Consider the following 144179-nt stretch of genomic DNA (forward strand, 5'->3'; position numbering starts at 1 on the left):
TTTAAAATTTTTTTCTTAAGGATAGATTTCGATATAGTTTAAAGGGCAATTTTTGTACATGGTTTGATGTAGGAATCCCATGTCATATTTTTCCTTGTAACAAACTTCCCTAGTACTCCTAACCTTACAGACCCATATTACCTCTGCCTCAGTCATCCAATCAATAACCAACAATATATGGCTTCTGAACTATATCTATTTATTCATTTGTTGTTTCTGGTCACATTATCTTAATTATTGCAGTTTTATACTAATCCTTGATGTCAGGTAGAATATCTCCTAATCTTTTTCAGTTTATTGCAGTTTTATATAATCCTTGTTGTCTTGCAGTGTATCTCCTAATCTCATTAATTATTGTTTTAGTATTTCTGAACCTTTGTTTTCTATGTAGATTTTTTTGACATAAAACATACAAATAAAAAGACAGACAAATAAATCTCAGAACCCAGTGTCTCTTGGCAAAAATCTCTCCAGACCTAATTATTAAAATTTTTGAATTCCAACATCACGTGGCTGCTCGACATCATATGCTATGTATAATCAGCAATAGAAAACAAATAGTCTAATGTTGCTTTTTCGGCAGGTCTGAGTGTTGGGGAAAATTCTAAATAATAATGGTGGGACTGCTGCCGAAATATTGAATGTAATCAAAGTAGAGAGAGAGTAATGTGGAAATTATTTGCCACACAGGTAGAGGTAGGGGTTGGATGGGGGTTATACTGGGGATTTTGGTGGTGGAAAATGTGCACTGGTGAAGGGATGGGTGTTTGATCATTGTATGACCGAAACTTAAACATGAAAGCTTTGTAACTGTTCTCACGGTGATTCAATAAATAAATATATATTTAAAAAAGACAACTTTTCAGTTGGACACAGCATACAATTGACAAGTGGTTATAATCCCAAGTACTTCATGTAGATTTTAAGAACTTTTGAGTCATACCAAACTGTCTTAGAATTTTGTTGGAATTAAATTAAATTTATATTTGAGAGAATTATTTGATTTTATTATCTGAACATACATATCTTTATCAATTTAGTCTCTATTTCTTAAATATAATTCAGGAAAGTTTAAAATTAAGAATATATTTTATTTGGTTTATTTCTAGAATACTGCTATTTTTGATTTGCACTTTAAATTATGTTGCTGCCAGAATTTAAAAAATCTAAATTCTCTTGCTGGCAGAATTTTAAAAAACTGATTTTTGCATGTTGCTCTGATAGCCAACGATCTACTCAAAGCTGTGGTTAGATCTCATACATTTCTTATATACTTCCTTGTCTTTTTATGGAGACAACACTAATGTCTATGTTCATGCTGTTAATAATCACAGGCATAGTTTGAGAGTAGTCAGGTAGAATTCAAGACCAGGGTCCAGAAAGATAGTGATGGGCCTTTGCCTTGCATGTAGCCCATCTGGCTTCCATCCCCTGCACAACATATAATCCTCCATCACTGCCAGGAAGGATCCCTGAATGCAGAGCCAGGAGTAAGCTTTGAACACTACTGGGTGTGGCCCCAAAACAGACAACAACAACAATGACAAAATTCAAGATAAGATCTACCGTAGTTCAGAGACTGTGTTATTTTGGGTCTAGAAAATTACTACAGTTCTTCACTATAAGAGTGCTTGCCTCGCATACATATGACCAACCCAGGTTTTGCATCACATATGGTCCCAGCCTGTGTTATTTTGGGTCTAGAAAAGTATTACAGCTGGTAGGGTGCTAGCCTTGCATATGGCCAACCCAGTTTCTGCATCACATATGGTCCCAGAGTACCTGCAGAGTGAGTGATCCCTGAGCACAACGCCAGGAGTGGAGTGATGCCTAAGCACAACACCAGGAGTAGCACTGAGCACCCTGTCAAGTGGGCCTCAAAACAAACAATAACAACAGTCATGTAATCAATAGCTAACAATATAAACAGAGCCTGTGTTATTTAATCCCTCAGTGAGACTGTTTAATATTGCTCCAACTTTTAGATTTTTTTTAATTCTCTTTCACAATTTATGTTCTTTTTCATTTTGTAGTTTTCCTATTTAAATCCTTACAAGTTATTTGATGCATTTTTTCACTCCTGCCATAGCTGACTTCAATGCAATGTCTCATATTTGCGTTGAGATATTAAGTATAAGCAACCTAGTGGACACTATTGCTACGTTATTGGTTTTAAAACAACATTTTTACACTTCCACTCTACTTATTTTGTTAATCTTCAAAAGTCTCTTTTATGCAAATTGCAAAAATAATTTCTCATCAGGAAAAACTAATTTTTTCCCTAGTACTTTTCTCCTTCATATACTTAGATATCCTCCCCCCCCAATCTGTTGTGGCATTGACTTATATTATTGAATGTAGTGAGTTACATAATAAATTTGAGCTTGGCTCATCTGCAAATTTCAGAAAATCTTTGTTTTGTAAGATTTTATATGGACAGAATTAGAAAGTATCTATGAAGAATTGCCAGGCAAGCACAGAGTAAAGGCCATACCCATATCTTCCTTTTGCTGCACCAGATCTATTCTTATTCACTCTGATTCAGCACCCAAGACTAATTTAATTAATTATGCCCTCACTTTTGCTTTGGGTTAAACTCAGTCAGTGGGTGGCAGTAGTCATCTATTGAATGACTGAAGAATAGAAGAGGTAGAGTATTTGTTCCCCTTCATTCATCTCCTAGGCAGTCCACATCAGAGTATCTGCATCTCTCTTTGAAGAGCTCAAACTTCTTATCACACAAACTTCTGCATATGACTGCGGGATTCAGAGTCTACTAGTGTGTACCCTAGTGTCTGCTCCTTTCAGCCTACAGGAAGGGTAGCCCTTCTCTGCCCACTGAATCTCCTCTGAATGCTGCTCTCTTCACAATGGAATTCTCAATCTTTCTCCTGATCTTTGTAAATTATCTCACTTATTGTTTTTAAATTTCCCCAGGGCCCCTCAGAGGGGATGGGCTCCAGTTTCCCTCTCCCCCTGAGCAGAGCTCCTGTGGCTGAAGACCTCAAGAGCCTAGCCACAGCCATGCTCAAGGCCCCTCTCCACACGTTAGGATGAGTCTCACGCATGAGGGTACCGGCAGAGGAACTCAGGTGTGTGGGACCCGGGGCTGAGACCTCCAAGCCTGCTCGGATCCGGACTGGGCCTCCTCTGCCCAGATTTTCCATTTTCCAGTAGCTAGGTGATCACACCCAGGGACTTCCCCCTGGTGCCCTGTAATCCCATCAATGGCCAGCATCCAGAGACTTAAAAGCAAGCTCCTGGAAGCAACATCTTATAGCCTACTTCTCTCTCTGGGAGAATCTAGCAAACTACTGGGAATTTCCTGCCCACATGGGAGAGACTGGTAAGGTCCGCATGGTGTATTCATATGCCAAAACCAGTAACAAGCTGGATCTCATTCCCCTGACCCCAAAGAGCCTCCAATGTGGCATCCTTGGGAAGGTCGAGTAGAAAAGCTTCTAAAATCTCAGGGCTAGGATGAACGGAAATGTTATTGAGACCACTCAAGAAATTCGATGATCAATGGGATGATGATGATGATGATGATGATGATGATGATTGTTTTTAAATTATTCAACTTGAATGCACCTGTGTTCCATGCTAGACTCCTGACTAATACAGATTAGTACAGAACAAATAAATGATAGTGATTCTGCTGATTTTATTGTGGAAGAGTATAAGTACACTCTGGAAAGCGAAGCTATGGGAAGTTTTTTTAACTTATCAAAAGGAAAATACATTTACTTTAATTTTCCTCTTGACTATGCAAAATCTTTCTATTTTGAAATGTTTTCCAATGTTTAGTTAAAAGTTACAGATTGGGTCCAGTCGTGATTAAATAGAAGCTGGAGACTTGTTTAATGACCATTTAAGTACGAAAATTAACAGTATTTTATTTTCTGATGTTCTGACTTAAAGTATATTTTTGTTATCTTCATGAAAAAATCCTAGTGACTCCATGGAAGGCAAGTGCCTTAACTCCTGTATTATCTCTTTGGCCCTAGAGCTTGATATTTTTAAGAATTTGTTAGTATCTTGTACTAATGATAGTACCCCTGGTAGGGTGATTGCCTTGCTTGTGGCAGATCTGGATTTGATCCCCAGCACATACGGTGCCTTGTGTCCCATCAGGAGTCATTCGTGAGTGCAGACCCAGGATTAAAACATGAGTACTGCCAGTTGTAGCCCCCGAACAAACAAAACAAAAAATGGGAGTTTATGGGGGGTGGGGGGTGGGAAGCAGGCAAGGAGAGGTTGATAGATAAAAACAACAAATTTTAAACATGGTTTAAGATCAGTCTATTAAAAATGCCACTTTTTAAAGTCTAAGGTCTTTTGAAAATGGCCATTTTGGAAAGGGGGAAAGGAGGAGACAGAGAAAAGAAGAAAAGAATCAAAAAGCAGAATATCTGAAACTATATATAATTTCTCTTGGAGAGCCCGGCAAGCTACCGAGAGTATCAAGCCCGAAAGGCAGAGCCTGGCAAGCTACCTGTGCGTATTGGATATGCCAAAAACAGTAACAATAAGTCTCTCAATAAGAGACATTACTGGTGCTCGCTCGAACAAATCGATGAGCAACGGGATGACAGTGACAGTGATATATAATTTGACTTCTATGATATAAAACATTTTTATAGGTAAAAATGTCATCAATGTTTTAAGAATATTGATACCATTTTAAAGGTTGAAAATAAAAAGGCTCAAGTAGAATTCAAGAATTCAAACTCAGTGGAGCTGAAGAGATAGTACGATGGGTAAGGCACTTGCCTTTCATGCTGCCAAGTTTGGTTTGATCTCTGGCATCCCAAATAATCCCCCAAACACAACCAGGAGTAACTGCAGTTGGAGTGGCCCAACCCTTCCCCGGCTCCCACCCCCAAATTTTAAACCTATACTTGTCTAATATTGGAATCCACATTATTTTTTTATTTGAATAGCATAATCAGTAAAATTTCTGGTTTCAATTCCTCCACCCCTCTCAGAGAGCCCAGCAAGCTACCAAGAGTATCTCGCCTGCACGCAGAGCCTGGCAAGCTACCTGTGGCATATTCAATATGTCAAAAACAGTAACAAGTCTCACAATGGAGACTTTACTGGTGCCCGCTCAAGCAAATCAATGAGCAATGAGATGACAGTGACAGTAACAGAATTTTACCCTATTATTAGTTGAATGCCAAGTCAACAGGATGAGATTTAGGACTGTGTGCAATTTTTTTGCTTCGGCTCCAAATCTTACTGGTTTTTAAATCTATGTAACTTCAAATCTTTATACTTTAGATATTTCTTGGGCAATTCTAAAAAGAAAACATGAGGCCTGGAGCAATAATATAGCTGATAAGTTTCTTGCCTTGCACAAATCAGCCTGGGCTCAATTCCTGGCATCCCATATGGTCCCTCAAGTCCCACCAGAGTTATCCCTGAACACAGAGCCAGGAGTAAGCCCCGAGCATCACCTGGGTGACCCCAAAACAAAAGAAACAAATAAAAATGAATGAAGATATGAATATTACCCTGGCGCCCTGTAATCCTGTCAATGGCCAACATCTAGAGACTTGAAAGCAAGCTCCCGGAAGAGAGCAACACAGAGAGTCTCTGGTCCTCTCGCTTGGCTGTATTCCCTGGGGTCTATCGAAGGGGATGGGCTCCAGCTTCCCTCCCCGCCCTGAACAGAGCTCTTGCGGCCGAAGACCTCCAGAGCCTTAGCCACAGACATGCTCAAGGCCCCTCTCCACATGTTCGGATGAGCCTCACACATGAAGGTACTGGCAGAGGAACCCAGGTGTGTGGAACCGGGGGCTGAGACCTCCAAGCCTGCTCGGATCCGGACTGGGCCTCCTCTGCCCAGATTTTCCATTTTCCAGTAGCTAGGTGATCACACCCAGGGACTTCCCCCTGGTGTCCTGTAATCCCATCAATGGCCAACATGCAGAGACTTAAAAGCAAGCTCCCGGAACTGCGGGGCCATCCCTCTGGGAAAACCAGCAGGCTACCAACAGTTTCCTGCCCACATGGGAGAGCCTCGCAAACTCCCTGTGGTGTATTCATATGCCAAAACCAATAACAATGCTGCGTCTCATTCCCCTGACCCTGAAAGAGCCTCCAATGCGACATTGTTGGGAAGGATGAGTAAGGTAAATCTCAGAGCCAGGATGAATAGAGACGTTACTGAGACCGCTCGAGAAATTGGACAATCAACGGGATGATGATGATAATGATGATGATGATGATGATGATGATGATGATGATGATGATGATGATGATGATGAATATTACTGAATATTTCAACCTGTTCTCAAAATTGTGCTACTTGGCCTAATAGCTCCTATAAATGACTCCAACAAATGTGAAAACATAGAGATAGGAATGAAACACCCAAGTGAATGAACAGTGTTTTCATAGCTGCACTAGAGAAACAGTTTAAATCACTAAGAGAGAATTCTTTCTCTTAGAAATTTAAACCAACAATCAAGGCAAGGAAATACCATAATAAAAACATTTTGTGTCACCAATAGCACTACTTAATTTTTACAAATGTTTCTATCATTGTATCACTGTCATCCTGTTGTTCATCAATTTACTAGAGCTAGTGCCAATAACGTCTCCATTCATCCCAGCCCTGGGATTTTAGCAGCCTCTCCTTACTTGTCTTTCCCAATGATTGGAGGCTTTTTTCAGGGTCAGGGGAAGGGACCTGTTATTGTTACGGTTTTTGGCATATCGAATATGCCACGGGGAGCTTGCCAGGCTCTGCCGTGTGGGCAGGACACTCTCTGGTAGCAAAGATCCTCTGCCTGCTTCCCCCAATCTATGGAGACCTGGGGGTCACACCCATAAGCAACCTCCTACCCGCTCCAGAAATGTTTCTAATTACTTAAAATTATAATTACACATGTAAGAAAAGTCCTGAAAAAATGTAAATGAGATCTTATTATTATTTCAATTCAAATGAAAGGTACATGTTTGTAGTGTGTGTGTGTTTGTACGTGTGCGTGTGTGTTCATCCTTAAGAAACCTGAAATCTCACCTGTAAAGAAAGATTAAACTTAAGTGTAATATTAAAATATTCCACAATCAGTAAATAAGTCCATTCTCAGCTGTGAAATGATTAATTAATTATAAGTTAAATTATATACTAAATGGGGGCTGGAGCAATAGCACAGCGGGTAGGGTGTTTGCCTTGCATGCGGCTGACCCGGGTTCAATACCCAGCATCCCATATGGTCCGCCGAGCACCGCCAGGGGTAATTCTGAGTGCATGAGCCAGGAGTGACCCCTGTGCATCGCCAGGTGTGACCCAAAAAGAAAAAAAAAAATTATATACTAAAGTTAACTTAAAGGTTGGTCCTTTTGTTGACTGTTCTATTACATGTTAATTTAGCGCCCCCTTGTGTAATAGGTTTTAATAAGAAGGTGGGGGGGTGTCTGTATCTAATGTTTTGATTTCTAATGTCTTGTTATTTTCCTTTTTCCTACTTTCAAAATTGAATATAATAAAAATGACAAAACAAGGCATGACTAACTTTTTTTTTGCTTTTTGGGTCACACCCGGCGATGCACAGGGGTCACTCCTGGCTCATGCACACAGGAATTACTCCTAGTGGTGCTCGGGGGACCATATGGGACGCTGGGATTTGAACCCGGGTTGGCCGCGTGCAAGGCAGACGCCCTACCCGCTGTGCTATCACTCCAGCCCCAGCATGACTAACTTTTATAGGTTTCACGCCATACATAGGTTTCATATGACACTGAACCAACAAAACACAATGATTGAGAACACTTCTTTTTTTTTTTTTTGAAAGTCAATTTTTAAAAAAAATTATTTTATTGAATCACCATGTGGAAAGTTACAAAGTTCTCAGGCTTATGTCTCAGTTATACAATGCTCAAACACCCATCCTTTCACCAGTGCCCATATTCTACCACCAAAAAACCCCAGTATACCTCCCACCCCCCACCCCCAACCCCCACCTGCATAACTGATAAATTTCACTTCATTTTCTCTTTACCTTGATTACATTCCATATTTAGACACAAAACTCACTATTGTTGTTGTTGGAGTTTCAACACACAACTCACTGTTGTTTTTGGAGTTTACCCCCCAAAAATACAGCCCTACTGACAAGGAAGCATTTGATAATTAGTTTTCCATTGATGAGAATGAAGAGATATGAAGTTGCTCGGCTGCAATAGTGGCCACGCAGCTTAGAATTTCTGTATTTTAGTAATTAAGTCCAGGGAGATTTATGTTGGAAATTGCATCATTTCCCTTCCTGGGGTACTCATCTTTAACTTCTCTGTGCTCTGCTTTCTCTATCTGTTAATCACTCATTTTCCCTAAACAGAATCTATGACTTGTAAAGTCAAATTTTTCAGAGATCTCTGCATTTATATTTGTAAATGAAATATTGCTTTTCTCTTTTCCTTATGTCTTTTGCATAGTTTACTTTAGAGCAATGTCCTTTTTGTATAGACACAAGAAGACAGGTAATGCAACGCGTTTGTAACTTGGGAGTTAATTAACTCAGTATAATATTTACTCTGGGCATCTGTTGTATTTACTTGACGTAAGCTTCAGTTACTCTTAGTTCCTAGCACCCCAAAAGCAGGGTCCAGATGAAGAGACTGGATGTGATTTAGGCAGATAGACAGGGAAAGGCCCTCAGCAATAAAATATAGGTCAACAATTCTAAGACTAATCAACCCTGTTGATACGGAAAACAGACCTGATAAGCCCTTTAGCAGCAGATCCTGAGGAGATTGGACCTTTCCCTTAATCTGATTAACTTTAGTGATTCAGCCCTGAGAATGCTCCAGAATGTTCTGGATCCAACAACCCGAGAAGGGTCTATAAAAACCGCCTTGAACAAAGGAAGTGTGCGTATATGCTGCCCAACCCCCATGTGCTGCCTTCGCCCACATGGCCGAGCACGAGTGTCGCCCGCATCTCCTCTCTTGAGATGTGTACTTTCATGCTTTTCTGACTAATGATGGCATGTGTGTAGGGGCTCTCTCAGTCCTTAGAGAAGCCCATGTTCTCTCTTGAGCACATTACTCTGTCTCTCACTCTCTCTCTCCCCCTCTACACCTTCAAAAACTCTCCAAATAAAATCTATTTACTTCACTGCTCGTCTACTCCTGAAATTCTTTTCTGCAAAAGTGAGGCAAGAACCCAGTAACTCTGGGTCCTGGACGGCAGAGGTGGATGGGGAGAGAAAGATCGTCTTTCTCCTCCTTGCTTCACACAAGTCACCCGTGGGGCCCACCAACATCAGATAGACCCAGGGCAAGCTGCTAACTACCCTGGCATCAAAATGGGACAGGCCAAGTGCCATAAAACTTAAAATAATTTAAGAGCATGGTAGTGGACAAATTCTGTCATGACTCAAGGAGAAGTGACTGGACAAGGACCCTGCAGGGATTAGGAAAGACTAATCTGCCCGAGGACTGTAGTCTGGGATCTAGAGGGAGATGTCCCAAGGAGAGTCACCCAATAAGCTTAATATATTTCTGTGTCCATACAAAATGACTATAAAGATTATTAAGACATAAGTAAATCTAATATGATTATTTATGGACTAAAGAAAGGAGAAGTGTGTCCTTAGATGAAATTTAGCCCTTGAGCAGATCTCCTAGCAGGAGGAAATCTTAGTCTTAGAAGAGCTTCCTCAGTGAAGGGATGGGTGTTTGAGCATTGTATAACTGAGACTTAAACCTGAAAGCTTTATAACTTTCCACATGGTGATTCAATAAAAGAATAAAATTTAAAAAAATAATAAAAAAAATAAGAGCTTCCTCAGAAGGAAAGGAAAGGGTAAACATATGCTGACTGTGCTATCTGACTTAGGTGTATTTGCTACCCTCAACCCTTGAAGGTTGGGCTCTAGGCTAAGGCTGTGAGACTGGGCATGGGAGACTAGCATGAGGGACAGGAAGAGATGGGAATGAGGGCCAGTGTGAGACTGTTATGGGGTGCTCAGTGAGAGTGGAACAGGCATGAAGGGAGAATGGAACAAAGGTGAACCTGAGGTTGGAATAAACGGCAACTGATCACTTACCAGCCTGGTGGCCTGTTTTCTCCTATATGTGTCTGTTGGTGGCGGCTGTAGGCCAGGGTGGGGAAGCGACCCTTGGCCACCAGACCACCCCACGAGGCGGGAGAGAGCACACTCAGCATTATTTATTTTGTGAATGCAAAATTATGCAACAAATTTCTACAACCTTCACATCTTGCAACACCAAACAACTCCTTTGTTCCCCTTCTGAAAAAATTTTTCTACTTCTTTATCAAAGTAACTCAGTCATCTTTACTCTGGTTTCCCTGATAAACTACCATCACTGGATTCCAGCCCTGCTTATCTATTTTTGTCTTTAGCTGCAGATGATATTTAAGGTATTTTGGAGAGTTACTCAGGTTTCTTTCATCTACATGTTACTAAACTTCTGTTTTCCTCTTGTTAATTTGTCTTTTGTTACTAAGAGTAATGGTTTTCAGCTAAGATGTCAAAAATTTTTAAGGGAAATTTTTTCCCTATAAGAGTTAAATAGGGGCTGGAGTGATAGCACAGAAGGTAGGGCATTTGTCTTGCACACAGCCAACCCAGGTTCGATTCCCAGCATCCCATACGGTCTCCTGAGCACCGTCAGGAGTATTTCCTGAGTGCATGAGCCAGGAGTAACCCCTGTGCATCACTGGGTGTGGCCCAAAAAAGAGTTAAATAAATGCCTCAAAGATGTGGTAGGTTAGGTGTTTTTTTCCCCTCTGACTTTTGCTAATCTCACTAATTTTCATAAATTCAATGAATTTTGATAAACTATTAACATGGGGAATGATTGTTCAAATGATCACAAATAGAGAAGATGTTTGAAATTAGTGCCTCTCCATTTTAACATAACTGTTTTAATGTTTTAATCCATTTTAACATAATTCCTTTAATGTTTTCTTGCTGTTTTGATACCAAACCTGAATACTTCTTAAGAGAGATTAAAAATCTCTATTTCAGTTGATTTTACACCTGAGATATTTCATTTTTCTACAAGTGGACAAAAACTTGTAGAAAAAGTATTTTTTAAAATATGAGTTCATGCTGATACATCCAATTCAGTCTTAACATTAAAGTATATTTCTTTAATTTTATTATTTTATCTACTTCCCCTTAGATTTTGTCCTACAACATAAGCTGATTTTATTTAAAAAAATGCTAATTGAAGGATGTGTTTCTCAAGATATCTGAAATAGACATTCCTAAGACATGTCATTTTGTTCTGAGCTAAGATTAATTGAGGAATCATGAGGAAGTTTTGCCACTCCCTTAACAGCCTAAAATAAAATTTGCGAGTATGACCCTGAATTAAGATCTTTATCAGAAACAACTGTTATACTCTCTACCTTTGAATCCTCTTTCTCCTTAAAGCCCTAGACTTCCATCCCATTCCTTAGTTTGGGATACATATGTGCATGTGTAAGTATAATAATTAAATTGGTTCTTATCGCCAATTAATCTATTTGATGTTAATTGGACTGCTCAACATAAGGGACAGATTTCCCTTTGTCCAAAAACAATTCCTACTGAAAAGGAATTTAAAACATTTTTGTACATTTTCTTCCTCTTAATGTTTTCCTCCAGTCAAAAATGTGGGCCGGGCACTTAGAGTAACGCTACCTGAAATAAAGCTTTTCTCTGAGGAGTGATCCTGATCACTCAATATACAACCAGGTTCTTTTGTTTGTTTGACTGTCAAATTTAGCAATTAAGAATTAAATTAATGATGGGCTGGAGCGATAGCACAGTGGGTAGGGCATTTGCCTTGCACGTGGCTGACCGGGGTTCGATTCCTCTGCCTCTCTTAGAGATTGGTTGATTGTTACTCAGGAGAATAGGTCTCCAAAGCAGGACTAGTCCCATGATATTCAGTCAGCTGTGTGACCAGGATAGCACAATGGTCAACCATACCTTATTTCAGAAATTGGGCCCAGTGGTGTTCTGGAGTCTCCAGGACCATATCATGTAGTACTGGAAACATCTTGCTGGAAAGCATGTGGGCTTTGTGTACGCCAGGTGTGTGCTACAGCCCTTTAACATAGCTCCCTAACTCCTATTGGCAGTGACTTTTAATGGTATCTTTTTAATTCTTCTTCAAGTGAAACTTTTCCCTCACAAAGGGTGGCATATTACTGACTTTTTAATCCTCCTTTGTCTTTGTATAAAATAGCATCCTGGGACCGGAGTGATAGCACAGCAGGTAGGGCATTTGCCTTGCATGCGCCTGACCTGGGTTCGATCCCCAGCTCCCATATGGTCCCCCAAGCACCATCAGGAGTAATTCCTGAGTGCAAAGCCAGGAGTAACCCCCGAGCATTGCTGGGTGTGACCCCAAAAGCAAAAAATAAATAAATAAAAATAGCAAGTCTACGATGGTTTATCTCTATAATTTTCTTTTCTTTGTGGGAGTTATGGGTTGTGGAGAGATATTTTGGCCTACACTTGGAATACTCAGGAGTTACTCAGGGCTCTGTGTGCTCAGGGGTCATCCCTGGTGATGCTAGGGTATCTTGTGATGCTAGGGATCTAACCTCGGCCTCCCATGATGCAAAGCATGCTCTTATCCAAATGAGCTATCTCTTCAATCCCTCTGTATTTTTCTAACTCCAAAGATTATTGTGCTCTGTAATTCAGTATCTTTGGAGTAGATAGCCTCCTCATGTTTAGGGACTATGTTGTGTCATCAGGGTAGATGCCAGAGCTCCTAAAAATGGATCCTCATATCCCATCTCTGCGCTCCTGCAAAATAGCACTTATTATCTCCTGGAATCCTCTAATGTGGAGAAACTGAAAAGCAAGCATGTGGGAAGAAGAATCTGACCAATATACCTTTCACTTGTTTTGGGGCCACACCCAGAAGTGCTCATAGTTTACTCTGGTTCTGAGCTCAGAGGTTAATCCTGGCAGTGCTCAGGGGCCATCTGGTGACCAGGTTAGAGCCATGGTCAGCTATGTGCAATACAAACCCCTGAACCCCTGTACCCACTCTCTCTGGCCCTACAGGTTCCCTTTTGGTGGTGTTGGTGATAGCAGCATTCCAACCTACTGAATCATTTCAAGATTGTTTCCTGATAGCCTTGACCTGGGAGGCAACAAGAACTGCATATTTGAGCAAGTCCACTTGGAGGTGGCAGGGCAAACAGCAACATCCAAGCTCTGTCAGCAACTACTACAGCGTGTCTTAGCAGAGCCCCTCTGCTGTGATTGATGCTTAACACCCAAGTCCCAAAACTTTCACCTTTAGTCTGATTTTCCAGCCCACCCTATATTTCTAGGAACCACTTAATAAATTTCTTTTTCTGATTAATTGGCCAGAGGATACTTTGCTCGGGGGACCATATGGAATGCTGGGAATCAAACCCGGGTTAGCTGCATGCAAGGCAAACGCCCTCCCTGCTGAACTATCATTCCTTCCCCTAGTTTGTTTTCTAAAGCCCTAAGATTTATTCTGGATACTTTTGGGGAGGAAAGCTAGAACTCACACACTAATTTATATACCAAAACACAGACCTGAGAAAAATGGAGGATGTTGTAAGGAAAGGCTGGATTTCCTTGAGGTTGGACTCCTCAAGATACGGCTGAAGGGGGCTATGTTTGCCCAGTTACTGTAAAGAAGGCCCAGTAGGACATGAGTTCCCACTAGTGGCCTGGGTACCCTCACATCCCCAGTTGGATTAGATTGAGACTGAAGCATTGTAATGGATTCTGGGTGCATCCCTATATCTTAATGGTGCCCCCAAGGACTCTGATGTTAAATGTGCTGAGTCAGGCTGCACAGTTCCAGGAACAGGGAGGAGAGGGTGTCCACTGTGGTGCAGAGAGGAGACTTAGCTATTGGAGACATTTCCAGTCTCCCTAGAAACAGATCTAGGTAAAAAAAAATAATGTGACCTACATGAGGCCTGTGATCAAGGACTTAATATATTTATTTTCTTGTGCTCTTTCCTAGCAGAGACTTAGTGTTTCCCAAAGTGGATAATATCTCTCCTAGGGAACACTCAAATCATTCCAGGGGGTGTTACAGTTTCTGGTGCAATTGGGCAAGCGCTTTCTTCTTAAAGAAGGTAAATTTCTAGGGGAACAATTGTAGGATACATAGCCTCAGGTAGTTTAGGTTTATAGGGTTACTCCCATCATAGTGCTCCCATTCCTCTGTATTTATTTGTAACTTCTTTCTTTGTGTTCTGTTGACTTGTAAATATTGTTTTTCTTTTCTTCTTGAGTCCTTTCGGTAGTTTATTCAGAGCTATGTCCTTTTATATGGATACAGAAAGGCTGTAGCAAATGCTATGCTTTGTAATTTGGAAGTCATTTGACTCTACATGTTATTTTCCTCCTGGGCATCTGTTCTCTCTTGACCTAAGCCTCAGCTGCCCTTACTTCCTAGCACCTCCAAAAGCAGGGTCCCAGCGAGGGACAGGACGGACCCAGGGCAAGCAGTGAGTTATGTGCTACCCTGGCATCGAGATGGGCCTGGCCAAAGTGCCTAATGCTTAACTGTAAGTTAAGAGCTTAATCATGGGCAAATGCTATCATGATCCAAAAAGTAACAACTAGATTTGGACCCTGCTAGGGTTAGGAATGATTAATCTGGCCTGAGTGCTGTAGTCTGAGTCTGTGGCAAGCAGAGCTGCCCTATAAGCCTCAATGTATCTCATACTGTGTCCATACAAAAATAACTAGTATGAGATGTTGATGGAGTTTTTGGACTGAGGAAAGGAGAAAAACACCTTAAGAGGTATTTTGACTGCTGGCAGTCAGGAAGGGTTTTGGAATGACCCTAGGTGGTGTTTCCTTTGAAACTGGTGGGCAAACTATGCATAATTTTCTTTTTTTCTCGAAAGAAAAAAGGCCAAGTAAGTTTGAGAACCTCTCTGTCTTAAGCGCTTTCTATGATGCTTTGCTTTTTGTCTAAGCTTCCAAGGACAGAGCCCCCCAATGGCTTCGCCAGCCTCATTACTCTGCTTTTCATCTCTTGATTCCTACCTAGGACTCAGGAAGCATTTTGTGGTTGACACACACTTACTGATAAGATATATAGGGATTTCTACTCATTTACCCGTCGTTTATACAAGCTCCTTTGAGACGGGGGAATGCCTTATTTTACGTGCTCTAAACAGGGAAGACTTTTCAAATGTTAACCAGCAGACGTCTATTCTCCTAGATTCTGATGGCATTGCACTTAGCTCTGTCCTCAGTGCCACTGATAAAAATATCAAACAGCACTAGATGTTCCAAACATGTTTGCTTTTCTTTCCCAAGAGGACTGCCTTGCACCTCCCTGGGCAGTTTTACCAGGTAGCTCACCAAACCATAACCTTGTCCAGTAAAGTTGTCTAGCAAATGACGTCACAGACACTGAAGCTAATAACCTTTGGGACAGACCAGGACATCTGGCTTCAATTATTTGTTTGGAATATCTGGAGTGCAGGTTCATGTTTTTCTAACTTTGTACCTCATTTCATTTCATGAAAAGCTTTGTACTGACTAACAAATAGTATAAGAGGTAATAAGGTATAAATATGATATAACATATGTGCTTTCCATAAATTGTGGAGAACACAACTCAGCTTTTGAAATCGAGGAAATTTTATGAATGTAAGCTCACACACACTGATCTTCAGAGAACAATCTTTCTCCTTATTGATGTAGCATATACCACACTGCATGAGAAAGCAATGTCTTAGTTGAGCATGTCACACTTGATATTTTGAAGGTATGCCACATCCTTGTATGCCTTGCATTTTCTGCTTTATAAAGTGATCATAAGTATTAGCACAGTAAGAACTACACAAAAAGGAAATGCTTTCTCTGTGCATTATTTATGTTCTTCGTTATGCGGAAAGGGCTGTCCTACTTTCCTATTTCCACAGGGACATTTTGCACAGTCCACATTTAGTGTGACTGTTAACAGACATGACAGATAATATTTAATTCAGCCAAATCTAGACATCCCTATACCCTTAAAACTTGATTAAGAACTCTAACGCCCCTCATGGGAGACTGACTTGCAAGAATTTTCTGTCCATTTGGGCAGCATACCCATTCTTAGATGGCTCTCGCAGGACCCTGCAATGGATTCAAGTCATTAAAATATGTAGGGACATTCCCCTGTATTGATTGGACTTGCTTCTCCTCTACCCAGTGAAGCAGTGCTGACTTTTCCTAACAGGGACTAACTGTGCCAATGTCAGACAAATCCAGTTTTCATCTGACTCAAAATCACTTGGGAGATTTGAGAAGAGTCAGAATCCAGGGTTTCTCCACTGCCACTCTCCAGTTTTTTTGTTTTTTTTTTTTTTGCTTTTTGGGTCACACTCATCGATGCTCAGGGGTTACTCCTGGCTTTGCACTCAGGAATTACTCCGGAGGTGCTTGGGGGAACATATGGGATGCCAGAGATAGAACCCAGGTCAGCCGCATGCAAGGCAAATGCTCTACCTGTTGTACTATCACTCCAGCCTCCACTCTCCAGTCTTTACACATAGATTCTCCTTCAATGGGTTGGGAACAAAAGGGGAGTGGGGATCCCAGGAATCTCCCATTTTAACTAATGTGCCAGGTGAGTATTGACAGGTGTGGCAGATGATATTTTAACCACAGCTTGAGAAATGTTAATTGAATACTGAGCACATAGTATAAAAATTGGCCCCCACAGACCAAGATACAGACAGACATACAGTAACTAAGCTTGGAAGTGAATACAAGATAGTGACAGAATAATCAATTTTCAAAACACATCCAATTCTATTGTATTTTTTTTGTATCAACCACATGAAAGAGGCTAGTACTTATTAGTGCTTCTATTTCGAAAAATTAAAACAAACAAACAAGCTTAGTTTTAGTAATTTCCCCCCAAAATTTCTATGGTTATTAGATGACAAAGATGATATCCAAGCATTTTGATTTTGGGGGCTAGAAGAAATAAAATCTGTAATAGCAGATACATGGACATCCCTGAAAGACAAGGGCATAAAAGTTCTTTTACATGAATGTTCATTGTCATGTACATCACGGGGAAATTTGGGGAACAATGAAAATATTCATCATTTGGGTCCAGGTTATAAAAAACAACTATCAGGACTACAGTGAGAGTAGATGAATAAAGCCACTTGCCTTGCATATGGCCAACCCTGATTTAATCCCTGGCACCACATATGGTGCTCCTAGTACTACCATAAGTACAAATTTAGAGTAAGGCCTGAACACTGCTGAGTGTGGTCCTGAAACACAAACAAAACAAAAACAACCATGTAGTGGGGCTGGAGCGATAATACAGGGGGTAGGGTGCTTGCCTTGCACGCAGCCAACCCAGGTTTGATTCCTTTGCCCCTCTCGGAGAGCCCGGCAAGCTACCGAGAGTATCTCATCCACATGGCAGGCCTGACAGGCTACCCATGGCATATTCAATATGCCAAAAACAGTAACAACTCTCACAATGGAGACGTTACTGGTTCCTGCTTGAGCAAATCGATGAATAATGGGAAGACAGTGCTATAGTGCTACAGTTATACAAGGAAATATTCTGCACCTATTCAAAAGAAAAAGCAGACATTTATTAGCATAGAAACCTTATGGAAAATATTATGGATAATTTAAAACTAAAACACTCTGTCTATCTACCTATCTATACTTCATTGTTGAGCTGTAAGGAATTCAGCAGTGTAGATTACTGCTTTATAGTTTGGAACTGTGGTTCCAAATAATGATTATTATCAACACTTAACCATTAAAGCCTTCACTGCATCTGCTAATAAAACAGAGCATATTGGAGATAATTTATTTTAATTAAGTTGTATATGAATTTGAGAAATAGCTGCATGGGGCATGACAGCCAATGGTTGGGAAGCTCCCCTCCTGAGACTGAGGAGTGCAATTATAATGTTCATTATCCTATTTAATATGACATTAATGTGTGTTCAATGAGATAATATAATGAAGGTATTCATTTGTAAGAGTCAACATTATAAAGATGAAATTAATATTTAAAAAATTGTTGCACACTTGTCAAAGGGAATACATTTTATAAAACTTTTCTCTTGAAGCAGTTAAATATTGGAACTTAAAGGCAAGACTTGTCTGTGAGGAAAAAAAATCACAACACAGATATAAAAATTTATGTTTTCCAGCTCTTGAAGACATAGCATCACAATTGATATTTCTTATATGCCTTAAGAATTTAGTAAGAATTGAATAATGTAAATTAACAATACCACTTCACTTTCAAAATTCATTATGTGCCTCTCCCAGGCAGATCCTGGGAGGACAAAGTTGACAAATCTATTTCATAAGCTCCCTGTCCTAGACAGACAACAGTTTTCTCTTTATTTTTCATTGTGCAATAAATTATGTTTTAAACCAAAGAATCATAAACGCAGGGATACAGAGATCGTATAGCGGGTAGAAAGAGAGCTTGCATTCAACAGGCAGTCCACCTTGATTTGATCCCTTGCAGACCTTATGTTTTCTGTTCCCCAGCAAGACTGATCCCCAAGTGCATAGCCAGACCTATACCCTGAGCACAACCAGGTGTGGCACAAACAAAACAAAACAAAAAGAATCACAGATGTATTCTTCAAATATGGGCAAAAGATTTTAGATGAACTGTTAGTTGCTTTAGTAGATAAGATATTTTTAGCAAGATGAAATGCTTTCTGTACTTGTCCATACTGAAACCAATTTTCTGGCAATTTTTAAAAAAATATTACGTTGGCATTTTGATGGGAATTATTCTATTTTATTTTTCTAAATTTTATTTTATTTTTGGACTGGAGCGATAGCACAGCGGGTAGGGCGTTTGCCTTGCATGTGGTCGACCCGGGTTAGATTCTTCCGCTCCTCTCGGAGAGCTCGCCAAGCTATCAAGAGTATCTCGCCCGCATGGCAGAGCCTGACAAACTACACGTGGTGTATTTGATATGCCAAAAACAGTAACAAGTCTCACAATGGAGACGTTACCAGTGTCTGCTTGAGCAAATTGATGTACAATGGGATGACAGCGCTATTTTATTTTTACAAAGTTGTTCAAAATACTTCATTACATTTAATATTCAAACCCCAATCCCACCACCATTGCATTTTCCCACCATCATACTTCAAGTGTTTCCACCCCCAATCCCAAACCATGCCCCTTCAAAGCAGAACTGAAAGAATGAATTTTGTATTTTTGTATTGCATATTATGAATAATCTGCTAAAAATGGTCCAATAAAGTTTCCTTAGAGGAAAGTGTTTGAAGATTGTTGTATTTCATCCTAGATTCATTAAGCCCTTGTAGAAGAAATTGCAAACATGTGTGTTAAACCCAATCAAATGTGTGCTCCTCTTGGTACATCAGTGGTGAAGAGTATGAGAGGTCAGGCGGATGCAAGTGTGGCTGCGTGCTCCAGGAATTCTAAAATTTAGAATACAGTTATAGAGCAGATTCACTCCTGGGTGAGGTCTTTCTTGCTCTCTTCCAGGAGCTTTATTTTTGACTCTCTAGATCATGGCCGTTGATGAGATTATATGGTGCCAGGGGGCAGTTTGTGGGTGTGACTGCCAAGCTACTGATAAAGTTGGGAGATGGGGAGAGGAGACCCATTCCAGGTCTCCAGCTCCAGGGGAGCTTGGAGATTTTAGTCATGTGTCCCACATACCTGTGTTTTTCTGCAGATTCCCTCCTGCGTGAGGCTTGTCCAGCCTGTGGAGAGTGGCCGTGAGCAATGTGGCAGTTGGGTTCTGAGGGTTTTGACTGCTGGAGCTCTGTTGAGGCAGGGAGGGAAACTCACCCCACCCCCTTCGAGTTGCCCCAGTGTAGACAGGCTGGTGCGGGGTCTGGATATTCTATATTCCTCTCTTCGAGGAGCTTTATTTCCGAGTCTCTGGATCATAGCCATTGATGAGATTATAGGGCTTTCTGGAAAATTTTAAAGTGAATATCTGTTATAAAGGTAAAGGGGGGAAAATTAAGAGTGGCTTGTAATCTTTCTAAAGAATGGTCCTGTCCTAAGAAATCTGATGCAAATAGGAGATCATCCACTGAGTGAAAATGTGCACATGCCCATGAAATATTTCAGACAATTCCAGGAGCCTCAACATCATCAAGCTCATCCACTGAAACCAACTAATCACCCGTGTTTTAGCATTCTTTTTGAAATCTGAATCTGGCACTATTTATTCAGCAAATATTTTTAGAGTACTGTATTTTGCAAAAGTTCTGTTAGGTGTGCTGTGGAAACATGTGTTTAACAAACCCTTCATTTGGCATCTGATGAGTGCTAAAATTTGAGATCCTCTAGCCTAAGCACAAATATGCCAACGCTCAGAGTCTACTCCCAGAAGCTTTCGTTCATTCCTTCTGGTGTGAGGGGCCAAAAAAAAAAATGGTGGTTTTTAAAGTTTTTAAGGAAATTTTCATATGCAGGCACTGCTGAGAATTTGTTTAAGTGCTGGAAGTGTGTTTTCTGGCTCCTGAAAAACATTTTCAGTTCCCAAAGGCAGAAAACTTTGTCCACATTTGTATTTCTATGGCTCTCAGTATGCATGGTAGGTTCAGGCAAGGTGGTTTAATAATAGGTCCTGTGAGCAGGCTGCTGGACTTTAGTCATGAGGTCACTTCGGAGGCTCTTTTCAATACCCTTCTTCACCTCCAACCCCAACAAATTGACTATCCATATGCAGGACCCCCAATTTCACTCCCTAACTAGTAAACATTAATTTCCCTTTTAGTTGTTTTTTGGGGGAAAGATAAAGTGCTCTCTCTGAGTTGTCCATCTGAGACTAGAGGCTAGGAAACCCATTCTTGGGGTGGAGGCTTTTAACTTCCAATTGCTGACTTTAGTGACAAGGAAATCAATTTTTGTTACTCATCAGCTATTCCGCTAACAGTTTCTGTTAAGACAGCTATTTCACAATAAATGGAGAAAGTTTTGCTTTGAAGAGTTTCTAGGCTTTCAGCTTACATGCAAAGCATTTTTTTGCAGGTCACTGCCCTCTGGAATCACAAAAGTCAAATAAGTTCTACTTTCCCCAACAGAGTGATTTTATTAAATAATTGCATGTAACTCAAATAAAGTATTGAAGAATTAAAATAATAGTAGCCTAAATTTTCTGAAAATTCAATCTATTTGAGCAGTATTATGTTGGTCATATTATAATACATTAGTATGTTCTTCATGCAAATCATTCAAAATTGTTATCATTTACACTTTAGTGCATGTTTTTCAAGGTCATTGATTCTGGATTCAAATTCAGGCATTTTTGGATCCTGATTCCAGAATCTATGGAATGTTCACCATATTTTTCTTTCTCCTATTATGGTTCATATTATCCTAATATACATGTTATTCTTCACAAATTGTCACAAAGAAAGCTACAGTATACAGCAGAACTCCAAACATCTCTTGCAACAAAACATTAAAAATATTTGAGATAATAGCTGCATAGTGCTTATCATCTGCCAATAATAATCTTATCAGAACTACCACTCTTTTAAGCAGTAAGATACTCTCATTTTATCTTAGATTTTTTTCGTCAGTTATGAATGAGAGCTTGTATGCTAGATTAACCCTTTTATCAATTGCCTTGTTAGTTGGCAGCAAAATGCTTCTCTAGGAATAATGTGCTTTCTCTGCTAAGGTGAATAAAAATAACCAAAATGTTTAAGCAAGAAACAATCCACATTGATACTGAAGAAATATGTTGTGTCTAACAAGAATAGGCAAGAAATCTGCCAAATCTTTATTTGGCCCAACTGCATGATATTGACATGGCAGTGACATGTGCGAAGTCAGAATTTTAGCACCCACTTACTACTTACCACCATCACAATGATGAATTTAATGTAGTAGATTCAGATCTTCGTTTATTATGAAGTATACCAAATAGCTTTACTGTGTTCTGTACGCATAAGCAGTAGGTAGAATATATTCTCTTAAAGTCTTCCATATGTATCCATCTATTCTTTTATAAATCTGTAGGACTACTTTCCAAGTTATCCATAAAGATTTTTATTAATTTTATTTCTATATAGTTGTCCACAATAATTGATCACATTCAATATTTCAATACCCATCTCACCACCATCACACCTTTCCTACCACTGTTATTTAGAATTTTTCCACACTACTCAAGCCTACCCCACAGGCAGATGCTAGATAATTTATTTTGTATTGCTTGTGTTGAATTGCATGAGATGTGACACAGTCGCACGCTCCTTGAAGATTTAAGACACCTCCATGAAGATTTAAGACAACTTTTGGCCCCACAGTTTACTTACTTACCTTGTCTGGTTCACCTGTGGTAGACATACAATTATACAGTTCTATATTCTAGAATTAAGTCTATTTCACCTTTATATTTTGTAAATTTGATTTATAACTAACTTTTAAACTTCCACTTATTATGTTGGATTATAGTAATATATGTAATCTTAAGAAAATAATAAAGCAACTGCTTAAGAAGGGGTAGCGTCAAGTAGAAAGGATAGAAAGTAACATCAGCCCTTGTGCTGCTTCAATAGTAATGCTTCAACAATGGCTTTTAAATGCTCATGTTCCTAGTCAGATCTGGAAGTGCTGAGTGTTTAAGAAAGAGATGATAGGATACTTGTTAGAGATATTGGATTTTCTGTGCACAAGTGGGTGCTGATTTATTATAACAATGTACCTTCTTAGGAAATTAGTTTTTGATCCATATATTTATCTAGTCAGAAATCAAAATTCTTGGGATAGGTAAAAAAAGAGTTGCCTATATATGTCAGTTTTATATCATATGCTACTGTTATTCATTTGTGTACTATTTATGAAAAGTCAGATATTAAAATAACTTGTAAAACATTAACTATTTTGATTGAGATTTAAAATAAAGTAATATCAATATTTATATCTGGAATTAATTATGTATAATCACTTGATAGGCTATTGCTATATCTTTAGAATCAGTCTTTTAAAATTGTAATAAAATGGAAAATGTTCAGAATATAATTCTAAGAGGAAAAATATATAAGATATAAAGCTGTTCTCAATGAACAAAATTTTCCCAATGAATAAAATATGTGAATACATCAAATATTAAAATAAGAGAGGAGAGTATTAGTAATATTTATAAGGGAGAGAGGGTAATGGGTAATGTTAATCTTATTCTTTATTTTTTAATATTCTAAATATTTTACAAGGGTTTATATTTACTTTTTAATAAGAAAAACATTGCCAGCAGGAAGAAAATTAAAACTATGAGGAATCCCCTTAAAAAATAAAAAGCATAACTGCCATATGATCCAGGAATACCATTCTTAGGCATTTATCCAAGAGATGTGAAAATACTAATTTAAAAGTACACTTGTGCCACACCCACTGTCTTGCCAGAGAGAAACAGCCCAGTACCATATCTCCAAAAGAACATAATACCACTGAATCTTTGCAGGTAAACTGGCCCAGACAGGTTGATGTACCAGATCATAGCCATACCCAACACCTTCCAATATTAGAAATGACCCCGCTCCACAACTGAACCTCATCAAATTGCCAAGCCATCAAATTGCTCCAGATCATGACAATTTGACTATGGACCATAATACCTGGTCATGAACCATGACTAACTGGATCATAACACTCCCAAATTTCATAGTACTGTTAGTCCAGTAGAATGTAATGGGAAATTTGCACAGAAGACCAGCAAGCTTAATGGCCCAAACAATAACAGAGAAGGCTCAACTGGCAATAACGTGCCCAGTAGATTCTCAATGACTTTATTAACATAATTGTGAGATATAACAATGATCATGTCTATCTACATTTTTTAATTGAATCATAGTGACACAGTTAAAAAGCTATTCATGATTGGATTTTAGTTCATTAATATTCCAATATTAACCCTTCACCAATGTACATTTCTCCCTCCCTCCCTCCCTCCCTCCCTTCCTTCCTTCCTTCCTTCCTTCCTTCCTTCCTTTCTTCCTTTCTTCCTTCCTTCCTTCCTTCCTTCCTTCCTTCCTTCCTTCCTTCCTTCCTTCCTTCCTTCCTTCCTTCCTTTCTTCCTCTTGTCTCTCCTTTTCCTTTGGGGAATTATTGTTTGCAATACAGATACAGAAACATTATGAAGTATATTTCTTTATCTACTTTCAACACTCAGCTCTTGTTCAGAGTATTGATTTAAGTTTTGATAATTCCATTTGCTTTTGTGTTGTGACAAACAATATGAAGTAAATTTGATTGTGCCTGAAAGGAGGCAGACGGGTGGTAGATGGGAAACTGGATCACTGGTGGTGGTATTGGTGTTGGAACATTTAATGCCTAAAGTAATGTATTATGAACAACTTGATAAATCATGGTTTTATGATTTAAAAAATTTAAGTATTTTTGCATATATTTACAGCAGCATTATTCAAATAGCCAAAGCATAGAACCAAACTAAATATCAGAAGATGACCGAATTAAAAACTCTGGTATTCCCCTGTCATTAGAAAGATGACCTGGAGGAAGAGGCCAGGCATTCTGGTGAGCAACGCGGCCAGAGAAATGCTCCGGACCCGAAACTGGGTCAGTAACACCGGGGATCCAGACGGAGGAGGTACAGCCAGCACACCTTCTCCAGATGGAGCCCTGGCGACACTGAGCAGCAACTAACATGGCTCCGGCTTGCGGGACTGGGACACATCTGAGCCATACGGCTGCTAATGTGGCCGCGTGACCTTTTCTAAAAACTGAAAACATACAATCTTTTAATGGAAACCCAATTATCAAATGCTTCCTTAGTAGGGCTGTCTTTCTTGGGGGAAAGCTCCAACAACAATAGTGAGTTTTGTTTTGCAATATGGAACGTAATCAACGTAAAGAGAAAATGAAGTGAAATTCATCAGTTATACAGTTGGGGGTTGGGGGCAGGGGCGGGGGGTATACTGGGGATTTTGGTGGTGGAATATGGGCACTGGTGAAGGGGTGGTGTTTGAATATTTAGATACTGAGACATAAACCTGAAAACTTTGTAACTTTCCACATGGTGATAAAATAAAAATTAAAAAAAAAAAGAAAGATGACCTGGTGCCTATTGTGACTGGATGAATAAAATTTGAGGTGCTTAAACTAAGTGAATAAGTAACAAAGTGGAAGATTATTAGACATTTTCACTTATATGTGGAATATAAACTACTGGAGCAAATTGGCAACAAAGAAACAGACGAAAACTTGTCCAGTGGAACCTCTGATAGTTACCAAAGAAAAAAATCTCTGATAGTTACCAAAAAAGATGTGGGTGGAATGTGTCCAGGGTCTTTCTTGAGGTAGGATGGCATTGGGACCTTAATGTTAGGATTGTTGACAATTGCAGGCATAAACATACAAAACTAGACCCCTGAAATGCCATAATATTATAAAAGAATGTTAAGTCAATGAAAAGGAATTTTAATCAGCAGGAATCTAATAAATCATTAAATGAATAACTGAAAGTTACCTAATTGAAATGATAATGTGCCCCATCAGATTCAATTAAAGATATTGATGTTTGGTTATGTTTTAAGAATGTCTGTTTCATAGAAAACTATAGGTTGCCAATATCTTCCTTGGTTGCTGTGTGTTATAGTAGATTGGTTTGTATATATTCATTGTTTTCATGCTATAAATAAAGAAGTCGTCCATTACAAAGTATGTTTTTAATAAATATTTGTTGAATAAATGATCAATGAGTAGGAAATGGTCCCTTAGATTATAATAAATGAAGTCACCACTTGACCCAACTTTCTTTTTTTGATTACAATTTTGGACTCGTTTGTTTGTTTGTTGGGCCACACCCAGTGGGTTCACGGGCTCAGAACTTACTCCTGGCTTTGAGCACCACTGGGGTCACTCCTGGCAGGCTGAAGCAACCATATGGGATGGCAGGGATCAAACCTGGGTCACCCATATGCAAAGGGAACAACCCCTGCTATACTATTGCTCTGGCCCTTGAATTACATCTTTAAAAAATTAACCAATGGATATGTTTATGAGCAGTTGTTCTACTAATAGATTAGTTATAATTTTCTAACCTTCCCTAGGGAACATTAACTTTAATATGCTTATAGCAGCAGTACGAATTTTACTAATACAAAAACTGCATGCATTGTAATAAATGGGCTACTTTTTCTGTCAACACAGAAAAGAAAACATCAAACCTTAGATAGAAGCTCCTCTGGTCCCAAAATTGCCTGAGTGCTAACTAGATTTTATTCACTTGTTTGTATATGTTTGCCCTAATTATGAAATTTCTTGTATTTTACAAAAATCAGATTATTTTTTACTACTTTTTCACAAATAATATTTAATACCTCCTTTTAACAAGTACAACTGATTAACCTAGCACTTCACATAAGTATGAAGGGTCTATCAAACATTTAAAATTTACTGTTCTTTGACATTTTTCTCCATGATTTGAGACTATGAACTACTAAGGGTACTCAGGCAACAAATAATATAGTCAAAAATAAATTTTGAAATCAGAATCAGTAAATCACTCTACAATGGTCCAAGCAGACAGAAACAACTTAAACAAATAGAAAGACATCAAATAAGAAGTTTCTTGGGGCTGAGGAAAGCCAGAAGAAAGCCCTAAGCACCACTAAGCATAGCTCAAAAATCAAAGAGTGAAAAAAGAGAAGTTTCTGCACCACAAAAAGAATGACGATGGGGCTGGAGCCATAGCACAGCGGGGTAGGGCGTTTTCCTTGCACGGAGGCGACCCGAGTTTGATTCCCAGCATCCCATATGGTCCCCTGAGCACTGCCAGGAGTAATTCCTGAGTGCAGAGCCAGGAGTAACCCCTGAGCATTGCCATGACCCAAAAAGCAAAAAAAAAAAAGGGATGATGACTACAATAAAAAGATACTCCACAGGCTGAGAGAAATTACTATCCAAAGCATGTAAGTCACTTGTAAAGCTAAACAACAAATAAACATCCCCCATACAAAGTGGGGAGAAGTGATGAGACACTTTTTAAAAAAAAAATGCACACAAATGACCAATAGGTATATTAAAAATGCTCTTCTTCATTAGCATTTATCATCATAAAATTCAAATAAAACAACAGTGAGATACACCTGACATCAGTGATGCCAGCACACATCTAAAAGATGTGTGTATTTGTATACTAGCAGGGAGGTGGGGGACAAGGAATCCTTATCCCTGTTGATGGGGATGTCAACTGAAAAGCCACTGGAAAACAATACGAAAGCTTCTTCAAAACTAAGAATTGGGGGCTGGAGTGATAGCACAGCAGGTAGGGCGTTTGCCTTGCACGCGGCCGACCCGGGTTCAAATCCCAGCATCCCATATGGTCCCCTGAGGACCGCCAGGAGTAATTCCTGAGTGCAGAGCCAGGAGTAACCCCTGTGCATCGCCGGGTGTGCACCCCCCCAAAAAAAAGCAAAACTAAGAATTTCTATTCAAGAAGATCCAGCAATTCTACCTCTGGGTACATACCCCAAGAACCTCCAAACACCATTTCAAATAGACAAGTGTGCTCCTTTGTTCATTTCAACACTATTCACATTAGCCAAAGTCTCGGGGGGGGGGGGGTGTTGGGATAGGGAACTAGTGTTAAACGATATATGGCTTATAAACAGTGGTATTTAAACATAGTGTTGTTCTACTCACCTATATGAAAAGATGAAATCGTGATATTCTGCTCCATGGGTGGAACTAGTAGGTGTCTGTCATGCTAAAATCTGTAAGAAAGAGACGGACAGAGAATGATCTCTCTCTCATATGTGAGATATAAAGAAACATAATAAAGGAGCAACAAATAACCAAAGGCAACGGGTCTGGTCTATAGAACTGAACTTTCCAAGGCCTGGGGAGGTGGGTGGGGGATGCAGGTGGTGCTTGGGAGGGAGGGAGCCCTGAGAGAGTGGAGGAGGTAAGCAGACACTCTGGTGGAGGGTGTGATGAAGGAACCTTGCATGCATGAGACCCTACCTTGAACAGTATTGTAAATCATGGTGCCTCAAATGAAAAATAAATGAAAATGTGAATAAGATAATATGAAAAAAAAAAGTAAACACACAATACTTAGGTAATACAGAAACAACTGACTGTAGGTGGAAGGAAAATTTGGTTTGGAGATTCTTGGAAAATATAGCTCCAATATAGTATTAATTATTCAGTAAAAGAAAACTTAAAATATCTGGAAACTATATATATATATATATATATATATATATATATATAGTTATGTTAAGTTCAGAAAGAAATTACTCAGAGGGCTCCAGGTAAGGAACATGTTAAAGGTGGTACACAATGACTTCACTGACATCCCCTCTGCAAATACAGATTTCATAAGACTGTTTCTTGCTATATTTACTTCCAAAAGATCAATTTTAAGATTCTAAGAAGTAAACATAGGGGATCCGTATATAGTGAATCAAAGCAACAACAAATATATTGTCTTTCTATATTTTGATTCAAACCCTGAATAAAGCATACATTTTAAAAATCAGAATGCATGGCTTGTTTATTTTAAATCATGAATAGAGGAGATCTATAAATAGATATAGATCTGAAGTGTCATTGATTGAAGGGAAGTCTAACCAAATATTTCAAGATTCACCACAGAGTTGGTATTGATCTTCTTTAATGAAATCAAAGACTAAGTCAATCCATCTTAATGAACCATTTTACTTTGACTCACAAAGGTACCTGTAAACAAAATTAGCTTTGTTCAAACAATTTTGAAATTACTTTCAAATCAAATTGTTTTTAAATACTGTTTAGACTCTGTGGTATTCTCAGACTGGGAGTGGGTGAGTCCTCAACACCGGAAAACCCAGCAGCCCCCTCTCCACACCCACCATCTTGCCAGCAGAGAAACTGACCAACTCCACAACTAATATCCGAAAGAATGCGGTGCCCCCAAATCTGTCAAGTAGACTGGTTGAGACTGAGAACTCTGGGGCCTTCACTGAATGAGGATGGGCAGGTTCCTCTTTCTGCCTGACGGCACAGCAGCCCACAGCCAGACCCAGCGTTGACCTTCTAACTTAGAAATGGTCCAGCTCCACAGTGAACCTCATCCAACTGCCAAGCCCCCAAATTGCTCCTGATCTATAGCTCCAGGACCTCAAATCCTATACCTCAAGTTTCATAGCACTGTCAGCCCATAGCAAATGTGATGATAGCTTTGCATAGAAGATCAGCAAGTTCAATTAGCCTAAACAACACAGAAGGCTCAGTGAGCACTAAAAAATACAGTGACTTTATTAACATCACTGTCACTGTCATCCCATTGCTCATCGATTTGTTCGAGCAGGCACCAGTAAAGTCTCTCATTGAGAGACTTACTGTTACTGTTTTTGGCATATCCAATACGCAGGGGTAGCTTGCCAGGCTCTGCCTCGTGGGCTCCATACTCTCGGTATACCAGGCTCTCTGAGGGGGGCGGAGGAATCAAACTCGGGTCGGCCACGTGAAAGGTGAACGCCCAACTGCTGTGCTATCGCTCCAGCAAAACATAGTTGTGAGAATAACAATGATCACAAATCGACTTATTGGTCTAAGATTTATTAATTTCTCGCCTTTGTGTTGAAACAAACAATATGAAGTAAATTTGTTTGTGCTTGTAAGGAGGCAGGCTGGGGTGGTGGGTGGGAAATTGGGGACATTGGTAGAGGGAAAGTCACACTGGTGGTGAGAATGGTGTTGGAACACTTAATGCCTGAAACAACTACATCATGAGCAACTTGCTAAATCATGGTGTTATAATAACATGCAGTGGCAAGCTTCCTACTAGGAACTAGTTCTACTCTTTGTTTCTATTGCCTTTGGACTTTAGTTATGCCCCCATTATGTTTTTTTTAATACTTCACATGAGTGTGATCGTTCTGCCTATGGAACAAATATTTTTAAATTATCCAGAGAAAATACTAACATTTAAACTGAAAAAAAAAAGCTGTTCAAAGTCTGTTTCACCAGTTACAGTTGGGCTAGTTGACCATGTGGATGAGCTATCATCCCACTTGAAAGGATAGAAATATAGTACTAAAGGTCAATGGTCAAAGGGCCTAAATGGTTTGAAAGTATCTGTACACTGTAAAATGCTGTGCAGATGCCTAAGAAAATCTTATCTATTAACATATTTTTGTTATTTATTTTTGTTATTATTTACTGTTGTTATTTGGTTTTGGGGCCACATCAGGCAATGCTCAGGGGTAACTCCTGTCTCTGCACTCAGGAATCATTTGTGGCAATGTTTAGGGACCATAAGGAATTCCAGGGATAAACTCAAGTCAGCTGTATGCAAGGCAAAAGCCCTACCCACTATTATATCCCCCAGTTGCGCTGTCTCTTAAGCCCCTCTTTTAACATTTAAAAAATAAGGGCCATTCCCAGTATTACTCTGGGGACCATATGCTGCAAAGAACCAAATTCAGGAGTTCACACTTGCAAGACATATGCTCTACCTCTTGAACCATATCCCCAACCCTAACACTTTATAAATAAATATTTGAACTTTTGTTTGATTAAACAAAATTATAAAAACAAATTGGACTATAGCCCTAATAATTTCCCCTAAAAGTTATTACCCTCTCTGTGATTCTTGGCCCACCAGGCCAGTGCCTTAATAGAAAGACCAGATGATGAGATGCTTCTCTGCTTCTGAGGTGTTAGGGTTGACCCGAGTTAGCCTGGTGCTGTGGAAACTTCATGGACATACCTGGCAGTGCTGACATGTCTGCAGGTAGGCACTCCCCAATACTCGAGGTACTATGCTGTGCCAGGGAATCGAATAGGGTGGGCCTTATATGAAGCAGGTATTTTAAATCCTGTACTCTGTCCCCTAATATGTTTTTGATGGGACAAAAGAAATGAAAACATGTCTGCTAAGATAGAGAAGGTTGCAAACTCTAGAACAGTGTGTAATTATATCTTGCAAAGGATGCACTTGGCCTTAAGTATAGAAAGTGCAAGACTTTGCAAGTCTCAAGCTGTTAGAGCTGAGTGTTTCATGGGCTGTTCGGGAAGACTTCACCAGAATGTTTCTCCTTTTTTAAAAATCAAGCCCTCAGGATTTTATCATATAGTCTACATTCATTAATACTTGACAGCTGATAAAATGTTTAGAAAGAAGATTTCAGTTGTTCCAGGAATTAGAGCTGTATTTCTTTCCATGGAAGATTTGATTTTTATGCCTGAGCTCAGATCCTAAAAGATAATGAGTGATGTTTGGATCCATAAAGACTCTATACAGTAAGTAGGGGGCTTGCCCTACATGGGGTGAGCCCAGTGCCCTACATGATTCCCCAAGCCCCGGCAGGAATGATCTCTGAGCATGAGCCAGAAGTAAGCCCTGAGCACTGCTGGGTGTAAGCCCAAAACAAAATCATACAAAAGAGATGATGAGCTCAGATGTTATCTCTACTCTAGTGTTTTCCAAAAGGAACCAGGCTCAGTGTAGATCATTTCAGGTATCACTTAATTCTCTGCCCTCTCTGGCAGAACATTGGCTTCGACAGTCCTGCTAATGCACACGCTACTTGAACCAGTTACCCACAGCATAAATTGCTCAATGCTTATTTATGGATTTCACAATCATCCCTTAATTGTTAACATCAAATAAAGTAGGTAGGAGTGTGCCATGGCCTACCCTTAAAGGAATATTTTTATATCCCTTTTTCTATAACAAGCTTTCCATTGAAAAAGCATGGAAAAAATAAAATCCCTAGATAGGACTGGGGCAATAGTACAGTTGCTAGGGCACTTTTCTTGCACACAACTGACCTAGGTTCGATTCCCAGTACCACATATGGTCCCCTGAGCCCTTCTAGGAGTGATCTCTGAGCATGGAGCTAGGAATAAGCCCTGAGCACAGCCGATTGTGGGCAAAGCAAGCAAGCAAGAGAACAAACAAACAAAAACCCACCAATATTCCTTGATAACACATGTAAACATCAAGTGGTACTTATAAAGAATATTTATAAAGTGTTCATTAAAACATAGTGACAATCTGTTGAAGTTCAAAGCAAAATCTGTGAACTGATGCCTGACATGAAGAAGGACCCAAGTTTGACTCACGGTACCACATTGACCCCTCCAGCACCACTGGGTGTAGCCTGGTAGCACCTAGCACCTCTTGTTCCATGCTACAAAGCATTATCAGGACAAAACACTTGTTTCTGGTTCATATAGGCAAAATGAAAATTTCTGAAAACGACTCCTAGACCCCCTGAACATTTTATTGGCAACCCCTTTCCCCCACTTTCCACAAAAATAGTGTGGATTGGAGGTGCGGCTCAGTGATAGAGCAAATACAATGCATGCATAAGACCCTGGGCTTGATCCTGGCACTGAAAAACAAATGAATTACATTTAAAAACTGCAAAAAAGTGACATTCACTTATAAATGACTATGCTTGAACAGTTAAGAAAATTAAATAAAATTATTGTCTTATTTCATTTCTATGTGAAATATGACTTACTGAAGCAAATAAACTTAGCAAGAAGCAACAAGATCAACTTTAAGATTTGGTGAGAACTATGTAGTAGAGGGAATGAGGAGGAGGGTGTCAGGAAACAAGGTTTTGTTGGTGGTGAGATGACATCTGAACTTTGGTGGCATTAATAGAGATAATTGCATACCTCTATAAGGGGCATGAAGGGAGCTCTCTGAAATTCCACATATATTAAACCAATAAAATAAAAGTTTAATTCAATCCCAACATTTTGTAGATTGTTAAGCATAAAATGAACACATACATGGAAAACATTTATGTATTTTCCATTAGATGCTTTTAGTAATTTTCTATGATTATTTACACTTAAAATTGATATAGAATGGAACTGGCTAAATATATTAAAAATATGAGTAACATAATGTTTATGGAGAATGTTTAATGCAATTGAAATCATTTGGAACACATAGTACTTCAGTTCTTTCATTCTGGTTGAATTTGCTTTTATGTTATGTGTCAAGTATGTGTCAAGTAAAAATTATTAGCATGTCTAAGTGCTATTTTATTTGAAGGTAACAAAGTAGCATTATTCATAAATGATTTCATAATTCAGATTTCTCTTTCAGATTGGCCTTCTTCCAAGTTAGTGTGAATTGATGAGTTGTTATTACATGTGGATTTTTTCCCTCACTTATATGACAGTTTCTTATTCTAAAGCAAAGGGAAGGGGGTAGCTTAGATGAAGAGAGAAATCCTGCTCCATTAAACTGGTCACCTGGAAGAGGTGTAAGATAAAGCTGGTAGTGATGATAGCTTCTTTCCATTTTCTTAAATTTATATCCATTTGTAATAAAGAAAATACCACTTGATGAATAGGCTGTCTCAAAGGTAAGTTTTCAAATTAATATTAAATGAAACAAAATCGATATGTGTCATATTTGGACACATTTGAATAACAAAAGAATAACAGATCTAATGTAAAGGAGTTTTTAAAAAATCATTCAATTGGTGGTGGGAAATTTACACTGGTAAAGATGGGTGTTGGAACATTGTATGACCGAAACCCAACCATGAACAACTTTGCAAGTGTGTATCTCATGGTAATTCAGTAAAAGAAATAAACAAATCATTTAGAGAAAAAATTAGAATAAGATAAGCATAAAGTATCCAATGAGGACTATAAAGAATAAAACATAGCAATAAATAAACTAAAGATAACAATAATAGGATTTCTTGATATTAAAAAATTATGGGGCCAGAGGATAGTACAGTGGGTAGGGCACTTGCTTTGCACATCGTCAACCTGGGTTGGGTTCCCAGCAATATTATAGTCCCCTGAGTGCCAGGAATAATTCCTGAGTGCCAGGAGTAAACCCTAAGCACTTCTGGGTGGGGTCCAAAAACCAGAGGGGATGGGGGCTGGGGGAAAGAGAGGGAAAGGGAGAGAAAGAGGGAGAGACAGAGACAGAGACAGAGAGATATTAAATGTTAAATGAGAAACCAATTAGTAAAATTTGGTTGTTGAATGAGGAGGAGCAATCAATAAAACTTATGTATGGTTTATTTGTTTGGTTGATTTGGGGGGTCACACCCAGTAGTGCTCAGGGCTTGCTCTTGACTCTGCACTCAGGAATCACTCCTGACAGTGCCCTGGGGACCATATGCAATGCCAGAGATTGAACCTAATTCTGCCACATGCAAGGCATACGCCCTACCTGCTGTCCTATATCTCCAGTCCCATTGCATGTGTGCTATTATTGTTGCTGTTTGATATTGTGAGTTCAGGAATTTAATCCAGGGTGTCAAACATGCAATAACAGTAACAATGATGAGTCTCATTCCCCTGACCCTGAAAGAGCCTCCAATGTGGCACTGTTGGGAAGGACAAGTAAAGAGAGGCTGTTAAAATCTCAGGGTTAGGACGAATGGAGACATTACTGGTGCCCACTCGAGCAAATCAATGAACAACAGGATGACAGTGATACAGTGATACAGTGTTGTTTGTTTGTGGGCCACACTTAGCGGGGATCAGGGGCTAATCTTCACTGTGCACCCAGGAATCATCCCTAGTGGTGCTTGGAGGCCATCTAGGACACCTGGGATAGAATCTGGGGCAGCCACTGTGCAAGCACGCTAATATAATGCAAGCACTCTACCTGCCTTACCATCTGTCTGGGACTGATTCCTTTGTTCTTGAGTCTACAGAACTAGAAAGTCAGAACTTTTTGCTGATTTTTCCCTCATCCCACATTTTCAGAATGTCTGCTCAAAGAACGGGGCTTGCCTTTACTTCCCTTTGAAGGAAATGTCACTGGAGAGATCATAAATCAAACTTACCACTATTTCTTTCCCATGCTATTTTTCTCAAAAATCCTCTTCAGAGAATCTCAGGCAAGGTTATTGAGATCATTTCATTTGAAGAATCAGTGAACAATACTCTACCTTCACTTAAGAGCAGCAAGGAGGTAACATTAATGTTCTATTGAACAGGAGAAATTATCTGCCCACAATACATCTGATGAGTTAACTTCCAGGAAATAAAACTCAGCAACAACAAACCAATTAATAACCTACCTGAAAAATGGGAGGAAAAGACTAGAGACTGTGCATAGGTTAAGAAGGCACTTGCCTTGCACAAAACTGACTGGTTCTAGCCTCAAGACTGCATATGGTTCCCAAAAACCATCAGGAGTAATCCTTGAGCACGAAGTCAGGAGTAAGTCCTGAGCACTGCCAAGTGTGGCCTCCAAACAAAACAGCAGGCAAAATGCTGGATTTCTGAAGGAGAAATTCAGTTGATCAACATATATATGAAAAAAACCACCTCATTTATGGGAATAGAAACAAATTATATCAAGTTTGATGCAGCATATGCCTCCCATGTGTGAAGCCCTGGATTTTATCTCTAGCACTGTTAGGGTGGTGGTAACAGAGAAATATAAAGCATTATCAGAGAAATATAAAGTAAAACAATTGTATACACCTCACAACTGTGAGAATAGCCTACTGTAGAAAGACCAAGAAACAAGTGCTGATAGGAAGGTGGAGGAAAAGGAACTCTCATACTCTGTTGGTTGGAATGAAAACTGATTCAACAACGAAAAATAGTATGGAAGTTTCTCAAAAGATTAAAAATAGATGTATCATAATAGGGGGTGTTTAGTACCCCACAAGGTTTGATAACCAGCACCAGACATATGGTTGCACCCAGCACCACTTCCTCCAACCTTAGTACTGAACCACAGAACTGTAGAGTCAAGTATTCAGGAAGTGGCCCCCAGAGGCAGTAAGAGCCTCACCCCAATAGTTGGGTTCATATAAACCAGCTAGATCACATAAATCAGAAAGTCCAGTTATAATTGTTTGTCCAAAGTCTAACTAAAAAGGTAATTTAGTTAGAGTATAAAGACACTAATCCAAATGACATATGTATTACTTTGATCATTGTGATCTTGTTATAAAGCAAACACAAAAGATGGAAGTGGCCATAGTGCCCAAATATGAATAATTGGATCCAAGAAATGTTGTATACATGTCACACCAAAGAGACTGGCACTCATCACAAAGAACAAGAACAACCAGTCTTGTCATGGATGTGGTGAAAGGGGACCCTCATTCACTGCTGGTGGGAATATTTTCATTTTGAAAAACAATATGAGCATTCCTCAAAAAGCTGGAAATTGAACTTCCATATGACTCAGCAATTTTTCTCCTGGAAATATAGCTGAACAGTCCCAAAATACAACGCAGAAAAGTCATGTGTGTTCATTTTAGCACTGATCATAATAGTAAAAATCTGGAAAAATCCCAAATGCCAAGGAACAGACAAGTGTAAGAAGCTATGGTACATCTGGAATGATACATAATGGAATACTATGCAGCCAGTAGGAAAGAAAAGAAGTTGTGAAATATGCTGATACATAGATACACATGGAGGGTATCATGCTGAGTGAAATAAGCCAGAGGGAAAGGAATAGACATCGAATGTTCACAATCATTTGTGATATATAAAGAAATATAGTAGGAGAATAACACACATAGATACTTGAAATGAAGGCCAGGAGGACTGGTCCTTAGTAGAAAGCAAGCCACAATGGGAGGAGGGTAGGTATTCATATCACTATGACAAGGAGAGAGGCAAGTGGTCACCCTGGGTAAGAATTGGGTGCTGAACAGAGGTAAAGTGACATGCATGATACCCTTTAGGTAACAGTATTGTAAACCACAGTGCCTGAAAGAAGAAAAAGAAAAGTGCCAGAGAGCAGGAGCATGGGTTGGAGGGAAACTGGGGACACTGGTGGAGGGAAGGGGTCATGGTGAAGGTGATCGAACACTATACAGTCTGAGACTCAATCGTGAACAGCTTTCTGACTTTGCATTTCATGGCAATTCAATTTTTTTTTTTGCTTTTTTTGGGGGGTCACACCTGGCGATGCACAGGAGTTACTCCTGGCTCTGCACTCAGGAATTACTCCTGGCAGTGCTCAGGAGACCATATGGGATGCTGGGAATCGAACCTAGGTCAGCCGCGTGCAAGGCAAACACCCTACCCACTGTGCTATTGCTTCAGCCCCTTGGCAATTCAATTTTTAAAAAAGTATTTTAAAAAGAAATGTATATAAACACAATGGAACTTAGAAGAAAAATTAAAGTCTTCCATTCACAGTAGAAGATTAGACCAAAGAGGGGTTATACTAAGTTAAATAGTCAGAAAGAGAAATAAAAGTGCTGCATAGGGGCTGGAGTAATAGCACAGCAGGTAGGGCATTTGCCTTGCACAAGGAAGACCTGGGTTTGATTCCCAGCATTCCATATGGCCCCCCAAGCATCGCCAGATGTAATTCCTGAGTGCATGAGCCAGGAGTAACCCCCATGCAACTCTGGGTGTGACCCAAAAAGAAAAAAAAGAAAAGAAAAGAAAAAGAAAAAGAAAAAAATTGCTGCATAGCTTCATGTAGAATATAAAAAACTAAAACAAGGGAACACACAGTGTATAACCAAAGTAAACCCTTAGATTCTGATCAAAGAACTGAGATCATGAAAGGAGGAAGAATGAAGGGTCACCAAAGGAGGAAGGGTGAAGGGTTTGAAAGCTTGGAAGGAATTCAGTGAACTGTAATTGTGTAATTGTATGGAAACAACCATTTAAAGAGATTTATAACTGCAATATAAAATTATAGAAATGTGGTAAGCAAATTTTCACCAATAAAAATTCTTAGTGAGATTTTACTTTTTTGGTATTTGGGTATACATATATGCATTCATATATCCATACATCCATATATATCCATACATATGTATTTATATATCCACACATATCAGATAGACTTTATCTATCTGATAAAATCTTTATCTATAGACAGAAAAGAATAAAATGATTGAGCAGAAAAATATGGCTCTGATGGATGACATATAAAAGATTTTTTGCATTACTTCCTTGAGTAGTAATGAGATGCTAACTTTAGAAACAGAAAGTATGATTTATATTTATGATAGACAGAAAACAGTCAAAAGCCAAAGGGCAGATTAATTTTTCAAGAACAGGGTCTGTTAAGATGAACTCATTATCTTTGAAAAGGAAATAAGAGATTGGTAGATTTTTAAAAGCCAGACTATTTCTATTTTTCTTTAGTGTAGGAGTACTGCTATTTATTCAGCCATTGGTTAAACTGATTGAATTGGGCATGAATTCCATGGAAGTTTTGTGGCGTCTTTAGGGCTTTTGAGTATAGTATCATGCCATCTACAAACTGTGACTGTTCCACATTTTCTTTTCCAATCTGATTGGTCTTATTATCTCTGTCTTGTATAAAAGCCATTGCAAAGGCTTCCAGTTTTATATTTATGAAAGTGGTAAGAGTGGGCAACTTTGTCTTCTGCTTGATCTTAGGGGAAAGGCTTTCAGTTTTTCACCTTTGAGAATGATGTAAGTTATGGGTTTGTGGTACATAACTTTAAATATTTTCTATCCCCATTTTACTGAGGATTGTTTTTTCCCTGAATGGGTGTTGAATCTTGTCAGATGCTTTCTCTATATTTATTTATATGATTCATTTTTATTTTTCTTTGTATTGATATTATGTATTATGTTGATTGACTTCATATATTAAACCAGATTTTCTAACCAGATTTTTAAAAAATCTAACAAACCACTCTAAATTTACAGAATGGGAGGTCATAGATAGATGGATTTTTAAAGGGAAAAACAAAAAATACTGTTGTTCTAAGGGTGCTAGATATATCATAAATTCATAAAAATAAAACTCTGAATCTCGTGCAGTTATAGGCAAATATGCCTATGGAACAAGAAAGAACTCCACATATGTTTGAGGGAACTTAATATACAATGCTGATATCACTCAAGTCAATACCAAAGTAAATGAACTGATCAATGGGTGTTGTTGTTGGTTTATATGGGAGAAAATGTAGCTGGAAAAGTTATATAGTATACAAAGATTTGATGAATTGAATGAATAAATGTGCAAGACAAGCTGTAAAGGACACAGAAGAAAAACAAACATAGATACTTGTGATTTGGGAGTAAGGGAGACTTACAAAAAAGTTCCAAAATACAAAGCATATGGAAAAAATACTACTCAGTAATTCATCTAAAACTGAGTAAATGGCATGAACAGCCGTACAACACTGATAGAATGGAAACATCATTAACATTTCAATACTATACTAAATACCTAAGTACACAAACACATAAAATATATAAGCAAATACACAAATAAAAAATATGAAGCCTCTTGGAAAATAGTACTATTTAAATGGATCTATGAGACATTGGTTTCCTCATTCACAGATTCAAAAGACATTTAGAGTGCTTATTGCATATGAATACTATTTGAGGCATAATGGGGATACAGCATACGAAATGTCTTGCCTCTGTGAAATTTAAATTTCCCTCAATGTTCTTCCATCAACAGGAAAAAAAAATTAGTTACTGCTAAGCAATTTCCTTCTAAATTTTAATCAGGGATCAGGAGAGATGATATAGCAGGTAGGGCACTTGCCTTGCACTCAGATGACCAAGGTTTGACCCCCAATACCCCATAAGGTCCCAGAGTTCCCAGGAGTAAGCCCTGAGTTTGGCTGAGTGTATTCCCCCAACACAATTTTTAATCATATCATTTTAAGTGGAAGTATATTTAAGATGCATTTCTTTTAAATTCATACCTTTGCATGACAACTTCCCAGGACCACACAGGCATACATCTGACAGGCATACATTTTTCCCATGTTTGCTTTGACACTTTGCCATGTTTACTCTGAAAATCTCAGTGGCTAGGTGGATCCAGACTGCCTAAGACTGAATCATGGCTCTTTTACAACTTGTGTGTGACATTTGTCAATCTTCCTGAAGTTTAGTGCCTTCATCATTGAAATCGCACTCATGATGAGGCTTGGCATAGAACTGATAAAGGAATGAATATTACTGGAGCTGGAGAAATAGTAGAGGGGTTAAGAAACTTGCCTCACATGTAGCTGACCAGATTTAATCTTTGGCACCACTATAATCCCATCAAGCACAGCCAGTGCTTTATGAACGCAAGAGTAGCTCTGAGCACCACTATGTATGTCCTGAAACTCTTCTGCAAAAGAATAAATATTATAAACTATATAAAACATAAAAGCATGTTTTATATCATGTTTATATCATGTCAAGCACATAGAAATTCTGTGTTTGGCCAAAGAGAAAGTCCAGGAGGTAAGGCATTTGCATTGCATGTGGCTGCTTCAGTTGCAACCCTAATTCAAATCCCTGATACCACAAAGAGTCCCTGAGCTCTGCCAACATGTAAGCCAAAAGCATGTAGCCAAGCATGTAGCCAAAAACGGGCCCTGAGTACTATTGGGTATGCACCCCAACCGACCAAACAAGCAAACAAAAAGAATAATTTTTTAAAAGCCCACTTATTGTTGGCTATTTTTACCTCTGTGTCTTAATTATTATGATCAAAAAATTTAATTATTGCCGCCGCCACTAGTGGGGGAAGATGGCGGAAGGCAGAGTGGTGGATCTGGACATTCAGCGTTCTGACATTGCGAAGCTGCTCAAAATCTCACTCCGGAAGGGGGACACCTGGTACCTAGTTGATAGTCGCTGGTTCAAACAGTGGAAAAAATATGTTGGCTTTGACAGTTGGGACAAATACCAGATGGGAGATCAAAATGTATATCCTGGACCTATTGATAACTCTGGACTTCTCAAAGATGGTGATGCCCAGTCACTCAAAGAGCATCTTATCGATGAATTGGATTACATATTATTGCCAACGGAGGGCTGGAATAAACTTGTCAGCTGGTACACATTGATGGAAGGGCAAGAATCAATAGCACGGAAGGTGCTTGAACAGGGTATGTTTGTAAAGCACTGCAAAATAGAAGTATATCTCACAGAACCGAAGCTTTGTGAAAATGGCAACATGAATAATGTTGTAACTAGAAGATTTAGCAAAGCTGACACAATAGATACAATTGAAAAGGAAATCAGAAAAATCTTCATTATTCCAGATGAGAAGGAGACAAGATTGTGGAACAAATACATGAGTAATACATTTGAGCCACTGAATAAGCCAGACAGCACTATTCAGGATGCTGGTTTATACCAAGGACAGGTGTTAGTGATAGAACAGAAAAATGAAGATGGAACATGGCCAAGGGGTCCTTCTGCTCCTAAGTCCCCAGGTGCATCCAATTTTTCAACTTTACCAAAGATATCTCCTTCATCTCTATCAAATAATTATAACAACATCAACAACAGAAATGTGAAAAACTCAAATTATTGTCTTCCATCATATACTGCTTATAAGAACTATGATTATTCAGAACCTGGAAGAAATAATGAGCAGCCAGGCCTCTGTGGCCTGAGTAACTTGGGAAATACCTACTTCATGAACTCAGCTATTCAGTGTTTGAGCAACACACCTCCACATACTGAATATTTCCTCAATGATAAGTATCAAGAAGAACTGAATTTTGACAATCCCTTAGGAATGAGAGGTGAAATAGCTAAGTCTTATGCTGAACTGATCAAACAAATGTGGTCTGGAAAATTTAGCTACGTCACACCAAGAGCCTTTAAGACACAAGTAGGACATTTTGCACCGCAGTTCTCTGGATACCAGCAGCAAGACTGTCAAGAATTACTAGCTTTCCTGTTGGATGGTCTACATGAGGATTTGAATAGAATTAGGAAAAAAACATACATACAATTAAAAGACGCCGATGGGAGGCCAGATAAGGTGGTTGCTGAAGAAGCCTGGGAAAATCATAAAAAAAGAAATGATTCTAGGGGCCGGAGTGATAGCACAGCGGGTAGGGCATTTGCCTTGCACGCGGCCGACCCGGGTTCGATCCCCGGCATCCCATATGGTCCCCCAAGCACTGCCAGGAGTAATTCCTGAGTGCAAAGCCAGGAGTTACCCCTGAGCATCGCTGGGTATGACCCAAAAAGCAAAAAAAAAAAAAAAAAAGAAGAAGAAATGATTCTATCATAGTCGACATATTTCATGGCCTTTACAAGTCAACTTTAGTATGTCCTGAATGTGCAAAGATTTCAGTCACATTTGATCCTTCTTGTTACTTGACACTTCCTTTGCCCATGAAAAAAGAGCATACCTTAGAAGTTTACTTAGTTAGAATGGATCCACTTACCAAACCTATGCAGTACAAAGTGGTTGTCCCCAAAATTGGAAACATACAAGATCTTTGTACGGCACTCTCTACTTTGTCAGGCATACCTGCAGATAAGATGATAGTCACTGATATATACAATCATAGATTTCACAGAATATTTGCCATGGATGAAAACCTTAGTAGTATTATGGAGCGAAATGATATTTATGTGTTTGAGATTAACATCAATAGGACAGAAGATACAGAGCATGTGATTATTCCTGTTTGCCTAAGAGAAAAATTTAGAAATTCAAGTTACACACACCATACTGGTTCCTCACTTTTTGGTCAGCCTTTTCTTATAGCAGTACCATGAAACAATACTGAAGATAAACTCTATAATCTTCTACTTTTGAGAATGTGCCGGTAATGTCAAAATATCCACTGAAACTGAAGAAACTGAAGGATCCCTACATTGCTGTAAAGACCAAAATATTAATGGGAACAGCCCCAATGGCATCCATAAAGAAGGCTCACCAAGTGAAATGGAAACAGATGAGCCGGATGATGAGTCCAGCCAAGATCAAAAACTTCCCTCTGAAAATGAAAACAGTCAGTCTGAAGATTCGGTTGGAGGAGATAATGATTCTGGATTATGTACTGAGGAAACTTGCAAAGGTCAACTCACGGAACACAAAAAGAGATTGTTTACATTCCAGTTCAACAATTTAGGCAATACCGATACCAACTACATCAAAGATGACACCCGGCATATAAGATTTGATGACAGGCAGCTTAGGCTAGATGAAAGATCTTTTCTTGCTTTGGATTGGGATCCTGATTTGAAAAAAAAGATACTTTGATGAAAATGCTGCTGAGGACTTTGAGAAACATAAAAGTGTGGAATATAAACCTCCCAAAAAACCCTTTGTGAAATTGAAAGATTACATTGAGCTTTTTACAACAAAGGAAAAGCTAGGTGCTGAGGATTCTTGGTATTGTCCAAATTGTAAAGAACATCAACAAGCCACAAAGAAATTAGATTTATGGTTACTGCCTCCAGTACTTGTGGTACATCTCAAACTATTTTCTTACAGTCGATACATGAGAGATAAATTGGATACCTTAGTTGACTTTCCTATAAGTGACTTGGATATGTCAGAATTCCTAATTAATCCAAATGCGGGTCCTTGCTGCTATAATTTGATCGCCGTTTCCAACCACTATGGAGGGATGGGAGGAGGACATTATTCTGCTTTTGCAAAAAATAAAGATAATGGGAAATGGTACTACTTTGATGAGAGTAGTGTCTCGACAGCATCTGAAGATCAGATTGTGTCCAAAGCTGCGTACGTGCTCTTCTACCAGAGGCAAGACACTTTCAGTGGAACTGGCTTTTTCCCTCTTGACCGAGAAACTAAAGGTGCTTCAGCTGCAACAGGCATCCCGTTAGAAAGTGACGAAGATAGCAATGATAATGACAATGACATAGAAAACGAAAACTGTATGTACACTAACTAATGAGAGCCCCAGAAGCCATAAAGGAGAGACTTTCCTGCTGGTGGTGTCTAAGGAGATAATGGAGTCACCCACCACATTAAACATGAGTCTGAGATGGGAAGTTTCAGATAACCAAATGTAAATCCTTTATCAGATTTTAACTTGTGCAGTACTTGAAGTGAAACACAATGAAAACTTTAACAGAAATTGTCTCTTAATACATTTACAGTCTTGTATTTACAAGCTAAATATATATGGGAAATCACAAATAAATCCCTTTTAAGTTTGAAAAAATATTTAATTATTTTCATATGCAGCAAATTTCAAAAGTCTAGTGGCACTCCGGACTTTTATTGATCATGCTTTTTTACTAATCATGCTTTATTAAGTAATAATCAGAAAAGGAAGTTTTATATATATCTTAGAGATGTAGGAGGTATGTCTCATGGATTAACCATTAATCCTAGTTTGTAAAACCTGATGCCTGGCTGGTAGGGTTGAAAAGGAGGCGAGAGAGACCATCTTGCTGGTCCCAGCCCAATAGTAATGCCAGAAGACTTAAAATTGTGAAGGAGGTAAGTGTTCTGCCCTGAGTGTGCACTGCCCCAGACATGGACCTGCATATACGGTTTTGAGGAATTGATCCTGAGCAGAAAACATTATTGTATTGGGAAATCAATCTTGTAATTAAAGATTTGTGTCATCTGTTGTTTGAACTTGGAGAATGAATAGACTTCTTAATTAGAGACCTAGACTGGGAGGACTCCTGATTATTTCACATGTAAGGAAGTTGCAAGACTTCTCATTGACTGTCATACTTTAGCTCAGTAGGTGGAGCCAATCTTTCTCATTGGATAAACAGATTTAGCTCAATTATAAGTGGAAAATATAGGTGCCCTCTGTTACTGAGGGCTGCAGAGAGTGGTAGCTGACTGGAGAACTCAGGTGCAGAGACGAGAAGTGTCAGAACATGAGTTCCAAAACAAAATCCATAGGAATCGTGGGAGCTCCTTTCTCAAAGGGACAAGTGAGTAAAAAGCCTGGATTTGAATTGCTGCTGGAATTGATTAGAAAGTTCAAGATGTAAAATTAGTAAGGTATGCATATCTTGTTAACTAGGTCCCTAGAATATTCAAGTAAATTTTTAAATTTTCTAGATATTTTCTAGTATAATTATAGTTACAAATACAGTGACTATATTTACTATTCTTGTGACTCCTAATCAGCCAATTTTATTAGAATCTAGAATTTTCCTCTAATTTTTAAGAGAACGTATTTTTATTTGCATGTAAATAAACTTTTCTGCATTGTAGCTATGTATTTTAAAGAGTTTTATGCTTACTTTGCTTTTTGGTGTTACTGTATATAAGTAGAGTAAGAGAGACTTTTTAAGGAACATGTTTGGTTAGTTACATGATTAGTACCTTGAAACTTTCATACATTGGCAGCAATCTTCAGATTTTTTTTTTAATTTGGAGGAACTAAATATTATTGTCTTATGCAATTTTGTGAACGATGCTTATTATTTGAGCTTTAATGATTCACAAAAGTGTTAGTTCATGAACTACATAGAGTCCTTTGTGTAGATAGAATTCACTTTTTGAGAGTTAGAAAAAGAAAAACAGAAAGACTCTGCTTATTGACTGAGAGGACTAATTTATGAGACTCCCAGATTGTCAAAACATGCCAACAACATTTAAATATAGTCTTTTTTTTTTCCTGCCTGGACACCACACTCATTCTGGCAATGGAACGTAATTATAGACACTCTAGACTTCAGCATGTCTGTGCTTAAAGTCGTGGGGGGAGGAAAAAACTAAAACAAACAAGACGGAGATTTTGTCATTGTATGAAATGAAACTTTCTCCAGAAGTCCCTTTGCCTATCTTGGTAGTATGTTGGTTTCAAATATCACTTTGTTTCTGTTTTTTTCACCATAAACAAATTAGGAGTAGTCTCAGGTTGGAAACCCCATCTGAATTTTACTGTTAGAATCACAGCCTCTTTTCCCCGGGGAGATCTTTCAAAGGTTCTTTGGAACACAGAGACATTTGACTGACAGAGTGTTTCCCTTTATGTTGAGTTCATCTCACATTCTACACTGCACTCACTTATTCTTGGAATAGATTCTAGCGAAGAGAATTAAAATAACAGACCACAAGATAAAAATGATAAGAGGGAAGGATAAAAACTCAAAGAGGGAAGGACAAAGGACTGAAGGAAGAAAGAAAGGAAGAAAAGAAGGAAGAACACAGTGAACAAGCTATACTCTGAAGGGCTCAGTAGAAAGCTTCTGGTGGATAATCACCCTTTGAGGGGAGAACATTTTGACATATAGCCTGAAGCTTTTTCTGTTTTCAGCAATTCCTTCAACACCACCCATCCCCCCTCCCATAACTCTTTAGCAATTAAATCATGGCCCCATGAGAGTGAAGCTTATTGTTCCATGTATGGAGATTCAGGGATTTTTTTATTCTACATTAAATCATAATGTAGAGGGGATGGGGAAAGGAGGTCAACAGATAAGCAGCAAGATGGAAACATCCAAAATTTGGTGGTGGGAAGGTGTAATGTTGGTGGGATTGGTGTTCGAATATTAGATATAATCAAATATTGTGAACTACTTTATAAAATAATAAATAATAAAGTAGAACATAAAAGATAAAAAACAAACAGATAAATAGCCCTCACAGTTCTCAATTAAAAAAATAAACATTTGACACACAGGCAAAAGAGGCTTAAAGCATAGGTGGCTACAAAGGACCTTGCAAAGGACTCTTGTTTGCTTCACCCACTTACACCATGGGAGGGAAGTGACAGCAAAATGATTCAGAAGGCAATATAGTTAGTTTATAGTTAACCAGGACTCAGAGAGTTTGTTTAAGGAGAAAGCCAAGACCAAACTGTCTGATCCCAAAGCATGTGTCCATGACCTGAATTGATGCCTTTTTTTGTTTGTTTGTTTTAGATCCATAGCTGATCTTCCATCTGAGATCGCTGGGGATTGGGATTCAGTTTCAAAGTCAATATTGCTAACAGCCTGATTTCCAAAGTGGGCAAATAAATCAGACCCTAAGCAATGCTCAGTATTGAGAAGCATGAGAGAAGGATACAGGTAGAGAAGTCACTGTGGGAAATTTAAAGAGTATATTAGAGAACATATAGTGTCCACTTAAGGTCCATAAAATTTGTTGTAAAGTTTCAAAGGTAGAGGAAGTAAAAAAAAATGAAGTTTTATCAACTTGACAATTTTAAACAGCAATTGTCAGCTCTGCACTTCAAAATATAGTGCCGCATGTGTAGGAAATATTGGCTCAAAATTGAAGAATTGAGAGAAGACAAGGCAGACACAAACCCAAGGGCAAATATGAGCGAATAAGTTTTTTAGTTGAGTTTTTAAAAGGGGGACATTGAATGTGCTCGACGGTGAATAGGGAGCATTCAGAAAGGGAATGGACAAAGTATCTTGGACAGAACATCCCTGGCTATCAGAACTGGGAATCTGACCTTAAAGATTTGCCTGACACTCAGGGATGGTCACTGTGGATATTTGAATTGGAAAGAAATATTTGCTTGGTTTGGAAGAAACTGGGGATAATATCAGAATATAATATCAGAATAATATCAGAACTGGGAATCTGACCTTAAAGATTTGCCTGACACTCAGGGATGGTCACTGTGGATATTTGAATTGGAAAGAAATATTTGCTTGGTTTGGAAGAAATATTCAACACCCCCCAGACACACACACACACACACAATTGTAGAAATAGACATGTGTCTTTTGGCATATCATCTCATCTGACAACATGAAATAAACTTTTGTATCTAAAAACCTTGCTAAAATAGTAGAATCAAAGAGACATAAAAGGATTGTTTCTTTAGATTGATAACCTGCCTTGAGAAGGTTGGAGATGATTTATTGCAAGGAGGAAGAGGTGTGCTCCCTTAATAAACAGCAAGGGTGGAATTCTCATGGAATGCACTTAATCAGGTCACAGCCTAAAATAGAGCAATGGTCCCTGTGGTCTGTAGTGATGGTCTATTAAGCTCACAGGTGATGAGATTAACTAAGAACCCAAATTCTGAAGAGGGCCTGTAGATATCTCTCATACCGCACTCTGTTTCTTGTGCTTTTTGGTTTATTTCCAAGCTCCTACTCTGGTTTGCAAAAGTTTCTTTCACTCTATTTTATTTTTCTGAGTACTTCCCTGTGTTGCGAGACTCAGCTAGCTGACACATGCCCCATGCAGCCTTCCCTGGCACACTGTCACCACCAGAGTGATGTGGATCGTGTTTGTTATTACCTAGTGTGTCTGCACTGAAGCACATCTCCTTGTACTGGCACTGGAATTAAATATCCAAATTCTTTATGAACTTCTAGTTGATCAAAGACAAAATCTTTCATCGTTAGATGTTTGTACCTACAACTGCCTGTTTGCTTGTATGAAACATGTGTTTGCAATACTGAATATTTGGAGGGACCAGAAGAAATGATCTGGATTTGGAAATCTCAAAGATCAAGATGTGATCTGACACTAATACTTGTTAGCTGGACTCCTGTAAGACAATTATCTAACTATTCTAATTCCTGATCCTCCTTTTTGATATAGGAGTAATCCAAGGGATCTTCTTGTGGTTACATGAGAGGCTGCAAATTCCTGGTTCTGTAGAGACTGAAAAAACTGAGCATGACTCTTCAACTGACAAAGTGCTGGAATGAATTACTATTGTGGAATGACTGACTTACTTTATTTTTAATTGTTCAGCCACGAGGAGGAGTGGAAGAAGGCCCAGCAGCATTGAGACGGGGTGGCCTGCTTGAGAAACTTAAAGATCTAGGTAATTTGTTTTGTTTGGGGGCCATGCTTAGCTGTGCTCAGAGCTTACTTCTGGTTCTAAGTTCAGGGATCACTCCTGATGGGGCTTGAGGAACCATATGGGGTGCTGGGGATTGAACATTGGTTGGCCACATGAAAGGCAAGTGTCCTACCTTCTGGGCCATCTCTCTGGTCCCAAGATCTTGGTAATGTTTAAGTTAAAATATGATCAGCTAAATTTTGTTTCTTGTGCTTTTATGGGTTCTTTTTCTAAGGTCGTACTTTGGCTTTCAAGAAGACCACTACATAAGAGAAAAATCAATGAAATCTAGTAATGACAGTGTTTAATTTTTACATTATATGTCTGTATGGGTATAAACACATACATAACATGCCAATGAAATTGATAGGCTAAGAAATTTTTTTTATGTATATGTATTTTTTTTTTATGTCCTGGTGAAGTTTTGTACTGGGTATGGAGCAATCTTCATTTATTCTTGGAGGAAATGTGCAATATAGCCACTTTGAAAATCATGTTGGCAGCGTTTTAAATACACACGTATTTCCCAGATCACCAGATCTGCAGGCCGATGCTGCTGTAAGATCACTCAGGTTTTCTGCTCAGGATATGAAGCAGCTGCGGTCTCCCTCCTCCGCCCTCTGACTCCGCCTCAGGCTGCCACTCCTGGGCTCCGAGCCAGTTCCTCAGAGGGCAGGGAACTGCCGCAGGCCCCAGGAGCCAGAAGACCGGGACTGCTCTCTGCCTCTTCCTGCCCCCAGCACAATTGACAGAAGGGAGACGGGTGACCAGAGGGGCAGCCTGTATGACAGGGGTCTGCTGGGGCCATCTCATGGCTGCAATCCTAGCAGTGGGTGGGGGGTGTCTGGTGCAGTGGTGATCTCTCGCAGATCCCTGTGTACTTGTTAGCTGGACTCCTTAAACATACGTGTTTATCAATAAAGCTTTTTTATCCTTCCAAAAGAAAAAAAATACGCAGCAAAATACACTCCAAGGTATTTATTGAAAATAAGTAAAAACATTAACCTACAAAGATAGGCACTTGAATATTTGTAGCAATATAAATCTATAATATATTACAAGTATATATATATATATTGTTTTGGGGACCACACCCAGGAATACTCAGGGATTACTCCTGGCTTTGTTTTCTTTTGGTTTGCTTTTGGGCCCTGGGTTCGATTCCTCCATCCCTCTTGGAGAGCCTGGCAAGCTACTGAGAGTATCCCACCCGAGTGGCAGAGCCTGGCAAGCTACCCATGGTGTATTAGATATGCCAAAAACAGTAACAAGTCTCACAATGAAGACGTTACTGGTGCCTGCTTGAGCAAATTGTTGAACAACGGGACGACAGTGCTACAGTGCTTTTGGGTCACACCCGGTGATGCAGAAGGGTTACTCCTGGCTCTGCACTCAGGAACTACTCCTGGCGGTGCTCGGGGAACCATATGTAATGCTGAGAATTGAACCCCGGTCAGCCCCCGTGCAAGGCAAACACCCTGCCCGCTCTGCTATCGCTCCAGCCCCTACTTCTGGCTCTGTACTTAGGGATTATTCCTGGCGGTGCTTGAGGGACTATATTAGATGCTGGACTATGCCTGGGTTGGCCATGTGCAAGGCAAACACCCTATGCACTGCACTATTGCTCTGGCCTCGTGTAGCAATATTTTTAATGACAGAAAATGAGGAAACTAAAAATGCCTATTAAGTGGTGAATGAATAACTAAAAAAGTGGTGCTTGTGTATGAGTAATATTCAACAATTAAAACAGAAACAGCAAGAACATGGATGACTCTTTAGAACAATTTGCAAGTGAAAGAAGCTACACAAAAAAAGACTGCATATTTTATCTAGAAAAGACACGAGCATAATAACCAATCAAATCAACAGTTGCTTGGCAGAAGAGATATGAGGACTGTCTGCAAAGAGGCACAAGAAAATCTGGGGGTCAGTGAGTTTCCAAAAGAAAATTGTGGGCATGCGCAAGGGACATGAGCGTTCGGTAGCCGAGAACCGTTCCCCTTGCCGGCCCAAGGTGACAAAGGACGGGGGAACAGAAAAACAGACTGGGGCTCCTCATTATCATCTGATCTCTCCCCTACAGTGCAACTGTAGTCATAGTTTTGGTCGTAGTCCCAGTCATCATAGTTCCCTCCTCCTCCTCCTCATTGTAGTCCTCCTAGTTCCTGTCTCTCTTCCTCAGAGTCCCCACTTTTCCCTTACAGCATAGTTATGTTGAAATCATGAAGGTTGGGGGTACACATAAGTGGGCTTAAACATGGTCATAATAACACACAGAGGTAAAGTTACTCCTTCAGGGAAATTTCTAGGAGATTAACTCAAGGACAAAATCTCATCTGTCAGCACTCCAGATAACTATGAGATCCACTCAAGGGCGGGAGTCCATCTAGAGTGTATTGCTTTCTTCTTTCCTCAGCTAGTAATCCACGTAAATAATCATTGTAAATTTACTTCTCATAATAATTCTATTCATTTTGTGTAAACACAGTAAGAGATATATTAAGCTTAAAGGTTGGCTCTTCCTGGGGACAGCTTGCTATTACCCCAGACCACAGTTCTCAGGCCAGGTTAATCTTTTCTAAACACAGCAGGGTCCTTATTTAGTTACTTCTTTTTAGGTCATGACAGTTTGTTCTATGACCGTGCTCTTAACTTATTATACTTATGGTGCTTAGCTTGTCCCCTTTTGATGCCAGGAGAGTTTACAGCTTTCCCTGGGTCCATCCAGTCCCTTCGTCAAGACCCTGCTTTTGTAGTGCTAGGAACTAAGGGCAACTGAGGCTTAAGTCAAGTAAATACGGATGCCCAGGAGTAAATATTATTTAGAGTCAATTAACTCTCATGTTACAAAGCATAGCATGAACTGTCTTCCAGTGTCTATACAAAAAGGACATTGCTAAGCCATGCAAGTGACATAAAGGAAAGAGAAAAGCAATATAGGATTATTAGTGCTTGATGGAACTGCGTGTGCCTCAGGGGCACTGTTGTAAAAGTAACTCAATAAACCTAAGTTCCCTGCGGGAGGAGCAAGGACAACTCAATGTTATCCAACAGTGGTCAACAGACATGTTCTAAATCTTGATCACGATGATGGCTGTAGACTCAATATTTTTCAAATTAGTTGACCTGTATGCTTAAAATTAGTAAATTTTAGCAAGTAAGAATTACTTCATAAAACTCCAATATGTTTTCTTTTTTAAAACCCAATATGGAACAGAAGGCTTGCCACATCACTGCTCCTTCGTTAAATGTCTTAAAGGTGTTAATGAATTATAGAAACACAAGAACTGGTAATGAAAACAATGCTCAGTGACTAGTTCATTCAGAACAGTGAACTGATCTCATATAATTTTTAGGAAGTTCTTAGGAATTTTGGCTTACCTAAAACATCTTATTAGAAAAGTATGATAAAGCCTCTCTATCTTTACTTATATGGTGTCATGCTCACTGCTAACTACCTGTATGCACTTATTCTGATAATGCAGCTCTGAGGCTGGTACAGTACACAGAGAAAATACAGGAAGTGGAGCTAGAGAGTTAGTACAGTATGTAGGGTGCTTGCCTCACACACAGCTGATCTCGGTTCAGTCCCTGGTACCCCATATGGTCTCCCAGCTAACCCAGGAATGATCCCTGAGTGCAGAGCCAGGAGTAAGCCCTGAGCACTGCCAAGTGTGCCCCTCCACCAAGGAAGAACCCCAAGAAATTACAGGAAGGTTAAGTTATACAGGTAACAGAGGGGTCTGAAATCAAGAACTTAAAGTACAAAGAACATGTAGAAAATATGGGTGCATTTTCTTTAGGTCATAAACATACATAAACTTTTAGTTTTAACTCTTCTTTACTATATGTATAAAACATATAGTAAACGAAGGGTAGATCTCCATAATCTTTCACATCACACTCTATAATTAAAATGAAATGAAATGAACTCTTTTTAGAATACTAGAAAGCACACACACAAAGAGAGAGAAAGAGAGAAAGAGAGAGAGAGAGAGACACTAATATACAAACAAAGTGACATTATTCCTTAGTTCCAAAGGGAACGACTACCATGGCTGTAATAGTAATTAATCTAACTGGGTCCACCAGCAAGTGTTTTCTGAGAAACTGGTACACAATAGGCAGCATCAGTGTGCATGGCTAGATGGTTTAAGAAAAAGTAGACATAGTTTCCACCTTCATGGCATTTAGTCACAGCAAAGTCTTCAAGGCTTTCTTCGCCCACATTTTAGAAAGTTCACTCATTTTATAAATCACACTAAGATGACTTTGTCAATATGTATATATTATATTTTATGTATGCTGTGTAGCATATGTATGTATCATATATATTTAATAACCTGATACTCTTCATTTTAATTATAGAGTGTGATGTGAAAGATTATGGAAATCTACCCTTCGCTGATGTCCCTAATGATACTCCCTTTCAAATTGTGAAATTCCCAAGATCTGTGGGCAAAGCCAATGAGCAGTTGGCTGGTGTGGTGGCCGATGTCAAGAAGAATGGAAGGACCAGCCTGGTACTTGGAGGAGACCACAGGTCTGGCTCAGTGGTTGTCTCTTTGGGACTACGCACAAATGACAAAAATGGAAGTTCAACCGGAACTTATGAGGAGAGAGAGAGAGAGAGAGAGAGAGAGAGAGAGAGAGAGAGAGAGAGAGAGAGAGAGAGAGAGAGAGAAATAGAGTGAAAATTTTGGTTAATATTTAAAACATATTTTCTCACTTTTTAAATGTTACTGGTTACTGCTTTATTTAAAAAAAAACAGACTTAGCTCCATTTTAAAGTCTCACAATATCAATTGTTCCAGAAAAAAAGATAACATATGAATAGATTTCAGTAAAATGTCCATCAAAGAATGAAGTTTCTAAATAGGAAATGAGGACATTCTTAGCTTATTTTGCTTCATTTCCAACAATAGTATACACACACATATAAAGGAAAAAGATTGCAATGAAGTTTCCTAATAATTATTTGAACAAGAATTGAAAACCCGGCATACTTTTTCCCACCATAGTTTTTGCTTGTGTATGATTTTAACAATTTTGTGTGTTGCTCTTAATCCGAAGAATGAATTTTCATATTACTTTTGTGCTACATGCAAGCATAATTTTTTAATGTTGATTAAATTTGGGACTGGAAAGAGTACAGGGGTAGAGTGTTGCATTGGGCCAACTGGGATTTGATGCCAGGCACCCCATACGGTCTCCCAGCCCCCTCCAGAAGGGATCTCAGAGTGCAGATTCAGGATTAAGCCCTGAGCACTGACGGCTGTGCCCTCTGCCCCCCAAAAAACCAAACAAAAACAGTGGGTAGAGCACTTGCCTTGCACAAGGTCAGGCTGGGTTTGATTCCTGGCATCTCATATGGTCCCCTGAGCCCGCCAGAAGTGACCCCTGAGCACAGAGGCAGGAATAAGCTCTAAGAAAAGCCAGGTGTGGTCCAAAATAAAAACAGTTCCATAAATTTTCATCAAAGTTTCATGTCACTGTGTTGCATATACATTGTCAGATATTCAAGTAATTTTCTAATTTGCATTGGCAGAGTTTAATGCACTTGCTTTACATTAGGCTAACTTTGATTCAAATCCCTGGACCACAGATGGCCTCTGGAGTACTGCCAGGAGTAATCTCTGACCACAGAGCCATGAGTAGCCCCTGAGTACTCCAGGTGTGGCCCAGTAGTACCCCATCTCAATTTTTTTCATCATTTAAAAAACTGTAGAAAATATTTTGTGTGCATTGACCTTTTAAATATTTTCTTTCAAGCTCCCAGATAATTTTCCAGAGTGTGATTGAACCAAAAATTATAAACATTAAAGGTTGATATTTCTAAATAAATAGGAAATAGAGACATTGTTATCTTATCTATGATTCTCCAAGACAATTTGGTTTTAACTCCTTGAGTTTTCTCCTCTAAATACAACAGGGATTCTGTAACCAAATTTCAAGTGAGAAACTGAAGTTTGCTTTCCTTTTTAAGTAGAAAAAACTTGCAATTTTTTTTTGCAATTGGTAGTTTGATGAGTGATATCAAAATGCAATACACCTGAAGGGAAAACAAACGTAGAGTTTAATCATTAATGCCTGAACATCAGGGCATAATTACCTCTATTCTAAGAATTTAAACATTTATAATATGTAAGCTGTGATGAGTGGGAGATATATTTCATTGTTGTGTAAGATATTCCACAGCTGTTCCATTCTGGAAAATTTTGGGGGCCATGGAGCCTTTCGAATGAACTCTGAGTTCTGGATTGGGTCAGAGTGAGTTCTCAACTGTGCGGCAGGATAGATAAGTTCAAGGAGACGATCAGAACACTGGAAAGAGAGAGTGAGTCCTTAGCATACACTGGCAGAGGTTGTTGTGTGTATTTCTGAATAATGCTCTCTAGTTTAAGAAAAATGGAAGAAACCTGTGAACATTCACTTGGTAGAATTATCTCTCTCCCAAGGAAGATGAGTGTAAAGATAATTAGCCAAATTAATCCTGAAATTTGAATCATGTCTCATGCTAAAGAATTTCTTGTGTGATTGGTACTTCAACACATGTTTAATTGTTGATTAAACTACAATTTGCAGTTTCATTAGGTAGTTTAGAAACCAATCCTTTTATTTCAGCAATGCTCTCTATGAAAGGAGGCATTGTTAGGATTAAGCATAAGCTGTATTTAATCTTTGTTAAAATTGTTTTGCTTACATCTCTAATTTAAATCTTATGAAAAACATTGGTCAATTTGACATAAATAGGAACTGAGTTAATGTGATGCACGTAATATTGGAAGCCTGATGAGTGTGCACACTTTTCTCCCCCAAAGTTTGGCGGTTGGAAGTATCTGTGGCCATGCCAAGGTCCACTCGGATCTCTGTGTAATTTGGGTGGATGCTCACACAGATATCAACACTCCACAGACGACATCAAGTGGGAACTTGCATGGACAACCTGTGTCTTTCCTCCTGAAGGAACTAAAGGGCAAGGTAAAGGACTTGTTGCTGTTCTACTAAATAATTATTAACACAAATTCAGGAGGTGGAAGGGAAGAAAGAAATCTTGTGTTTGAGTCAGGGTGATAATTCAAAGGTGGGGTCACATGTCTTGCATGCACAGGGTTCTGGGTCCAACCCCCAGTGCTTCATGGCTTCTGGAGAACCAATAGGTTCTGCTGATTTTTAAAACTGCTGGCAGCCCCACACCCCCTATAACCCCGGTCCAAAAACAAAGAAAAACCCTCTACCATCTTATTTGGAAATATTGATGTTGTCTCCAAAAATTCCTCTGCATCTTAAAGCAAAATGTTGTATCATAAAGGTGGCAAGATTCTCTACTTCCATCTTATTAACTTGCCAACTGATTTCATTTATTTTCTATCTTAATTTTTAAAAAATAAATCTGTTGTTGGGGTTGGAGAGATAGTCCAGAGGATAGGATCATTGCCTCGTATAAGGCTGACCTGGGTTCTGTCCCCAGCATCCTTCATGGGATCACCAGGAGTAGCCTCTGAATAAAGAGCCAGGAGTCACCCCTGAGCATTGCTGCATGCTTTATGAACACAAAAACTGAAAGTATGATATGAAGTCTACATTTAAACAGGTTTTACAAAAACCTAATGCACACCTAAAATGATTTTACAATGTTTCAGATGCAAGTCTAGACAATGTCAAGAACCAGTGAGGCTTATGATTCAAAATAGCATCTTGGGTATTATTTAATTCTAGGATTAAAAAATTCTTTTGGAGACCAGAGATATAGTATATCAGCTAAGGACTTGTCGCATACTTGGCTGACTTGAGTTTGATCTCTGGTCCCCCATAATATAATCCCCAGGGCCCGCCAGTAGTGATCCCTCAGCACAGAGCCAGGATTCATCCTTTAATATGCCAAAGCAATTAAAGACATCAGGGAGAAAGACAGATATTCAAATGTTAATTTTTGTTCTATTTTAACAATTTCCTCAAATTTTATGTCCTAAATATAAGATATATGTAATTTAACCAATGCCCTTGACTTTCAATAGATTTCCTCAAAAGGAACATATATAACCAAATGGAAATATTGCAATTTTAGATCCCCGATGTACCAGGATTCTCCTGGGTGACTCCCTGCATAACTGCCAAAGATATTGTGTATATTGGCCTGAGAGATGTGGACCCTGGGGAACAGTAAGTTTCTCTCTTTATGTGATTTACCTTCATCTCTATCCTTTTGAATGTTCAGCTTACATGAGTCAAATAGAGGAGAGAAAATTATTTTAAACACCAACTTATAAATCTTTTAAAATCCACTTGATATTATTGAACGCAAATAAAAAAATTAATTTACAGACAGTGCAAACTTGTATATACAGATGATTTGAAAGGGCCTTCTGCTGGTGCCCAGGGGGCATTCCCAGTAATGCTCAGCCTGGCGGTTGCAGGCCTGAAGGGTCAGAGCTCATGTCCCCAGGGACCCTGTGCTGCTTGGTCTTGGCAGTGATGGGGCCACCAGGACCCAAACTGCTGGTGCCAGGGCAAGGCATATGTTGCCAGGGATCCCATATCTGGCTTTTTGTATGTGAGGCATGTATCCAACCCTTTGATCTATTTCCTTGGCCCCTAAAGTGATTTACCTTAAGCAATTTTTTTTTTCTAGTTAAAGAACCATGATTTACAAAGTTGTTTATAGTTGAGTTCGGAGCATATAATATTTCAACATCAGTTATACCACCAGTGTCAACTTCTCTCCACCAGTATCCTCATATTCCCTCCCTTCAGTCCCCCTTGACACCCCTTCCTCTTTACCCCCTCCCTGCTGCCTGCTTTTTTTTTTTTTGATTGAGTCACTGTGAGATAACAGTTATAAAGCTGATCATGGTCAGGTTTCAGTCATACAGCCTTGTAACACCCATCCCTTCAGTAGTGTACATTTCACACCATCACTGTCCCCAGGTTCCTCTCCCTCCCCCTCCCCCAAGTGTATTTCTACCTGCTGGCCACCTTGACAGGTGCATTACAAAGTTTTGTGGTTGCACCTTAGCCTTAGTGTTGTTAGTTTTCAGTGCTATAGAGTCTGTGCTTGGGACATATAGCTATACACTTACAATGACTTAAATACATCTTAGTTGATTTGCTGTTAAAAATATACAATAAACCCAAACAGTTCATAGAACCTAAATATTTCATGAACTTGATGTTTCTTCAAGAGAAATCAGGAAACAGAATCATCCTCCTTACTAATTACAGATTATCTTAATATATCCCCTTTCATAGCTATATTTTGAAAACTCTTGGTATCAAATTCTATTCGATGACTGAAGTGGATAGACTGGGAATTGGCAAAGTGATGGAAGAAACACTCAGCTACCTACTGGGAAGGTATGTACTTCTGTGAATTTGTGTGCAGGTGTTTACATGAGTATTACTTAAAAGAGCTATTACTGACAGTTGTCAGTATTAAGGGCTTCGGTCAAGTCAGAACTTCACTGGGTTGTTACCATTTATAAAATAAGAACTGTATTTATCTATCACTATGCTGCACTATGGTGCAGCAAGTAGGGCGTTTGCCTTGCACGAGGCCAACCCGGGTTCAAATCCTCTGCCCCTTTCGAAGAGCCCGGCAAGCTACCGAGAGTATCCTGCCTGCATGGCAGAGCCTGGCAAACTACCCGTGGCATATTCGATATGCCAAAAACAGTAACAAGTCTCACAATGGTTACATTACTGATGCCTGCTGGAGCAAATCGATGAGTAGCGAGTGAGTACAGTGATTAATCTACCAAATGTTAAATCACCAGCTTTAAATGGAATTCCTTTCACATCTCTTAAAAGAAAGAAAAGACCAATTCATCTGAGCTTTGATGTCGATGGACTGGACCCATTTTTCACACCAGCGACTGGTACTCCAGTCCCGGGAGGTCTAACGTACAGAGAAGGTCTCTATATCACAGAAGAAATTTGCAAAACAGGTGGGTAAACATCAGAGTGGCCTCAAACCCAATCTTCAATAATTTTGTAATCCGTGGTGATTGGTTAAAAATTAAAAACAAAAATGTTCATTTAAAATTGAAAAAAAACCAATCCTCCAACAAATAAAAAACTGAGTGGTTAAAGAAGTCAGTATCGGGGCTGGAGCCATAGTACAGTGGGCATGAGCAGGGTCCTTGCTTTTCACCTGACTGACCTGGGTTTGGTCCCTAGCACCCATATGGTCCCCTTGGAGCACTGCCAAGCATAATTATTACATGCAGAGCCAGGTGTGTGGCCCCACATTCCCCACCAAAAATAGTCATTATATACTTGTTCAACATATATTCATACCTCCCTGATATGAAAGCCATGCCACAGTTGACAATTCCAGAATGCTCATCATATAATGCACTAATGTTTTCTCTGTTAGTTTCCTTCTCTCCTGGATATTTGATTTAACTTCTACCCATTGAAAAATGCCAACTATTTAATACATCACCTTATTTCTATTTGCTATCCTAGGACTGCTCTCAGGATTAGATATCATGGAAGTGAACCCATCTCTGGGAAAGACACCAGAAGAAGTAACTCGGACAGTGAATACGGCAATAGCAATAACCTTGTCCTGTTTTGGAGTGGCAAGGGAGGGTAACCATAAGCCTATAGACTACCTTAGTCCACCTAAGTAAGTGTGGAAGCAAATATATAAAAATCTTGCAGCTAATGACCTAAGTAGCAAATCTAATAATTTGCTTAGGTTTTCCAGAAAAATATGTTTGCCTTGGTAAATATTAATACAATCAGTATCAATCCTATCAAATCCCTCATGGTGTAAAATTCAAGATTTGGAAATTCAAACTTTTGTAAAATTAAAAAGCTTATTTGCCCATTTTGAAACTTTGACAGAGAATATACAGTAATTTTCAAAAGAAAATGAACTCACACTTATTTAAGTCCCTACATCGAGGAACTCCTGGCAGCAGAAAAGAATACTCCACCTATCAAGTCATTCCGTGCTGTTCAAAATACATAATTTTTATAATAAACTCTTTGTAAGATTATATGTTGTCTATGTTTCTAAACTTATGCAACACAAGTATTCTGTCTCAAAGAAAGATTTTGAAAAATAAGATGAAATCATTATTTCATGCTATAAGTTGTTCTAAGACCTTAGTGAAGCCTATTTAAATTCTGACTCTGATACTTCCTCTGAAATGGCGAAAATGGCTTGGGCAATCTCTAAATTCATTAACTTTAGATGGCCAAATTTTACTTGTTCTGAACCTCAACCTTGGGTTATATTTTAAGCATGGCTGCTCTTAATGTAGCATTTAAAGAAATCAAACTGCTAATCTGTTTCTAAACTCAGCTAATTCAGATGGGGATTTTACTGAAAATAATCTGTGGCTTCCAAATGCCCTTCGGTTTACTCACAGCACCTGCATGTAGTATGTCTCAGCTAAAATTCTAAAAATTCTTCTTGGCTCTGGGATATAGTGGGAAAAGGGAGAAAAAGGTGAGAATAAATTAAAATAAAAAGAAGGGAAACAAAAGCTTTCCCTTCTCCCAACTTATATAGCAACGAGTAGCATCTATAATAAGGCAGGCTCAATGAGAGGACTTTGTTATTATCATATAACAATTGCAAGCAAAAGCCCTCTCCCATCTGAATTTTCCAGGCAGGGCAGAATTTTAAACTATTTGTCACTATGAATTTTGTAAGATATTTAAAAACTATTTTTAGATAAAAACAAATCCTACTCTAGAAAGCCTTGTTCAATACATCGGCCACATATAGTTTAAATAATGAAAAATTAATAAAATTAGAATGTTAGTCATGTTCCACGTTCTCAGCTGACTTGGTAGCTCCTATTACACAGGCAAAGGCATGGAGAACATTTCTAACACTGCAGGAAACCCTGTTCCCTAGTCCCTACTGCCCTAGTCATTATGCAATAAATATAAAGGCATTTCTCCCTCAGCTGCTTTCTAAAGTCAAATGAAGTTTCTGTATTTGCTTACTGTCTCTGAAGAATAATTACTTTTCTTTAAAGAAGACTCTTTGGAGGAGCGTTAGAACAGCAGGTAGCTTGCAAGCTGCCAACCTGGGTTCTATCCCCAGCATCTCATGTGGTCCCCTGAGCAACAAGAGGAGTAATTCCTACCCGCAGAGCCAGGAGTAATCCCTGAGCACCACAGGGTATGGCCCAAAAGAACAAAAAAAAAGGAAAAAAATCTCTTTGGAGGAAAATCATATTCCCTTTCATTAAGCTACAGAGGAAAAAGTGGAATTTTCCTAAGAGTTTATACTGTATTATTCCTATAATTACAATCCCAATGTATATGTTCAATGTATATTCTTATAATTACAATCCCAATGTATATATAAAAATGTTACCATATTTTGATTTTATTTGCATAATGCAAGTATCATAATTATTCCACTCCTAGGATCTCAAAGCAGTATAAGGTTTGTGGCAGTTAGACTACATTGAGACTGTGTTAAGAAAAATATAATACTTGAAGTCATTTCTAAGTATGACTTTCCTAGAGAATTTTTTTTTGTTTTGGTCACACACAGCAGTTCTTAGGGCTTAATCCTGGCTTTACACTCAGGAATACTCCTGACGGTGCTGGGGGACCACATGGGATGCTGGGCATTGAACCTGGGTTGGCTGCATGCAAGGCAAGCATCCTCCCTGCTGTACATCTCACACAGCCAGAGAATTTGTTTTAAAGATATCTATTTTTCATTCATGTATTTTTTAATGGAATCACGGTGAGACACATTTATAAGGTATGTCCCAACCCCCATTCGTTCACCAATGTATATTTCCCCAACACCAATGTCCCCGTTTCCCTGCTGCCCCCACTTCTCCCACCCCCACCTGCTTCTGTGGTGGGGACTTTTCTTCTCTCTCTCCCCCTCCCATTGGGCATTCTGGTTTGCAATAAAGATAACACAAGGTAATCAAGTATATCAGTTCTTGTCCACAGTGATCAATTCTAGCTATTATTGTCATACTGGTCCCTTTTCTATCCTAACTGCCTGTTGTCCCCCACACTGTGCAAGCTTCCAACCACTGACCACTTGTCCTGGCCCCCATTTTTCTTTTTGTCTTGGATATCAGTCTCATACTATTTTTTGCTTTGCCTCACAAATGAGTGCAGTAGTTCTGTATCTGTCCCTCTTCTTTTGACTCATTTCACTTAGCAAGATACTTTCTATGTCCATTTTCTGGAGAATTTTATTATTAGTTTAGAAAAATTACTTACACTGTGATATAAATTTTAAGTTAGATTTTTATGACAAAAATTTACTGATTACAATGTTATGAACCATAGAAAGGGCTAGAACGAATATTGGGAAATAAAATTTGTAAGTTTATATAGCTGGCTACATTTCACTATCCTAAATCATTTGATAACTCTTAATTCCCAGGTCAGTATCAGACAGTCCATGGAGGTATCCCAGCTTTTTATTATAAATCTGCCCGCAGGCAACCTGGCACACAACACTCACTCAATGAAGTAACGAATAGGACACTTTATTCAGAATAAGAAACTTTATTCAACAGGTTTTACTAATTATTTTTTCAGTTTTTACGTTTTTTATACCATTCATTCCCAAATTAACAAACGGTCTTTCAAAATCCAATACATCCTTAAGAACAAAAATGTATATATTTAAAAATAATAATATATGTTTTAAAATATCAAGATTATAAAAATTCTAAGAATCACATTGTCTGCCAGGTGAGAATTTCAACCTGGAAAAGTAATTAATTCATATTTAAAAAACACAGACTAGAGAACCAACAAACACAATTCGGAAGTTGATACATTTCTGACTCCTCTATTGCTTCCAAAAATTTCATATAAGTTCATGATCACAGCAAAGGCAAAAACTTCTCAATCTACTTGTAAGAAACAGTAGCCCATTTTCTTAGAAATCTGATACAAATGTAAGCTACTTAAAAAATATGCATGCAACCATGTTTGTTCCCGTGATGCATTCTAGTGTTTCACTTGACAGAAGTCTTGCAGCCCAAAGATAAACCAAAAGAGATATACAAAAAAATTCATACTATTTCACAGGTATAGGACATTTAAAACAATTTATCTGGAGACTGCATTTGTCAATAATAATAATAATAAAAAGTTAAAAATACAAGGATAAAAAAGACTGTGTCTAGTAATAGTCATTTGGTAACAGACCTATTCCTAAGTACTTTGAGTAAATTGTTATAGGTAAGAAAAACATGTAAATTACTTATCTCTTAGAGACAAATAAGTAATAGGGAGAGAGGAGTCTAAGGTACAAAAAGATTCATCATCTGAATCAAAATAAAACAATCTGAACTTCATTGCTTCTACTACATCACTGTAGAATGACCATGTTCAGATAGAACAGATGTGAGTGCACTTTCCAGAGAGTTATGTTTCCATCTTCACTGCTGTGCCCCCGGATGTCACTGGGTGACTGGTAGGGACACGGGCACCGGGTTGGACTGCGGTGCTGGAGACCCATTATTCATGGACTGTTGAGGCACTGTTGCTGGTTCCATCTTACTGATGTGTGTGATGAACCGGAGACGAAGTTTTAAAGCTGGTTTCAAGTTACAGATAATCTTCTCAACCTAAGACAAAAGAATGTATTAAAAAATATTTTAAACAGAGAACATCAATTTTCATCTTTTAAAAATATTTTCCCACAACCCCTAGCAACAAACCTGGAAGTACAGTGCGACAGCTAAGAAATTTCTCTACAAAGCTTTATGTTTTTTACAAAAGCAGATACAATTATTTCTCTTCATGAGGAAAAAATACTGTTGTCCCTCACACATATGCACACACTATATACCCATTTACCTTACTAACTAGTCATTCCACTACCAAAAGTTAGTAAAATTAATGTTAACTGTACATAAAGTTAAACACCTTATTAAAATGCAATTTTCACATGAGCACAATTATATTTTGTAGTTCTCAGAATAATAGAGCTAAAATATTTCTTCACAGAATAACTTTTTTTGTTTTGATCTATATAGTTGGAATTCAATAAATTAAATTAACTGTACTCCTACTTAAAATGATTTAAAACATGCTGACGCTGGATCACACCACCAGGAGCTCACACTTGCGTGTGGTTTAATTAACACAAACTGTAGCGCAGGAGTCAGTGTGTTACAAAAAAACATTAAGCAGTTTTATAGCTTAGTCAGCGATTTTATAGCTTACTCAGCTTGACCAAAAACGATCTGTTCATTAATAATTTTTCCTTTCTCACTGTGCTGTCCAAAGGTTAAATTACGAAATATATACTAAACAAACTATTACTGTTTTTGATGACATTCTTCTTGACAATCTTGTCAAGGCATAAAGGTACACCACACTGTCCCCAGCTCTAAGCAAAATGCCCAGTAGACTAGAGCTTGTTAAGTTAATCAGGTTTTATTTGCCAATAAAGAAAGAAATAATATTAAAGTAAGAGTAAAGACCACTAAATTCTACCTATCTGCCCTGCCTCCATCCTTCCAATGCGGCTCAGGTTTTCTTTCTTAGAGACAGCAAACACAGTCATGAAATATACCCTTTCAGCTTTGGGGTATATTAGAAAGTGGCTTTTGATATGTTAACATCACCAGAATTTTTATGTCACTTGAAGCACAGAACATATGACACAGAACTCTAATATCTATTTGAACAGACAATCCTTAAAAGAGTGAGGGCATGAACAATTCCCCAGAATATAAAATATTCAAGGTAAGCATGCCCAGTCCCTTCAAGTAGAATAAGCCAGAGTTATCCTCTTTATTTCCAGTCTTTTAACATAAGCTGGAGTTTGTCCAACTTGCCCTTGTCACAGTGAAGAAAGTATACTTTTCATTCACAATACCTCCCTGCTATTTTCAGTAACATCATCATACTGTTATTTTTAAATGACTATTAAATTAACTCTCTACTTCTTTTTCAGATGTTCTCTCAAAGGAGAAAAGTGCGAGGAAGTAAAACATGTACTGACTTTTACATTACACCTAGAAAGTAGTATACTCATATAGCCTAAAAAGGTGTGGTGTAAATTTCCTAAAAAGAATGAAGTTAACATTTCTCACCCAAACAAAAGTCTAACACCATATTGTCAAGTTTTCTAAGGTAAACATCATTAAAGATATTAAGTTAACTTACTTGCTCTTTTACACTGTCACCAGTAAACATGTATTTCATATGATACAGAAAGTCGCAGATAGGATCCATATAATTTAAGTGGGTGCTACACTGGTCTACGTTCAGCAGCATGTCATAGAATGCCACACCAATCTACAAATAATATGGAAGGATTTAAATTATTAAAAAAAAGTTTCAATAATTCAGCATGAAACAGTTGGATGGTTATAAGACTAGCATGGAGGGAAAACATGACTGTCTAAAAGAATTACCAGTGAACAAACAAAACTCCACTAGCGTGGGAGAGAAACCCTACAGCCTGCATTCAGAATAAACTGAAAAATAACTCCAATTCAAGACAGTCTTTCATAAGTTTAAGGGATATCCAATCCCCTTTCTAGAAAGCATCTCTCAGTTTTAGGGTAACTGCAGTCTCAGGGATTCGTTGGGTGATGTTTTCTTAATCGCATCTGAATGTTCAGACTTTAATTTCTCAATTCTACAATACATCTTCTCAAATTCACTTCTAGTACATCTTCTCAAATTCACTTCTCTATTCTAAGTTTCATCTCCGCCTTGAAGATGGGTAATTTCCCATGCTTCTCTAATTAAACATATTCCACATCAAACTCCTAATAGGCACACCTAGTTATAAACACAGTGGGAATCCTCTAAAATAGGTCTTAGATCTGACTAAACTGACTTCACGTTATGATAGTTTAGAAATCACTGTGAAAGAAATGAAACAGGTCTTTTAAAACATAATCTTATTTCAAATAAAAATTCAGATTATATTTTACCTCTATCATGCATCGAGTTCTCTCTTGCTGAAATCTTTGCAAAAATGGTCCCACAAGATGGTATACATAAAGCAACTGAAATTCAGTTTTTACTATAGGGAGAAGCGCTTCTGTCAGAAACCTAAAATTTGAAATCAACATTGAAAATCTCTTGTGACTTGAAATAAGCTGAACTGTTAAAATGCTATTATTACAGCCTAACCAAGTATTTGTAAAGTTTATCTTTTTTTTGGGGGGGGGAAGGTTAATTTTGGTAAATTTCCAATTAACTGTATACCTCTCACTGGATGTTCATTTTATTACTGAAGCAAATTACTTCAGATTTAGGAGTCATTCTTTTTTAAATAACAGAAGGTGAAATATCTAAAATAATAAGAGGCAATTAAACTATTATGAATGTCACTCTCCAGTAACTTGAATCTAGTTAATACTAACTTTGTCATCATAAGAAATAAGAAGAAAACAGGCCAATATCAGTCAACTGATTCAATATGCAACTTTGGGAAAATATTCTGGAAAAAGAATGCATTTGACTAAGCTTCATGAAACGGTAAGGGAAAACTAGACATCAGATATTTCCACAAGTGATTTTTTCCCCCAGACAATTATTACAAAAAAAAAAGTTTCCAAATTTCTAGAAATCCTTCTTATTTAAAACGCTTACTTTGCAAAATGTTCAATGGAATGAGATTATAAAGTTCAAATGTGGAGATTAAAAATTTTTTAGAAGTAAATGTTCTTTCAAAAATCACGATACTTACTTGGGAATGAGAGAAAGTTGCCCAATGCTAGAATGATGCCAAACAGCATGAGCTAAAGCCAGTGTATAGCTACAGCTCATTTCAGAGTACGACTGATGACAAGCAGTAAAATCAAAGAGGCGGAACGGATAGCCAACCCACTCTGTCTCAGTAGTCAAGCTGGGGCTGCTGATCACACTCACGATTCGATCATGAAGGACAATCCAATAGGGCTCCTTGAAAACCAGAGGAAAGCTGGATGAAACTGATCTGTTATTCAGCAATCCACCCAATATCCAGTTTTCCATAGAGTTCAAAATAATAACATTTCTTCACTCCCTAATTTTTTTTTACTTATTCCAGTTTATGCTTTTGTGTTATGAGAGATTTCTTCACATACAGAATGGTAACTTCATTAAGAGTAAAATTTTCAGCAACAACCTGAGGAAAAGTGTCATCTGAATTGTAGAACTCCGTACATGCATCTAGTTAATTCAGTACCTGATATTTGCTAGACAGCAAATTCACTTTGCCAACATTTATAACAGATAACACTGGCATACAAATAGAATTCAGAAATAATTTCAGGTGGAAGATAGCATAGCAGGTAAGGAGCTCATCTTGCATGTAGCTGATTTGAGTTTGATCCCTGATACCACATATGGTGTCTGCCAGGAGCTATCTCAGTATATAACAAGAAGTAAGCCACGTGTGGCCCCCAAAAAAACCAATGAAAGGGAAAAATGTTTCTACACACACACACACACACACACACAGCATATAAGGAAATCTGACTCATTGAGGTGCATAACCAAGTTCAGAGAACACAAGAGGTTAGACAAAACTATCAAAATTCAAAGCTCTCTCTACAGACAACCATGTAGTATGACCATGACATTAGGCCAGAATCCTTCATCAGCATCTTTAAAGTCTGCTCGTTCTAGGCTAGTTTACTGCCTGCTTCCATAAAGTCATGTTCATTAACCTATTAGAAATATCATTTCTCAGAAATCATGATATGGGCTCTAGGGAGAGTACAGAGGATATGGTGCAAGCCTTGCATGAAGCTAAACTGGGTTTGATCCTGGCACTGCTTATGATCCCATTGCCAGGGCGATACCTGAGCAAAGAGCCAGAAGCAAGCCTTGAATATTGTCAGGTGTAGCCCAAATTCTTACACTAACACCCTCACCTCCACCCCAAACAGGCATTAAAAGCATGAACAAAGGCTCTATATACGTGCTAAGCAACTAAAAGTAGAGCGGATTCTGATGCAAAAAGGTTAGACAGGTAAGGTAGAGTCAAGGGATGTAGGGAACTACAAGTCAGCAAGATTTATCTAAATGTGATGCAGAAAGCAACCATAATAGTCACAGTAGATTTCCAAAGTAGTAATATTAAAAACATAAAACATTAAATACGTTGTTAACTGCAAAATGCCTTTTAGAAGGACATCTAGCTGCATGTTTTTTTTAGCTAATAGAGAATCCGATGAATTCCACTACTAAGCACAAATCACAATTATCAACTCACTGGTAGGGCAGTAATGATGAGTCCAATTGCATTCATCCACGCAGTAATGTTCTCTCGTGGCACTAAAGGCTGACTGCAAATAGGGGTAAAAGGAATAAAAATGTAAAATTAAAAAAAAATTTTGACTGTTGACAAGGGAATCTTATTTTTGTGAATACATGTCATTTAAAGGCTGATCTGCTCCAATAAATACAATAGGTTTTTACCAGGTTAAAAATTTAAACTATATGGGGGGTAGAGACTTCCTTTAATAACAGCTCCTGAGTTGAAAGATTATTTCCATTTACTTAAACTACCTCAATTATTATCCCCTACTTTATGCTGATAGTTAAGAAATTTTGACAGAAAGTCATTAGTGACAAGCAAATATTATTCCTAAACAGTAAACGAATAATTGGAAGTGGGAACCAATCCAAGTTTTCCTACCCTATTCAGAACTCATTCTATTATACTGATATTGAAGACTTGTATCTGGAATCAAAAGACAATTACTATTAAATGGGCATCTATCGATCTTGATAAAACAGGTCTATTTGACAGCTACAAATAAAATACCACTTTCAGAGCCAGAGCAATAGTACAGCAGATAGGGCGCTGGCCTTATACACAGCCTACCTGGATTCAATTCCTGGCATCCATTTGGTCCCCTAATCCCCACCAGGATTTATCCCCAGAGCCAGGAATAAGCCCTGCGCACAGCTGGGTGTGACCCAAAAAAATCAAATAAAAATATTACTCTCTTTCCAAATTAAAAAATGAATCTTGGAGCTCTGGAGCTAGCTCAGGAGTCAGAGGTACATGTCTTGCATGTGCAAATCCCCGCATTCTGCATCAGCAACGCATGGACTCCAAAGCAACATCGGAGTATAGCTGATGGTCCTCAGTACCACCAGGCCTGAGCCAAGATCGAATTTGCAGGCCCTGCATTGAACCATCTGGCCTGGCTGGCCAACTGCCTGCAGGAGTAGCCCTTGAGTATCCTCAGTTCCCCTTGGGAACCCGTTTCCCTCCAAATACATGACAGCAATGCATGGTACAGTTTACTCACCTTTTCAGGACAACATTTAGAAGAGCATTTCCAACATCATTGCCTGAAACTGATAAGGCCATGAGTTCCACACACGTAACATGCAGTGCGTGGGCAGCTGGGTTGGGAAACTCATTGAATCTCCAGTCACAGTTTGGAAATGGACTAGGAGATTTGCCAGCAATAGGTACAAGTGGTTAAAGGAATAACAACTTAATTATTTTCAGATTTAAAGCTCACAACAGTATGGTGCCTTACAATTTTCAAAATGTTTCGGATGTAAACCATAATCAATATATCAGACTAAGAATTCCCAAAGCGATCAGACAGATTAAAAATAATACAAACCAACACAAATAATTTGACATGATTGAAATGACCACAACTATGACCAACTGTAAATGAGTCTGCCTGACTGTTCTGACAGGCTGACTCCTGACTAAAGTATAGCTCTAGATGCTAATGAGGCATCCCTGGGCTTTATCATACAGTCACGTATAAACCCACCTCTTATAATATAAAATTGTTAATTAGAAAATTAGCCATGCTCAAGGCCACTCTCCACACATTTGGACGAGCCTCATGTATGAAGGAACTGGCAGAGGAACCCAGGTGTGCGGGACCTGGGCCAAAATCTCCAAGGCTACTCAGAATGGGACTGGGCCTCTTCCACCCAGATTCCCCATTTTCCAGTAGCTAGGCGGTCACTACCCAGAAACTGCCCCCCCCCCCACACACACACCATGTAATCCCATCAATGGCCAACATCCAAAGATTAATAGCCTAGTTCTAATAGCCTAATCCAATAGCCTAGTTCTCCCTCTTGGAGAACCTGACAAGCTACCGAGAATTTATTACCCGCACGGAAGAGCCTGGCAAGCTCCCGTGGCGTACTCATCCCAAATACAATAACAGATATATGCATACCTCTTGGAGAGCCCAGCAAGCTACCAAGAGTGTTCCGCCTGCACGGGCAGAGCCTGGCAAGCTACCTGTGGCATATTCAATATGCCAAAAACAGTAATGATAGGTCTCATTCCCTCGACCCTGAAAGAACCTCCAATCGTTGGGAATGATGAGTAAGGAGAGGCTGCTAAAATCTCAGGGTTGGGAGGAATAGAGACATTACTGGTGCCCGCTGGAGTAAATTGACAAACAACGGGATGACAGTGATACAGAATTAGAAATTACTTTGTAATGAGTATCTTTTACTAAAGGAAAAAAATTCATTTAGGTAAAACTGGTCTTTTTAGTAGACAGTATATAAACATATTAAATGTAGTGTTCTGATAAAACAAAATCAAAACAAAGAACTACATATAGCAATAGAATAGCTTTTTCAATTTTAAGGCATTTGATACTGAAATTAAGATTCTGTGCTTTACAGTAGCAAGCTGATGCATGTACAATATATAGCATCCATTTAGGAAAACAACTTTTTTCTCCAAAACAAGTTTCCATCAAGTTTGCTTTCATTAATTTTTTTTTTCTTGCCATGTTGAGGAATAAAGCCTAGGGCATCGAATCAAGTCTGTTTTTAAGTATATACTTTAATGAATTGATTTCAGCCTATCTATTATAGTTTAAGATTTCAAAATGTCTACATATGTAAAAATTAAAAAGTGAAAAAGTTTCAAAAATATTACCTTAAAGAGATAAAATATATTTTTACAAACCAACATATCACAATAAAAAGGATATTATCTACTAGTCTGCCAATCAATCTGCAATAGTAGGAATCCTCAGGTATCCAAGGATTATCTTCCCGTGCATTCATGGCATTCTTCAAGTAAGTGTCACTTAGACACCAGCCTTGTGGTCGGTTATCCTTGAGTGAGCCAATGATTGCATGGACAAGCTTCCGTTTGAGAAAATTACGTTCTCTTAGGTGCAATTCATAATAGTGCAGAGTATTGTACAAATAAGTGACTGGACGATCTATGAAGAAAAATCACATGGTATTTATGGTTATTGATGTCTGAAAAATCTACCCTCTGGTTTCAAGATTACAGTTTACAGCTCAGAGGATCTTGAAACCGTTCCATAGTTGGGCAACAGCATACAGAGAGAATTTTTTTAGGACAAAGCAGAAGCCTACTTACAATATGCAGTTTGTATTAAAGATATTAATCATACGCTGAGCTAGCCAATTCCACTTCTGGAAATTTATCCTTTAAACGTTTCAGTGCTGAAGAGAAGTACACAGGTAAGGCACTTCTGCTGCCAGGAGAGTGATCCCTGAATGCAGCTGAGTGTGCTCCCCACTCCCCTAGACTGCCCCCCTCAACACATTAAAGTGATATAAGTGCAAGAAATACCCTGTAGCTTCTCTTACACTAATGACTAGAAATATAATAGATGGTCAAAAAATAAGGGACTAGTTGAGAAAATCATAGTATATAGGACACAGCTATTTATGTACTCACATAAAATAAGTTCTTATAAAGCTAGAAAAAAATGAGAATAAGTTTATATAATATTTTAGGAGGAATACACCAAAAGCACATCAACCTAGAATATCTATGGAAGGATATAGAAGAAACTTGTAAGAGTGTCTGCCACAAAGGGAAAAACCTGAGTATCTGGAGAATAGAATTTCTGACTCTCTGTACTACGTGTAAATCTTACCTAATCCCAAAGAAAAATATTTTTAAAGGAATGCTCACATTAATGTCTCACCTATTCTGAAGTGTTAAAATGCGATGTGGAACTCTGCTTTGGAGAAAGACATCTTAGATCAAAGACTAGAAGAATGGCTCCCCACATAAATACACTCTGTCTTCAGCGTGGCTGGTTCAGACTTCCACGTATCAGTCACTTCCTCCAACATCCTTCAGTCACCATGGTTACCACTTTCAACCTACCTTTGGTTTCTTTCTCTCAATACTTCCCCCTAACTAACTGAGCAAATCCTTTGTTCTACTCACCTATCTATCCCTTCTTCCTAATTTCCAATGCCACGATACAAATCATACATCTAAACTTTCTGTCACAAGTCTTTGAAATGGCTTCTTCCATCAACACATTGCCAAATATAACTGAATTCAGCTTTCCGAAACATGCTTTTCCATGCAAGAATGGAATAATGAATAACCACTGATTCCTCACTATCAACTAGTTATACAATTACAACTTCTTAGTCAACATTTAAGATGCTCTATCATCATTAGATACAATATATACATTCTCAATTTAGCCTAATGAGGTCATTATTTTCCAAACACTTTATTTTAAATACCTCCAAGATTTACCCAAAGGAAAAGGAAGTCTTCTCTTTAGTATGTTCTTTTTCTTCATTTTTTATCCTTTGCACAATTCAAAACTTACCCATCCAAGAAATCCACCTAGGTTCCTTTAGCTTATAACAGCCTAAGTCTCATCAAATCTTTTTCCTCTATTCATTTCAAAACTAATCACACAGTGTTTTAAAGGCATCTTTTGTGATCATATTTTAGTTTTTTTCCTCTTTAGTACATTTGCTATGACCCACCTATTCCTATATTTTATATCTACTTTCTAGTTCCTGAGATAGTTTTAAACACTTATTAAAATGAAACCTATATAATCATTACCACCAAGAAGGTGATATTTATTCAGCCAACTTTTGTTTATATGGTTTTTAGATGGAACTAAAATAGAAAAGACTCACCATGAAATTTATATAAGCCTCCAAGATGATCTAGTAGAGTTTCCAATGATTTGGATACTGGAAGCAACTCTAAAAATCTGTGTATTACTATGTCAAATACAGGAAGGAATCGGAGACACACATTTCCAAAATAGATGGGCAGATAAGGGGACTGGATTGGCACGGGAGGTTCAACCTGTTCCGCCAGGCCCTCAAAATAGAGCTTCTCTGGATACTTCTGCAGAAGTGAGAATATGGTAAGTTTTTAGAGTATCTTTCACTTTTACAGAAAAAAGAACCAAATAATCATATTAGATGAACATAAAATCATGCAATTAAATCTAGTTTTCAACTTGACAAAAATAGTATCACAAAGACATATCAAATTTTTAATAACATTTTCATTTTGAGTTATGAGAATCTGATCTACTAAAATCAGTTTTAATTTATCCTTAACAGTAGAGCTATCCTAGGACCTTGAGAAAGTTTAGAGAGCTAATTTGCTTCTATAAAGACTGAAGAGAATATAGCAGAATCACAGAGAAAATAATAAAATAAATTAGCTACATAACAAATTATAGCGGGATACACTCGGTAACTTGCCGGGTTCTCTGTGCCTCTCGGAGAGCCAGGCAAGCTACCAAGAGTATCACGCCCACACGGCAGAGCCTGGCAAGCAACCCATGGTGTATTCCAAATGCCAAAAACAGTAACAACAAGTCTCACAATGGAGACATTACTGGTGCCCGCTTGAGCAAATCGATGAACAATGGGACAACAGTGCTACAGTGCTAACTTTAAAAGGATTAATCCCAGTCGGGCCCGTGCTCGGCTCCGGCCGGCCGGGTTTTCGGCCCGGGCGCCCATGCCCCTGCAGAGCCGGTGGATGTGGAACAAGCGGGAACCAGAGACAGCTTTAGGAATTGGGGTTCCAGCAAGTGCCTGCACCCATGGATGGAGACTGTGAATTAAGCCTTTGCCCCACGCCGGCTAATGGAGGAAAGAACCTTCCTTCTTGGTCTCTCTCCCCTCCGGGAGAAGGCGTGGTGTCCGACATTTTGTGGGTCCGTTGAGAAGGTACGAACTTGGTGGCGCGGAGAAAAAAAAAAAAAAAAAATGTGTGCTTTGAACTTGAAACAGCCGCAGGATACAGAGCCAGCCCTAGTCGGGCCCGTGCTCGGCTCCGGCCGGCCGGGTTTTCGGCCCGGGCGCCCATGCCCCTGCAGAGCCGGTGGATGTGGAACAAGCGGGAACCAGAGACAGCTTTAGGAATTGGGGTTCCAGCAAGTGCCTGCACCCATGGATGGAGACTGTGAATTAAGCCTTTGCCCCACGCCGGCTAACGGAGGAAATATGTAATTTCTGGCAGAATTTTCCCAGGACTTTATACAGAAATCCAAAACCGCGCGGACGCTGCCGCGTCTGCGCGACTTAACATTTATAATTGTCAGCAATGTGAAACGGTTCCATTTGAACAGGTCAGACTTGGGGGGGAAACTCCAAATAATAACAGTAAGTTTTTGTTGAAATATTGAAGGTTCTTATTGTAACAGCCACCTCTGGACTATGAGCTAAGCAAAAGCCCCACGCTGGCCAACGTGGCGTGGAGTACACCATACTATGAGGCGCAGGAAGGGGGATGAGGGGGAAAAATTAAAAAAAAAAAAAAATGGAAAAGGAAAAAGAGAAAAAAAAGAGAGAGAGAGAGTTATGTCAACTATAGTGAGTTTTGTGTTGAATTATGGAATGTAATCAAGGTAAAGAAAAAATGAAGTGAAATTCATTAGTTATACAGTAGGGGGTAGGGGGTGGGGGCGGGGGGTAAACTGGGGTTTCTGGTGGTGGAATTTGGGCACTGGTGAAGGGATGGGTGTTTGAATATTGTATAACTGACATATAAACCTGAGAACTTTGTAACTTTCCACATGGTGATTTAATAAAAATTAAAAAAAAAAAAAAAACCCTAAAAAACAAACAAACAAAAAAAGGAGGGAGAGAAAGAAAAAAGTGCCTGCCACAGATGCAAGCTGGGAGTGGGGGTGGGGGAGGGTGGGAGGGAAACTGAGGACATTGGTGATGAAAAATGTACAACTGTGGAGGGATGGGTGTTGAATCATTATATGACTGAAACCCAATCATGAAAAGCTTTGTAATGGTCTATCTCATGATTATTCAATAAATTATTTTTTAATTAAAAAAAAAAATAAAAAAAAAATAAAAGGATTAATCCCAGCATTAATTAGAATTAATACCTTATGATAATTCATGTGCTTGGTGTGCCAGTCGTTCTGTAGCCAGTGCTCTGGGGAATTTTCCTTTACAAAGTCACTTACTCGATTTCTAAAATCATTTGGCTTGAGTAACAGCAACTGGATTATGAAGTAACAAACCTGGGCTTCATTTCCCTCATGGCTACGCATGGCCTTTGAAAAAGAAAAAACATATATTTTATGTACATATGAAAGCATTAAATCTGTGCAAAAACAGGGCTTTGAAACTTGAAAGACTAAACTTTTATATAGTAACACATTACTCTTATTAGAATTCTGTGTATGTCTTGTCTATTTCAAAACAACAGTTCAGCATTCTTGCATGTCTGGCTCTACCTTGCCTAATTTTGGCTCTCATCATTCCTTCTCCAAAAAGTTCATCTTTATTTAAGATATAACCCACTCTTCACAATGTAGCATCTATATAAATGTCTTTTCTTTCAATATTTTCCTACGCTATTTTATTCTTTTAATTGATTTATAGATTTACCTTATTTACCCTATTAGGTTACAAATACCTTTATATCAATGCTTCACAGCTAAGTGAACAAAACTGAATAACCCCAAATACCATCCCTATATATATATATATATATATATGTATATATATATATACACACATACATATACATATATATGTATGTATGTATGTATATATATATGTGTGTGTGTGTGAAAAACAGCCATTTTCTAGCCTACTTCAGGAGCGTTCCTAAAATTTTTCTGAAAAAATGTATTTGGGAAATACTGGGTGGCTCTGAGAAAATTCAGTTATGACTGTGGCTACCCAAGTTACAAAAGTAATTACATCAACACTTCAATGCAGTAGCTTTTTTACTTAATGCCATTATAGGACGCTTTAAGAATGCCTTGTACTTTTAGAGCAACACAATGCAAGGACCAGGCATTTTTCCCCCACCCCCACTAATTGCAGTACAGAAAACATGGCAGAAATCCAATACACCCTTAAATGCACAGAGAAAGAAACTGGGAAAGCTCTTTAGGGAAGTGATAAAATGCTTGAGGATAGTATGCATTCATTTTTCCTTTGAGGCAAGATAAAACAGGCCAATACACGGGATTTATAAGTCACACATTCGATCTAAACAAGAAAGAGTTTAAAAACTGATGTTATAATGAAGTATTCTTACCAGGCAGAGAATTAATCTGTCCAGTGTAACAATATTATATTTCCATACCATGTCGTTAAGAATTTCAATGCATTTGTTGAGTTGCTGCCCCCCGGCTGATGTTGAGAACTCATACACCAGGAAGTCTGCAAATGTCCTCACATGGGCTACCAAGGCTCGAGCTCCAATTCTCTCTAATACTCTGGAATGCAGAGTATAAAAATAAACTTTATTATTTGATCCTGCCTGGACATAAAGGTTTGCCAAATGGAACACAAATCTAGGTTTCCGGCTTACCGATAGCCAATCTGATTAATATGATCTGTTTCCAGGAGCATTTTCCAGAGAAGACAGAGGAAGAGTGGAGGGGAGCGCTGAGTAGAGAAGTGGGTAATGATATCATTCTCCACAGTCATGGACTTCCACTTCCTGTACTCCTCTTCCACGTTCTTCTTCAGATTGAAACGGCTTTCCTGAGGTACATTGTTTTGTCTGAAGAAAGCCTAAGGAAAAAAACCCCACACCAAAAAAGGTCACAATTCAATTGTTGTAACTAAAAGAACACTGGTAACAGTTAGGAAACCATCTCAAGGTTTAACAGGACACCAAAGTTCTGCAGGGCACCAGAGGTGGTCTGCAGAAATGTCTTGCTGGTCTACAAAACAGCTATTGCCACTTAACTGACAGTAGCCAGTCTGCAAATAGGTGCCAGGTCTGCATGTATAAGGAGGTTGAAAACCTCTGCTCTAGATCTGAGGCAACTCAGTAATCAAGGCCTGAAGTTCTAGATTAGGAAAACATGCAGGCTTGACTATAAAATGTTTTAAATTTCTTTCCTAGATTTCTTAGAAATTCCATGCCAGTGGTGGGAGTGACAGTACAATGGACAGGGTACTTGACTTGCAGGCAACAAACCCAGGTTCAACTACCAGGGCCCTATATGATCCCCTAAGCCCTTTCAGGAGTGATCCCTGAGCACAGAATAAGGAGTAAGCCCCCAAAACTGTTAGGACTGCCTCCTGCACCCCTCAAAAAAACAAAAAAGAAAGAAAAGAAGAAAATTCCCAAGTCAATCGGAACTCAATGCTTCCTTAATTATCTGCTAATACTTTTACTCACTCGGGGGCCAGAGCCACAGTACAGCATGTAGGGCGTTTGCCTTGCACACGGCTGACCTGGGTTTGATCTCTGGCATCCCGTATGGTCCCCTGAACATCACCAGGACTAATTCCTGAGTGCAGAGCAGGAGTAACCCATAAGTACCACTGGTGTGACCTAAAAAAGCCAATTAAAAAAAATACCCACCAAAAAATACTCCAAAACAAAACTTTTACTCACTTTGGAGGAAAAGAAAAAGACAAAGACACTTATGTAAGCTTTATTTGGCAGCGGTATAAGAAAACTCTATTATACTAGTCCAGTGGCTTTCGGATTATTGTCCTCAGATCAGGAGTATCAAAATCACCTTGCACCTGTGAGAAAGGCAAATTCTAGGGAACTATTACAGACTGACTGAATAAGCAGCTATGGTGCCGGGGCCATGAAAGCCCCATATCTTTACAAGCCCTCCAGGCTGAGCACTGCTGCTCTAACCCTATTAGAAATTATAGAAGACAGGTGCTCAATATGCCTGCAATTTCTCTAACATAAAAACAAATGAACCGGGGCCGGTGCTCGGCTCCGGCCGGCCAGATTTTCGGCCCGGGTGCCCAAGCCTCTGCAGAGCCGGTGGATGTGGACCGAGCGGGAACCAGAGACAGCTTTAGGAATTGGGGTTCCAGCAAGTGCTTGCACCCATGTATGGAGACTGTGAACTAACTTTGGCTACATGCTGTTCCAGGAAGGGAAATGATTCATTTTCAAACTTACATCTTCGTGAACTTAATAACTATAATACAGAAATTGTAAACTGCGCGGCCGCTACTGCGGCCGCGCGACATTTTATCTCTTTATTCTCATCAGTGGAAAACTTATTATCAAATATTTCCCTGTTAATAGAGCTGTATTCTTCGGGGATAAATTCCAACAAAAATAGTGAGTCTGTTTTGAAACTCTAACAACAACAGTGAGCTATGTATTGAAATCTGGAATGTAATCAAGGTAAAGAGAAAAGGAAGTGAAATTATCACTCACGTACGAGGTGGGTTGGGGGGGTGAGGGGTGGGATGTATACTGTTTTCTTTTTGTTTGTTTGTTTGTTTTGTTTTTGCTTTTGTTTTTGTTATTATTGGTGGTGGAATATGGGCACTGGTGAAGGGATGGGTGTTTGAACATTGTGTAACTGAGATATAAGCCTGAGAACTTTGTAACTTTCCACTTGGTGATTCAATAAAATAAATTAAAAAAAAAAAAGAAAAAAAACAAATGAAGATTTTCTATAAGCCAAGTGTACAGTTCTTCTCTGTGATTAAAAATAAAAAAAGTACAGTATATATATTCTTTCAATAAGTTACGTTTTTCTCTACTTCAGCCTGATGAAAGTATTTTCCAGGGAATGTGTTAGTTCTCACAAGATTCTAAACTATAAACTATTAAGATGAAACCTTAACCAGATGTTTAGAAACATATCCAGTCGAACAGTGCGAAAGGTAATAACCACAGCAAAATGATTTAAAAAAAGAAAGAAATGGGGACTGCTATGGCTCAGTGGCAAAGCAGCTGCTTGTGAGCATGGGGAAGGAAGCTCACACGCCAACACTGCCCTGGATGCACCGACAGCGATTCCCAGTGCCATGGAAACGTGTGTGATCCCCACTCATTGCAACAACAAAATTGAGAATAAAATTTTTTTTTAAAAGAAACCACTTTTTAAATCAGAAAACATCAAAACCAACCCTCTAGCAGAGGTTCCTAAATTTATTTGGTTTACCACTCTATTTTCAGGGAAAGAAAAAACAAATACCCAGTACCCTGCCCTGGAAATTTACAAGGCTGGAGCAACGGTACAGCAAGCAATGGCACTTGCCTTGTATGCAGCAAACCCGAATTTGATCCCTGGTATTCCATATGGCCCCCTGAGCCAGCTGGGGGCGATTCCTGAGTGAAGAGCCACCATTAGCACCACCATTAAGCCTTGAGTGCCAGCGGGTGTGGCCTGTCCCCCCACCCCACTCCCCCCAAAAAACCCTGAATAAATAATAAATAAAAAAACAAGAAAATAAACCACAAAACCACAGTAACAAATCAAAGCGCCCCCTAATGGCATCTGAGGTAATGATGCTCCTGGATAATACTGCTCTAGAGTAGGGATCCTTAAACCTGTTCTCCACATGCAAATCCTTCTTGCCTAAGACGTGTTAATACAATATAAATATTGGTATATTTATACGCATATTAGTCAAACTAATAAGCAAAAAAATCATAAAGAAATACAGGTATTTAAGTCACACACTTACTGAAAATAAATCATGAATTTAAACATGACCCCAATGTTCAACTTTGTCACTACGTATAGAGTTATGTATGACCCATAGTGTAAGTCAGCCTCTACAGCAACACAGCAAATGGGCAGATTCTCATATACATTCAATATGTAATTCAAAACCAACTTACCTGTAGTGGGCCCGGAAAACAGCTAAGGGTGTGAGAAGCCCAATTATGAGGAGTAAAACTCATGATGGTCTGAAGAATGTCTTTACACCAAGTTCCCTGAATTGAATCAGAGCCTGTAAAGAAATCTGAACAAAACAGATGAACATATTAAATCCAGAAATAGGAGAATTCAACAACTTTCTTTTTTTTTCCTTCTTTATTTTAATTGAATGACCGTGAGATACATGTACAAAGCTTTCATGTTTGAGTTCTAGTCATACACCAGTACACATTTTCCACCACCTATGTCCCCAGTACACACTCCCACTTCCCAACCCTCCCCCATTCTCTATGGCAGACAATTTCCCCCATACTTAACTTTGTTTTTCATCAGAGGTTAAAGTCACTGTCACTGTCATCCCGTTGCTCATTGATTTGCTCGAGAGGGCACCAGTAACATCTCCAGTGTGAGACTTGTTACTGTTTTTGGCATATCGAATACACCACTGGTAGCTTGCCAGGGTCTACCGTGCGGACGAGATAGTCTCGGTACCTTGCCGGGCTCTCTGAGAGGGGCGGAGGAATCAAACCTAGGTCTGCCGCGTGAAAGGCAAACACCCTACCCGTTGTGCTATCACTCCAATCCCAAAGGTTAAAGAGGAATGCAAAATGAAAAGCAATGGCAATTTCTCACCAGAGGTATGATCAGATAATTAGGATTTATTTTCCATAAAAATATGTTAAGCTAACATGAATTAGGCATTCCTATTATGGTTAAATAACTCAAAATTAAAACCCCCTTATTTTATACCTAATAAACATCCCTAGATATAGGTTGATGGTCAATCCAGTTTTATGGTCAATTCAGTTAATTCTAATATAGAGAAAAAAATCTACTTTAAAAACTAAGATGGTAAAGAAATCAAAACTTTTTTCTTTACCATCTTAGTGTTTCCTAGTATGTTATGCCCTCACCATCAGTAGGAACAGAGCACACTTGAATACACTTATTTTTACTGTTGGGAGACACTGTCCATACCTGTTACATGAGTTGCTCTGGCTAAGGTCAGTATCAAGGCTCGATTCAGTTCTTCAGATTCTGCTGACAGCACTGTTTTGGGATCACTAAGAAAGCGCGTGAACTGTGGCTGTACCTCTGAGCTCCCCAGTGCTGTTATAAGCCTGAGTGCAGTGCTCTCCACACTGAAAGGGGACACAGAAACGTAAAACTGCATCTGAAACTTCAAAATTATATTTAATAATTTAAAAGTATATAAAACAACTGACATATACACATTCGCTCAAAGTAGAAATAAGAATGATAACCACCCAAATGTGGTTTGTTCATCTCCATCTAGACACACAGGAAGAAAATGGGATAGAGGTGCATATAGTGGAAGTTTCACTGCATCTGTAATCTGCTACTTTACCCAAGAATATCAAATCTGAGAAAGGATTGGATCATTACAGCTGAGTGATGGATATTCTTCACATGTTTGATATTTAACAATAAAAACACTCATTTAACAAATCAGATCTATATAATTCAACCCAATTTAGATAAATTAGAATAAAAAATAGAAAACTGTGATCTCTTTTTGATTCAAAAATAAACTTTTAGGGCTGAAGAGATTTGCAGGGATTGTGCGCTTGCCTTGCACACCGCCAACCCAGATTCGATATCTTGAGCCATATAGAGGCCCCCAACACAGCCAGGAGTGATCCCTGAACACAGAGTCAGGAGGAAGCCCTGGGCACTGCTGGGTGTGGCCCCAAATACTGAAAATAAAAATTATTTTTAAATAAATGAGGTTTGCTTAATTTGCTCTAAAAAGCTTAAGTAGAGGCAGTTTGGTGAGCAACGTGGCCGGAGAAATGCTCCGGACCCGAATCCGGGCCAACAACACCAGGGATCCAGATGGAGGAGGTACAGCTGGTACACCTTCTCCAGATGGAGCCCTGGCGACACTGAGCAGCAACTAACACGGCTCCGGGTTGCGGGACTGGAACACATCCGAGCCGCGCGGCCGCTAACGTGGCCACTCGACCTTTTCTAAAAACTGAAAACATACAATTTTTTAATGGAAAACAAATTATCAAATGCTTCCTCAGTAGGGCTGTCTTTCTTGGGGGGAAACTCCAACAACAATAGTGAGTTTTGTTTTGCAATATGGAACATAATAAAGGTAAAGAGAAAATGAAGTGAAATTCATCAGTTATACAGTTGGAGGTGGGGGGCGGGGCGGGGGGTATCCTGGGGATTTTGGTGGTGGAATATGGGCACTGGTGAAGGGATGGTGTTTGAATATTGTATAACTGAGACATAAACCTGAAAACTTTGTAACTTTCCACATGGTGATATAATAAAAATTTCTTTAAAAATAAAAAATAAATAAATAAAAAGCTTAAGTAATAATTTTAGAGTGAACCCCCCTGACAGTTTTACGTATGTGAAAAAGATAACTAAAAACTTCCCCTAAATACACAGCATTTCAAAAAACTGTATTTTTCTTTTTGGGAAATATTTTTACTTAGATCAAAATCAACATATCTTTTATTTATTTTTTGGTGGGGGACATAATCAGCAGCGCTCAGGGGGTATCTTGGCTCTGTGCTCAGGTGGAACCCAGCTCCAATACTGTCTCTCCAGCCCAACATATTATCCTTTAACCATACTCCAAAGTATATTTAAACCTAGTATTCAGAAAGGCTAAGTTAGAACATAAAGTCAAAGGCGTTGAAAGGGTTTATTGTCACTTGAAGAGTCTGTCCAAGGCATGAATTCAACCATCTTAATAAGTTACATTTTCAAAGCCTGGATTCTAATCTTCAACACTGGAATGAAAAGACTCTAGTAGAAGAGTTTTGTCACAAATGAAAAAAAAGTCCTTAAAAGATGAAAGATTAGATCCCGATCTTTAACAATGTTTCTGATAAATCTTAAGGCAAGACTGAGAGCTGGAACAATAAACAGTACGGTGGGTAAGGCACTCGCTTGCACATGGCAGAGCCAGGATCCATCTCCGGGGGCTGGAGCAATAGCACAGCGGGTAGGGCGTTTGCCTTGCACGAGGCCGACCTGGGTTGATTCCCAGCATCCCATATGGTCCCCCGAGCACCGCCAGGAGTAATTCCTGAGTGCAAAGCCAGGAGTAACTCCTGAGCATCGCCGGGTGTGACCCAAAAGGAAAAAAAAAAAAGAAAAGAAAGGATCCATCTCCGGCACCAAATATGGTCTCCTGCCTGGAGTGATCCCTGAGCACAGAGCTAGGAGTAAGCCCCCATCATTGCCCCCAACCCCATCTCAATAAACAAAACCTCATGGAAAGGCAGTCTTCAATTAGCTTACCAGAGATGGAGCTGGTTCTGGTTGGTCTGTGCAACTGCAGCCAAAGTATGAAGATGACTGAGAAGCTGGACTCTGTAATGAGGCTGAATGTGGTGCATCCGGTAGCTGAACATTTCAAGAAGTGTGTGTAAGATCCCCCAGGCATGGGACTTGAAAACAGTTGGCAGAAGCTGACCTTGAGAAAGAAAACAATTTATGATGCTAATTAATAAAAACTATGCATTAAAAAATATTCGAAAAAAAGTTACATTGCTATAGCTACTAAAATCTATATAATAGATAATTAACACCAATATACACACTCATATATATACTTCCATACACATATACACATATATTTCCCATACTGTCTTCATAATTTCTGCTTTAATATTAAGAAAAAAATGTTCAGGTACTAATTGTAGTGCCTGGATAGTACACAATCCTCACTATTCAATACTCCTATCATTTTGAAGCACGAGGACCAGTTATATTTTTTTAACATACCCACTCTCATTCCTTCCACCCTCTTAAGAATGTTTCATTCAACTCCTAATTATCTAGGGAGAAAAGTTAATTGTGAAAATAAAAATCACACCACATTGGTGACATGTCAGAATTTTCATGAACCAGAAAAAATATCCCCATACCAGAAAGTACTATTTAGAACTGCATACTAATCTTCAGAACTATTTTTTGTAAAACAAGAATGTTACTACTGCTTGTTAGACTTGGTCCTCACTGTTCCCCAGGGCAAACAAGCAGAAGATATACAACAACAGGGGTGAGAAAGAGCAGAAGGCAGATTCTGCATAGAGACAGGAACCGGGTGTGTCCTGCTCAGCGCAGGCCAAGATCTACTTCACTATCCTTTTATAATTTTATTTGAAAAACACAACTAACAGGGCTAGAGAGATAGCACAGATGGCAGGGTATTTGCCTTGCGTGTGGCTGATCCAGGTTTGATCCCTGGCATCCCGTACGGTGAGCCGAGCACTGCCAGGGATGATTCCTGAGTGTACAGCCAGAGTCACCAACTGAGCACAATTGGGTGTGGTCAGCAAAAAAATACAACTCACTCCTCTGATGTTTCCATCCTTCTGCTTTTGCTGTATTTTTATCTCCATGAGACTTACCACCCTATTTCATCTCCTAACATTTTTTTCTCTCTCCTATTTTTTCTCTCTCCTCTTGGCACCGCCAAGAGTAATTCCTAAGTGCAAAGCCAGGTATGATCCAAAAAGCAAAAATAAATAAATAAATAAAGCATATTGCAGTAAGTCATCTTGGGAGGGAAAAGAATCCTATTAATAGGGTTCTTTCTGATGGTGATGACGCCTGTATAATACTGTAGCCATGACCTAAGAGACTACCTGTTGAATTAAAGGAGCAGTTAATGGTATAAAGGCCATAGATTCTGTCTTACTGATAAATCCTTTGATGCCCAGAGACTCTATTTCCATATACACCAATAAACGACTGTATGTTTCCACTAGTGCCGGAGCCAGGGCCACACTGGACTTAGCATGAGCCAGTTTTATTACTCTGGTCGCAATGCTGTGAATAAGGCTGTGGAGAAAAGAGAAATGAAAAATCTGTATGTTTTGACATAAACATAGTGGTCATTCTATTCTTAGGCAACTTACACAGACAAATATTGAAGTTAAAGTTAAATGTTAAAGAAATAAAAAAGTTCATTTTAATCACTTAAGTTGTGCAGGGCACTGGATCTCTCAATGTGTATCAGGACTGTCCTGCTCACAGAAAAATAACTCAGTTGGGTACAACATATGAGAGCATGTGTGAATGATTTTAATTCATTTTCAATTTTTAATCAATTTAACAATTTGATCTCCAACAAAATATTCATGAGAATATTGTGGAAGAATGCAAAAACAGCCATAAAGATAAGAGTCCCTTAAACTATTTTTACAACACTAAGACACTGAGAAAAAGTTCAACGTCTAACATTGTGAAAATGGTTAAATAGAACCACAAATAATTCTGTATAGTGATTACAAATATATCCTTAGAGAACACTAAGCCTGGAAAGATCTTTTATACATTATGGGGGGGAAGTTGAGTAATAAAAGCATATTGCAGGGGGCTGAAGCAATAGCACAGTGGGTAGGGCGTTTGCTTTGCACGCGGCTGACCCAGACTTGAGTCCCAGAATCCCATATGGTCCCTTGAGCACCGCCAAGAGTAATTCCTGAGTGCAAAGCCAGGAGGTGACCCCTGTGAATTGCCAGGTGTGACCCAAAAAGCAAAAAAAAATAAATAAATAAAGCATATTGCAGTAAGAAATATCTTGGGAGGGAAAAATTTAAAAATCTGTATTTATATATACGTGTATATATAAATTCAATATATATTTCAAAACTTAACAGTATTTCTTATAAAAGAGACTATGGCAATTTTTTATTTAGGTTTGTTTATCTGAGAATTCCAATAATAGTTAATATTCAAACAAGTGCTTATATTTAAAAATGGACCTAAAACTATATCAACAACAAAAAACATTAAAATAAAAAGATACAGATAGCTATCCTCACTATCGTGCCATTCATGAATGAAATAAACAAAAGAAGTTAAAGTATATGCACACAATTGAATACTATTTTGTTGTGAGAAAAGATTAAGCTACGCCTTGTGCTACAACATGAATTATCCATGTTGTACAGAGGACAGTCATGTTATGTGAAGTAAGTCAAAGGGAGAAGGATAAATCAGATGATGACACTCTGTCACTGTCACTGTCATCCTGTTGCTCATCGATTTTGTTCGAGCGGGCACCAGTAACGTCTCTCATTGAGAGACTTACTGTTACTGTTTTTGGCATATCCAATACGCACAGGTATGCTTGCCAGGCTCTGCTGTGCGGGCTTAATACTCTCAGTAGCTTGCCAGGTTCTCCGAGAGGGGCGGCGGAATCGAACACAGGTTGGCCACGTGAAAGGAGAAAACCCAAACACTCATATGTGGTTAATCAGAAGCAAAATAAAGGCATAAAAAATATCTAATAATAAAGTCTTGAACTTTATTTATTATTATTTTTTTTTTGCTTTTTGGGTCACACCCAGCGATGCTCAGGGGTTACTCCTGGCTTTGCACTCAGGAACTACTCCTGGCGGTGCTTGGGGGACCATATGGGATGCCGGGGATCGAACCCGGGTCGGCCGCGTGCAAGGCAAACGCCCTACCCGCTGTGCTATCGCTCCGGCCCCAAGTCTTGAACTTTAAACTGAAGTTATCAAGTGGTGAAGGAGGCTCACGGGGGGTGCTTAACTAGAAGCAACAGAACAATGCTGGAGGGTCACTGGTGCTTCAGTGGTTGTAGACATGCAGTAACTTCATACATCAAAAACAGACATTAACACTCTTTAACCACGCTATTGCAAGTGGAAAAAAAAAAAGAAATAAAAATGTACTTGACCATAAAGCAAACATATGTAATAGTTAAATTAAGTCTACACTCTACTGACATGAGCTCACGGAAAACCTACCTCATCTTGGCGTGAACTGTGAGTGAATCCAGGAGGTTCATTGGTAAGGGTGTAATGGAGCTTGAGGCTAAACAGCTGGTTCCAGGAAGAGGTATCCTCATAATCCCATTCCCATAGATGGTTTCTACCAGAGCTCCCATGGGTAAAGTAAAACATTCTGAATTTGTCGAGTATGCATTACAGAGCAGGGCAATCTTATAGTCATTCATCTGTAAGCTTTTATTTCTCAGACTCTGCTGTAGGAACCTAAAATTTCAAGTTCCATTCATTAGAAACACTGAAATAACTTCTACAAAGTGAGCTCACATTTTTAAGACTGTAACTCCATAAAAACTCCATAGTGACTACTATGTTTACTCTAAGAGATACTAGAGTTGCTGCCTAAAATGAAAAGTGGAAGCACAGGAAAGTCCGAGGCGACAGCATTTCAGAGGAGATTGAAGCAATGTTAACAATGGGCATCACGTATGTATTTCATAGAAAGAACTAAGACTAATATAATGAAAAAATAACTCACAAACCAATGAACTAGATTTCTATTTAACATCTGCTTGAACCTTTATTATAGATGTCTCTGTAGAAAGATGGTCAAGTTGTGTCTCATGAAAAGTCCAATGAAATGTGAAGCTTTTCTGTTATATAGTTTCCTCTAAAGAAATTTTCTCTCCCTTTTTAGAAGTTCAAGGTGGTAAGTATAATTATTATTAACACACTTGACTGAAGCCCGGCTCTACCTTAAAAAAGGTAAAAAGGTATCTTCTGGGGCTGGAATGATAGTACAGAGGTAGGGCACATGTGACCAACCTGGGTTTGATCCCTGGTATCCCATATGGTCACCCCCCGAGCCTGCACACGAGTGAAGAGTAAGCCCTGAGCGATCCCAGCTTTACAAGTGAGTAAGGAAACAGCCAACCAGATCAGCTCAGTCAAACTTGGCATCTCTGGGAGTGAAAGGCATCTCAGGCAGAGCATGCTCAAACATGAAGTGCTTAAGTCACTTTGAAACATTTTCATGCATTTTTGGAAATGCGTAACCTTAAATTAATTTTAAAAAATGCAAAGACAAAGATTAGACCTAAAATTATATCTTTAGGTATAATCTTATAGTATCTTTAGGTCTAATCTTTGATATCTCTATCTTTATGTAGCTATATCTATGTATATGTAACTCCACATCCATATACAGTTAATTTTCTAGCCATTTTCTGATGCAGAAAACGATATGCTCATTAAATAGCTACCCTTAACTCTAGAGAGTCTGGGGATATTTCCATACTAAATACAAGCACAGCTCAAAATATTCTCTCAAATTTTCACAGTTCACTAAATGATAAACAAAAGAATTGTCAAGTTAGAAATAACTTACTCATGGTGGAGTTTAAGGGAATGGGGTATTGGAATCTGTAGCTTAGAGTTGTCATTTTGAGCTTTTCTGTTGAGATGAATCCAAATGCAAGTCATTGCAAATGCATGAGTTGACTGGGGTTTGTTAATATCAGGAACTGGAATAAACTGAAAAAAAAATTAAACATTAAAAGATAAGTAATTACATGAATTTTAAGTAATTCATTTTTGTATCTCTTTAAAATATCAACTACTAGTTTAACTCCAATTGCTTTCTAACTAACAAAATAAATTTGAAGACCCAATAAAATATTCAAACTGTTACAAGATTATTTTATTTGCCAAGATAATAATAGAAGAGGGCTAGAGAGCCAGCACAGTAATTACGGCTCTTGCCTTGCACACAGCTGACTCAAGTTCAATCCTGGCATCCCATATCCCTGAGTACTGCCAGGAGTAATTCCTGACTGCAGAGACAGGAGTAAGCCCTGAGCATGTTGGGTGTGGGTTCCAAATTAAAAATCAAAGAGAAAATTAAATAACAGGAGTAGCTAGGGGCTGGAGCAGTCAATAGTACAGAGGATAGGGTGTCTGCCTTACACACGGGCGACCCAGGTTTAATCCCCGGCATCCCATATGGTTCCCTGAGCAACACCCGGAGTGATTCCTGAGTGCAGAGCCAGGAGTAAGCCCCAAGCAAAGTAGAGGGTGTGGCCAAAAAAAGACAAAATGAAAGTAAACAAAAAGTTAAATGCATCATTCTAGAAAGTAAACATTTAATTTTCGAAGAACATGAAATTAAGAAATATGCCATCTAAGTGAGTAACATCCAACATGTATATTGGCAGTGAGATGGCACGCTTATCTGGAATTTGCTCTTACTGTCCAGTACAGCATAGGATGTGAGGATGCTTGCCTTACGTGCTGTCCCCTGGGGCTCAACCCCTGGCAACACATATCATTCTTAAGCATGCTAGCATGGCCAGGTGTGATCCCCGAGTACAGAGACTGGAGTAAAGTCCTGAACACCACCGAGTGTGGCCCGAAAACCAAATGGGTAGGGGCAAGGGGAAATATGTTCAATAGTAAATCAACTGAGCAGTAAAGATGAGACAAAACTGTATCTTTGTGACAGGTTCACAGGAATTAATTTTTTTACTTTGTTGTACATTTGTGTTTATAATTTCTGTAATATAAGGTTTCATAAAAATAGCAATTATCAACATAGGTAATACTTTACTCAAAAAGCTTATTAATAAAACACAAATAAATTCAACTGGCAAACAAAAAGAGAGTAAGATATTGATATTATCTGGTCAGTCAGTGGTATTTATATATTAAAGCAGCTCTAGTGCTCTAATACATAAATCACAGATTTAGAATACAAGGCAGGGTCTACTACTGGACATGTAGTTATGATTTATGATAATGCACAAAATCTAATTCAGTGTTCTTCAATCTTTTTTGAGGGCTTTGGGCCACACTCAACTTCTCCGGGCATACTCTTGGCTCTGTGCTGATGGCTCACTTCTGGCAGGGCTCAGGGGATCTTACATGGTATCGAACCTGGGTGAGCTGTGTGCCAGGCAAGCACCTTTTCCATATCTCTCGCACTCCCTCTTCAAGGGAGTGGTACCCGTCCTGCAAACTGGTTCATAGAACATCAGTTAAAATCAAGTCAGTAAGAAGTGACTTTCAATCTTCCTACACTGCAGACCAGTACCATTCCACACACTGGTGGTTTTAGAAGATGATCTTATTAAATTACATTTTACATATGAGTAAACTATTCGAAGAGAATCAATGTTCATCTTATGGTCGTGGTTAATCACGGAATCAGCACAAATACTGTTTTCAAAATACTCGCAAAAACACTTAGCAAATTTAGTGTTCTTTTCACAAAATCACACTTTGTGAAAAATTCTTCAACATTAATGAAACAGCCCCGCCAACAAGTGTTAATTATTGAGTAAAACTTACTTCTTTTTCTGGGTATAGAAGATCAAAGAGCTTCATAACAGGGAGAAAATCAGCCAGTGCATTTTTCTGAATACTTCCAGAAATAAATTGCAGGAGAACCCACATCAGGTGATCTCTGCCTTTAATCAGTCCTCGCCCAGCTAACTGTAAAAGATGTTTAAATGCTCATTTGCATGGCTTGTTAAAGAGAGAGATGTAGTAGCAGTAAAACAAAACTGCAGAAAGGTTGTCCTCTTAGAAAATTAGCATCTACCTTTGGCACACAGTAATTACTCAATCAAGTAAAAAAAAATCATAAAAAAAATTATTTTAAATTAATTTAGGGGTTGGGAAGATAGCTCAAAGGGTGGAACACATGTGTGGCATGCATGAGGTTCTAAGTTTGATCACCAGCACTTCATGTGTCCCTCATCTTCCAAGTACTACTTTGATGTGGCCCTGGTGGCCCCAAGTGTCGCAGGGGTGGTCATCGTGGGTTTTGGTACCACGAGGGCATCAAGCTATCAGGGCTACACTGCGAGGCTGAAAATTGCTGGAATGGTCCCTACTCCCAAATAAAATCTATTATTTTTCACATTACATATACATTTGCCTGGTCCCATTATCGTCAAAAATAACTATGCATCTCAATAGCTACGTGCTTTAGAGCACTGTAGCACCATCATAGCACTGTCATCCCATTGTTCATCGATTTGCTCGACCGGGTACCAGTAACGTCTCCATTGTGAGACTTCTTGTTACTGTTTTTGGCATATCGAATACACCATGGGTAGCTTGCCAGGCTCTGCTGCGCAGGGTTTTAGAGAATTATTAAATTAATCATGAACGCATCAAAGTTCAATGTAGGATAATTACTAGAATTTATGAAACAGTGAGAAATGTTTCTCTATCCCAAAAGAATTTTTTCAGTTAATTTTTGATTAAGGACTGATTATTATCATACACATTCATGCATTTCCTGCAGATTTTAACAGAAACCAATAATGGGGCTAGTGAATAGTAGCATTTTTTAAACAACTATTATATAAAAAAAATCTTCCCCCAAATCCATATCAGAGAGATGTTAGGTATTAGTCTTATTAATCTAAAGATATTATAAATCTTATCCCCATTCAGTGTCTTCAAACCTATGGTTAAAACCAACTCTTCCCACAAACATGCAATCTGCGCATGTTTGGATTGTCGTACCTTTCCATTTGCTGCTCAAACAGAAGCCAGTGAAAGATCCTAGCCTTTTACTTCCTATTCTCACCAAGTCCTTTACCCATTTACCCTCGTCTTCATCCTGCGTTAGGTCTTTAGCATCTCTCGCCAGAACATCTGCACAATCTCCCCTGTTAATGTCCTTGCCTCTGACATTGCAGCCATTCATCTCTATTGTCACCGCCACCCCGTACAAGTTGGCAATTAGCAATTATTTTCTGAGCTTGTATATGTTACTGTCATTACCCTACTCATATGTCGCTCTAAGCTCCTTAGAACAAACATATGATGACTGTAAAGAGTCTCCAAGTGAGGTCCTGCCTTCTCAATCTTGACATCAGTTTCTCCTGCACATTCTACAAGTTCATTCTCACACACTCAATTTCTTCCCAAATAATTTTCTTTAAGGGGTGACAAGGTGGTGGTGGCCGCCATACTCAGCAGCGCTCAGGTGTTATTCCTGGTTGTGAACTCCAGGAATCACTCCTGGCAGTGCTTGAGGGACCATAGGGGGTCGGTGGGGATCGAACCCAGACTTGCATGCAACCGACTAGGGTTCAATCTTCTCCTCCTGGTAACTTTCAAACTTTCTTTGATAAGGCCATTTCTAATGTCTGTAAAAGGTATTATTCTTTTTGGTTCCTGTTTCAGGGAAACATATTTCCATTTGCCAACAATTCAAATAAATCAAATTTATACCTACAGTCCTCTACTAGTACAGCACCTCATGAGGGCCTAGATCTGCCCTGTCATCTCATATTCCCTGATCCTGGCACAGTGGATTTGTGGAAAGAATGACTGAATTCAGCTTTTATAAGAAAGTGACAAAAAAAAAAAAAAAGAATTCTATTTTCAAACTTTTCCCTTCGTTGAAAGCAACTGGTCATGTCCACATCGGTCTGAAACATACTGAGCACTTACCTTCTGATGAAGAGAAAGAACCATGTGTGGAAAACTGGCAAACTGGAAAAGCACAAAGAAAATGAGCTGACTCGAGAGATGCTGCCACAGGAGTTGGCTTGTTCCCCCATCGTCAAACTTCTCCTCGGTCTCGGACCGCTCCATGGCATAGACCACCAGATCCACCAGCTGGTCCTCCAGCACAGGGCAGCGCTGCTTGTGCTGTGGGGCAGAGATTAAATACAGTATTCCAAAAGCCTCCCAGTTAGTCTCAGAAGTTACTAGTTAATGGGCATCAATCGTAACAAGAGGTTGAGAAGCATGGAATGAAGTCGGACTTAGAAAGTTAAGGTTAGATTTAGTCTATTAAAGCTGCATCGTGTTACATTATCATAGAGGATGCGTTTCGAAAAAAATATAGATTTCAGTATCACACGAAACAGGATTACCATTCGCTTTACACTGCCGATTTCACGGCTAGACAAGGGGAAGTGAACAGAAGACTTTGCTGTTTGTTTATCTCTTGGAAAAGCACGATATACTTCAAAAGGCATATGAAATAGCGTTACACGTAGCAGTTTTGCAATCTAACTCAAAATATAAAAACCCTTGATTTGTAGGGGTCAAATATTGTGATAGGAGAAAACAAAGTATGAACAAGTATAAGTATTTCTTTTGTTATGAAATAGCCACCTCAAGCTTATATTTACTTATCATACAGAGGTGTACAGAAGAGCTGCCAGATTACTCAATGTCTGTTTCATGATGTGGTATTGATCTACTGATACTGAAATGGAAACTTCCTCTACCAAAAAAAAAAAAATCCAACACCCCCAACATCGCAAAGTTCATCTCTGTTCTCCCCTCTTAGAAGCCAAACATAATGCAGCTTTAATTTTAAATTAGACTATTTTAAAATCTAAAACAAGAAAAAGAATTGAGTTTAAACACTAAGGATGAAAATGCAACTTCCCTTTCTAGAGGCAAAAAGATTTATGCTTTGAAAAGTGATTTTAAAAAAATAAACTCTCAAAAAAAGGACATTAATCCATGTTTTAAGTCATTTTTGTATTTCCTTCATAAAGTATCATATAACATAGTAGCCAGGCAGTTGGAAGCCTTTCTAGTGAATTACTACTATATCTGCATTCCTTCTAGTCTTTAGATGAGATTGTCAGTATTTTGCCATGAAAAAGGGATATGATTTCCTTAAGTTTGGGGAAAGTGCAAAATGGGGACGAATTTGGAAAAAAACAAAACATCATGAATAGCATCCCCTTTTTTGCATGCTCTTTGCCAGCTCCATACTTGTAAAGCTCCAAGATAGCTGTACTTTCTTATTGCATGCAAATAAAACAAACATCTACCCAAAACAGTAAGCATCAATGACTGTTTCATTTCCCCCCAAAACACAATGCCATGATCACAGTTCAACCACATTACAGGTTTACAAATAGCAATATTAACACCACCAGTTGAGACTATAGTACTTTTCCTCCAAATGTAATTATCATTATGAAGCAGAGCAAAGTGCAACAGACAACACTACAAACTATTTCTTAAATCAGCATGCAAAACTACTGTGTACAGGGCTTGAAATTCACTAGTTCTGCCAACCACCAACAACCTAAGAAATGTGCCAGACAATACAAATTTAGAGTGAGTTCATTCAAAGTATACAAGAGTCAGAAAAATTTGTGGAAAGGAGTAAAGCCAGGATTTCCAGTAGGAATTTTTTTTTTTTTTTATGAGTGATGGGAATACGCTTCTAGCTTAGAAACTAACCAATCTGTCGTCTATTCATCCAGCCATGATGGTCTCCCATCACTATGCTTCAGGAAAAAAGAACAAACTAAATAAAATTGGTTTTTAGCACACCTCACTAGAGTTTCCTTTTCTGTATTAGCTATTCACTTAGGGAAAAAAAAAAAAGTGAAAATGGGGGTGGGGAGAGTTGGGGGTGAAGGGGAAGCGGGCATACCCAGAAGTGCTCAGGAGAAACTCCCAGCATACCCAGTGGTGCTGAGAATCGAACCCAGGGCTCCTGCATGCAAAGCATGAGCTTAGTCTATTGAGCTCTCTCCCGTCCCCAATCTGAGATTTTTACTACATATTTCAGAGGCGTAGCAACTGTCATATGGTTAATGATTTAACAAGGAGAGCCACAACTCTACAATTTAGGAAATCAACAGTTAAAGTCAATAATTTTTCAATAATTATGACTCAAGATTACCCTATATTTTCTGTGAAGTATTTTTAATTATTTTTAGAAATAACTTAAGTATTTTTAAGTATTTTGTTTAATGCCTGGTGTCAGAGGGTAGCCAAACATTTATTGGGATCAAGTGTTATTTCCCACTGTTTTAAAGTCAGATTTTTCTCAAGTCAAATTTACAGATAGCTTATTCATGTTGCTTTATATGCCAATGTTGGTATTATAAACAATAAATCAGAAGTATAACATGATCTGTGCTGCTAGCTACTTTAAATTTTGTTTTAGCATTCATTACTAAAGAGAAAGTATTTTAAGCACATAGACTATTTTACAAAGTATAACAAGTAAAATTTTGTAAAGAAGTTTGATGTTATATGAATAAGGTTAACTATCAAGCACTGAAAATGGACACTATATCTGGGATTATTCACAACTTAGTGTCTGAAAACATGCAAATTTAAGACTTCAAGATATAGACTTACAGGTTGAATTAGTTTACATATCTACATGTATGCTTAGTTAAAACCCATTTAATACAAAGCATATCTAAATTGAATATTTTAACAATTCCAATTTCTACTAATAGTGCAAATTATATTGGAACCTTATTTTAATAAAAGCTGAAAATCCGGGACAGTCTTTATTTACATTAACTTCTACACAGGCCCATGCTTGCTGCCCTCTATTATTTCAAATGGCAAATAATGCTTTTCAGTCTCAGTAATATCACCCTACATTGAGTGGTTCCTGACACTTTTCATTTAATAGCTCCAGTATTAGCATATGGTAAAATGGTAGCATCCTGTACTTGTGTGGACTTATGACCATTTTAAGTCATCATTTCAGTGCTAGAAATCAATTTTAAAGTTACACTTACTCAGGACAAGTTGGAAAGAAAAACTGCCTTACGCATCATTTGTATTATATTCTCTGCCAAGCATTCCTAAGTTAATGTCAGTCAATACCATTCTCAATTATTTTTCAAAAATCAACTGAGTAATCAGTTTCACTGTCTCAGGTTCTCAGAGTTTAAATATCCACTACACACGGGCTTAAGGAGAGAGAATTTGTTTTGAAATGCTCTTATTGAATAGAAAGAACATAAATTCTGTGTAAACACACAAACCACAGTTTTCCTCTATAATATTCCCCCTGCTGGTCACAGAACTGGGCTATTGATTACCTTCCGAGTGCAACCACGTTTAATGTAAAACATAGCCCAATTCCTACTGGAAAAAGCAAAATGGACAGCTCTTAAAGATCAAGCTTCAAGTAAATTATTGCATTGCTAGAGAAAAGATAAGAAAGTATAGTGCAGGATGTAGCTCTGTAATGATAAAAGCTGTGATAAGGTAACTTGCCTACTTTTCATTATATGCTTCTCATACTCGGTGTTCTCGGTTTCTACTCTACTTTCAGGTGGCAAAAGTAAGTCAATTCGACATGTATTTTCCATCTGCAAGTTCACTCACTTCAAAGTTGTCTCCCAAAACAATTACTGATGAGTTGTGAATTTTTGACAATGTTTACACTACAGTGGGACCAATACTAATAATGTTCTGTCAGCATTTCCATTATAAACTTTATTTTTTATGGATTTATGTCTTAGTCATAAACTTTTTTTAAGGTTGAAACTTTTTACTAAAAGGATCAGATCAGAAATACTGTTCTTTCTTTTGCTCTTTTTTTGGGTCAATTTCTAATTTGAGAAGAGCTGCCCCCGCCAAAGAAAAAGTTAATGACAGCTATGGGTATCTCAGGGAGGGGACACGCAGCTCAAATGACTGTGGGTAAAAACTGTGAAAAAAAAAATATGGGTCAAGTATGACTTGAAGTTTATCATAAAAATTAGTTTTAAGATATAGCGTGGAGCATTCTTTCAAAGTTAATCGGATACTTACCTCTAACTCAAGTGGTAATTCAGCAGACCAGAATGAATGAGTTTGCATTTAAGATGTAAAATTGACAGATTATGGAGGTAACTGTCAGATACTGTAGTGTGAAGCAATTTCAGTATCACATGTACAAGGTTTGTCCAAACAAGAAAATTTGGTAAATTTTTCAGAAGGAAAAAACTTAAAATAAAAAAAGAGATACTACTAGGGTGAGGTTTGGCATGCAAAGTTTCAACACTGAGCAAGTTTTATGGCCAAGCTATATGTCCTTAAAAATAGGGCTTTATAAATGGAAGCACTGGCACAACCTTCACTATGGTATTGCAAACAGTAACGCTATTTTATGTTATCTGGACAAGAATGGCTTTTTAAAATTAAAAATAAAAAAATTAAAAAAAAAAACACTGGTCTACTTTAATATGTTGGGCTCAAAAATTTTTAACAAAAATAATTGGAACCACTGTTTTGCTTAAAACCTCAAAGGTGAAAAGTCCTGGGACAGCCTTGGGACTGTATAAGAGTTTGGTTCATCAAGTGGCCAGTATGTCATGACTCCCAGCACAGGTGGACTGCAACTGAGAGCGCCACACTCGGAGGAGACACTTCTGGCAAAGACTGACACAAAGCAGGGTCAAGCAGGTGTGGGGTCACCTAAGAGCGTGACATATCTCAGTCAATCCCCATGTTTCCAAAAACACCTTCCCTGTTCAAGCTTACCACTCCAGCTTTTAAAAGTAGCATATCTCTATTAAAGTGCCTTTTTTTTCTCTGTCTCTGTCTCTTTCTCTCTTTTTTTTTTTTGTGGTTTTGTTTTTCATTGGTTTCTGTTTTAAGGCAAAGCAACATAAAATATTTTTAATGATGTCATTTATTATTATTATTTTTTAATAATCCGGAAAGATAAGGACCACCACAAATCTTTCCATCGAGGAAAATTCTACCAGGCTAGCTGTAGCCCTAAAGTAGGAAAAACAGTTAAAATGGAGTGGGAAGAAAAAAAACAACCCATCGAAATAGGACAGGCTCTGCCCTGGGCCAGGTGTTGTCTTTTTGTTTTGTTTTGCTTTTTAAAGAATAGAAAAACAACAAACACCAAAAAAAACAAAAAACAAAAAACAAAAACAATCCACCAAAAATAACTCTCATATCCCAAGAAGAAATTCGTTTTAGTGGCCTTGGTCTCAGCATGGTCCTGCCAATTTCAAGCCCCGACCATACACGTATTCTCTAAATGGAATCAGTGGCTACAAAGCGGCCAGCGTATCGTTAGTCACAATACAACAGTAAGGTTGTGAACATACCTGAGCAATGTTCAAGGTCTAGAGCATTGGAGGATGGGCAGGACAAGACAGGACAGAACAAAAATAAAGGAAGAAAAAAAGAAAAGACAAAACAGTGACTATGAGGCCAGCCTCAAGGAACCCAGAGTCAGCACAAACCCTCCCACATGTTAAACCATCAAAATCAAACATACACACGCAGGAAAAAAAAGGGAAAAGAAAAAGAACCAAAAGAGAGAAAAAAAATCAGCAATGAGGCCACGCTGAAGATACCAGGGTTAAAAAAATACACCCAAACAAAAAGAATAATTCAAAAAGTCATAAAAATAATGGTTAAGTCATGTGTAGGTTTCTCTGGCAAAAGGTAAACTTGAAACTGGCCTTATAGAAAAAAAAGCAATGCAAAATAAATCACCTTTTAAAATATCTCCTTTTCAATTTAAACATTTTAAAAGCAATATATAAATGATAGGAAGAGTACACTGCTTAAATATACCATACATTAAAAAAAAGAAATCACCAAATAGTTCTTAACTGTTTTGCTCAGTTAGCTACAGCAAAGGAAAGAGAGAAGAATAGTGCAGATTCTATGCAGAATTTACTAGGTTTCCAGCACAGTACAGTACCTGCTTATTTAAACCTAGCATATTGCAGACCATATCCCTGGAATAAGGCTGCTCCAATACATATCTCAACAAAGCAGTCTGTGGTTCAAACAGATCCTTTAAAGAAAATAAAGAAAATTATTGCTTCAAGATCAAAGTAAGTGCTAATTCAAATAATTTGAAATTGGGATTTGAAAAAAAAAATCCTCTAAAAGCACTTGTTACCTTCACACAGTAGGCAGTATCTAGTGGGGAAAAAATCATAGGATTTTAGTGCTTACAGTGAATTAGTTCCCATCCCTCACCTGATGAGCAACGTCACCAAGGTGGAGGGACTTCCCCAAGATCATGCAGAGTTGAGAAAGTAGGAATGACTTTAGCTACAGTCACAATGGAATCTCAATCATCACTGCAAGGAAAGAATTTTCTGCTTAGAAATGTAATCAAAGGTATAATATAAAACACTGCTCCAGGTTTTTAGAGAGGGCAAATGCTTAGCGAGCACAGGCATAAAAATGTAGGTTTGAGCATCAGACTGTCTACTACTTCCTACACATGGGCTGAGGTTACTATCACACTCCATGTCTCAGTTTCAACATCTGTACAATGGAGATAAGAAAAAGGATTACTGCAAAGTAAAAACTGTTAAATTAGTGCCTGGCAAAAAAATTAAGTGCACAGTAGCTTATCTTTCCAATTATTACTATCACATTACTGTGAATTCCTAATCGCTTACTTTTTACATCCTCCCAATTATATTATCTAGCAGCTAGGAGCCTAAATTTCTCCTTAATTACTATTTCACCCTCCTCATTTTGGGACAAGTTTTCTAATCAGTCCCTAAATTATTTTTGGCATGAAAAATATATATCTAGCCTTCCCCGTAACCTACTCTGTCATCACTCCAACTTCCAAGATAATTGAACAAATCTATCAGATTTACTCGCAGCTTTATGCCCAAACACCTTTCATTTTATTGATAACTGAAGTAGTTTTCCTTTGTAAAGTTTCTTTCTTCTGTTGGCTGGAGGGCTGGTCTGGGGGCAACACCTAAAGATGCTCAGGGGCTATCCCTCACTCAGTGCTTCGGGGTCAGTTCTGGTGGCGACCTGGAAGGCTGAGAATCCGACCCAACCCGGTTCCCCAGCATGAAGAGCACGTGGTCCGCCCACTGAGCTATTTCTGGCCCCTCCTTCGTAAATCTCCAGCTCCACTTTTTTCACCTATCGCTGTCACTTAAAAACATACAAACAAACCCCAAGCAAATGGGAAAATTGGTCTTCAAATTTTAAGGGCATTGTAAATGTACTTTTAGGGCTTGCTTTGCAAATGAAAATAAAGAACACATTTAAAATTGAGTTTTCTAATTCCTAAATCCTATGCCAGGGGTGGGTCACTGAAATCTCATGGTAAACCATAAGTTACCTTTCATAAAATATTTATTTCTTCAGTCTGTGAAGAGAAAATTTCATATCATATATTGGGCAAATTATTTAAAGACTGTTAGAAAGTTCCATTGTATTTCACACATACCTTATCATATGGCAAAAGGCCTTTCAATGGAAAACGAAGAGTAGCAGGATCCAACTTCCACGAATTACAAATCGCACCTGAGTTATTCACAACTGGCAGAAGACTGCAGCGGCCTATACATATTGCAAAAAAAAAAAAAAAAAAACCCACTTTCTTAGCTAAGTCTGAGCACAAAATTGCCTGCTCCTTCATTCACTCTACAAATATTTAAAGAATTTCCATGCTACCAAGCACTGACTTTCAGAAATATCTTAGTCAGAAGCCTGGGTATTTTATTTGTTTTTAGACCAGATGGTTAGAAACCAATTGCACACGGCATCACAAAGTCCAAGATGTTGCTTCAGCCCAACCTCCTAGGCAGACTAGAGGTCAGAAATCGATAAATCTATGGACCAAATGCAGAGTGTGGGGGCTGGAGCGATAGCACAGCGGGTAGGGCGGTTGCCTTGCACGCGGCCGAACTGGGTTCAATCCCCAGCATCCCATATGGTCCCCTGAGCACTGCCAGGAGTAATTCCTGAGTGCAAAGCCAGGAGTAACCCATGAGCATCGCTGGGTGTGACCCAAAAAGCAAAAAAAAAAAAAAAAAAAAAAAAAAAAAACAAAACCCAAATGCAGAGCGTATCTGTTTATATAAGGTTCACTGAAACATCACCACCTCTGCCCTGGGAGAGAGGAGGGGTCAGAAAGGCTGGACAGCCCACAATGCCTATGGCCCTTTATAGGAAAAGTCCATAGACGTCCAGTCTAGGGTCAGCGTTAAGCCGAGGCAGAATGAGGTCTTAAACTCAGCATGTGAACGTAAATTCATATTCAACTGCCTAATAGAGTCATCTGGCTATCCTACAGGCCAAATACGTCTACCTTAAGCTCGACATATTTGCATCTGAAATCACTGTCATCCTTCTCAAACTTGTACCCCACATCCATAATCACTGAATGATACCGATATCTACTTAGTTACAAAGGCTATCTATCTGAAAAGAATCTACCTCTGTATTTTTGCATGTCTAGCCTTCTAAAAGAGCATTTGGCTCAGAGGAAGTGCTTAATATTTGATCACTAATAAATAATGCTCTCCCATTTCCAGACAACTCTGAAGTCACACTGATTTCCAGATATTGCTGGAAAACCGCCAAATCTCAAGGGTGTGTGTGTGTGTATGTGTGTGTGTGTGTTTTTAAGAAATTAATAACCTAAACATTAGGAAAAAAGAAAAGAAAAGGCAAAAGTATAAATCTCAATGGGCTGTAAGAACCTATTATTTGGTGTATCACAGTCACAGGGGAACAGTTCACTGAGATTTCCTTTTGTCTGTAGACAGTTTTTTGAACTCTTAGTAGTAAAAGTTCCCTCTAGGGGCGAGAGTCTGCTGGGCGGTGTGGTGTTGGAACAATGTATGCATGACACCCTATCATCAACAATATTATAAATCATGGTATTAAAATGAAAAAATAAAATAAAAGGTCCCTCTAGGATCAGTACAGGGGGGGGACTAAGACACTTGTCTTGCATATATGCGGTGGGCAATTTGATCCCTGCCACCACATATGGTCCCTTGAGCAGTGCAAGAGCAGTCCCTGAGCAGAGCGAGGAGTAAGTCCCAGGCACAACGGGGTGAAGTTTAATCCCCTTCCTTCAAAAATGAAGGGGAAAAAAAAATAGGAAAAAGTTCCTTCCAAGTACCAAGAAAACTATCATCTACTAAAGTGGTTCTAGCAAAATCCAATGTAGTCAGTCATTTCCCATGTCTTTGTGTGCTGAGTTTATTCTGTATAAAAGAGTTGCATACAAGTGAAAAGCTATTACTCAATGGGCTACAAGAGTTACTAAAATGGCAAACCACTGGGACATCAATAGAACAGTCCTTCAAGCTAGTTTAGCCATCAAATAACTACAAATCATGTACCGATTAGTATAGTTTTAATTACAATCCTACCACAAATGGAGTTTATCCTTGCTGTAGGCCTGAAAGTATCCACAAAGTCTGATACCAGGTTGCCAAGTAGCTAAAAGCAAACAAAAAACAAGGAAGCCAAATTAGGAGAAAATAAGATCAAGAATTTCTCTGAATATATAAACTGAGTAAACAGATAAAGGTTTACTACAGTGCTTGGCATAGAACAATTATACAAAGTTAGTTCTCTTTTGTTGCCTTCTAAATAATTACAATTAGTCATCTATCCCTGAATTCCATTTTATACCACCAAATACTTAGCTATTTGATGAAACTGTTACTTTAGTTTATCGCACATACATAAACTGTTAACAGGAAGCAGAGAAATAAAATTCAACACAATGACTGCAAAAATATACTATCGAAATATAAAGGAAGATACCCTTAAAAACAAACATTCAAAACAAGAATAATATATAACTATTATTAAAATTTCTATTTACAGATCTGGAAAATATAAATATACCCAATGTGGAAGTTTTCCCTCAGGATATAATTTCCTGATCTCTGTGACTGCAAAATAGGCCGGCAATAAACAGGCATTCCTTTCCAATATATACGCAATAACCTAAGATTAAAAAAAAGACAATGTCATTATTATCATTACTAGTATTTTTTGTTTGTTTTGGGGGCCACACGCAACTGTGCTGAGAGCTTACCCCAACTCTTTGCTCACAGATCACTCCCGGTGGGGGCTCAGAGGACCATACACGGTGGCCAAGTTCAAATCGGCACACTATGTGCAAAGCATGGGCCTCACCCACGGGTCTGATCTCTCTGGTCCCAGAGTTAGTATTCTTGACAAGGCCCACACATAAACCCTTTATCTATTCATTTATTCTATTCTGGCAGCTTGTGTCCTCCCAAGCAGTGCTCTGGGAGTCCAAGGGATCCTTCCAGAGAATTCGGACCACTGGGCAGGCAGTTCAAGGCTAAGGCCTGAGCTGTTCAATGCTAATGCCTGTAACACAGTGCTGCGTGAGCCCTGTGGTACTGAGCATTACCCAGGCCAGCCCTGCAGTGCTGGCCAACTCCAGGGCTACACCTGAACTGCTCAGGGGCCTACCGCGCTGCACCTGGTGATGCTGGAAACGCCACAAGGTGATGGGGATCCAACCCAAGTCGGGGCACCTTAACCCTTGGACTATCTTCCTGGCCCCTATTTACTCTTTTTTGAGTGCTGGGAATAAAACCAAGAGAGTCATATACACAAAAAGCTTTTTAACCACTGAGATACACTATCTGACCCACTAAGATCTTTAAAAGAAAGAATGGCAACAAGAAAAGTCATCAAAAAATAAAAATAGCATTCCAAGATTCACTGGGCTTAAACTGCAAAATGCACTGTTATCACTGTCATCCTGTTGTTCATCGATTTGCTTGAGCGGGCACCAGTAACGTCTCCATTGTGAGACACTGTTACTGCTTTTGGCATGTCAAATATGCCATGGGGAGTTTGCCAGGTTCTGCCGTGTGGGATGAAGGAATCAAACCCAGGTCGGCCTCGTGCAAGGCAAACGCCCTACCGGCTGTGCTATCGCTCCAGTCCAAAATGCAAAATAAAAGTATTAATTTATAGATGAAGAATCCCTACAAATAATAAACAATAAAATGGACTGCTATTGTAAAGAACATTAGAAATTCTTTTAAGCCAGTGGGCTTCAATCACTGGTCCATGGCAGTGCTGACCTGCAGGTGTGAGGCTGGCAGGTTGCAAAGTACTGGTCTACAGCCTCAGTGCTAACTGCCAGTTCCTGGGCCAGTTATGCAGGGCAGATGACAGTCTGTAGGTATGAAAAGACTTAAGCTATTAGTAGACTCAAACAGGAGAGTAAAGCTAAAGTAAAAATTCTTTTGACACTGGTGACACTGCACAATGATCTTTTATGAGATCCACAGGCATGTTTATGTCCAATAGTGCTTGAAAATACGTTAGTGGCTGGATCGATAGTACAGAGAGTAAGCCGCTTCCCTTGCAGCAGGAAGACCCTGGTTCAATTCCTGGCACTGTATGTGCCCCCCCCCACCCACCCCCGACCCCTTCCCTCAAAGCACCACCAGAGGTGACCAAAGCAGAGTTAGGAGCAAGCTCTGAGCACTACTGGGTGGGCCAAACCCCACAGCCCCCTCCCTGCCCCTCACCAAAAACAGAAACTACTTTACAATCTATACTGTCTTTTTCATCATTAACATGGATTACAATTTTCTTCTGAAATGCATCTTTAAAAGTAGAATAAATTTTTGTAGAAGCAAACAAATGGAATATTCTACAGGTTTTCTGCAAGTTTTAAAAGCACGTAACTGTAAAACTAGGCAATTTTGGGTTTACACTGAATGAACTGTAGACATGTCTAAATTACCTCTCTCGCTGCCAGAAGCTGCTGCACAACTGCCGAGCTGACTGTATTGGGTATTGTCAGAATTTTCTCCAAAATCACTTTTAAAAGATCTCGAACACCCTGACATAATAATAAAACAAGACATTAAAACTAAATAATGTCCTCTGGGCTAACCAATACACTCGTAAAGAACATCAGCTTCAAGGTTACAACCTTTATTTTTTTCTAAATCAGAGATAAGTCCCTAACACTTGCCCAAGAGAAGTCTTGTTCCAAATGGAATTCAAAAGAATGTCTTATGATATGAGGGAACAACAATTAAAGTTACCTATAAATAAAAATTAAACAATTAAACCTTTCACACTTGCTTACTTTGTTCTGGCAACCAATAAAGCTTAATTTGTGCTTATGAACAGAAGTCATTAAACAGACCTTGAGAACACTCTGACAACAAAAGCAGTAATACTAAACTCTTAAGCAGATGCTCTCCTACTGTTTCCTTTGGTATAGTCTAGCTTTGTGGTATGTACGGACTGTAATTATGAATGAAATTAGAAACATTAAAATGTCCCATACCAAAAGGGTAAAAATGTTTATCAGTCTGCTATGAAAGATAAATATTCAGAAAATTCTTAGAATTAATTTTGTGCTAAAGCATTATTCAGATCAAGTTATTCATTAGGTCAGCGTCTGCTAAATAATGTCATATTAGACTAAATAGAAGTAGCTATAGGTCCCATTTTGGAAATTCTTCCCAAAAGGACAATAATAAAAGTGGCTTGACTAAAGCAAGATGTCCTTTGTAGGTATGGAGATCATTCCTGTTGGTTAAAAGCAAAAAGTCAAAATTACTAGAAAAGATGGACACAAGTCCAAAAGAGATCAAGGTAGAGGTGAAACAGGACTTTTTCTCATCATCTTAACACTTAAATCCCTTCTCAGTTCCACAGACTCTTAACCTCTGCTCTGTCACTTGAATGGTCTCCAGCACCTTAAGGTCTTTGTGGCATGATAGAATCCAGAGTTTGCTTAGTGACTTCCTCAAATATATTAGCCACCAGCATTTTAAAGAATGCTGACAAGGAAGCAAAGAAACTGAGATTCATTGAGCAAAATTAAGCCCCTTTAGAAAAAGACAATTTTTTTTTTCTGTGAATGCCTGCTCTTGTTTCTCACATCTATAAATCACACATATATTAAAAAATCAATCATGAAAGAAAGTAATCTCTTTTCATAATTATGAAAAAATACCTTGTAATCCACTCCTCCAATTATTTTCCGAACTAGTTTAAAAGTCAAAGCCCAGAGCTGTGTTCTTTCCCATTCAAGAGTGTCAGAGTTTATCAGGGATTCACACACCATCCTAGGAAAAAGGATACAGTTTAATTACAAGACAGAAGTTGTCAAAGTTTTATAGCCAAGGTCCATATTCTCTGGGATTTATAACAGAACTCTTCATAAAAGCAAATCATTAGTCAGGCACACTTTAAAAAGTGAAGAGTATCTTAGAATTTTTATTTCTGTCAAAGATTAAATATAAAGTAGAACCAAATAATGTACATTATATTTTTACAGTGGGTAGGATGTTTGCCTTGCACACAGCACCTAGGTTCGATCCCCAGGTTCCCATATGGTCCCCAGAGTCCACCAGGAGGACTCCTGAGTGCGGAGCCAGGAGTAAACCTGAGCACTGCTGGGCGCACCTCCCCACTCCCCCAGCCCCCCAAATTTACCATCTCTCAGCTTGTGATAAACTGTATTTTTCTAAGATGACTGTAAAATAGATTTTTTTGGTCTTACATTATCTTCCAAAATGTGAAACCAACACCCCCCTGTAGAGAGGAGGTCTACATCCTGTTCCTTTAAATTTAGGCAGCCTAAGACTACACAGACAAAGAAAATCTCTAAGGCTCTCCAGGCAAGGTCTCAACAGCTCTGCCAACCCTCCTCTTCAAAGCTTGGTAGAGTTCTTGTACTCTACCATGGCGTGCAGATGTCCAAACCACCTTGAGAAGGGCATATGGGGATTCCAGCCGACTGCCCAGCTGAGGCTCCAGAGGACAGCAGGTCTCAACCACCAGGGAAGAGCATGGGAAGCCTTCGTTGTGATGGTTCTAGTGCTAGCTAGATTCTGACTCTAAGCATGAGACCATAAGGAAAAAAACCGCACACTTCACCAGGCCAACCATGAAGACTGGGCCAGAGAATGAGTAGATGGTATTTTGCCTTAACAGGCCAACCCTGGTTGTTCAATCTGCGGCACAACATACGGTGCTCTAAGTACCGCCAAGAGTGAGTCCTGAGCACCACCAGGTATGACCCTTACACACACACATACATAAAATAAACAAATTTAAAAGATGATGGGGATTGGGGCTGGAGTGACAGTACAGCGAGTAGGGCGTTTGCCTTGCATGCGGCCGACCCGGGTTCGAATCCCAGCATCCCATATGGTCCCCTGAGCACCGCCAGGGGTGATTTCTGAGTGCATGAGCCAGAAGTGACCCATGTGCATCGCCGGGTGTGACCCAAAAAGCAAAAAAAAAGATGATGGGGATCATCCTAAACTACCAAGTATTCAGGTAACTCACTGGGGGCAACAAAACTAGAATAGATTCATCGGAGTGATGTAGCCTCTGGGCTGAAAAGCAAAGCTCCAATGACTTGGAGCCTTTACATATATACCACTATACTAGAATATTGCACTCTAGAAACCAAACTTAAGGGATTATAAAGAATTACTTCTTAGAACCAAGATCTTTCTTCATTACCTCTTTCTTTTATGGCAATCTCAAACAATTTCCAAACATGTATAAAAACTAAGTGTTTGTTTTGCTCATACCTAGGTGGAAGGAGGCCAGTCTCCACTGCCATTGCTAAGCAATCATAAAGAAAAGAAATCCTCTTAGGACTGTGCTGGCCATGAATGAATTTAACAATCCACTGGATGCACTGCTCATGAGATTCCTGGAAAATCAGAACATGATATCTTTAGTCTAAAAGCTCGATTTTGTATCTAACAAATAGTTAATGTAATACCTGTGAGTACACTGAGGCTATGAGGTAACCCACTAGACATTCATAGATTAAAAACAATTTTTGAATAAACAGTCAAAAATATTCCAATTTAGTATTTCAGTATTAAAGCTTTACATTTTTAAATGTTATACACTAAACTCCCTTCAGTTTCATTAGAGCAGACATTTTATTATTATATATTGTAACTAGTAGCTTGATAGGTCGATGGGCTGAGTGCATGCTTTCCATGTAGGCATGCAGGAGATTTAATAGCTGGAAAGGCGTGGTCACCTAAATTACTGTGACAATCTGAGCACTGAGACAGAGTAACTCGACTACCCAAAACAGAACAAAACAGGATATTCACAGTTAACAAAATAGCTTAATATGGATTATTATTAATGAAAGAGATAAATATTCCTGCCACTGGGAAATGAAAAAAAATAATCAACACTGGGTGAGCATTATGAGCGTCAGGAAAATGTAGTGAGAGGGCCGAAGTGGTAGTACAATAGAAATCTAGTTCCTAAGTCACCTATCAGTTCTGAATCCAGTGACATATCCAATTTCTAGACTTGCATAACTTTAGTTATGACAGGAAAATGCAGTACCCATATCAAAGTTTGTTTTCTAGGATACCTTCTAGAAGTTTACATTTCATGCTCACCTGTACGATCTCAAAAATGTATATATATAAAATATATCCTTTCACATTTTAAGTGAAATATATCCTTTCACATTTTAAATCAATAAAGATTAAAAGTTCACTGACATTCTATTATGAGGCTATAAGGAACAGATACTCTCGAACATTCCCCCCAAACTATCAATTATTGAACTTTCTGGAAAGCTATTAGGTTCTTTATATTAAGATTATAGATATACTCTTTGACAAGCAACATTATATCCAGGAACTTTTTTCTGTGTTCCATACATAATAGATGTCCATGCAACAAAACAATACACTCACATGCCGCTATAATAAAAAAAAAAAAAGAAAGCAGAAGTAAATAATAGATTGATAATATTTACTTTCAGAATATACTGGGGCTAATGCAAGATGCTAATGAACAGTGCACATAATTAATGACTGTTGCATAAAAATAATTCATATGGGGACTGAAAAGGAAGTACAGAGGTTAAGGTGCTTGCCTTGAATGGGGCTTACACCCTCTCGCCTGCCATTTGAAACTTGGCACCACCTATAGCCCCCTGAGCACCATCAGGAGTGGCGCAGAGCCAAGAAAAAGCCTTGAGCAGTGCCAGATATGGCCCCAGGACAATTATGCACAAAGTACCTCTTTGAGGACATATAAATTAGAAATACCTGCTGTAACCAAAGAATGGATGGTTAATGGGCTGAAGTGATAGTAGAACAGGTAAGCCATTTGCCTTGCATGAGGCATCCTCTGAGCAGAGCCAAGAGTGATCATTGACTGAAGAACCAGAAATAAGCCCTGAACATCCTGGATGTGGCCCCAAAACTTTACAAACAAAAAATGGGTGGTTGTCGCGCGGCCGCTATCGCGGCCGCGCGGACTCAAAGTCTTCACCTTTGCCAAGGAAGAGAAATTATTAGATGATGCTTATTCAGCAGGCCTGATTGTTGGGGAAAATTTCCAATTAACAATAGTGAGTTCTGTATGGAAATATGAAATGTACTCAATATATAGAGAGAATAATGGGAATATCATCAGCTACTTAGATGGGGGGAGGGGTGGGAGGGGGGTGTATTGGGGTTCTTGGTGGTGGAACGGGTGCACTGGTGAAGGGATGGTTGTTTAATCGGTATTTGACTGTGACTTAAACCTGAAAGCCTTGTAGTTTTTTTGGTTTCACGGTGGTTCAATAAAATATTTCTTTAAATAAAAAAAAAAAAAAATGGGTGGTTGAGGCTGGAGTGATAGCACAGCGGGTAGGGCGTTTGCCTTGCATGTGGCCAACCTGGGTTCGATTCCCAGCATCCCACATGGTCCCCCCAGCACCGCCAGGAGTCATTCCTGAGTGTAGAGCCAGGAGTTAACCCCAGTGAATCACCAGGTGTGACTCAAAAAGAAAAAAAAAATAGGTGGTTAAGTCGTGAGACAAAAGGCAGATTATTCGTTGAGTGCATATTTCATATTATTTGAATTGTCAACCTTACACATACATATATTACCAGCTAGAAACAAAAAATCTTTTAAAGACTGCATTGTCACTATGTCTGATTAGCAAGAATAGGTCATAACTAAACCACAAACAGTTCTCTCTTTTTTTATATATATATTAACAAACAGTGAGAAAATACAACTACTGGAACTTGAGTTCTTTAAAATCACACATTTGTTGTTTTTTTTTTTACAGATACATTTCCTAGTGACTGTTCTTTGTTGTTTAGTTTTACTGGTTCCTTTCCTTGATTTTGGTATAGTATCTTTATATCCTAATTACATCATCTATCTTTATCTTATAGTATCTTTTAATCAATGCTGTGTCTTTTAAGTATGTACATGAAATTTTAATGATGAACATCAGTTTAAGTGTACCAGATAAATCAGAATAGGGTAAAAAAGATTTTATTCAGAGAAATAAAATCTGGAGAGAACGCACAGAAATAGAAATAGGGAGCCAGCCTTGCATGCAGCTGACTTCATCTGTGATTCCTGACACAATAAATGGTCCCCTGGGCACAGCCTGGGATTACCCTTGAGCCAGGAGGAGACCCAGAACACACCTGGGTGTGGATCAAAAACAAAAACACATGATTTAATTGAATCTAACCTGGGTAAAATCTTTTATAAAATCTCACACAGGGCTGTCATTCAGCTGGCTTCTCATATAGGTTTCCCTCTTGAAGTATAAACTCGGAAGAAGTGGAAATCTACTGAACAAAAACAAAAGCTGACTTTCTTTCTTTTCGGAAAGTCTAAATAGCAACATCAGAGGAGAGGTCTAAGAGGATGGGAGTCAGAGTGTGGCAGATACCCGACTCCCAGCATCCCATATGGTCCAACTGAGCCCACCAGGCCTGATCCCAGAGGGCAGAGCCAGGAGTAAACTCTGAGCACCTCCAGGTGTGGCTCCAAAACAAAACCAAAAAACCCCAAGGTCAAAATCATAAACTGGATATATGGATCAAATGTGGTACCCACCTGAGAAAGTCCACTCCAAAACTGTCTGAAGGCCCCCAAACAGCTAATCAGCTTTGTTTTTTCATCTTCAGGAGTGTCCATAAACATGCTTTAAGGGAAAAAATAAAAATCGCCTTATTTACCACCAGCCTTCTCAACCTAACCAGGAGTGCGGCTCTTACAAAAACACATTCATGTGAAAACAAACCCAAAAACAAACAAACAAACAAGCAAACAAAAACCTATCATATACTCACCCAGGGAAGGCCTCTTCTATAATTTCTGTTTTCTGTAAAAGAACAAGGGTGAACGATAGGGTTATTTTTTTTTTCATTAGGATGAGCGGGGGTGGCAGTGTCCCACAAAAAAAGAAAAAAAAATAAAAAATTACGAAGGATCCAGAATAAGCCACCTTAACCGGGTACACGCAGACAGGAACACCTGCGTGGCGCCGCCCGTCCCAAAGGTGTTGCACATTTCAACCACAACCTTTGCAATTGGACGGCCCGCCTCGGTGTCGCGAAAACCCCGGCGCACCAACTCCCAAGTCCCAAGAATGGGAAGGCGGTTTAACATCATAACAATAAACAGTGGAGTTCACGGGTGGGCGGCTGCACCTGACGCCCCCACCGCCCAGCCCCCGGGCCCCGGCCTTCCTGCGCCCAGGTAGATGCACTCACCACCACCTCTTCAAAAATACTCTGCAGTTGCGTCTCCATCTGCACCATCGTCCCCGGCCTCCCGCGCGCGTCCCGCGGGGATCGAGGGGTGGACGACAGGGAGACACACCCGCGGGAAACCACGGCGGGCCCGGGCCGCTTTCCCCGCCACACCCGAGGCCGAAAGTGGGGCCTCCGATGGGCCGCCCCCGCCCCCCGCCCAAAGAACTGATGCCTGCACCGGAAGCCGGGGGAAGTGCCCGGTCCGCGCCGATTCTACGCCCCAGCGGCAATCGCGCCCGGGCCAAAGCGTTCCGCCTAAGCAGCGGGGTGACCAAAGAGTCAGACGACAGCGTCCCCCAGTGGAGCCTCGGAAGAGGTCGCCCAGAGGAGTCCTGGGCCAGAGGCAGCCACCTGCCGGCTGCAGAGGTTGTTGCAGAAGGGGAGGGCAAAGCCCTTGGCGCCCCTGACTTGCCACCTGCGGGAGGACACGCTTTGCCCCCTGCAGCCAGGGTCATGTTGAAGCCGGTGAGACTTGATCCTCCGGGGAATGTACACATTTCTAACTTTTATTTCTGTTCCTGTCTCCAACTTCCGATTTTTGTTCCCCTTCTGAAGTCATTTTGTTTTGTTTTGAGTTTCTTGTGTTAGGCACCGCGAAATTACAAAGTTATTCATAACTGGGTTTCACGCGGATACTGTTTCAACACAGATCCACACAGAAGTCTGCCTCTGTGTTGCCCCCTCCTGTTTTTTTTTCTTTTGTTGTTCTATTTTTTTTTTTTTTTTTGCTTTTGGGTGCTCAGGACTTCCTCCTGGCTCTGCTCTCAGATCACTCCTGGAGGGTTCCGGGGATCCAGAGAGGCACTTTTAAAAATATATGTTTCTGCTTTGCGGTTTACAGTACTTTCACTGAGAGGATATCCTACATAACACCTTAACGCCTTTCAGCACCACCTCCTCCACCTGATTGAATGTTTCTCTCCACCACAGACATTGCCCCCTCCCTATCCTGTCCCAGAACCCCCTTAAGTGACATCTTTTCTACTTAATACCAGTTCTAGTGTTCTTTGTTTCCATTGTCTTTGGGTATTCATTATTGCACCACTCTTTCTTGCATATGAGAGAGTCATTCTGTGTGGTCTCTCTCCCCCTGACTGATTTCATTCAGCATGGTACTCTCTGGGTCCCTCCATGTAGCAGCAAATTGCGTGACTTAATCTTTTTCTAATGGCCAAGTAATATTCTATTGTGTCTATGTGCCCACATGGTTTCTCCATTCGGTCATCTATTCTTGAACATGGGTTCTTTCCAGATTTAGACTATTGCAAATAGTGCTTCAAGAAACATAGAGGTTAAAAAAAAAAAAAGAAACATAGGGGTGCAAATGTCTTTTCTCCATTTTTTTAAAAATCTCTGGATATATTCTGAGAAGTGAGATTGCTGGGTCAAATGGAAGCTCAATTCCTAGATTTTTTTTTTAGTAATGTCCATATTGTTTTTCAGAAAAGCTAGATTGTTGAATAACATTGGTTTGTCCTTGCTTCTTCCGCAAGGAGCTTAGACTTATTGAGTTGCACCCATCACAGTGCTCCTGAGGCACATCCAATTCTATCAGGCGCTCCTAATCCTATATTGCTCTTTTCTTTCCTTTTTTGTCCTTTGTATGGTTTAGCAATGTCCTTTTCTGTATAGACTCAGGAAGACAGTTAATGTGATGCTTTTATAATATGGGAATTACATTTATATCGGAATTATATGTAATATCCGAATTATATTTTCTCCCGGGCATCCATCATATTTACTTGACTTAAACCTCAGTTGTCCTTACTTCTTAACACCCATAAAAGGAAGGTCCTGGTGAGGGATTTGGATGGACCCAGGGAAAGATACAAGCTAACCTAGAATTGAAAAGGGACAAGCTATGTGCTATAAGAAGTACAGTAAATTAAGGGCACTGTCATGGAACAAACTTTGTCAAGACTCAAAAAGAAGTAACTGAATAAGGACCCTGTTGAGGTTAAGAAAGACTAATCTGGTCTGACAATTGTAGTCTGGAATATATAGGGAAATGTCCCCAGGAAAAGTCAACCCCGGGAAGATATATTAAGCTTAATATATCTTTTACTGTGTTCACACAAAATGACTAGAAATATTATAAGAAATAAATTTAATATGATTGTCTAATGGATTGTTAGCTAAGAAAAGGAAAAAGCAATATGCCCTTAGATGGAATTCCTGCCCTTGAGTGGATCTCTTAGTAATCTACAGTGCTGAACACCCAAATGAGATTTTGTCCCCGAGTTAAGCTCTTAGAAGAACTTCTGGTGAATCAGGGGCTTTACATCTGTTTACTGTAATGTTCAACCACACCTATGTGTATTCCCACTCTTCACAATTTTTATGTAACTAATGCTATGAACATAATAAATGGTCACTGATTACCAACCAGCCTGGGCCCTCAATTCTTTTATGGAGGCTCTACTGATGATTTTTAAAATCATATTAATCAGGTATTTTCTTATATTGTTTAGTTGTGATAAATATATCTTATCTCGGGAGCTGAGCCACACACTGCAATGATCGTGGAATATTTCTGGTTCCTAGGGATTACTCCTGGTAGTTCATGGAGGACCACAAACCATGCCTTGGGATCAAACTGGGGTGAGCTTTATGCAAGATAAACACCTACTTCCTGTGCTCTCTGACCTCACTGTTATATATTCCTCATACAAATCTCTTATCAGAAAATGAATGGTGAGAGTTTACTCCCTGACTTAGTTTGCTTTTTCATGTGGTTTTATGTTTTTTTCAGCATTAATTTCTAATTTTATGAATTTGATGAAGTCCTATTTATTAATTTTAAAATTTCATCGCTATTGTTTCATTATTGTGTCTTGATGATAATCTCCAAAAAAGGTATCCACCATCCTGATTTAAGATGGCAAAAGGAATAGCTACAATTCTTTTTCAGGTCACATCTTGGTTTCATTATTACTTCCTCAAATAAAACTCAGTGTCTAAGGGGTCCCCTACATAACTACCAACATCACTTTCAATACTTAATCCAATCATAGCCAGGGTGAGGATGATTGCTCTGTTCTGGTAGCATCTAAATTTTCCTAATAGAAATAATTTTTTGCATTCTTACTAAAAGGGTGACAATCTCTTACTGAGAGTACATATAAGCCTTGAATGGGGGGTAATAAGTATCTGTTTTAACTAATTCCAGATTCAGAGACACTTGACAAGCACAGTTTTGACACAGAAATAGACAAATTTAACCATTAAGGTCACTGCAAGGAAAAGTAAAGTGTATTTTTCCAGGGCAGGCGAATTGGCCTGTGCCCACCCAAGCAGAGCCCCCAGTAGCCACTTGCTTCCATAATCCAAAACTGCCACAATACCCCCAGTCTGACTCCACCATCTCAGGACGGACTTCACCAAGATATAATCTGTTGAAAATTTAGATATGCGAGTTTTGTGACTGAAATCTCCAGACTTTCTCGGGGTCAGATGGGCTATCTCCCCCCCACTTCCAAAACTCACAGAAGCACTGGCAGTCACCCCATGAACGAACTCCATCGCCACCATGTAAGCTCTACTACTCGCCTTGCTTCAGAGACCCCTGAATAAATCTCGAAATAAATCAAAATCTGCAGTTAAGCTGGGACCCACACATGGCTGAACAGACTGGGGTAAATGGGAGGGGGACAGATTGGCCTGGGGCCCACCCAAACAGAGCCTTCTGCGGTCGCTTGCTTCCACAATTCAAAATTGCTACTATACCCCCGGCCTGACTCCGGCCTGACTCCGGCCTGACTCCGCTGTCTCAAGGACATATCTCACCAAGATATAATCTGCTGAAAATTCTGGTATGCAGGTCTTGTGACTGAAATCTCCGGGATTTCTCTCTCAGCGTCAGGATTGGCTATGTCTCCACACCTCTCTATACTTCCAGAATCTTCGGCAGTCACATCCACACCCCAAAGCTTCCACCCAATTGAAAAGCTATTCCATCCTTACCATCCCAATAAAAAAACCCCAATACCCTTGTGGGATAACATTGGTTTGTCCTTCCTCCCTTGCCACAAGGAGTTTAGATTTAAGTGCTCTGGAGACACTCCCATTCCTTTGTTTATCTGTAAAATCTTCTCTGCATCTTCCTTCCCAACCAATTAATCACCTTTTCCCTAATCAGATTTGGTTATCTTGTAAGATGAGATCCTTCTAAGGACTCTGAACTTGAATCGTAAGTTAGTGTCTTTTGCATAGTTTACCTTAAAGCAATGTCCTTTCTGTATGGACATAGGAAGACAGTTAATATTATGCTTCCTAACTTGGGAGTTGATTGACTCCAATAATATTTACTCCTGGGCATCTGCTTTCTTGACTCAGTTGCCCTTAGTTCCTAGCACCCCAAAAGCGGGTCCCAACGAGGAACTGAAAAGACCCAGGGCAAGCTGTGAGTTACCCTGGCATCGAGATGGGCCAGGCCAAAGCACCACAATACTCAACTATAAGTTGAGTGTGTGATCATGGACAAATGCTGTCATGATCCAAGGTAACGACGAGATTAGGACCTTGCTGGGGTTAGGAAGATTAACCTGCCCTGAGGACTGTGGTCTGGAATGTATAGTGAGATGGTCTGGAATGTATAGTGAGATGTCCTCAGGAAGAACCAAACTTTAAGTTTATATCTCTTACTGTGCTCATACAGAATGACATTGCTAGAAATATTAGAAGTAGATTTACCACAACTATTTAAGTGGATTACTAGTTGAGGAAAGAAAAAAAGTGACACACCCTTGTTTGGATCCCACCCTTGAGCAGATCTCCTAGTAATCTTAGATGAGATTTTGTCCTTGAGGAGTGGTCTTGCCTCTCTTTGTTCATGTGTTAATGTTCCGACCCACCTTTGTGTTACCACCCTATGTGATTGCTATATAAACTAAGACTGTAGGAGAAGTAGGAGGGAACACACAAATGCACTGAAGAAGACCACAGAAGCAGGGGAGACACAGAAGCAGAGCTCAAGGTGAAAGAAGTGAGAATGAGCGGGGCTTGGGAGAGAGAAGCAGAAGGGTGAAGAGAGAGAAGCAGAAAGGTGAAGAGAGAATCAGAACGGGAAAGGGGATTGGAATAAACTGCAATTGACACTGACCAGCCTGGCACTCCTTCCTTCACCTGCCCATCTCTATCAGCCTCCCTGGGGTGGGGGAAGTGGCATGAAACTACCGAACACGGGCAGCAGGAGAAATAGAGCCCTGCTGCCCCTCTCTTCTTTGTGAACACACATACCCTGAACAAACAACATGACCTTTCTTTCTTTTTTTTTCTTTTTGGGTCACACCTGGCCATGCACAGGGTTTACTCCTGGCTCTGCATCTGCACTCAGGAATTACTCCTGGAGAAACACCATGACCTCTTAGCACCTGTATTGCAAACCATAATGCATAAAAAGAAAAGGAGAGAGAGAGAGAGAGCAAGGAGGAAAGTGCCTCCCATAGAGAGAGGCTAGGGGTAGGGGGCTGGGGGGCCGGAGGATGGTGGTGAAGAAACGGAGGACATTGGTGGTGTGAAATGTGCATAGGTGGAGAAATGGGTGCTGGATCATTGTATGACTGAAACCCAATTATGAACAGCTTTGAAGTGATCTATCTCCTAGATATCCAATTAAACATTCTTTTTTTAAAAAAGTAATGTGAAGTTCATGCCCAATTCAATCAGCTTAATCGATGGCTGTGTAAATAGCAGTACTCCTACATTAAAACAAATAAAATATTTTTCCAAATTATAAACTAATGTTCTCATACAATCAAACAAATCATACAGATCAGTTTTACTCATTATTTTTGTAGTTGATGTGTGTTCTGGTTGATTCTTTTTAAAAAATTTTATAATTTTGTCAAGTCATCAGTTTAGTTCTCACCCACATTCACTGCAGAATTTTGGAAGTGGTGACGGGCACAATCGTAACCAATGTATGAAGTTGGATGAATCCTCATCCTTGGTATGCTTACTGGAAAAATGTACATGGATTTGGTATGGAATGTTCCATATTCCTTTGGCCCATATAGCTTTGTTGAGACCCATGTCAGTGTGCACATCAGGGAATTCCCATCTCCTTTACAGTGAACTTCCGGATCTCTTTAAGTGCCCTCGGTGCATGCTTCTTAAAACCCACTCCATGGGTGCACTTGTGGATGCTGATCGTGTACTCTTGGGTCACTGACTTGTTGATAGCCAAGTGTCCCTTCTCGCCATTCTTCTTTGCACTGATGGCAGAGAGGCCCCTCTTTTCTCTGTCCTTCTTTTCGAGAGCCATTCTGCCTGGCTCATCTGTTATATATCTACTATTACCAAGGAGTTTGCTAATTACATTAAACAAAGGCAGTTAGAGCATATAATCTTTATTGGTCTATTAACAGATAATTTAGAGCCATTTGTTATGTAATGCAACCCAAGCAGGATCTATTTATCAGGTTTCGGTAAGTTCTCCCAGATAAGGAACCTGATGAGCTATAGGTAGAGGGAGGAGTAATAAAAGTTCCGAAGAGCAAATACCTTTCAAATGGCCAGCTGCTCTCAAGTAGTAGTGGAACTGAGATCTGCCCAAAAGAGTTATGAACAGCAAACTTTCCTTGAAAATCTTTTAAGAAGGGCCTGAGCTATATATAATACAGTGGGTCGGATGTTTGGGTTCCATTTCTGGCATCCAATATGGTCCTCTGAGCACCTCCTGGAGTAATTTCTGAGTACAGAGCCAGGAGTAGCCCTTGACATTGCTGAGTATGACTGCCCCCCCCACGTACACCAAAGCCGAAAACAAACAAAAAACCCTCATAAATATAAGGCCAGTTGTCTTTATGTTGTCATTCACCTTAATACATAACCCTTTGAGATAAAATTTACCTAGGGAACCAGTCCACAAAAGAATTTATTGTTTGTTATGGAGCCCACTGTTCTGTAACTCACCCTTTTTATCATCAGATTTCCCATAATTCTCTGTTCTCTTCTTCATTAAAACATCTTCTTGTGGTGCTGCGGGAATAATATTGGGGGACTAGGGATGGGCATTACCACATGATTGGGCCATCTTCCAATACCCTTGCTTGTTGCCAATAAAGGCTATTCTTGACCCATCACTGTGTCTCCTTATTAATTTGATCTTTCAGTGGCATGGGGTCTGAAACTTGTCACTTACAGACCCATTCTGGTGGAGATTGGTTGTTACATGTACCCAAAACAAGTAAGTGTTTTACGAAGCACAAATAACTCAGCTAAGAATTGTTTCATCAGAATTCATTTATATGCTGTCCAATCTCTTTATGTATTTTATATGATCTTAGCTCTTCTGGGATGCTTTTAATTCTAAGTGTAAGAAAGTAGTTGTGGGTCAGATTGCTACAACAATTTTTGGGAAAGAGACAATTGTAGGGAGCCATTTTACAGAGCTTGGCTCTTATCTTCTGATCAAACAGAAGCTTACTTAGATTCCTGTAGCAAGGTTGCCACTCCAGATCTTACTGATCTTATCTTATCACCATTTGTTTATCACTAGCTGATGCCCATGCAACACCCTGCATTTTACTACTGTTTGTATTGGGGGTCCCGGCATGCATACCATACCACCTCCTCCCAGCAGAGAGGTATAAATACTGTAACTGCCATAGAATAAACTCTTTCTCTCTCCTCCTCCTCCTCCTCCTCCTTCTGGCTCTGCATCTGTTCATTCGGCTGCGTACCCACCTTAGCCCCGAAGGGTCCTCCCTGCTGGACAGGACGGGACCCCCACAGACAATGGGAGGCATCACCCTCCCCAACCTTAAACTTTACTACAAAGCAGTAACAATTAAAACAGCATGGTACTGGAACAAAGGCAGAGACGCAGACCAATGGAACAGGGTGAAATATCCCTACACACAACCCCAAATGTATGATCATCTAATCTTTTATAAGGGAGCAAGAAATGTGAAGTGGAGCAAGGAAAGCCTCTTTAACAAAATGTGCTGGCACAGCTGGACAACCACATGCAAAAGAATGGGCTTAGACCTCGACCTGACACCATGCACAAAAGTCAGATCAAAATGGATTAAATACCTCAACATCAGACCACAAACCATAAGGTACATTGAAGACAAAGTCGGCAAAACCCTCCACGATATTGAAGCTAAAGATATCTTCAAAGATGACACAGAACTGATCAACCAAGTGTAAACAGAGATAAACAAATGGGACTACATTAAACTAAGAAGCTTCTGCACCGAAAAAGATACAGTGACCAGAATACAAAGACAATCTGCAGAATGGGAAAGGATATTCACCCAATACCCACCCAATAAGGGGTTGATATCAAGGGTATATAAGGCACTGGTTGAACTCTACAAGAAGAAAACATCCAACCCCATCAGAAAATGGGGTGAAGAAATGAACAGAAACTTTCCCAAGGAAGAGATACGAATGGCCAAAAGACACAGGAAAAAATGCTCTACATCACTACTCATCAGGGAGATGCAGATCAAAACAACCATGAGATACCACCTCACACCACAGAGAATGGCACACATCCAAAAGAACAAAAGCAACTTCTCTTGGAGAGGATGTGGGGAGAAAGGGACCCTTCTACACTACTGGTGGGAATGATGACTGGTTCAGCCCTTCTGGAAAACAATATGGACGCTTCTCAAAAAATTGAAAATGAGCTCCTATTTGACCCAGCAATACCACTTCTGGGAACATATCCCAGAGAAGCAAAAAAGTATAGTTGAAATGACATTTGCACTTATATGTTCATCGCAGCACTGTTAACAATAGCCAGAGTCTGGAAAAAACTCGAGTGCCCTAAAACAGATGACTGGTTAAAGAAACTTTGGTACATCTATACAATGGAATACTATGCAGCTGTTAGAAAAAATGAAGTCATGAACTTTGCATATAAGTGGATCAACATGGAAAGTATCATGCTAAGTGAAATGAGTCAGAAAGAGAGAGACATAGAAAGATTGCACTCATCTGTGGAATATAAAATAACAGAGTAGGAGAATATAAAATAACAGAGTAGGAGACCCAAGAATAGTAGAAATAAGTACCAGGAGTTTCGCTCCATGGCTTGGAAGCTAGTCTCACATGCTGGGGGAAAAGGCAGCTCAGATAGAGAAGGGAACACCAAGTAAAATCTGGCTGGAGACCACGCGCAGGAAGGGAGATGCATGCTGAAAGTAGACTAGCGACTGAACACGATGGCCACTCAAATACCCCTATTGCAAACCACAACACCCAAAAGGAGAGAGAGAGAGAACAAAAGGGAATACCCTGCCACAGAGGCAGGGTGGGGTGGGGGGAGATGAGATTGGGGGGTGGGAGGGATACTGGGTTAATTGGTGATGGAGAATGGGCACTGGTGGAGGGATAGGTTTTCAAACATTGTATGAGGGAAACACAAGCATGAAAATGTGTAAATCTGTAACTGTAGCCTCACGGTGATTCACTAATTAAAAAATAAATAAATCTTAAAAAAATAATAAAATAGAATAGGTGAACCACATTAATGATTTTCACCACCCTTTCCAACTCTAATATTTATGCTTTTATTTTGTTCTTTTACTTATGAATGAATAAACAAAATCACTGCCCAAATTGTCATATTTCCAATTAAAACTTAAATTTGTCATTTCTTGAAACATTTACTGACCAATAAATGTAAGAATATTTCTGTAAAAGAAAAAAAAAAAGAAAGTGGTTGTGGGAGACCTGGAGTCAGTTGTACCAAAGTTAAAAATATTTTTCACAAATTAAAGCAAAATATTAGAGTCAAGGTAATAGATGAGCTTTCATTAAATTGATGACAGTGGAGGAGGAAAAATGGTTTAAGCTTTAAAAATATAATATGGAGGCCAAGAAGTTGGGTCATTTTGAAGAATTTTCATGGCATGAATTCAAACCCTGCACTCCTGCATGCACCAGGATGATAGTCGCAATCCTAATTTTGTGATCTGAACAAAAAAAATGAAATTAAAACCTGAAATAAAAGTAAATAAGGATGTTTATGAATGTTAATTCTAATAAAGTTGAAGTTGAAGCACCACAAATAATCATTATAATATTCAGTCTTTTGTTGTTGTTATTTAAGTATAATGGTTTGTAAGAGCATAGAAGAGAAAGGAAGGAAATTTCCCAGCTGATAAGAAATTTAAATCCAAATGCTGATCTTTAGTCTTAAACAAAGAATTTATGTTACTCAGTAATTTGTGTTATTTCTAGTAATGTAAATGACATCAATTAAGATTTTTCTTTTTCTTTTTTGTTTTTTGTTGTTGTTCTTGTTGTCCATATCTGGTGGTGCTCAGGGGTTATCCCTGGCTCAGTTAAGCTTTTTCTAATTACATATCACACAAGCCCTCCTCCTCTTCCTTTCCTCCTCCTCCTCAGTCATATTGGTTTTTGGGCCACAACTGGTGTTGATCAGGTCTTCCTCCTAGCTCTGCACTCAGGGATCACTCCTGGCAGACTCAGCGGACCACATGGGATGTTGGGGATCAAACTTAATTTGGCCACATGCAAGGCTGTTGCATGAATACCTTTCTGGCAGAGGCACAGAGACAAGACACGCAAGAGGAATGTATAGAGCACAGAGGGCCAATGAATGGATCTGGCTCGAGGCAAAGAGCAACTGCCAGAGGCCTCTTTTTATTCTATGTTTTATGAGTTATATCCTAACGACGGGCTGGAGCTATAGCACAGCGGGTAGGGCATTTGTCTTGAATGCGACCGACCCGGTTTCGATTCCTCCACCCCTCTTGGAGAGACTGGCAAGCTACCGAGAGTATCTTGCCTGCATGGCAGAGCCTGGCAAGCTACCCATGGCATATTCAGTATGCCAAAAACAGTAACAACAGGTCTCACAATGGAGACATTACTGGTGCTGGCTCGAGCAAATCCATGAGCAAGGGGATGACAGTGACAGTGATCCTAATGACTTCATCACAGAGAAAGACTCACTAACAAGAGTACAAACAGTTATAGGATAAGCATTTGTCAAAGGAACATCAGAGTATACATTGTCTTGTCAAAGATATGTTGTCAAAGCTATTTTGTAATGATTTGAAATGTCAGAGAAAGATATGGAGGTGGACATGTAAGTTCTACAGATTACGTCCCCCACATTCTCGTGGTCAGTTACACATAGGCCAAAGAGAAGGTTCATACTGATACTTGAAGTTCAAACCAGATTAAGGATGTGAAAGAGAAGGGGAGACTGCTGCTTTGTACTGCCAAGATAACGTATGACCAGGTGGGCGTATGAGAGCATGCTATACTTCTCCAGATCATCTGAACTTACAACTTTTGCTTACCCACTTAATGTAAAAGTGGGGCCTCGGTTCTGCTTTCTGTGTACAGGGCAGTGTCCAGAGGCTTGTCCTAATGTCCTGGCTTAGCAACAACATTCTACCTGCTGTGATATCTCTCTGGCCCCTCACACAAACATTTCTATGTTGTTGGAATATAGCTCTAAACATTTTAGGTTTAAAATCGGTTTGTCCTTCCTCCCTGATTGCAGGGAGCTTAGGTTTATTGGGTTACACCTGTCACAGTGCGTCTGAGATACTCCCATTCCTGGAATATAGCTCTAAACATTTTAGGTTTAAAATTGGTATGTCCTTTCTTCCTTGCCACAAGGAGCTTAGGTTTTTTGGATTACACCCATCACAGTGTTCCCAAGGCTCTCCTGTGGGGGTCCCATCCTGTCCAGCAGGAAAGACCCTTCGTGGGGCTGAGAAAGGGACACAGCCAAATGAATAGATGCAGAGTAGAAAGCAGAAAGAAAGAGGAAAGCTTTATTCTACTGGCAGTTAAAGCACTTATACTTTTCTGCTGGGAGGAGGTGGTATGGTATACATGCCTGGACCCTCAAACAAACAGGAGTAAATTACAGATTGTGAAATGTCCATTTAACACATCATGCATGTGCATTGGCTTGTGAAAACAATGGTGGAACAGTAAGGTCAGTACGGTCAGTAATGGCAACCTTGTTACAGGAAATTTAAGCAAGCCTCTGTTTTACTAGAAGTTAAGAGCCAGGCTTGTAAAATGACTCCCTACACTCTCCCATTCCTCTTTGCCCTTAGTTTCTAGCACCTCAAAAGCAGGGTCCTGATAAAATGACTGGATGGATCCAGGGCAAGTTGTGAGCTACACTGGCATGGAAATGGGCCCGGCCAAGCGCCGAAATACTTAACTATAAGCTAAGAGCATGGACAAAAATTTTTTTAAATTTTTTTAATTTTTAAATTAGTGAGTCACCATGAGGGTACAGTAACAGATTTACACATTTTTATACTTGTGTTTCCCTCATACAATGTTTGAGCACCCCTCCCTCTATCAGTGTCCATTATCCACCACCAGTGAACCCAGTATCCCTCCCACCTCCCAATCCCATCTCCCCTCCCCCTGCCTCCCCCCCTCCCCCACCTCTGTGGCAGAGCATTCCCTTTTGTTCTCTCTCTCTCCTTTTGGGTGTTGTGGTCCGCAATAGGGGTATTGAGTGACCATCGTGTTCAGTCTCTAGTCTACTTTCAGCACGCATCTCCCCTCCCGAGCGGTCCTCCAACCAGAGCTTACTTGATGTTCCCTTCTCTACCTGAACTGCCTTTTCTCCCAGCATGTGAGGCCAGCTTCCAAGCCATGGAGCCATCCTCCTGGTACTTATTTCTACTATTCTTGGGTGTTAGTCTCCTACTCTGTTATTTCATATTCCACAGATGAGTGCAATCTTTCTATGTCTGTCTCTTTCTGACTCATTTCACTTAGCATGATACTCTCCATGTTGATCCACTTATATGCAAAATTCATGACTTCATCTTTTCTAACAGCTGCATAGTATTCCATTGTATAGAATGTACCAAAGTTTCTTTAACCAGGCATCCGTTCTCAGGCACTCAGGTTTTTTCCAGGTTCTGGCTATTGTAAACAGTGCTGTGATGAACATATAAGTGCAAATGTCATTTTGACTATATTTTTTTGCTTCTCTGGGATATATTCCCAGAAGTGGTATTGCTGGGTCAAAGAGGAGCTCAATTTCTAATTTTTTGAGAAGCATCCATATTGTTTTTCAGAAAGGCTGAACCTGTCAGCATTCCCACCAGCAGTGTAGAAGGGTCCCTTTCTCCCCACATCCTTTCCAACAGTGGTTGCTTTTGTCTTTTTGGATGTGTGCCATTCTCTGTGGTGTGAGGTGGCATCTCATGGTTGTTTTGATCTGCATCTCCCTGATGATTAGTGATGAAGAGCATTTATTCCTGTGTCTTTTGGTCATTCGTATCTCTTCGTTGGGAAAATTTCTGTTCATTTCTTCGCCCCATTTTCTGATGAGGTTGGATGTTTTCTTCTTGTAGAGTTCAACCAGTGCCTTATATACCCTTGATATCAACCCCTTATTGGATGGGTATTGGGTGAATATCCTTTTCCATTCTGTAGATTGTCTTTGTATTCTGGTCACTGTATCTTTTTCGGTACAGAAGCTTCTTAGTTTAACGTAGTCCCATTTGTTTATCTCTGTTTTCATTTGGTTGATCAGTTCCGTGTCATCTTTGAAGATACCATTAGCTACAATATCATGGAGGGTTTTGCCGACTTTGTCTTCAATGTACCTTATATATTGTGGCCTAATGTTGAGGTCCTTAATCCATTTTGATCTGACTTTTGTGCATAGTGTCAGGTTGAGGTCTCAGCCCATTCTTTTGCATGTGGTTGTCCAGTTGTGCCAGCACCATTTGTTAAAGAGGCTTTCCTTGCTCCACTTCACATTTCTTGCTCCCTTATAAAAGATTAGATGATCATACATTTGGGGTTGTGCATAGGGATATTCCATCCTGTTCCATTGGTCTGCAGCTCTGCCTTTATTCCAGTACCAGAGCATGGACAAATTTTGTCATGACCCAAAAACAACTGGACAAGGACCCTACTTAGGGTTAAGAAGGGTTCGTCTGAGTTCAATAGGACAGGGAATGGAGATCCTCTGTTCGTATCCCCTGTCTTCGTGGACTCAGCAGCCCACAAACCACCTCTGGCTGGCACCAGATAATCTCGTCATGAGCCACCATCCATATTGCACGTCCTTGTCTCCCAGAAGGGAGCATAACATGACGCTCACCATAACCATGCCATTGGACCCCGCACCAGATTATTTCACTCGGGACGCCCCAGAATGGGGTGGGTAAGAGCCTTCCCAGCTCCAAGGGACCTAATCCCAGCAGCCAAAAAACCTCCAGAACTCAACCGCTGCCATTCTCAAGGCCACTCTCCACTTTTGTTTTCTGCAAAGAGGAATTCCTTGCTCCAGCCTGAGTCCAAGGCTCAGGAGTAATCAGGTTGCAGGAATCACCTCCCAGAAGTGCAGATCAAGTGGACTTCAGATTAGGTCTGATGGCTGCATCATGGGACTGGTGGGATGTGAACTTCTGTGCTATGGAGATGCTTGCAGCAGACTTTACCAGTCCTGACCCCTGTCAGACATTTCTGGGTACTGGAGGCTAAGGTGAATTGAGTAAGGAGGTAGAAGAACTCTTTTCTTGAATCTATCTCCCTAACCCTCCGCTGTACTATGGCATAATATTTATTGTTTGAGACTTTTCCTACTTATTGATGTGGGCCTACATTGCTATGAACTTTTCTATTAACACTGCTGTTTTTTTTGTAAGGAGGGTGGTGTCGGGCCACACAGCACAGGGCTTAGGGCTTATTCCTGGCTCTGTGCTCAGGGCCCATTACTAGCAGTCCTCAAGGGACCATATGTGGTGCCAGCAATTAAACCTGCGCTTACCCCTAGACACCACATGTGGGTCCAGGTATCGTGGCACAATACATGGTGTAAGGAATCAAACCTGGGTTTGAAAGTGCCAACCACTCTGCTATTTCTTTTGTCTTTTTTTTTTCTTTTTGGTTTTGGGGTCATACTCAGTAGTGCTCAGGGGTTAGTCCTGGCTCTGAATTCAGAAATTACTGCTGCCGTAATTCACAGTGGAGAACTGTGAAAAGAAATTGAGAGTGGAGAAGCCAGAAGCCACTGCTGCGTGTGAGTTGGGGTATGTGGTGATGAAGGAGGTAGACTTGAGAAAACAGTGCTTCCATCTTTCTTCTTGACCCATATCAGCCACCTAGGAAATGCCTAAAGTGGATCAGGACTGGTAAAGTCTGCTGGAGCATCATGTGGCATAGTCACTTGCATCCCACCAAGCCCATGAGACACCCATTAAGCTGTGCCTAAAGTGCACTTATTCTGCACCACGTGGATGGACCCTGCCACCCAATTCCATGAGGAACTTTGGACTCAGGCTGGGCAGAGCAATTACTCTTTGTCAGAAAGTCAATCCTAACCTGGACACAGGCATTCTGGGTCTGTTGATTTGCCTCACAGAAAATAATTTCAGGGGCAGATGATATAGTTAAGCAAAAAACTATATCATCAGTTTTTAATTGAAGGAAAGTTAGAGAGATATGAGGGGAGAGAAGGAGAGACAGATATGTGTTCAAGAGAGACCACAAGCTTCTCCAGAGGGGGAATGACAGAGAATTTTTTTGGGGGGTGGGGAAAAGTTTATATACAATTTCTTCAAATAAGAGGGCTGGAAAAATAGTGCAAAATTAAGGAACTTGACTAGCACACGGCTGCAGCTGCAACACTGGTTTAAATTCTGGCATCACATATTGTCCCCTGAGTACTGCCAGGGTTACCTCTGAGCATAAGGAAGGACTTGGTGTGGGCCTAAGCATCACTGGGTGTGACCTCCCTCGTAAACTACAATTAAAGCAGAGAGTTTTCCTCTTGAGAATTTTGACCAAAGGTGGGCATGTGAGTCATCAGTAGAGCACATGACTTCCGTGTGTGAAGTCCAGGTTTAGATCCTTGATAACACACACATACACACACACACACACACACCCACACACACACACGCATGCTCACGCACACACACATATACACACACTCACACCTCACACTCACACTTAAACTCACACACCCACTTCCTGGCCCACTCTTCCATTTTACCCCCTTCCTCCTGTAAATTCCACTGATCTCTGGCAAATTAATAATCTATAGAAAGTTTTTAAGACCCGAAGCTTGGGGTAAGGTACTGTCTTGTCTACAGCCAACCCAGGCCCCATCCCTGGCACCTAATGTGGTCCCCCAAGTCTCCCCACACCAAGTCAGGAGTAAGTCTTCAGTAAAGTCAGGTATGGTGCCAAAACAAAGGAAAAAAGTTTTTCTCCAAATTATCTTGGCTAGGAGTTCTCTGCATACATAAAAGCTAAACAGGTTGTTGTCACAGGAAAAGTCTTACACTCTTGATATGGTTCTTTCATACCTTTCATATTCTTATCAAGACGTCTAGAATCTCTTTCTCTAAGGTGAGAAAGTCTCTTTCCCGCACGGAGAGTCTCTTGCCCGCATGCCTGGGTGTCTTCCCCGGGGCCCCTCGAAGGGGATGGGATCCAGCTTCCCTCCCCAACCCAAGCAGAGCTCCCGGCGGCTGAAGACCACCAGAACCTAGCTACAGCTTGCTCGAGGCCCCTCTCCATACATTCGGATGGGCCTCACACATGAAGGTACTGGCAGAGGAACCCAGGTGTGTGTAATCCCATCAACGGCCAACATCCAGAGACTTAAAAGCAAGCTCCCAGAATATCCTGTAGCCTACTTCTCCCTCTGGGAGAAATTGGCAAGCTTCTGAGAGTTTTCTGCCTACATGGGACAGCCTTGCAAGCTTCCCATGGTGTATTCATATGCTAAATCCAGTAACAAGCTGGATCCCATTCCCCTGACCCTGAAAGAGCCTCCAGTGCGACATCATTGGGAGGGCCGAGTCGAGTTGAGAGAGACTTCTAAGATCTCAGGGAAAGAACAAACGGAGAGGTTACTGAGCCCGCTAGAGAAATCAATGATTAACGTGATTTCCTGATTGTGATCGTGATCTCTAAGGTGTCTACCCTGTCTGAGTGAGGCTCTGGATTTCTGCATCTGAGTAGTGCCTCAATTTCTTCATCTTCAAAGAGCTCAGGATTTGCATCTCAAAGGAATGTATTCCTCATGCCTCTAGGCTACACAATTATTTATTATTATTTTTAATTTTTTATTGAACCACAGTGATATACACGTTTACAAAAGTATTTATGATTGAATTTCAGTCATGTAATGTTCTAACACCTGTCCTTTACCAGCATACTTTTCCCAACACCAATGATCCCAGTTTTCTTCTCCTCCCCCACCCTGCACTTCCATCCTTGCCCCCTCCTGCCACTATGGCTTTTGCTCTTTGTCTCTCTGTCTCCCTGTGTCTGTTTCTTTCTTTCCCTGTCTCTGTCTCTCTGTCTCTGTCTCTGTTCTCCCCCACCCTCATTGGGCCTTACAGTTTGCAATACAGATAATGAAAGGTTATCAGGTATAATCCTTTACCTACTTTCAACACTCGGTTCCTGTCCAAATTATTTTCCAACTATTATTGTCCTGTGAGTTCCTTCTCTACCCTAACTGCCCTTCGTCCCCTCCCCCCCTGCCCCCCCTTGACTCTGTGGCCAGCTTCCATCCATTGAACAGTCCTCCTGGCCCTTAATTACTTGGTAATTGTAGGGAGACATTTTACAGAGCTTGACTCTTATCTTCTGATCAAACAGAAGCTTACTTAAATTCCTGTAGCAAGGTTGCCACTCCTGATCTTACTGATCTTATCTTATTGCCATTTGCTTATCACTAACTGATGCCCATGCCTGATCTGCATTTTACTACTGTTTGTATTGGGGGTCCCAGCATGCATACCATACCACCTCCTCCCAGCAGTGAGGTATAAATACTGTAACTGCCATAGAATAAACTCTCTCTCCTCCTCCTCCTTCTGGCTCTGTGTCTGTTTATTCAGCTGTGTCCCCTCCTCAGCCCCATGAAGGGTCCTCCCTGCTGGACAGGACAGGACCCCCACAGGTTATTAGTATCATATATATCTATATATAATATCCCACAAATGAATGCAGCAATTCTATACCTGTCCCTCTCCTTCTGACTCATTTTATTCAGCATGATATTCTCGATGTCCATTCATTTATAAGCAAATTATATTACTTCATTCTTCCTAATAGCTGCATAATATTCCATTGTGTACATGTGCCATGGTTTCTTTATCCATTTGTCTGTTCTCGGGGAACTGGGTTTGTTTCCAGATTCTGGCTATGGTGAATAGTACTGCAGTGAATATAGAGGTGCAGATGACGTTTCTGCTGTGTGTCTTTGGGCACACAAGGTATCTTCCCAGAAGTGGTATTGCTGATATAGAGCAGCTCCCTGAACCATCACTCTCAGGGGATGAAGATGCACACCATTTGGGTCACTGTACTCTCCATCCCCCAAACTTGGTGTGCTCAGTGAGATGTTGGTGGGGCTATGCGTTGGCATATTCATGGTCCTCTTAATCGCCCTCTGGGCCTTCTTCTTCTTCTTCTTCTTCTTCTTCTTCTTCTTCTTTTTTAAGCTTAAGTAGAATAATTTTCTTTTCTTTCTTTCTTTCTTTCTTTCTTTCTTTCTTTCTTTCTTTCTTTCTTTCTTTCTTTCTTTCTTTCTTTCTTTCTTTCCTTCCTTCCTTCCTTCCTTCCTTCCTTCTTTCTTTCTTTCTTTCTTTCTTTCTTTCTTTCTTTCTTTCTTTCTTTCTTTCTTTCTTTCTTTCTTTTTCATTGAATCACTGTGAGAAAGACCCTTATGAAGCTGTTCATGATTAGGTTTCAGTCATACAGTATTCCAACACCCATCCCTCCACCAGTGTACATTTCCCGGCACCAGTGTCCCCAGTTTCCCTTGCATCATTCCCCCCCCCCCACCTGCCTCTATGTCAGGCACTTCTCTCTCTCTCTCTCTCTCTCTCTCTCTCTCTCTCTCTCTCTCTCTCTCTCTCTCCTTTTAGGCATTATGGTTTGCAATACAGATACTGAAAGGTTTTTACGTATATCCCTTTATTCATTTTTAACACTCAGTTCTTGTCCAACATGATCATTTTCAACTATTATTGTCATACTAGTCCCTTCTCTATCTTACCTACCCTCCGTCCCACACACACTTCTGATAGATTTCAACCATTGACCTCCTAGCCCTTGTTTTTTCCTGGGTCTTCTGGAACCTTTTTGAGGCCCATAATTTTGGGGTAACATAGACATGCCTGCTATTCTTCAATAGATTTTGGTTTCATTATATATATATTATATATATATATTTATTTATAAACCTTGCATTGCTTAATCCATGAGTAATAATTGTGGTGTAGGCAGGTAGATTTAAGGAAGGGTCCCCCACTCCCTTCATGGCATGAAATTCCTGGGAAGTAATAAAGCCACCAGCCCTAAGTCTGAGTCACCTTGTGGATACAGAAAGCAAGATCTGATAAAACCTTCTCCAGCAACAGACCTTGAAAAGTCTTGACCCCTCCCTATAAGAAAGGGCCTGAAGGAACATTCTTGAGAAGACCAAATTCCTTCCTTTACTCTCACTAACCCTCAGTTAGCCCTGAGCAGAGAAAGCTCCAAGAGAAGAGTCAGCAGGAACAAAGGTCAAGAAAAGCAGTTTTCAAAGAGGAAGATCAAACTCCCAACTCTACCCACGAGGGAACCCGCCACTAGCAATGGATTTAGCTAGAGATCTCCATGTGAGTTTTTGGCTATTAACCCTAAGTGCTTTAGGCTTCATCAGTGAATTACCCCTTTCCTCCTACCAGAGAAGTTTACCATGCTCCTGCTAGCACCCCTAATTAAGTTAAAGTCTATCTTCAACCTTTCCTTAGTGCTGGATATTAACCCTAAGTGCTTTAGGCTTCATCAGTGAACTGCCCCTTCTCCCAGAGAAGCTTATCATGTTCTTGCTAACATCCCTAGTTTAGTTAAAGTCTATCTTTAACCTTTCCTTTGCCTTTCACCTCTCATTGTGACAGTTCCCCAAGTCAGTCTTGATTACTGATAAGCCAAATCTTTCTGGTAATTCTGAACTTTATATTTGTATTGCTTCGTACCTGTTTTTCTATTTCCCATAGTCTTTTTATATTTTACTATAGAGCAATGTTCTTTGGTTAAACCCAGAAAGACCATGAATGCTATGCCCCTAATATTTGGGAGTTGATTGAATCTGAAACATATCTACTCCTGGGCACAATTACTTGGTCGCAATTACTTGACTCTGGTCTCAGTTGTTGTAGTTTCTAATGATGTAGGTGGACCCTATGGGTGACTCCATGAGTCAGAAGGAGAGAAGGAAGGTCATTTTCTCTCGATCCGCCTCTGCCACCTGAGACCCAGGGCTTTTGAAGGGAAGAATAGGACTGGTAAAGTCTGTGATGAGTCCCTGCTTGGCACGGGCCTGGGCCCTGCCAGTCCCACAAGATGGATGTCAGGCCACACCTTCAGTCCATTTGGTATTCTTGGCATGGGAGTAGATCCCTGATAGGTGGGGAGCCAGGGACTCAGGCTGGAGTGAAGATTCGCTCTTTGCAGGAAAGGAGAAACCAGCCCCAGGCCTTACCCAGGGTTTTCAGGGTTCTTGTCTTGCTCACAGAAAAGAATTTCGGAGTAGACAAGCAATGAAGTAAAACAGATTTTATTTCGAGGGATTTTGAAGCTGTGAAAGGGGTGAGAATGAAAGAGAGAGAGTAATGTGTTCAAGAGAGAACGAGGGATTCTCCAAGGGAGGAGAGAGCCCCTACACAAATCCCCAACATTAGATAGGAAAGCATGAAAGCACACATCTCAGAGTGGAGATGCAGGCGACAAATGTGCTCAGGCACCCCATGTACTCAGCCACACGGGCACAAGCAGCATGCCGGCTCGGGCAGCCTATGGGCAACCTGTCTTTGTTGAAGGTGGCTTTTATAGGCTCTTCTTGGGTTGTCTTGACCTGGAAGTTCTGGAGCCTTCTCAGGGCTGGATCATATTCTAATCAGATTAAGGGAGAGGTCTGAGGGTTTGAGGAACTTCATGGGGATGGGGTTCAATCTCCTCAGGGTGCGCTGCTGAAGGTCTCTTATCAGCTCTCTATTTTCTGTATCCACAGGGTAGATCAGCCTTAGAATTTTCCTGGAAGGAATTTTGTTGACCTAAATTCCATTGTCGAGGGCCTTTCCCTGTCTACCTGCCTACATCACTAACACCCCAAAAGGTGGGACTATGGGTCTCACTGTGGGACTGGGATAGACCTGGGGAGAATGGTAAAGATACCTCAGTATCGAAATGGGACTTTCTAGAAAGCATAAATGTACACACTTGGTATAAGCTGTTATGGCTTACGAGACAGAATCCCCATGGGAAAGGACAAACTTTACTGGCCTGAAGAGTCAGTTTGGGATTTATGGTAAAAACCTTGTTTGCTCTTAGAGCCCAGAGAACTAAGTGCTGAAAGTCTTGCTTGCTCTCAGCCCAGAGAATTAAGTGTTGAGACCTTTGTCTCTTCCTGCGTTTATCCAAACAACTCCAAGTACTGATAATTTATACAACTAGAGGGAAAGATAAAAGCAATGCAGATGTCCCTGGGAGACGGAGTGTCTCCTTGAGTTAATCTCCCCAAGAGAATTTCCTCCACCAAATGTTCATCTATGTAAATGATCAATCACATCTATATCCTTACCTCAACCTTGCTTCAGATGTTTTATAAATATGCTAGCAGCGGCTCTGCATTAAATGAGCCATTTTCGCCATCAGGGTGTGTGTCTCTCTGTGACTCTGCTGAGGAGATACGGGGAGGTGTGGAGACAGCTCTGGGCCACCGAAAGTGCATGCACAGCAGCAGCCCATGCATTTCACTTTGTGTACTCACCCAGTGAAAGCCACCTTGAACAAAGGAAAGGCGGAAAAATGCTGTTCCAGCCCATGTGCTGGTTATGCCAATGTGGCTGAGTACATGTGGCATCTGAGCACACATGGCCCCTGCATCTCCCCTTCTGAGATGTGTACTTTCCTATTTCATGGTGGGATGTGTGTAGGGCCTCTGTCTGCCTCTGGGGAAGCCCACGTTCTCTTGAGTGTGTTACTCTCTCTCACTTCCTCTCCTTCCTTCCCTTTCCTCAAAACACTCCAAATAAATCTGTTTTACTTCACTGCTTGTCTCCTCTTGAAACTTTTTTCTGTGAGGCAAGACAAGATAACCCTGGGTAATGCCTAAGACTGACTTTCCTTTCCTGCAAAGAGTCTGTGGCTCCTGGAGAATTTGGGTGGTGGGGATCAACTCCCCTGTCAAGAAGACCCAGTGGACATCAGGTGTCACTTGATGGCCACCTGGTGGGGCTGATGGGGCTCTGGTCCATGTTGGGCAGATATTCATTGAAGGCTTTATCAGTCTTAGTCTCCCAGCTGGCCTGAGGTGGCAGAGGATGGGGAGAAAGTGATTGTCTCTCTCCTCCTGCCTCACACAAGCCACCTGTGCCTACCAACCTCAGTTGTAGGAACAAAACAATTGTAGAATATAATTATAGATTTACAGAGAATTTACATAGACTGAACATGAAAAGTCTTCTAATTGAATTAATTATTTTTTTATTTCTAGGTGTTTCATGATAGGGTTTCAGTCATACAATATTCCAACACCTGTCCCTTCACCAGTGTACATTTCCCACCATCAATGCCCCAAATTTCTCTCCTGTCACTGGCCTCCCAGCCTACCTCTATGGTAGGCACTTTTATTCTCTCCCACATACTTTTTTAAAAAAATATTTATTTTTAAATTTGATTGAATCACTGAGATATAATTACAAGCTTTCATGTTTGAGTTATAATCACACAATGATCAAACACCCATCCTTCCACCAGTGCACATTTCCCACCACCAATATCCCTGATATGCCTCTCCCCCTTTCCAACCCTCCCACTCTATGGCAGAAAATATTCCCCATACGCTCTCTCTACTTTTTGGAATTATGATTTATAATACAGATACTGGGAGGTTATCATGTTTGGTCCTTTATCTACTTTCAGTATACATCTCCCATCCTGACAGATTTCTCCAACCATCATTTTCTTAGTGATTCCTTCTCTATTCCAGCTGCCTTCATCCTCTGCTCGTGAGGCAGGCTTCCAACTATGGAACAATCTTCCAGGCCCTTGTATCTACTGTCCTTGGGTGTCAGTCTCATGTTATGTTATTTTATACTACACAAAAGAGCTCAGCCCTTTTATATCTATCCCTCTCTTTTTGACTCATTTCATTTAGCATGATACTCTCCATGTCTATCCACTTATAACCAAATTTCATGACTTTATCTCTCCTAACAGCTGCATAGTATTCCATAGTGTAGATGTACAAAAATTTCTTTAACCAGCAGTCTGTTCTTGGGCACTTGTGTTATTTCCAGATTTTGGCTATTGTGAACAGTGCTGCAATGAAAATAGAGGTACAAATGTCATTTCTACTGTGCTTTTTTGCACCCTTGCGATATATTCCTAGAAGTAGTATTGCAGGGTCATATGGAAGCTCAATTTCTAGTTTTTGAAGGAATGTCCATATTATTTTCCAGAAAGGCTGGACCAGTCAGCATTCCCACCAACAGTGAAAGAGCGTCCCTTTTCCCCCACATCCACAACAGCACTGGTTGCTTTTGTTCTTTTGAATGTGTGCCAGTCTCTGTGGTCTGACAGACTTTTTAATATTACAAAATTTCAATGAATTTTCTATAACTAGGCCTTTTTATTTGACCATGTACACTTATAAAACCTGAATAAAATGCAAGAAATCATTTTCTTCACAAATGCTAATTCTGGTTCTCAAACAAACCTGGTAGTGCAGTAGAATGGTATTTTGCAAGTTAACACTGCAGCACTATAGCACTGTTGTCCTGTTGCTCAGGAGTGGGCACCAGTAACGTCTCCATTGTGAGACTTGTTACTGTTTTTGGCATATCGAATACGCCATGGGGATCTTGCCAAGCTCTGCTGTGCGGGCGGGATACTCTTGGTAGATTGTCGGGCTCTCCAAGAAGGACAGAGAAATCTAACCCAGGTCAGCCGCGTGCAAGGCAAACGCCCTACCCGCTGTGCTATCGCTCTAGTCCTATTTTGCAAGTTAGATATATAAAAACATTCATATAACCAAGTTGCCAAAGTCAAGAAAATAAATAAGTGAAAGCTCTTCTGGAATAGGGGGTGGTTTCATGACAACCAGCTACAAAACACATTCTCCACATTTGCAACTGGAAATGAGGGTGGTCTTAGGATCTGCTCTCTTTAACAAATTTATGACAAATTTATGACAAATTCCACTTTGGTTAGAAAGGAAGGGAAATGAGAAAGCACAAAAAGTTTGAGGAAAAGAAGGAAGAGAAGATGTACTACTATCTTTCTGTGTGGTATAAGTTTAAGCAGAGGAAATATGTTCATATTTTTCTTATCAAAGCAAAATTCATCCCCCTGATAAATGTCAATGTCCCAGACCTCTAATCCTGAAAATTTGCTAAATCATATGACAAAGGAAAATAAATTTTTTCAGCTGTAATTAAATAGATAATTATCTTACCTTAAAATAAGTAATTTACAATGAATTATCTTGGCCTAAAGTACTCAAAAAAGTCTTTAAAGGTAGAATAAGGTTCAAGAGAAGAATCAGAGGTGATGATCTTACAAGAAAAGTCAGAAGGTAAAGAAGTAAAGTCATTGGCTAAGGAATGTGGGTAGTTTCCTGAAGGTGGACAAGGCAGTGAGATAATCTCTCTTATTACTTCCAGGAAGGAATGCTGCTATTCTGATTTTAACTTAGTGAGATTTATATCAGTATTCTTATTTTTCTTTTTTCTTTATTTTTTTTTCTCTTTGGGTCACACCCGGTGATGCTCAGGGGTTATTCCTGGCTCTACACTCAGGAATTACACCTGGCGTTGCTGGGAGGATGTCAGGGATTGAACCTGGATTCTTTCATGTGCAAGGCAAATGCTCTACCTGCTATACTATAACTCTGGTCCCAGAATTCTTACTGTCATAGGTGGCTTGATACAGTTGGGAATGAGCAAGGATGACTTGAGAAAAGAGTGCTCACATTTCTACAGCTTCCGTGATGCAGTCTTCAAGTTGTGACTGAATAAATAAAGGAGTGACTGTGACTGAAAATAAAAGAGTCCCCTTATTTTCTATGACATGGGTGATAATTGCTGCCACTGCAGTGCTCTGGAGCTATGGGATCAGGCTGGATCAAGGAATTGCTCCGTAGGAAGCTCAGTCCTAACCTTGGCATAGGTTTTCTGGGTCCGTTGCCTTCATTTACAGAAAAGAATTTCAGAGACTAAAGAGACAATAAAGTGGGTAGGGCACTTGCTTTGCATACAATCAGGACATGTTCTATTTTCAGTATCCCATATAGTCCCCCTAGCACTCCCAGGATTAATTCCTGAGTTTAGAGCCAGGAGTAATCTCTGAGCATCTCCAGATGTGGCTCCCAACAGAAAAGGATTTCAGGAGGAGGTAAAATAATGAAGCAAGATCATTTTTATTGAATAAAATTAACTTCAAAAGATGTGTGTGCTTTTTTTTTTAATGTCACACAATATTTACTAGCAATGTAACCGCATTCTCTCTTTCACTTTGTCAATGCCAAAAGTCTGAATTTTAAACAGATCCTTGGGCTTGTGGCTCATATTCATCAGCAAACTTTATTCTTATGCCTGCCTCACTCTAGTAGCTTTCCTAAAGCTTACTTTTATCACAAAGCTGTGAGTCTTGGTTTTTTTTTTCTTTTTGGGTCACAGCCAGTGATGCTCAGAGGTTAACCCAGGCTATTCACTCAGGAATTTCTCTTGGAGATGCTGAGGGGACCATATGGGATGCCAGGGATTGAACCGGGTCAGCCGCATGCAAGGCAAACAGCAAACACCCTACCCACTGTACTATTGTTCCAGCCTCTCAGTGAGTTTTTTAAATTCAAATCTAAACTTGGCTTTATCAGAATGTTTCAGGAAAACATTAGGGAGTGGGTAAGTAATGGGCAAAATTTTTCTATGCCTTTCCAAATTTTGTCTGGTATCTTTTTTTTCTAATTTTCTTTTTGATATCATGAATTTATTGGTGCCAAGAATTAAAGGTCTTCACAACACCTAATTAGAGAGAGAGAACAAAAGGAAATACCCTGCCACAGTGGCAGGGTGGGGTGTGGGGAGATGGGATTGGGGTGGTGGGAGGGATGCTGGGTTTATTTGTGGTGGAGAATAGGCACTGGTGAAGGGACGGGTTCTCCAACTTTGTATGAGGGAAACATGAGCACATAAATGTACAAATCTGTAACTGTACCCCCACGGTGATTCACTAATTAAAAAATAAATAAATTTTAAAAAAAGAATTAAAGTTCTTCTAAATCAGACTGTTGTTTTTTTTATCACGAAACCAATGCAAAATAAAAGAAGTAAATAATTAGTGGAAATCTTTATATCCACATGGACTTCTATGCAGGACTGTCTGTAAAAGATCATGGAACACAATTTGTCACTGGTAAACCTATGTCATAAAAATTTGTCAGACATATTTTTTTCTTGATTGGTCTCAGTAATAAGCTTGATACTTTTTCTAAATGTAGCATCATCTCTGTCCTATATATCAACACAATACTTAATGGTGTTTAATCTGATGTTTTTTAATGTTCTTGTAACTAATTATTTCCTAATAAATCTTAAACTAAACATTGTATGCCTTAACAAAATAGATAGCTTTCTAATAAAATGTATTAACAGCTTTCTTCTTGGAATCCTTTCATACTAGCTTTCATAAGAATTTTATTTTTACTTGCACACTTGGCACTGTACCAAGAAGCAAAGAGCAGAAATGTTACCTTTCCACCCTTCGAGCTCAACCCTGGCGACAACTGAGCTACTTTGGACACGAGCAGCTCCCGGAGAGGCCCCCAGACTGGGATGGGAGCCCCTGGCCCATTCGCCACCAGCAGGGCAGGGTTTTTCTCTCCAGGCTTCTCCATATGAGCACCACAAAAGGGAAGTAAAAGCTTTCAGGGATGCAAATACTGGCAGAATTTTCCCTGGACTTCATACAAAAAAAACCAAAACAACCAAAACCAAGCGGCCGCGCGACCTATTATATCTTTATTGTCAGCAATGTGAAAGGGTTCCTTTTTAGCAGGTCTGACTGTGGGGGTTAACTCCAAACAATAATACTGAGTTTTTTGTTGAAATATAGAAGGTAATCAAAGCAGCAACCATTTCTCTAGACTGCAAAATAAGCCATAGCCCCACACCGGCCGACGAGAGGAAATATCCTCCTAGAGACTTTTTAATTCAAACTTTGAACTTTAGTCTTCAAAACTTTGAGAAAACTAATTTCTGTTGTTTAAGCTACCACTTCCAGTGTGCTTTGTTATTACATCCCTAGCAAAGTATAATAGGTTTTTAATTTTAACCCCTGTAGAAAAGTAATAATTTTCTACTGTATTCTAGTACAGTCTGGAGCTATAGCACAGTGGGTAGTGTTTGCCTTGCATGTGGCCGACCGGGGTTCAATTCCTCCGTCCCTCTTGGAGAGCCTGACAAGCTACCAAGAGTATCCTGTCCGCATGGCAGAGCCTGACAAGCTACCCCTGCGTATTTGATATACCAAAAACAGTAACAACAAGTCCCACAATGGAGACATTACTGGTGCCCACTTGAACAAAATCGTTGAACAACGAAACGACAGTGCTACAATGCTACATTATAGTATAATTTTATTTATATCGTTATATGCATAGCACTATATTTAGTTACAACTGATTAGTCCCACCAAGATAAAGTTTATAAACATAAATTGAATATCATTGCATATCCTAACACCACGTATAAATATTTTGATATTTTGTTTTCTCAGCTTTTATTTACTTTCTGGACTGAATAAAAACATCTGTATCACTGTGATCCCATTGATCATCGATTTGCTTGAGCAGTCCCAGTAACATCTCCATTCATCCTAGCCCTGAGATTTTTAGCAGCCTCTCCTTACTCATCCTTCCCGGTGGTGCTGCATTAGAGGCTCTCCAGGGTCAGGGAAATGAGAACCATCATTGTCACAGTATTTGGCATATGAATACACCACAGGGTGTTTGCCAGGCTCTCCCCATGCAGGTAGTAAACTCTCATTAGCTTGCCTGTAGGGAGCCATTTTACAAGCCTGGCTCTTCTAGTAAAACAGAGGCTTGCTTAAATTTCCTGTAACGTGGTTGCCATTACTGGCTGTACTGACCTGACTGTTCTGCCGTTGTTTTCATGAGCCAATGCACATGCATGATGTGATAAATGGACATGTCACAATCTGTAATTTACTACTGTTTGTACAGGGGTCCAGGCACGTGTACCATACCACCTCCTCCCAGCAGAAAAGTATAAGTGCTTTAACTGCCAGTAGAATAAAGCTTTCCTCTTTCTTGCTGCTTTCTGGTTCTGCATCTCTTCATTCGGCTGCGTCCCTTTCTCAGCCCCACGAAGGATCCTTCCTGCTGGACAGGACGGGACCCCCACACTTGCCAGTTTCTCTTTATCCCAGGTATGAGAGAGATCATTCTGTGTCCATCTCTCTTCTTCTGATCAACTTCACTCTTTATGATACTCTCCAGATCCATCCACATAGCAGCAATTTGCATGACTTCATCTATTCTATTCTTTCAGCCAAGTGGTATTCTGTTGTGTATATATACCACAGTTTGTTTTTATCTATCCAGTCATAGGTTCAAGGACCCTGGATTGTTTCCAGATTTTGGCTATTGTGACTAAAGCTGCAATGAGCATACAAGTGCAGATGGCTTTTCTGCATTGTTTTGGGACCCTTGGAATATATTCCAAGGAGTAATATTGCAGGGTTGTCTGGAAATTTAATTGCTCATTTTCTTTCTCTCTCTCTTTTTTATTTTATTTTTATTTTTATTTATTTATTTTTTTTTATTGAATCACCAAGTGGAGGGTTACAAAGTTCTCAGGATTATGTCAGTTATACAATATTCAAACACCCCTCCCTTCACCAGTGCCCATCTTCCATCCCCAACCCCCCCAGTATATCTGCCGCCCCCTCCCACCTCCCTAGTCCCCACCCTTGTACGTGATAAGTTTCACTTCATTTGCGCTTATCTCGATTACATTCCATGTTTCAACACACAACTCACTACCGTAGCTGGGGTTTCCCCCCCAAAAGAAAAAGACAGTCCTATTGCCAATGAGGCATTTGATAATTCTCCATTACTAAGCATATAGAGATATAAAGTCCTGCTGTTTGTTACATAACTTTTCTTTTTCCCCCTTACCCCGCGCCACCGAGTTCACGCCTGTTTAGTAATCGCCACGCTGTCTGACAAAGGGAAAAAAACCGAAGAGGATGGTTATTTCCCGTCATCAGCCGGCGTGGGGCTCTGGCTTAGTTGATAGTCTAGTAGAGTGTCTGGAAGCAGTTTCTGGAACCAAAGCTCTTGCGCTGATATCGGCTCCGGCTCGAGATTCCACCAGCGTCCCGCTGGTCCATGTACCTAATTTTTCCCCTTATTTCCCATTCCCACGCCACCAGGTCTGTTTGCTTAATGGTCATCACACTATGTTTGACACCACGCCACGTTTCTTCCCGAGAAAGAAGGATATTTCTTCTCAGCCGGAGTGGGGATATAGCTTAGTTCAGTCTAGAGAGATGGCTACCATTTTGATTGCCTTCAATATTTCAACAAATTACTTACTATTCTTGTTAGGATCACCCACAAAAGTCCGACCCATTAAGAAGGAACCATTACATACTGCTGATACTAAGATGACATTAGGTCACGCAGCCGCGGCAGCGGCCGCGCGGTTCTGGGTTTCTGTCTAAAGTCCAGGGAAAAAGTTGAAGGAGTCTCTCTCTCTTTTTTAATTGTTACTGTTAAATAACTGTGATTTACAAAGTTATTGATTGTTGAGTTTTGGGCATATAATAATTCAAAATCAATCCCCCCACCAGTGTCAACTGAGTCAGTTGCTAGTTTATTGAGAAATTACTGTATTGTCTTCCAAAAAGGCTGGACTAGACAATATCTCCACCAGCAGTGATTTAGGGTCCCTTTCTCACTAACACCAGTTGTTTTTGTTCTTTGTGATGAGTGCCAGTCTCTCTGATGTAAGATGGGATCTCACTGTTGACTTGATTTACATTTTCCTGATGATTAGTGATCGAATGCCTCTTTTCATATGTCTTTTGGCCATTTATATTTATTCTTTGAGGAAGTTTCTCCTCATATCTCCTCCCCATTTTTTTGATAGTGTTCAGTTTTTTCCTTGTAAAGTTCTACCAGTGCTTATATATCTTGGATGAGTGGTAAGAAAGTACTGTTTGGGCATTATTTCTTATAATATTTTTTATGCATCTGTAATGCCCATTACTCCTTGTTTTGCTGCTCTGGTTCTTTCAAAAACATCACAATGTCTTTTCTAAAAAATTTATTTATTTTTAATTAGAGAATCACTGTGAGGGTACAGTTACAGATTTATACACTTTTGTGCTTATACTTCCCTCATACAAAGTTCGGGAACCCATCCCTTCACCAGTGCCCATTCTCCACCTCCCATAAACCCAGCGTCCCTCCCACCCTCCCCAATCCCATCTCCCCCCCACCCCACCCTGCCACTGTGGCAGGGCATTCCCTTCTGTTCTCTCTCTCTATTTAGCTTCTACGGCCCGCAATAAAGGTGTTGAGTGGCCACTGTGCTCAGTCTCTAGCCCTCATTCAGCCTGCAACTCCCTTCCCCCGCATGGCCTTCGACTACATTATAGTTGGTGATCGCTTCTCTGAGTTGCCCTTTCCCCAGAACGTGAGGCCAGCCTCGAAGCCATGGAGTCAACCTCCTGGTACTTATTTCTACAGTTCTTGGGTGTTAGTCTCCCACTCTGTTATTCTATATACCGTAGATGAGTGCAATCTTTCTATGTCTGTCTCTCTCTTTCTGACTCATTTCACTCAGCATGAAACTTTTCATGCCCATCCACTTAACTACAAAATTCTTGACCTCCTTTTTTCTAACAGCTGCATAGTATTCCATTGTATAGATGTACCAAAGTTTCCTCAACCAGTCGTCCGTTCTGGGGCATTCGGGTTTTTTCCAGATTCTGGCTATTGTAAACAGTGCTGCGATGAACATACATGTGCAGATGTCATTTCGATTATACTTTTTTGCCTCTCTGGGATATATTCCCAGCAGTGGTATTGCTGGGTCAAATGGGAATTCAATATCTAATTTTTTGAGAATCGTCCAAATTGTTTTCCAGAAGGGCTGAACCAGTTGGCATTCCCACCAGCAGTGAAGAAGGGTCCCTTTCTACCCACATTCTCTTCAACAGCGGTTGCTTTTGTTCTTTTGGATGTGTGCTAGTCTCTGTGGTGTGAGGTAGTATCTCATGGTTGTTTTGATCTGCATCTCTCTGATGATTAGTGATGTAGAGCACTTTTCACGTGCCTTTTGGCCATTCGTATTTCTTCCTTGGTAAAGTTTCTGTTCATTCTTCGCCCCATTTTTTGATGGGGTTGGATGTTTTCTTCTTGTAAAGTTCAACCAGTGCTTTATATACCATTGATATCAACCCCTTATCTGATGGGTATTGTGTAAACATCCTTTCCCATTCTGTGGATAGTCTTTGTATTCTGGTCACTGTATCTTTTGCTGTGCAGAAGCTTTTTAGTTTAATGTAGTCCCATTTGTTGATCTCTGTTTTTACTAGATTGCTTAGTTCCGTGTCACCTTTGAAGATACCTTTATCATCAATATCGTGGAGGGTTTTGCCAACCTTGTCTTCAATGTACCTTATGGTTTGTGGTCTAATGTTGAGGTCTTTAATCCATTTTGATCTGACTTTTGTGCATGGTGTCAGGTCAAGGTCTAAACCCATTTTTTTGCATGTGGTTGTCCAGTTGTGCCAGCACCATTTGTTAAAGAGGCTTTCCTTGCTCCATTTCACATCTCTTGCTCCCTTATCAAAGATTAGATGATCATACATTTGGGGTTGTGTGTAGGGATATTCCACCCTGTTCCATTGGTCTACAGCTCTGCCTTTGTTCCAGTACCATGCTGTTTTAATTGTTACTGCTTTGTAGTAAAGTTTGAGGTTGGGGAGGGTGATGCCTCCCATTGTCTTTTTCCCAAGAATTGTTTTAGCTATCCTTGGACGTTTGTTATTCCATATGAATTTTAGGATTGCTTGATCCATTTCTTTGAAGAATGTCATGGGTATCCTTATAGGGATCACGTTGAATCTGTATAATGCATTTTGACAACATTGATTCTCCCTATCCACGAGCAGGGTATATGTTTCCATTTCCTCATGTCCTCTTTGATTTCATGGAGTAGGGTTTTATAGTTTTCTTTGTAAAGGTCTTTTACTTCCTTGGTTAAGCTGATTCCGAGGTACTTGATTTTCTGGGGCACGATTGTGAATGGGATTGCTTTTTTCATGTCCCTTTCCTCTGCCTCATTGTTTGCATATATGAAGGCCATGAATTTTTGGGTATTGATTTTGCAGCCTGCAACTTTACTGAATAAGTCTATTGTTTCTAAGAGTTTCTTAGTAGAGCCTTTAGGCTTCTCTAGATATAGTATCATGTCGTCTGCAAATAGTGAGCGTTTGATTTCTTCTTTTCCTATCTGGATGCCCTTAATCTCTTTTTCTTGTCTAATAGCTATCGCAAGTACTTCCAGTACTATATTGAAGAGGAGTGGTGAGAGTGGGCATCCTTGTCTTGTGCCTGATCTCAGAGGAAAGGCCCTTAGTTTTTCCCCGTTGAGGATAATGCTTGTCGTAGGCTTGTGATAGATGGCTTCGACTATCTTGAGGAAAGTTCCTCCAAACCCCATTTTGGCGAGGGTTTTTATCATGAAAGGATGTTGGATCTTGTCAAATGCTTTCTCTGCATCTATTGATATGATCATATGGTTTTTATCTTTACTTTTGTTGGTATGCTGGATTATGTTGATTGATTTACGAATGTTAAACCATCCTTGCATCCCTGGGATGAATCCCACTTGGTCGTGATGTATGATCTTTTTGATGAGTTGTTGGATCCTATTTGCTAGTATTTTGTTGAAGATCTTCGCATCGGTGTTCATCAGGGAAATTGGTCTGTAATTTTCTATCTTAGTGGTGTCTTTGTTTGCTTTTGGTATTAGGGAGATATGTGCTTCATAGAAACTGTTTGGGAGAGTTCCTGTTTTTTCAATTTCCTGGAAAAGTTTGAGGAAAACAGGCAATAGGTCTTCTTTAAATGTTTGGAAGAATTTGCCAGTGAAACCATCTGGGCCTGGGCTTTTGTTTTTGGGGAGGTTTTTGATTACAGTCTCAATTTCCTTAACATTGATGGGTCTATTCAGGTATTCCAGGTCTTCTTTCTTCAGTGTTGGGAGATTGTAGGAATCAAGGAATCCATCCATTTCTTTTAGGTTCTCCTTTTTTGTGGCATAAAGACCTTCAAAGTAGTCTCTAATGATCTTTTGAATCTCACTGGTTTCTGTTATGATGTCCCCCTTTTCATTTCTGATTCGATTTATTAGAGTTTTCTCTCTTTCTTTGTGAGTCTTGCTAGCGGTTTATCAATCTTATTTATTTTCTCAAAGAACCAACTCTTTGTTTCATTGATCTTTCGGATTGTTTTTTTGGTTTCGATGTCATTAATTTCTGCTCTAATTTTTATTATTTCTTTCCTTCGGTCTGGTTTGGGTTCCTTTTTCTGGTCCTTTTATAAGGTCTTGAGTCGTGAAGTCAAGCTATCTATGCGGGTCCTTTCTTCCTTCCTGAGGAATGCTTGGAGAGCTATAAATTTTCCCCTTAACACGGCTTTAGCTGCGTCCCATAGGTTTTGGTAGCTCGTGTCTTCATTCTCATTTGTTTCTAAGTATCTTTTGATTTCTTCCTTGATTTCCTTCCTGACCCACTCATTGTTCAACATGGAATTGTTTAATTTCCAGGTGTTTGATTTGATTTTCCGTATTTGTGAGTGGTTAGCTTCTATCTTCAGCGCATCATGGTCTGAAAAGATGGTTGATACAATTTCTATTTTTCCGATTCTATTGAGGTATGTTCTGGGGCCCAGTACATGGTCTATTTTAGAAAATGTTCCGTGTGCACTGGAAAAGAATGTGTATTCTT

The 144179-nt window shown here is 39.6% G+C and overlaps 2 protein-coding genes and 2 pseudogenes across 3 annotated transcripts; 2 read left to right on the plus strand and 2 right to left on the minus strand.

Annotated features, from left to right (window-relative positions):
- The first annotated feature begins 40444 nt into the window (after positions 1-40444).
- Positions 40445-43586, plus strand: LOC101554133 (ubiquitin carboxyl-terminal hydrolase 15-like; annotated as a pseudogene).
- Positions 43587-44466: 880 nt separating this feature from the next.
- ARG1 (arginase 1) lies at positions 44467-59425 on the plus strand. The gene is made up of 8 exons (XM_004609038.3): positions 44467-44592; positions 48335-48407; positions 52794-52968; positions 55247-55406; positions 56494-56588; positions 57675-57779; positions 58233-58369; positions 58893-59425. The coding sequence occupies exons 1-8, from the start codon at positions 44536-44538 to the stop codon at positions 59057-59059; spliced, it is 969 nt and encodes a 322-aa protein (XP_004609095.1). The 5' UTR covers positions 44467-44535; the 3' UTR covers positions 59060-59425.
- Positions 59426-61917: 2492 nt separating this feature from the next.
- Positions 61918-110304, minus strand: MED23 (mediator complex subunit 23). Of its 2 annotated transcripts, XM_055135886.1 has the most exons (30): positions 110091-110304; positions 109668-109699; positions 109432-109519; positions 106125-106249; positions 104534-104645; positions 103304-103402; positions 101410-101511; positions 100926-100995; positions 98987-99099; positions 97475-97570; positions 96870-96887; positions 91480-91680; positions 89356-89499; positions 87398-87543; positions 86032-86277; positions 83952-84094; positions 82547-82721; positions 80237-80400; positions 79219-79343; positions 75964-76169; positions 75688-75868; positions 74519-74689; positions 72288-72504; positions 70340-70576; positions 68660-68825; positions 67612-67684; positions 66100-66314; positions 65339-65459; positions 64560-64691; positions 61918-63010 (listed from the first exon to the last, which is right to left on the minus strand). In XM_055135886.1, the coding sequence occupies exons 1-30, from the start codon at positions 110136-110138 to the stop codon at positions 62843-62845; spliced, it is 4134 nt and encodes a 1377-aa protein (XP_054991861.1). In that variant the 5' UTR covers positions 110139-110304; the 3' UTR covers positions 61918-62842. The 2 variants fall into 2 exon arrangements, with proteins under 2 accessions (XP_054991861.1, XP_054991862.1); XM_055135887.1 differs by lacking the exon at positions 96870-96887.
- Positions 110305-116007: 5703 nt separating this feature from the next.
- LOC101553607 (60S ribosomal protein L31-like) lies at positions 116008-116397 on the minus strand (annotated as a pseudogene).
- Positions 116398-144179: the final 27782 nt, after the last annotated feature.

This window comes from Sorex araneus, chromosome 4 (assembly GCF_027595985.1).
Source record: "Sorex araneus isolate mSorAra2 chromosome 4, mSorAra2.pri, whole genome shotgun sequence".
In the NCBI taxonomy this organism is placed as follows: Eukaryota; Metazoa; Chordata; class Mammalia; order Eulipotyphla; family Soricidae; genus Sorex; species Sorex araneus.

What these genes read in the sequence shown, in the direction of transcription:
- ARG1 (XM_004609038.3), top strand. Translation starts at nt 44,536, where the DNA reads ATGAGTTCCAAAACAAAATCCATAGGAATCGTGGGAGCTCCTTTCTCA. An exon ending in CTCCTTTCTCAAAGGGACAA is followed by an intron (nt 44,593 to 48,334) that starts GTGAGTAAAAAG and finishes TTAATTGTTCAG; the next exon opens with CCACGAGGAGGAGTGGAAGA. An exon ending in TGAAGGAACTAAAGGGCAAG is followed by an intron (nt 55,407 to 56,493) that starts GTAAAGGACTTG and finishes TTGCAATTTTAG; the next exon opens with ATCCCCGATGTACCAGGATT.
- MED23 (XM_055135886.1), bottom strand. Translation starts at nt 110,138, where the DNA reads ATGGTGCAGATGGAGACGCAACTGCAGAGTATTTTTGAAGAGGTGGTG. An exon ending in AGCTTCTGGCAGCGAGAGAG is followed by an intron (nt 101,512 to 103,303) that starts GTAATTTAGACA and finishes TTTTAATCTTAG; the next exon opens with GTTATTGCGTATATATTGGA. An exon ending in AAGGATAAACTCCATTTGTG is followed by an intron (nt 99,100 to 100,925) that starts GTAGGATTGTAA and finishes CAATATGTATAG; the next exon opens with GCCGCTGCAGTCTTCTGCCA.